Source organism: Melospiza melodia, chromosome 2 (assembly GCF_035770615.1).
Source record: "Melospiza melodia melodia isolate bMelMel2 chromosome 2, bMelMel2.pri, whole genome shotgun sequence".
NCBI classification, from domain to species: Eukaryota; Metazoa; Chordata; class Aves; order Passeriformes; family Passerellidae; genus Melospiza; species Melospiza melodia.
Window position 1 is genome coordinate 5,448,155 of NC_086195.1, and position 122,056 is coordinate 5,570,210.

The following is a 122,056-nucleotide window of genomic DNA, read 5'->3' on the forward strand; positions in this document are numbered from 1 at the left end:
TTTTGTTGAATGAAGAGAAGAAATGCCAAGGAAAAGGAAAAGTTTGGTGACCTGCCTTAAAAACTGTTTGAAAAGTTACTCTCTGTGCATCAGTTCATTCCAGCTGTGATACTGATAACCAGTTCATCAGTCCCACACCGCTGAATAAAACACAATGCCCATGTCCATACAAAAAACAGCAAACACCTCAAACCCCCAGGGTATATTCACTTAGCTTAATATTAAGAAATATGTTAATATTGTGATTATTTTAAAGCCTCTGGCATGAATGTTAATGGCATATGGAGGGGGAGGAAAATCCAATTATTGGGAGAGACTCTTTTATGTGGCAAGGGGGCTGGAGCTGGATGATGTAAGGTCCCTTAGAAACCAAACCATTCCATGATTCTGTGATTCTACATCCTGCCAGTGCTTTATTAAGACAGCACTGCAAGGGGTCTAGCAGAAATCAGAAGGAAGAATGAGGGAAGATTTGCAGGCTCACTGGGCTGGGTCTACCCATAAGTAATTGTCATTGATCGGGGGGTCAGTGTGGCTTCTGGTTGGGAAGATTTCAGTAGCTTTCCACATTTTACACTGGATTTCTCTTTAATACAAAAGCAAACGACAATGGATACATATCATACAGCCTTTTTATAGAAACAGAAGAGTTCAAAAGGAATTTTCAGGGCCCCTTTCAGAAATATGAAATAACTACACTGTCAGCTCCAAGAGCAGCACCCTCATCACCAGACTGCTGATAATACTAAAATATCAGCCATGTTGGGCTGTGAAAATGTCATGATAACAAGCAATAAACATTAAAACTCTTCTGAAAATGTCTCAGCTACACAAGGGTTCAACATACTTTGTTGTAGTTCTGTCATGCTTCTGTCAGTTGAAATTAATTCCAGTGTTGGTGTCAGCTTTGCAATAACGATTCCCTCTTCTTTTTAACAACATGCAGGTTTGGGAAGTGCACTGCATTTCCATTGCACTGCAGTTTCTTCAGTCAGGGTGAAAGGTTTTGGAGCAGCATCCTGTGATATCAAGGTGGAGGCCGGCAGTCCATGTGGGTTTGCTGTTTTCTCTCAGCTTTGACATTGCAGCAAAAATCCAGTTTTGATTCTGCCGGCGCTTTCTTGCAGCAGTGGTGATGCAAATACTGATTAAGAAGCACACAGACTGCATCCAAAACCACATCTCAAGCAGATCACCATCACCTGGTCAGATGATAAGATCAATTTTGGCTGATATTGGAAAGCTCTGACAATATTATGCATTATTCAGCCCACGCCATCCCCAGCGATCAATTCTGAAATGGATAAATTTCACCCTGGGAGTTTTACAAAGGGCAAGTGTCAAACAATCAGGCATTCTCCAGCCTAAAAATAGCTGAGACTGTTGTATTAAAATGGAAATCAAGAAACCACAGCAGCATTTCAGATATTTTGTCCTTTGTCTGGCTGGCATCAGTCCATCCACACACTGATGTCACCAAGAGGCACAGAGGGTGTGGGATCTGTATTGTCCCATTAGCAGAGAAAAGGAGGGAAAGAGGGCATAAAGAAACTCCTCTTCCATTTAAATTCAGTAATCTCAGAACTTTCCAGTCAAGTTGCTCATTTCATGTTTACTGCAGGAAAACACAGAAGAATTTGATTTTTATGAACTTTGTTCACAGCAACATGATAAAACATTTGAGTTCAGAGATTCTTTTTTCTAAGAGTTGAACATACTTCTCAAACGTGCCAACCTTCTGCTCCCTGTTTGCTTTTGGATCCAAAGGAAGCTGCTGCTGCCTGTGCAACAGAGCACAGACCTCTTGTGGACCTACAGGAATGCTTTCAGGAAAAAAGATATTTTTGTAGTCTGGTTCTTGGAAGGTAAGTACTAAAATAACAGTGAGCAACCTGATCTATAGTTATTCTAGTCTTTTTCTGCAAAACTTTATTGTGACAGCATTCAGGGTTATCAATCTTAGCTTTTTCTCTCTGTGTAAAATCTGTAGCTGACAGTAAACACACATGCTGATCATCCATCTGCCTCTTGCACCCAAACCAGGCTGAATGTGCAACAGTTTGCATCATGTGCAGTTGCCAGTAACAAAAAGAAACGGTGAAAGGTGCTCTGTGAAGGTCCAGAGCTCAGAGCAGGTGACCACAAGAGTGGGCTGGGTCCTTCTGCAGGGCTGGAGTGTGCTGTGGGTTTTCAGGAGCCCAGAACGGAGCCACTCCCTCGGGTCTGCAGCTCTTCTCTCTGGGGGAAAGAAAAACATTGATGCATCATTTCTAAATGCTGGTGTTGGCACTCATTGAGCTCTGGAAGGGTTTTCCCACTGCACTCAGGTCTCCAAGGGGACTGAGGGGCTCTGGAGCTGGTCCTGCCCATGGGATCATAGAAACATGGAATGGCTTGGGTGGGAAGAGACGTTAAAGATCATCCCATTCCAAACCCCCTGCCATGGCAGGGACACCTTCCACTGTCCCAGGCTGCTCCAAGCCCCAGTGTCCAACCTGGCCTTGGGCACTGCCAGGGATCCAGGGGCAGCCACAGCTGCTCTGGGCACTCTGTGCCAGGGCCTGCCCACCCTCACAAGGAAGAATTTATTCCTAACATCTAATTTAAACCTTCTCTCTGTTGGTTTGAAGCCTTGTCAAAGTCTCTCTCCATCTTTCAGGCACTGCAAGGCTGCAATTAGGTCACCTCAAAGCTTCTCTGCTCCAGTTTGATCTGGGCTGTGCCCCGGTACAGTTGTGCCAGGTACAAGCCATTCCCTTGGCCCCACTTCCAAAGGCACACTAGTTCTAATTTCTTTAGTTTTGCTTCAGAGTCCATTAAAAAGTGTCCGAGTTTCCATGCTGCACCTGAAAATCCTTTCAAAGGGGATAAACTTGCATCTGAAGGATGTCCCTCTGAAAAATTCCAATATTTCGGTACTTGGCTCAACAAAGAATTTTTCTGTACTTCTTTTCTCCTTTGATTGCTTTATAATGGAGATCTTGATTTCATGTGATATGAGCTCTTAAACTGAAATGTTTGTGTATGCAAATAAATCACAGTGATATATTCAGGGGGAATAAAATCACGTAATATTACAGGTTTTGAAGACTCAGAATTATTCTGGTTTCCTGTTTTCTTTGAGTGACAGATAGGCTTGTGATAGCACAAATCATCATGTGCAATACAAGTTGTGAAAACAGTGTGTGTCATCCAGCACTCAGAGGTGGGCTGAGCTGAAATTGCACACATCACCTTATTTTGGGCATTTGCTTGTCTGTGAATGTTTGGTATTGGCAGTTTGGTTTGAGGAGGAAGTGGGGTGGTTTCAGCAGGTGCCTGCATTGCTGGGTTGCTGCTGCTGGAATGGCACCATTGCTATCCCTGCATTATTCCCATGTCATCCCCCCAGGCTGGGTGTGGGAGCAGCAGCTCTGCCTGCCAGGGCAAGGCTGCAGCACAAAGGGATGCACACTCTGTGGCTTTGCCACAAAGACAGGAAAATCACCATGAAAAGCCTGTGCACAGCTCTCTGCCTGTCCAGAACCCTCCCAGGGCACTGGAGGAGGGTTCTCCTGCCTTGCACTTGCCCTGTCTGTCACTGTCATATTTTCTGGAAAAATCCCCTTGCCCAGGATTTCTCTCCTGGGAAGCTGAGAAGCCTCAGAGAAAAAGGAAAACAATAATTATCTGATTTGCTTCTCCTGTGTTTTGCTGCTTTGGAATGTGGCTGGAGATTGTTTACCCAACATGTGAATTGTTTTTACTTATTGGCCAATTGTCACAGACACCTTTTATGAAAAATATTTTATTTAGGATTCTTCTTTAGGATTTTTCCTCCTGAGAAGCTGTGAGGCCTCAGGAACAAAATGTAAACAATGATTATATGCTGCTGTGGAATGCAACAGGCGCATCTGTGATTGGCCCATGTTGGTTGTTTCTAATCAATGGCCAATCACAGCCCAGCTGGCTAGGACAGAGAGTCCGAGACACAAGCCTTTGTTATCATTCCTTTTCTATTCTTAGCCAGCCTTCTGATGAAATCCTTTCTTCTATTCTTTTAGTATAGTTTTAAAATAACATATATCATAAAATAATAAATCAGCCTTCTGAAACATGGAGTCAGATCCTCATCTCTTCCCTCATCCTCAGACCCCTGTGAACACAGTCACAGCCAATGACAGCCAAGCTGTGTCCGACTCTGAAGTCACAAGTTTTCATTAATATCTTTCAGCCTTCTGTCTGTATCCTTTCTGTATTCTTTAGTACAGTTTAGTATAGTATTCCTTAATCTAATATAGTAACAAAAAATAATAAATTAGCCTTCTAAGAGCATGGAGTCAGATTCATCATTTCTCAGAAAATACCACACCCTGTCTAGTGCCACTTGAAATGTCTGAGTGCCCTTGGTACAACCTGAGCCATCCTCATGGGGATGGGGATACAACCCAGGGTGAGCTGCACATCCTTGCCTTCTGCAGGAACACCTGTGAGCCTGGCAGGACAGCCTGGGATCCCTGAAATAGCTCTGGATGACCCTGCCCAGGCAATGCAGCCCTGCCTGGAGTACCAGCAGGAGCACACACAGTGCCTGTCTGAGCTCAGCTGACTGAACCCAGCTCCTCTCTGCAGCCCTGGGGAGGTGCTGGCAGCAGCAGAGCTGCTCTCCTGTCACTGGGCCACCCTTGGGTCAGCTGAAGGTGGCTGCAGTGTCCCCTCACTTCCCTGTCTCTGCTCTCCTTCCAGCCAACACCGCGTTCCCTCCTTGGCCCACTCAGCTTCCACTCCCCAGGCTCCTCTGTGGCAGCCCCAGGGCTTCAAACCAAGTCAGAGAATCACAGAATGTTAAGGGTTGGAAGGCACCTCTAAAATCAGCTCATCCCAAGCTCTCCTGCCATGGGCAGGGACATCTCCTGCCATCCAGGCTGCTCCAGGCCTTATCTAACCTGGCCTTGGACACTGCCAGGGATGGGACATCCATTACCTCAGGACCTCACCACCCTCACAATTAAGAATTTCTTCCTGTCTAACCTCAATTTCCCCTCTTTCTGTTCATACCCATCACTCCTTGTCCTGTCACTGCAACTCCTGACAAAGAGTCCTTCTCCAGCTTCCCTGCAGCCCCTTCAGACTCTGCAAGGTGCTCTGAGGTCTCCACACAACCTTCTCTTCCCCATGCTGAACAGTCACAGCTTTCCCAGCCTCTTTGTGAGGTGCTCCAGTCCTCCTATCAGTGTTGTGTCCCTTCTCTGGACTTGCTCCAACATTCCCATGCCCTTCCTATTTTGGGGCCGCCAGAACTGTACACACTACATTCCCCAAGGATCTTTTTCCTTGCCCCCATCTCCTGACTCAGCCCTTCCACTCCTTCCTGCTCCCTGTCCTGCTCCAGCCCCCTTTCCCTGTGATTCCCACCCCTGTGGATGTGTTGTCCTCTCCTCTGCTCTCTACCCCAGCCCTCACCAAACCCCAGCACCCTGCTCTGCCCCAGCCCCAAACACCCCCTCCAATTTCAATGTCCATACAACACAGCTCAGCTCTGACGAATACAGGCCAAACCCCCCTGTGTGGCACAAAGTGACAAGCAGAAGTGACAACCAGAGCAAGCCCAGACCTCCATCTGCTCGTGGATCCAGTCCAGGAAGGAGGTGGTTCTGCTGTAGACCCCTGGCTTGTTCTTCTCTGCACAGCCCACTCCAAAGCTGGTGGTGCCCACCAGCTTCCAGACACTCATATCTTCACATGCTAAAGGGCCCCCACTGTCTCCCTGAGGGAAAAAAAGAGTTAAGACAAATGTCAGTGTCCCAGAAAAGGAGGGAATTGTCTGTTTGGGGAGGTAGGGGAGAGACAGACAGTAATTCAAAATCTCTTGTTTCTGCTTTGTTGTGGATCCTGGGAAAAGCACATTACAGCAGAGCTTGGAGACTTTTGAGACACGTAGGAGACCATACTTTTCTTTCCTTGGCTCCTGGCTATTGAGCTGAGCTTAGCCCAAGGTTGCAACACCAAGCTCACATCTGACTTCCTCCCCTGCCCACTCCTGCCTGCTTTTCCAACCCTTCCCAGGCACTTTGCTACACAGATTCAGCTCAATGGACTCACATCTAAGTACTGGAAACTTCCCATTTCTTCTTTGCTGGGGCAGTCTCCTGCCCTACAAGAATCAGAGCCAGCACAAGAACTGGAAAAAAGGGAATTTGGAACAAGCATTCCCACTGGTGAGCAGGGCTCCTGCTGTCACGTGGAGCTGTGTGCTGAGCACGCTGCCTTTGGGCAGCTCTCCTGGTTCCAAATGCCTTTTTGAGGGTGTTGTGTGCAAAAAAGAGATGAAATGCACATCTAGGCACCCTCTCCCTTTGCTTTTTTTGTCCCCTGTGTGATTGGGATGGAGCAAATCTGGAAACACGAAGTTCACAGAATCATAGACAGGTTTGGATTGGAAGGGACGTTGAAGTAGATCCAAGCCTCCTGCTTGGAACAGGGACATCTTCCGCTAGGAATTCCTCCCCAGCCCTATCTGGCTGCTTTTCTCCATGGGCTTTCTGCACCTTGCAGGTCTCTGGGGCTGCTCACAGTGCAGGGAAGTGCAATTCAGTGCAGAGCAGGGGTCACAGCCAAGGCAGAGAAAGGATGGCACCGTGCTGCAGCACATGCAGCAAAATATGTCTTAAGCAAATTTGGCTTCAGAAGTATCAGATAAGGTCCAGAGAAGAAGTATAAAAAGGAAATTGTAGCGTGTGAATGCACACGGTCAGGGATTGATAATTGTGGTGAGCAGAATAAATGGCACAAACCCAAATGTTTGCCCAAGAAAAGCCTGGGAGTGCCTTCTGATAACTTATCACTCATGTTTTTCCATTTCCAATGAGCACAGTTGCAGTTTGGAAACTTCCATACCTGGCAGGTGTCCACCCCTCCCTTCAGGAAACCAGCACAAAGCATTGAAGAAGTTATGATCCCACCATAGACATCTCTGTGATTGCAAATTGCATTGGAAATCAGAGGAACACCTGCATAATTCATGGTGTCAGATGTGTCACCTGTTAAAAAAACAGAGAAAAAAAACAGTAAAAAACTTCCTGTCCTTGAAAATAATCTCCATTTATAAACAGAGAATGTTTTATATACAAAGAATTGGCAAGGAAGGATGAAAGAAACATGGTTAAATGGAAATGTAAGGCAACTTGGTGTCTCATCATTTACAGAACACAGCAATTATCCACTCTGCAGAGATGGGGATTATCACAGTGTATAAAATAACAATAAAATCTGGACATTATGTATTTCCACTTCAAACTAGACAATTAATGACACTAATAAACCAAAAAGCTTGTTGCACATTGCGTTCAATTCTGGTGCCAAAACCTGTTCTGAGTTTATCGCCTGTTCTGTTAGTCAACAAATCATCTGCAAACATCTGATTTACTTTATAAATATTTATTTTATTTCATTCACAGCCTGAACAGATCCTTTCTACAAATGGGAGTATTTGCACACTGCCTATTGTCAATTCAGGGCTGTTTTTTTTTATGTGGCAAACCTTGCTTTCATTTTCTCCCCACCTTTGGCTGTTATCTGTGGGTCAGGTAATGTTCTGTTCTTGTTCTCTGAACAGGAACACGTTCAGTGACATGAATGAAGAGTGATAAAAAACAATTAATGGGTGACAATTCACCCATTTTCACGTGAAGGTGGTTCAGTTCTTATTATTGATTAACATGACCCATGAGTCATGGGGAAAAAAAAAATCCCTTTTCTTTTTGATTTTGTTTTATCCAATTTCTACATCACCTAGCCTGCCTTAAAATAAACATATCCTTTCTCTAAAAAAAAGGGATGGTTAATTCTTGCATTCATGCTGTGTTTCTTATGCTTGGAGTTTTAAAGGGCACAGCCTGTTTGACTGGGGCTGAGTACAACACTGGGCACATTTTATATGTGTAATTTTCAACTGTTTCAGAGGATGCCCATCCATTCCTTGTGATAAGAACTTGCACAACACTTTTGCAGTACAGTTTGTGCATAAAATTTAGTAACACGTCTTCTTTCCCCCTCCAGATATTCCAGAAAATTTAGTGTTAAACAGTGCCCCAACCAAATCCTGTATTCACTGCATGTAAGATGTGTACATGTAGTGAAATCATCAGCAGGCAATTTAAAATACCTCCTTCCACAGTTGCTCCCCATCCTGATACCCAACACATTTTCCCTGCTGGGAAATGTTCACCAAAATTAGGCAGACAGATCGGTTCAATGTGACCTATTTATGAAAAAAAAAAAAAAAAAAAAAGAAAAAAAAAAGGGAGAGAGAAAAGAATCAAAATTTAGCAAAAAAAGTTTAAATGTCTCAGAAATGCTTAAAGATTTGGCTTGCAATGAACTTGTGATGAACACCACCCACTGCCCACATAAATAGCCTGGCAGTTTTCTGAGGTTTTTTCGTCTTGTGGGCAACACTGAGGGTTTGAGACAACACCCACTGTAGCCCGAGTGAGTTTTGGGTGTGAAGCAACACAAGGAGGAATCAGCAGGTCAATAAATTGAAGAATGAGCAAAAAGAAGGGCAGATCAGAGGTCCTGGGGCTGCTGGGGTCAGACAAGGAGCTGGGTGTGCACATCCCTGAGAGGGTAAAAATATTCTTGGATTCTTTTCTTCCCACCCATCAGCTCACAGAGTTTTGGTGCCTCTGTGCTCTGGGACGTGGAATTCTATGGGATAAAATCGGAGCTTGATGCTTGCAGGGACAAATGGGTGCTGAGAAAAGGGAGGGAAAATACAAAATATGACTGGGCAGATCCCAAGGGTTCTGTTCTGCAGAGTGCAGTGATCCCAGCTTGGGACACAGTGGGATTGTGCTCAGGTGCAGAGCCACTACTATTCCTTACTATTCCCTCCTACTATTCCTTATTCCTTAAATAACCCTTAATATTCCTTATTCCTAGAGCTATTCATTAGCAGAAGAAATCAGCACAAATATGAGACAAAACAGAACAAAATCAAGATTAATTTTCATTACAAGTGAAATTTTAAACCATTACAAGAGAATTGATTAAGAAAATGACTGCCTAGATGTGTTAAAGAGCACCAGCTTCTCTTTGCAGCCAGCTCACAGTGATTAGGAGGTATTGGCAGGTATTTCAATTCATACAATATTATTACATATTATTTAAACTCATTTTATCAACTGCAGGTAGCATCAAATCAAGAATATAAAAGTAGTTTCCATTTAAATCATCATTATATTCAAATTGCTTTCCCTTCTCTTTGAAATTCAAGCTTGATTTTCAGCTTTGGACACTTCTGGATCCCCCAATAGTCATGGAAAGGACATGATAAAAATCTCTGTGACCTCCAGCAGAATGAGGCAGGGTGTTTATTTTAGATAGGAAGAATGTTTAGAAAGAATAAAGTTAATGTTTGCCTATTAATAAATGGCTGCAGTAAATCAATACCAGAGCACACTGGGAACATTTTGCAGCACGTTGTTGCTGTCCATGCCTGGACATGGAGCACAGAGGAGATGCTCACACTGAGGCTGGGGGGTTTCTGCTGGTGCTGTGTGAACAGGGATGCTTTAGCTGGGGAGGTGGAAAAGCCAAGTGAAAGCTCACAGAGATAAATTACCATTGAGAGCAAGAGGTGCTGCCAGTTTCATCAGTGCTATGTCATTCCCCATGGTCTTGGGTTTGTAATTCCGATGGTAAATGATTTTTTCCACTGAGTGTGGGTGAGCCTGGGTGTCCTGCTGGGTCACAAAACCAACCTGGACACTCCAGGAGCTCGGCAGGTACAGGCTGGAACAAAGAGGTAGAAGAGAAGGTCAGACCTCCAGGAAAACCCTCAGGTTTCTCTAATTGTCCCCTGAGCTTATAAATATAACAGGCAAATAACTCCAGTCTGCTGTGCTGGCTTACCTCTCTATTAATAATGGCCATGTTTTGCATCTAATTTTTTAAAATGTAAAACTAATCTTAGTAAGACACTGGGTGACTAATCTTATAAGACACTGGGTCACTGGCAATTATCAGGGCAATTATATGGATCTTACTAGAAATATCTGAGAGTTTTCCATCAGCCCAGCTGTGTGTGCTCTTGTGACACCCCACAGCTGCTGCCTGGCACACCTGCACTCAGCCAGGCCTCAGCAGCACCTGTGTCAAGGCGCTTTCAAGGAGAAGCTTCCCTTCTGGAAGGTGTTTCTGCCCCAGTTCATGAGCTGGCACATCCTTCAGCCTCCAGCAAGAGCAGCTCCTCTGCTTTTGGCCTCACTCCCCTGGGAAAAGGCTCCAGGGATGGGGGATGTGTTGCCACCTCCATCCCCATCACCCTTCAAACACACCACAACCACCTGGGATGGGGTGACAAAGTCAAGGACAAAGGTTGAAAAATGCTGCATTCCTAAGTAATTATTTTTATGACAACACAAGGCTCTAAAAAGGAACTAAGAGTGGGGTTTGTCTATCCATCACTTCTCTCTACTGGGTATAAAACCATCCTACAAGAACTTACTCAGAAAAAGACATCCATGTTGTAGATGCTTAAATAGTGGGCAGACAAATCCCATTTTAGCTGTCTAAATGTCTTTAGGGAAAGTGGTCAGGAGTTTGTAAGAGCAAGAGGTGCTCCTGTGCTATTAGCATCAAACAGGACTGCAAAACCAGGCAGCTCATTATAAATATGTTTGTAATTACACAGAGTTTAAATAACTATTTAGCATCTATTTCCCACCTGAAGACGTCTTCAGCTGCATAGAAAGGAGCAGTGGGTAAGTGGCAAAGGGCACAAAGCACAGCACAATTGACTAATAATCACTGATTGATCCTGTCAACTTGAAAAGAATCCTGTAATTTATTTTGGAGCTCCAGTGGATCAGAGAAGCCAAATACAAATTCTGTACGTGCAATTAACAGAAATTGCAGGTTGGGATACCTAAAATCTAGAACTTAAATTTGTTTTAAATTGTTTCCCAGGGAGCTGGGAGTGGCCAGAACATCTGGAAACTGGGATCCTGAGTTTAGATCACTTCTTGGGGAAGCTTTTTTCAATAAAGACTCATGCAAAAAGAGAGGAACAGCTTAAATATTCTGATGCCTTTTGGGGACTACCTTAAAACAGATGTCAGATAGAATTAGGGAATAAAAAGCAGTTATATTTATTGAAGGGCCTTCAGGTACATTTAGGGCAGACAAAGCCCTCCAAGGGGCTACACCCAAAATGGACAATGGGTCACAGTTTTCACACTTTTATGAGTTTCGTCCATTTGCACATTGGGAGTGCAATAGATGAGCAATGTGATGGTTGACTTTCACAATTAAAAGGCAAATATCATGTATTTGCCTTTTCAGTTCAGAGAGGTTTTATAGATGTATAGTTTTGTTTTACCCCCCTTGTGTTGTTATTATGGGGTGGCCTGGGTTTGGGACATTTGGGAGGGTTGGCTTGTTACTATAGCAACATCTGACCTCCAATCAAGATTTGAGCAAGCAAACTCCACCACTGGACAGCAAAGAAGGAGTCAATGGACAGAACTTTGGGAGGGGCTAAAGGGTTAAAAGGCAAAACCTCCGTTGTGTAGATGAGCACGGGTGGGAAAAATCCTGTGCTCCTTGCCCCGTAATATTTTCTCTATTTAATCTTCTGTTGTATTTTTGAAATGGTTTTAATAAAGCTTTTAAAATTTTGGAAGTGAGTACCATTTCTCACAGGGATTAATATTCCAATTACAGCTTCAGGTAATGAAGTAATTTACTCCAAGTTTGCTCTCCCCCACCTCACTTTTGTTTACATTTCTTGGGGCTCAAGACAGTGAGGTGTCCTTGATCTCCAGGCCTGGACAAGAATTGTGTTATCTGACCAAAATGGGGAAGCAGCAGCTAACATTTAATACTAATCCTAAATACTTAATACTCCACTAGTGGAGTTTAGAGCTACACACTGAAGAATTACAGGATTACAAACACATGAAAACCATAAAAGACAAACCCCCACGGCATCACCCACGGATGAGGCAGCGTCTCCTGCGGGTTATTTTGAAGAGCAGGCCGAGTGTCCCCCGAGCAGGGGGTTTGGGCAGGGGGGTTTGGGCAGGGGGTTTGGGCACTCACTCGTAGACGCAGTGGGCGGCTGTGAGGATCCAGAGGGGGGTGATGACGGAGCCCCCGCACAGGTGGTGGCCCTGGAACTGCAGGCTGACCTGCCACGGCCACTGCCGCGGTGACGACGCGTTGCCTCCCACGATGCGCGGCCCGTAGCTGGCCCGAGTGCCACACGCTGCCAGGGAGCAAAGGAAACAGTGCAGAGAGGAAACACAGCCCTGGCTTGGGTCACATTCAGCCCCTCTCAGAATCTCAGAATCACAGAATAATGAGGTTGGAAGAGACCTCTGAGATCATCGAGTCCACCCTATGCCCTATCACCTCAACCAGACCATAGCACCAAGTGCCATGGCCAGAGATGGTGATTCACCTCCTTGGGAAGAGCATTCCAGTACTTTATTATTCTTTTGGTGAAAAATTTTTTCTTAATATACAACCTGTACCTTCCCTGCCGTAGCTTGAGACTGTCTCTTGTTCTGTCAGTGCTGCCTGGTGGAAGAGTGTCACCCTGGTTTTTTAAGATTTTCTAGGCCTTCTGATGTTGACATTCTTGTAGTGAACTTTCTCACACACTTTCTGTAAATAACTCGTTGTTTGCATTTCTTTATGGAGGAGGAGAAAGTTGATGGACTGTTGAGTTGACCAGTGTCATTGGAGAGGTGGCACTGTCACCCTCCAATCCTCTGTCACTTTTGGAAAACCTTAAATGTTGGAGTCAGAAATAAAACTACAATATTTTCTTCACCTTGAGAACAGCAGTGTGAGCTTGTGTTCTTTCATGTCCTATAGTGACAGAAGAGACCGACCCCACCTGTCTGCAGCCTCCCTTCAGGAAGGTGTAGGCAGCAACAAGGTCACCTCTGAGCCTCCTCTTCTCCAGCCTAAACAACCCCAGCTCCTTCAAATGTTCCTCACAGGGCTTGTGTTCCAAGCCCCTCACCAGCCTTGTTGCCTCCTCTGGACACTCTCAAACATCTGGAAATCCTTCCCAAACTGAGGGGCCAGAACTGGACACAGCACTCGAGGTGTGGTCTCACCAGTGCCCGGTGCAGGGGAAGGATGAGCTCCCTGCTCCTGCTGGCCACACAGTTCCCAACGCAGGCCAGGATGCCATTGGCCTTCTTGGCCACCACGGCACACTGCTGGCTCATTCATATTCAGCTGGCTGTCGACCAGCACCCCCAGGTCCATTTCCACCTGAACACTGTCCAGACACGCCGTCCCCAGCTTGTAACATTGTAGGGGATTTTTGTGGCCAAAATGTCAAACTCAGCACTTAGACTTAATAAACTTCATCCCAGCCTTGCTGAGGGTGGGAGGTCTCTGCACTGGAGCATCCCCACCTCATCCCCCTGGCCACATCCCAAGGGTTTCTCCTTCTCCCTCCCATCCCTGCAGGTCACTCATGGTCTGGGGTTTCTGGGGTCCATGTCTCTCCCTTCCCTGCAGATGCAGTGCTCAGCTGTGGCACTGTCATATTTTCTGAAAAATCCTTTCACCAGGATTTCTTCTCCAGGGAAGATGAGAAACCTCAGAGAAAAAACAATATTATCTCATTTGCTACCCCTGTGTTTTGCTGCTTTGGAATGTGGTCTGGACATTGTTTCCCAACTGGTTGTTGTTTGATTGTTTTCCTGTGATTTTTTTTTTACTTAATGATCAATCACCATCAGCTGTGTCAGACTCTGAGGAGTCAGTCATGAGTTTTTCATAATTATTCTTGTTAAGCCTTCTGTCTGTATTCTTTCTCTATTCTTTAGTATAGTTTTAGTATAATATAATATAATATAATATAATATAATATAATATAATATAATATAATATAATATAATATAATATAATATAATATAATATAATATAATATAATATAATATAATATAAACATAAAACTTTGAATTAGCCCTCTAAGAACATGGGGTCAGATTCTCAATTCCTCCTTTGTCCTGGAAACCCAGCAAACACCACACAGCTGAACTGTAGAACCCCCCTGCTCTGCTCTCCTTCATCCTCAAGGTCCCACACAGGCAGGCTCAAGCATTTCCTCTCCCCTCATGGTGATTTTGCTGTTGTATTTTGATTTTTTTTGTGTCCCAATGTGAGAACTAGGTGGCATGGAGCGGTGTGGGATGAAAATTCCATTAAGGCAGAATTTCGCTTTTCCTGCCAAGATGCCAAAATTTGGAATTAGAATGTGAGTCCATGGACTCAACACACAGTCCTTAAATACACACTTCCTACTGAGATTCTCACTGAAATGCTCCTGCTATCTGATGCTCCCAATCTGCCCTCCCAGCCTATTTTCACTTTCTGAAATTCTTTCAAATTTTACATAAAAAGTACAATTGTTCTTTGGTGTGATAAGCTGATAGTATAGCATGCCCTGAGTACACAGCTTCTCCCAACTCTTGCCATGCAGTGGATAAAGAAGGATAGTTTCTGCTTTTATTTTCATTTTTTTGTGATTCTTACCCAAACACTTTAAGATGATCACATTGCCAGAAGTGCATTCCTCCCTGAGATGAGAAGACAATGCATCATTAGTCCCAATTCACAAATATATTGGGTTTTTGCAATATTATGTCATTTTCCTGTGCACACAAAATAAGTAACTCATATATTGAAAGAGGTACAAAGGCATGAATTCATCCAATCTAATCAGGGCTTTTAACTGGAATTCTGAAGTTGGGAGCTTTGCCACCATCAGGACCACATGCTGCCCTACTGAGGAAGGCTTCACTCTTCCACCAGAGTGGAAGATCTGAAGTCTCCTTGTATTCATTGCTCCCTTCTCACTGGAAGGTAACTAAAAAAACCAGCATTTGTCAGGAGGAGTAAATGGAGCATAAAGGGTTCATAAACCCACTGGGAAACATGTAAGGATCTGCAAACTGAAACAAACTGCTTCATAATGGAAAAACAGAAGCGCCTGGTGCCTATCCATTTGTGAAAATGGCATAATGGGACAAACAGTCATTTTAAACAGCTCATTTGAAAGCCTTTGCTGATTTTAATGAGTCCTGGATCAGACTCTTAGTTTATATTCCAGCAAGCTGAACCTCAGTCTTACGTGTGTAACACCACCCAACACTTACAAAGTGCTACATGCCTGAAAAAACAGCAACAATCCCAAACTATCAATAATTCCCCTTCTATTGCTTGATGCCTTCCAGAAGCAGCTGAGGCATACCTGAGGTTGGTGGCATTGTGCAGGGATGTCACTTGATCAGCTGAGAGCCACTGGCCGAGGGACACGAAATGTCTTTGGAACTGTTTCTCAACTGCATCCACGGGCAGGTAACCTGAACTCACATAACTGCAAATAAACCATAAACACAGCTTGCCCAGACAGCACTGCAGCAATCTGCTTAAATAATTCACCAGTTCTGCTAATGAAAACCACAATAATCAGATCCTGGCATTCGATAAAAGTAATTATTTCCTCCCCCTATGCTCCTTACCATGTGCATGTATTTTTGACATAATCATATGTGGAAGCCACATGTGCTGAGATGTATTTAACTGGCAGAGAAAATAGATTTTAATTGTAATATTACAATGAAGCTTTTCATTGTAAGTGGCTGGCACATTTCCTGAGCCCCTTACAAGCTCATTGTTTCCTTTTTCTAGAGTTATGTTTTGCAGCAGGGAGGATGAATAATTTTTTTTTCTCTTCTTTGTTGAAAAATTGAGATGTATTTTATCCTAAAGGCAGCAAGAATTTATTCAAAGAAGCTTTATACTGCTAACTATAAGAGAAATTAGAATGATGCCATGGTAAGAAATAACAGAGTATCGTGCCAAATCACAACTTCAAATCTTTCTCAGTTTTATGAAAGTTTGTGAAAGAAATGGTGCTTTTACAGGAATGGGACCAAACCAGCAAGAACTGTCTTGCCATGTTCTTGTCTAATTATGAGGTGGACCTTAAAGCCCATCAGATGTCATGACATGAATTGTGTACACAATTTACCTATAGGGGAAGTAAAAGAAGTGGGAAATGCTCATATGTTTTTAGTGAGACAAAGTAGAAATTCTCCAGAGTAGAAATCCATTTTGATTTAGGTGAAATGTACATCTTTGAGTTAAATCTGTAGTTTGCAAACATAGCTATTTAGCCTGACTGCAAAAAGCCTAGGCTCAGAGAAACTGTTTCAGTGAAAGACAGAGATAAGGTGGGGGGAGACAGAAAGTGATAAAGAGAGACAGAAACTGCTGTGAGAGCAGGTCAACCTAAGAATTGCTTTCTGATAAAGAAGAACTAGCGGCAAATGTCACATGAAATTCCTAAAAATTAATATGTATGAACTTATTGTGAAATTGTATTCACATGTATTTGAGAAGAGGATAAAAAGAGACCTGAAGTCTCCAGAAGTATGCATGTCATTTTAAGAGAATGATACCCACATGTGGCCAGTGCTGTAATAAACATAATAAACATAAAGGCTTTACAACCTTCACAAAGTTGTAGAGTTTTGTGCATCTCCACAAACATTAGTGCCTCTCTGACAGGCCACTCGAGTGAGAAACAGGATTTGGGCACCTGCATCTCACAGGCAAGATTTAGCCGAGCCATTCTCTTTAGCCATCCTGCAGGATTTATAGCAGTAATAAAAGGTATTTGCCATCTACAAGTACATCATCTCAAATCTCCTCAACCATGTGACTCACAAAGGCGGATTGTTAAGTCATTTTTAAGGCACAAACCAATGCAAGGTTTCATTAGAAACCTCAGAGCTTGTTCAAAATGCCAGATGAAGCTGCTGGCAGTGGCGTCCCTACCTTGAGAAGCCCAGGTGCTTGCAGGTGCTGTTGCCATACTCTGCCCTCCAGTCGTCGGAGCAGACGGTGCGCCAGGAGCCCAGGGCGAACACCTGCAGCACTGCCCTCTTCCCACTCAGCCTGACTTTGGGATTCAGGACAAGAAAAGTCTCAGTGAGCTGTGGAGATGAACATCAGGCACACAACGGGCACACCACACCGCTGTGGTGTCTGTGCTTTCTGGCTCACCGAGCCACTACTCATCTTTTGCATCATTTGGATTCTTTGACAGAATTTTTCTGTGCTTTTTATTTGTTCCCCCCTTCCATTAAAGAAGGGAAATAAGGTACTCTGAACTGGGACAGCTAGGGGGAAAAGTCTTTGCTGATGGGAATGCCAGCTCTAATACAGGAGGAGGTGGAGGCTGCCTGGCCCTGCCGTGAGCTTTAAGCAAGTCTTGCTGATTGCACTGAGCTGAAGCTGCAGGTGCTTTGCCCTGAGGAAAACCATGGTAAGGGATGAAGGTGGTGAGCAGCTCCTGTGCCAGAGAGGATGCAAGTGTGCCCAGCTGTCCTGGACCTGGGAAAGGGCACATATATGAGGGAGAAGGAGGGCCATGCATGTGGTCACTGCTGAACAGGGGTCTCCCACATGTGCCCAGATTCCAGTGCTATGGAATTGCAAAGGCAGACAGGAAAAGCAGAGGCATTTCCTGGCTCCTCTGAAACCTTGAGCCTTCCTGGGGAAAACTCTCCAAATGCTGAACACATTGTGCAGGGTTAGCTGGGGCCAAAACCTTGTGGTTCTTGTTGTTCCTCCTATTGCACAGATGGAAAGCTGTGCTGCCTCCTTAGCTGTAGGTACAGGAGCCAGGATTACAAGTGCACTGAGCTAAAACCCACTTATTCTGTTTATTAAAATTAGTGTTCTTTCCCTCCAGGGGCTGTGAGCATCACAATCACCTTCCATAGCACAGAACAGGGAAGTACCATTTAAAACATCCCTGTGATTTCCAAAACCACCACAGTGAGAAACTCAGAAATAAGTTACACACTTCACAGATGACACAGCAAATTCTGCAGCACCAAATGCACAAAAGCCTGATTTCTCCCATTCCCACATCCTTTAAGATAATACCAGGATTTTGCATCTTTCAAAACTGACACAACACAATGGTGTGCCAGTGAATTCAGTGTATTCTGTATTCATTCATAAGGCAGTGGGGTTACGCCTTTCAGGCAGAGGAAATGTGAGCAGTCAAAAAGCATCTGGGCTTCTAATGGAGAAAATTATCAAAAATGGCAGTAACAATATTCAGCAATCATCACATTTATCTAAAAAGCAGTTTGATTTCTCATAAACTGCAAATCAGTACTCAGATTGTTCCTCTGAAGTGGTGATTTAGATATTCCATTGGTCTCTGTCTTTCTTGTCTCACCCAAACTCTTTACAACAAGCATTCCTTGATTACTTGCCAGTTCTACAGGAGGAGGTAGGAGGGATTTATAATCAAAATTAAATTACCACATCTGTACTCATCCTCCCCTTCTTTACAGTTGAAGACACCATTGCACCTGGCTGATTTCTGGATACACTTAAAGGACGAGCGACAGCGAAACTTCCCAATGCAGTTGTACTGGACTGAAAGGAAAAAAGAACACAGGGCAATTAAAACACACTTGGATTTTAATTTAACACTTCTGCATTCCATTATCTGTCCAGATTTCAGTCTTGCTAAGGAAAAGACAGCTCCTGTATCTTGGGATCTCTAGCTGCTCAGAGTGACCCCAAGATGTGTTAGAAAGTCTCTTTTCCCAGCCTGGCACTCAAAGAAGGAGTCAGAGCTCTTCATTTCTCAGTCTCAAGGTTGTTTATTGTTCCTTATCTATAAAATTCTTTCCCCTGTCCAGCTGAGGTCTGCTCAGCAGCACCGACAGAGGCACTCTGCCTGCCCCTGGGGCGCTGTTACCTTTTTATACTAAAAACTACATGTACAATATTTACAATTACTTTCCAATACCTATCACCTATGTTAAACAGTGAGATCCTACTCTAAACCAATCCCAAAGTGCCAACATCACAGCAGAAGATGGAGGCCAAGAAGAAGAAGGAGAAAGGCTGGACACACCCAGTTCCCTCCATCTTGCCTCCTGAACCCCCATTCTAAAAACCCCAAAAATCTATTTTCCACCCCATGATAAATTCACTATCATTCTATTTAAACTGTTGTGGCTTGTAATTCTTCATATAAAGGTTGGTAATTGTTTTTTCCAAGGGCTAAATCAAAGGCACAGGGGGCTTGGGCTCTGTGCCGAGGTCTCTGTGGCCCCTATGCAGGGGCTCGAGCCCTCCAGGGCAGCCAGAGGGATTTCCTGGGTTCTGACATCTGTACTCCAGGAACTTTTGAAATCCAGCCTGGAGGTTGCTGCGTGGTGTTGCTAAAATTCATTTATTAGTAATGACTCGTAGGAGGAGTCAGCCCTGCTGTGTGTGCTGCCTCCCTCCCAGCTCCCTCTGCACAGTTTGAGTTTCACTCGAGGGTGAGTTCCTGCCTGGTGCCTCAGACCCTGAGCAGGGAATTAGGGAGACCCTTGGAGAACACATCCAGTGATTTCTCTCCCCAGGGGGATGCCTCAGCCTCCCACAAGCTGCTCCCTATTCCAGGTGAGGAGACACAACAAGCCCTGCACCTGGGCAGGTGTACACACTTCCCTGCCACAACTAAACTCATTCTGCATTTTCTATTCCTTTGTAGAAGTTGGTTTTGATAGGGGAATGTTCTTTAATTCTTTGGAAGCAAACTTGGAGAAGTGAATTACAAGACAAAAATATGGTGTGGGCTACCCACAGGAGCCTTTTTATCCCCATTTTCTAAACTCAGCTCATTGCCTGAGGGGAGCTGACAAAATTTCACTGGAGAAAGTTTTCCTGAAGCTGCAGGTTCCCCAGTGTTGTAAATATTACACCAATCTTCCCAGGAGTGCCAGACCTATTTTTTCCTTACATGTAAATAAAATTTAAAGCCATCACCTCAACAAGATTTTTTACTTCCACAAACAAGCCACAGTAGCAGTTTAATTCCATTCTCAGTAAAAGGCTCATGAAAAATTAAGCATTTGAATGGCTAAGTGAGAACTTAATAAATAACTAATGGTACTCACCACCCAGGCCAATGGCAACTGCTAGGATTACTGCAAGGAATAAACCACAGATGTATGGGAAGTATTTTAGGGAGACAAGAGCATGGCACATTGAAGGTGGTTCAATATCTCCTGGAAAACAGACAGAGAGAAAGCTTCTGTGAGGTTAAACCAGCTGAGCTGGCAATCAAAAGATTTATCCAACATTAAACTAGATGTCATCACCAGCTCCTGGGTATGCTTCATGAGCTGCCCTCACCTGAAGGGATTTAGATTTGCTCATTCAGGCAATAATGAGAAGGTTCCAAGAGCTTTGGGGCTGCTGCTGCTCTCAGACATCCCTTGAGCATTTGCTTTGGGAGGGTCTGAGTTGTGCCCCTGCAGAGCACCTGGCCTGTCCTCAATGCCATCAGCAATGAGAGCTCCAAATTCTCATTTTCATGGGCTACCTCACACTGGGAGCTTTTCAAGCATATGAGCACCTCTGCTGAAAACTTGAGTCCTGGGGTAAAAATGAAAACCAGACCTCTTCTGTCTGTGCAGCTCATAAATAGAAGTTCAAGACAAGAAGGAGGAAATTCACTGGCCCTTTGGACTTGGAGCAAGGTTAACTGAAAATTATTGAAAGTGAAATTTGCAAAAAAAAAAAAAAAAAAAAAAAAAAAAGCAGGATCCTCTACCTAGTCTCAAAAACTGTGAAAAAGTGATTTGTTCAAAGTTTTGCTATAGATGCAAGAAGAGAACTGAGTGATGGTTCAAGGCTGAGTCTTGAGTTTTCAAGTACAAAAAGCTGCATCTAAAGTTTAAATATACATTAGTAGTTATTGCAGAATACATTTCATGAGCTGGATCTGTTTACCAACCACTGACCTCCCGAGCTGACCTCTGCTTAGTGATATTGCCAGTCTGGAAGATAACAAGAGATTCTGCTGAAAATAATAAGTGATTCACTTGTTTCAAATGTATTGTGATATACAAAGGGCAAGCTGTGGGGAAATAGCAAACACAACGGGGTCATGAGTGCACACAGGAACTGACAGAACCTTGTCTTTAATTTTAGTTCTTACAGCTTTTCATTTCCCCATTCCTCAGGCTTTATAATTGAGATTGGCAGATGCAATCAGTCAAGGATAAGGAGTGTCTCCAAGAGACTCTCTAGGTAAATCCCAGCTTCCCAAGACTCTCAGGAGCAGCTGAGTAACTGGTTTTGGCAATGGAGTTGGTGTCTGGTATGCCAAAAATCTTAGACAGCTGTAGCAGCTAATGGACTGGAAAATTAAATTGCTCTATTTTCATTCTGGAAGCTCAGCCTGTCTCTGTTGAAACCCGTGGTTATTTTGGAACCAATGGGAAGCAGCAAACAGACATGCTAATCCTCCAGGGCTGCTGCATTCTATATTCAGGTTTTTTAATGGACCAATTTCCAGGCTGGCAAAATTTCAAACAAACCATTCAAAAATGTGTCCGGAAAGAGAGGGGAAATGTTTCCTTCTGTGTGAACAATCTGGCTGTGAAAAATGCTTGTGTGTGCAAGTGGACACAAGGTGTCATCACATCACTGAGCTGGCAAACCTCACACCTGGGGCAGGGAACTCGTGTTTCCTCCTCCTTGGTGTGATTGCTTGCTCTGGGTGGGCAAGCACAGCTTGGCCACTGGGATTGCAAAGGTCAGAGGGCTCTGGATTGTCCCTACCAGATCCATCTGCACTTGGGTCCACTCTTGCTTGTGGTATGAAGAAGAATCTTTTGAAGGTAAACTGAATTTGCGGTACTGGCGGTTCATCTTCTGTAACGGAGATGACTTCAAGACTTCCAGTAGTGGGATTTGTCTCTTGAACCTGGCTCAACAGGAGAAGAAAAAAAAAGAAGAAAAGAAAGAAAACAATCATTATAATGTTGTCAGAGAGTCGCAGAATAGTTTGGGCTGTAAAGACCTTAAAGTTTATCCATCCTCTGCCACGGGCAGGGACACCTTCCATTATCTCAGGCTGCTCCAGGCCCTGTCCAACCTGGCCTTGGACCCTTCCAGGGACACAGGGGCACCCAGAAATTCTCTGGACACCCTGTTTCCAGGGCCTCACCATACTCACAGAGTTTCTTCCTAACATCTCATCTAAACCTTCTTGCAGCCCCCTTTGAGTACTGGAAGGCCACAAGAAGATCTGTCTGGAGCCTTCACTTCTCCAGGATGAGCAACGCCAACTCTCTCAGCCTCTCCTCACAGCAGAGGTGCTCCAGCCCTCTGAGAATCTTTCTGGCCTCCTCTGGGTTCACTCCAGCAAGGTCCATGTCCTTCCTGTGCTGGGGACCTCAGAGCTGGACACTAACAATACATTGTACCTAATTTTCATGAGAGAAGCAATTATAATTAATTTACCAGCAAACGACTCATGTAATTGTGGAAGGGGCTGACAGCGGGCCTGTTAGCTAAAGGAGCGAGAAGCAAGAAGAAGAAGAAGCTGAACCAAGGAGATGGAGAGAAGAAAGATAAGAGCATTCTGCAACTGGAGGGGGAACAACTGGAAAGTGTATCAGCCATTTTCACTAATAAAGTGTTGCCAACGGTTCCAACAGTTGTCAACCGTTAGCACCGTTTTCAACCGTTCACAACCGTTGGCAACACTTTATTAGTGAAAATGGCTGATACACTTTCCAGTTGTTTCCCCTCCAGTTGTTTCCCCTCCAGTTGCAGTTGCATATCTTATCTTTCTTCTCTCGATCTCCTTGGTTCAGCTTCTTCTTCTTACTTCTCGCTCCTTTAGCTAACAGGCCCGCTCTTGGCCCCTTCCACAGACTCAGGTTAATTTTTGTTTAGATTTGTCAAAGCACCAGAGCTATTTTTAATAACTCACACTGGGGCTGTGATTCCATCCCCTGTGCTATAATTGCAATAGAAAACAAGAGAAAGACTAAAATGCATAGGACAGCAGCACAGCACCTGACAGGATCCTCGTTCAGGGCAATTTTACTCCAGTAAACTTTTGATGGCTTACTATACAGGGGAAAAAAAGAAAGTTAGCTACACGAGAATTTGGGGCAAATAGATTCAAAATGCTAATTTCTGACTGTGGTTCTGAACAATGGCAAAAAGAATGAGATTTTTGATCTCCGAGTGATGTGAAATAGGTCCAGGTTTTTTAAAGACAGTGGAGCTGGTAAGCTGTAAAAGCAGCATGTTTGCAGAGTCAGTCCAAGAAAATGCTTACAGTGACACATTTTAGGCAAAGAATCCATGTTTTATATGTGACATTATATTTATAATGGAAAATACCCTGGAGTATTTTTTCACCATTCAGCAATAAAGATTTATTTCATTATTTCTTTCATTTCATCTATTTCTTTCGTTTGGTAAAATTTCACCTACATTTCATTGAACATAAATTAAACTTTGTAGAGAATCTGTCAGCATGATTGTTAAATATTAAAACCAAAAAAGCCTTCGAGCTGGTGCATAATTTGCCCATCAGGAAACAAAACTGCATTGCGAACCAAATTACATGCAAGCCAAACACTGACATTTCACTTATCCAGAGGCTATCACATGCTCCCAAATCTTCACTCACCTCTTCCTGGGAAGTCATAGTTAAAAGCAAAGCTGTTTTCCTCCTTCATTATCAAGCTCAGGGTTTGCTGAGCCTCTCTGCTCGGGGAGGGTTTCCAGCCGGCCGCTGCGCGCGGCATCGGGGCCGCAGCTGTGTAACCCAACCTGCACAGGGGTATCGGGTGGCCCTGGATGGCATGGCTACGGAAAGGGGCAGATAAAAATTCAGCACGCTCTTTAATTAGCTGAGAAACACCAGGCAGCACTGTGGGATCTGCAAAGCTTGCCATAAACCCTTAGCAAAGGAGCCCCACGAGCGCTCACTCATCCTCTGCCAAAAGCGAGGGCGCTGAGCACCAAGAGCTAGGGAAGGCGGGGAGCAGCAGTCCCAGGGCTTCATCTCTTCATCTCTTCATGGTCAGAACTCAGGACATCCCTCTGGCTCTCCTGGACTGCCAGGACCCCTGCCAGGGGGCTCACAGACCCTGGCACAGAGCCCAAGGTGCCTCTGTGGTTTTGATGGTTATGACCCATGGAGCAAATTACCAACCTTATATGAAGATCTGCAAACCACAACCGTTTAAGTAGAATGATAGTGAATTTATCACAGGGTGGAAAAATAGATTTTTGGGGTTTTTAGAATGAGAATTCAGGAGGCAAGATGGAGGAATCTGGGCATGTCCAGCATTTCTCCTTCTTCTTCTTGGCCTCCATCTTCTGCTGTGATGTTGGCACTTTCAGATTGGTTTAGAGTAGAAGCTCAGTGTCTAACATAGGTGATAGGTATTGGGAAGTAATTGTAAATATTGTACACGTAATTTTTGGTATAAAAAGGTAACACCACCCCAGGGGCAGGCAGAGTGCCTCTGACTGTCTCGTTGAGTGGACCTCAGCAGGACAGGAGAAAGAATTTTATAGATAAGATACAATAAACAACCTTGAGACCGAGAAATGAAGAGCTCTGACTCCTTCTTTGAGTGCCAGGCTGGGAAAAGAGATTTTCTAACATATCTCAGGGTCACTCTCAGCAGCTAAAGTCCCGAGACTTCATCTCTTCATCTCTTCATCTTTCCATCTCTTCATCTCTGATCTCACAGACTCACTTTGCTCCTCCTTCACTGGTTTTAGCCTTTGCCATGTGCTTGCAGAGGGTTTGTGAAAAAGCAGCATCTCACGTTGCTGAAGGATCAGCTCAGTTGTACTCTGGGATCTAGAAAATGGAAATGTACGTTTGTGGTGGTGTTCACAGGGGTCCCAGGATGAGGGAAGAGACGGGGATCTGACTCCATGTTTCAGAAGGCTGATTTATTATTTTATTATATATATTATTTTAAAACTATACTAAAGAATAGAAGAAAGGATTTCATCAGAAGGCTAGCAAGGAAAGCAGAGAATGGAATGATAACAAAAGCTCCTGAGTCTCAGAGAGTCTGAGACAGCTGGACTGTGATTGGCCATTAATTAGAAACAACCACATGAGACCAATCACAGATGCACCTGTTGCATTCCACAGCAGCAGATAATCATTGTTTACATTTTGTTCCTGAGGCCTCTTAGCTTCTCAGGAGAAAAATTCCTAAGGAAAGGATTTTTCATAAAATATCATGGCTACATACATTCAGCTGCAAGGAATGCTTGAGAGTAGTAATAGTTTGGCTGGGTTGTTTTCACTTAGAAGAGAGATTCCTGATAGTGAGAAGGATGGAGGGAAGAAGGACAAGGAAGGATGATGCAAAAAATCCACAGGAGTGTAAGTGAAACAATGAGAAGCCAGAGAGGATATGAAGGTTTTCCATGATAAAACCCATGTCCCTGGAATATGGCTGAGATATGAGAAGCTCTTCAGTCCCATTTCTGTGCATGGTGGAGACTGGCACTTCCAATGGAGAGGACACCACCTCCTTCCTCCCCTGTGGCAGGAAGGAAATGATGAATCTGACTTCATGTTCTTAGGAGGTTAATTTATTATTATATCATATCATATCATATTATTTTATATTATGCTATGCTAAAACTATACCAAAGTGTAAAGAAAGGATACTTACAGAAGGCTTAACAAGGTACTAATGAAAACTTGTGACTCCTCAGAGCCCTGACACAGCTAGACTGTAATTGGTCATTAAAAACAATTCACATTTTGGATAAACAATCTCCAACCACATTCTAAAGCAGCAAAACACAGGAGAAGCAATCAAATAATTATTGTTTTCCTTTTTCTCTGAGGCTTCTCAGCGTCCCAGGAGAAGCAATCCTGGCAAAGGGATTTTTCCAGAAAATATGACGGTGACACTCATGATCCTGTTAAGCCATGGCATCAAGAACCGTTCATCATCTCTTGGGTCACTCTTTCAGCAGCTTTCCCTGGAAATGGGGACCCTCTCCCCACCAGGCTTCAGACAGTTCTGATGGTTCTCCAAATGGCTGGAGAACCAGCTCAAGCTGGCCAGGTGTCCCAAGGGGAACTTCAGCCAAAGTGGGGAAAACATGAGGGCTCATTTCAGGTGACCAGCAGCTCAGGTGATCTCTTCAGCCCATGGGGTGAGGTGTCCTGTCGTCCAGAGGGAACACTGATACCTGCAATGAGGACAGAAGAAACTGTCTCCAACCAATTCACCCACTCTGGCCATGCTGGAAAGGCTGGGGACCAGCCAGGGCAGCTCTGCAAAGCTCCCACAGTGGGACTGGCACCACTGGAAAGGACAATTCTTCTCCCTGCTTCCACCCTGAGCTGCTCCAAGCTCAGCCTCAGGGTGTGATGTCTGGATAGGACATTGGATTTAATCTTCCACAGCTTGGTTCCTCATTGCCTTTGGCTGAGAAGACCAAAGCAGAAGCTACATATGATATGGGCAGGAGGACTTGAAAGCTGAGCCCAAAAGGAAGGTTTTGGCCTCCAGATGAACTTCCTACTCACTGCAGGACAGCCCCAGTTGTTCCTCCCTGGTGCAGTTGCAGCTCAGATGGATTTTGTGGCTTTCAGGAGACAGTTTATAATGAAAAACTAAAAGATTCCACCTCAGCCCCTTCCAGCAAGCCCACCCTGACTGTGGTGGTTACCTTTGGTCTCCTCATCTCTCCTCATCTTGTTCTGCCAGGGCAGGTAAGAAAAACTTTTGCTTTTTCAGCCACCCTACGACAAAAATTCAGAGGCGCAGATTCTATGAAAACAGGATGTCAGCTTTTGTCAGAAAAGATCACAAGGGGTGTAAGGTTGGGTTCTTTTTTTTTTTTTTTTTTTTTTTTTTATTTTATCTGCCTCCTTCTCTCTGTTTCATTTTCTGCCTCGCTCCCTCTCTCCTTCACGCCCTCCTCCCAGTGTGTCAGAGCGCACGGAGAGGGCAGGACAGGCAGGAGATGGCGGTGGCCGAGGCACAGCTGTACTCAAAGGTGTCCAACAAGCCCCGGGGCAGGGGCACCTCTGCCCTCCTGGAGCCTCTCCTGGCCAAAGGATTCCCGGCTCATCTTGCGTGAGTACCGTGCTCAGCTGCCCTGGCTCTGGGGGATTTATCCAACTTATGAGGGGTTTGCCATAAAATCCCCATACAGGCAGCCTGGGTTTCTTGATCAGGAGATTGGGCTGCTCCTGGGGTGATGTCCCCAAGCAGAGATCAGGCCTGTCCCACTCTGAATTTCATATGTGAAATTCTCATGTGTAGTATGATATACATCTCATATATGGTGTGTATTGCCCACACAACAAAACCAATCTGCTCAGTATTCAATATTTTAAAATACTGTGTAAATCTAAATCTATATAGTAAATCTATCTAAATCTAAATCATATAGTATGATATGTGATATATATTCTCATATATATGTATGTGTGCATATATATATATATATTCTCATATATATTGTCTATTGCCCACACAGCAAAACCAATCCGCTCAGTATTCAATATTTTAAAATACAGTGTAAATCTAAGATGCTGTGTAAATCTAAATCTATAGTATGGTATGTGATATATATTCTCATATATATATGTATATATTCTCATATATAGTGTGTATTGCCCACGCAGCAAAACCAATCCGCTCATCATCCAATATTTTAAAATACTGTGTAGATCTAAAATACTGTGTAAATCTAAATCTGTAGTATGATATCTATTCTCCTATATTCTCATATATAATGTGTACTGCCGATACAGCAAAATCGATCTGCTCAATATCGAATATTTTAAAATACTGTGTAAATCTAAAATATTGTGTAAATCTAAATCTAAATCTAAAGTAAGAAATATTATGTATATTGCCATATATAGTGCATACTGCCCACACAGTAAAACCTGTTCAATAGCCAATATTTTAAAATACTGTGTAAATCTAAAATACTGTGAAAATCTAAATCTATAGCATGATATCTATTCTCCTATATTCTCATATATAATGTGTACTGCCCACACAGTAAAACCAATGTGCTCAATATCTAATATTTTAAAGTACTGTGAAAATCTAAAATACTGTGTACATCTAAATTACAGTATGATATCTATTCTCATATATAATATGTACTGCCCACACAGCAAAACCAATGTGCTCAATATCCAATATTTTAAAATACTGTGTAATCTAAAATACTGTGTAAATCTAAATCTATAGCATGATATATGATATATTCTCATATATAGTGTGTATTGCCCATACAGCAAAACCAATCTGCTCAATATCAAATATTTTAAAATGCTGTAAATCTAAAGGTGCAAGCCCTTCCACATCATGAGTTTTGAGAGGCTTCTCAATGAGTTGAGGAATTGACCGTAGTTTATTCTTGGGATACATCCTCTTTGATTTTGTCTGCTTTTATTACTCTTATAATAAAAAAACATGGGTGTAATTTCTAGCCAAAGGTTCTTCCAGGCCTGGCAAAAATCTCCTGCTGGGGGGTGTCACTGGAAACTGGTTTTTTCTCATTAAGATGCCCCCTAAGTCTGTCAATTTTTCATCCTGTCTTGAATCAGGATCTTGTTCCAAAAATCATGTTCTGCCTAGAAAATGTCATAGTAAAGAATGAGGCTCTATTCTTGGCAACTCCAATGGATGGGAGAGTGACTGGTGGCAGGTAAACAAGTTAATGCAAAAGAAAATTTCAGGTCATTCCTCCCCCAAACATCTCTCATGTTGGACAGGCACGTTTTGGGGAAGATTTTCCAGTTTCTGGATGGCAAGTAGGGACATTTTTGTTCAAACCGTTAAAAAAATAAATCTTATTATTTAAATATCAAAGAAACCCTCATAAAAATATTTTAGAAAGAAGAGCGGTACCTCTCTACCTTTTGAATGAAAATTAAATGGGTGGAAGAGGTTCCATTTGTGAGTGCTGTGTTGTTTTTTAGGAACAGCTGTGGTAGCAATCAGTATCGGACACGATGGGCACAGCTCTCAAGGGAACTGTGAGTCCCTTGTTCCCAGTGATGCACAATGGAATTTTAGCTGAAAATATGGCTCATAATTTCTTTATTAATACTGTAACTTTGGTCAGGTCAAAGTAATGTCCACTTTTTGAATTTTTTTCTGTTTAATGTGATGCTTTTCCAATCCCCTTCAAAACGCTTTCTGCTGTTACTGAGATGACTTTGTCCTTCCCAGTTCAAAATCAAGAAGCAGCAGCAGAAATACTGTGCAAATTGATGTAAGATAACAAAATATAAAAAAGAAATTTTAAAAAAATTTATTTCCTATTATTCACCTTAAGACCTTCAAAATTTTGGTTGTGTTTTTAAAAACCTTTTAGCTGTCTCTGTTATCTCTCAATTAAACCATGAATGAAAGTACTGAAAAGTTTCTTTTGAGATGTCCTGGCCTGAGAAATATGAGGTGGGGTGGAAAGATTACAAAATTTTCCATGTAGAACCAACAGGCCAAAGCAGCATTTCCCCAAAAAACAAAACTCAAATATGTGAGGGTCAAGTCTAGCCTAAGATCAAAAAATTTCCACAAGAAAGTGTGCCAGCAGTTTCTGTTTTAGAGAAGAGCCAGCTTATTGTCACAGTAGATGTATTTTTAATCTACTTTCATTACAGATTCTCAATGGTTTATTCTTCTCTCTCTCTGAGAGAAATTGCTATATGCAGAACTTATTCTTTGCATTATTTTTCAATTTTGACTTCTCATCTTGGAAGTGTAGAATTAGTCACAGCCCTGGTGCTAAGAGTTCTATAAACCTTGCTGGAAATCCTCCCACTGGAATTTCCTGCTGCAAATTACATCCTCATATGTGATGAGACAAAAGCTGGGAGAGGTATGGAGAGGAGCATGAGGGAACAACGAGATGGGACTGAGCAGGATGGCAGTTCATGGCCTCAGGTCTCACTTGTCTTATTACAGTTAATTTTGAAGGCCTCATTGTAAAGAAAAACTGAAGCCAAGCTCGGATTTAGCTTCAGAGCTTGTGCCCAGGTGGGAGAGCAGCATGGCATGAATGGTAAAACCTTCCCTTGGAGGTGCAGGGAGTGGTTCTGAACCCTGGCATCACTGCCGCCAACACTTCCACAAGGCACAGGGTGAGAAATGAATTTGTAGAGAAATCACAAAGTGTACATCTGCATGCAAACTTTGAGATAAATGCTGACTGAGAAATGCCATGGAATAGGATGGACATTATTGAGAGAGAAATGGAGCTAGAAACAAGTTTCAAAGGATGGCCTTGCAAATAACACTAGATGTTTTAGAGAAATAGAACTATGAAAGATGCATTGGAGTAGGACCCACGAGGGGGAATTTTCGATGATTGGCTTTAAGGCATTTACAACATGGTGTGGCAAAATCTGATAGGCCAAGAAACACTTGTGATGTAAGAAGGAAATAGTCGGCTTCTGATTGTGATGCCATGAGTTATAACATTTGTATTGTGTCTCCCTTCACATGAGACTGAAAATGGAATAGAAGTTTTTAAAACACCTCTCAGTTGCCCCATCTGTGGGTCAGAAAAAGGTTTAATCTGATAGCACATCAGGGAAGGCTACGTGAGAAGGACAGAAGGAGGGCTCAGAGGAGAGGTAGAAGGAAAGTTTGAGTGGAAAGACTCATGTTTGTCCTCATCCCTGTTGGTCCCCACTGAAGAGCCAGCAGTGGCTGCATATAAATGTTATTAACAAGCCCAAGTGTGGTTTTTACACTGAGGAGAGGACAGAAGACTGGGAGGGAACAAAAGGATGAGCCTGAGTCGTGCAGCTCAGTGCACACAGTGCTGATGTGTGATGGTCTGTCATGGGGATGGATGGAGAACGAGAATGGGAAGAGACAACACAACTCAATGCCCTCAGGAGCCAGTGTCCAGAAAAGATGGCCTCAAAAGAGAAGGAAAAACATCAGCAGATGCCAAGAAATTCAGTAGTTTTCTTCCAGTGTCCTCTGTCTCTACATCCGCTTGATGTTTCTTCTGAGAAGTTTGTAGGTGCATTTCAGGGGTGGAAATGGGGCTCATGAATGCAGCTGCTGCTTGAACACTGGAATCTTAGGCCCATTACCCAGTATTTAGGCACAAAGGTTTGCTCATGTGAAACATGAGGCTGGCTTTTTGAAAGCTCTAGTTAGAAAAGGAAACCAAATCCTACCCCAGAGAACGGAAGTTGCATTAACAGAGAGAAATGAGAGATTTTGTCCCTCATTTCTGAGTTGCTGGCTTAGATCTGGCTCTCTGCTGGCTCTGGGGGGTCCTCAATCCAGATTCCAAACCCCAATATAATTTTGCTTGGTTTTAATGTATGGGCTTGGCCCTGGCATCTTGAATCAGCCCCTTTTTGCTATGAACCAAGAAAACCCTGTTCTTACAGTGCTTGGATGGATGGTTCATCTAACCCCAAGGAAATTCATCTAGTCAGTGAGGCTGCTAAGGAAACACCTCCAGAACACAAGGGAAGGCATCTCATGGGGAGCACAGGTTACCAATCTTTAAGGAATTAAACACTTGCAGTGAGAAAAAAAGCTACTTGGAAGGCTTCAAGAACAATAACATTTGCTAGCAAAAACCTTCTTGCTAAATATCCTGCCTGTGCTGGAAAATAGACTTGATGACCAAAGACACTGAATGCCTTTAATTCATAAAAGTTTTCTTTCAGGATTTCTGAAGAACCAATCTTGTGTTTTTTCTAGGCAAAAAGCCTTGGTTGCTACTGGACAAAAAACAGTAGAAGATGCAGTAAAATGGTAAGCACCTGTGATTTCTAAGGTGTGCCTTCACATTAAAGCTGCCTAAAAATCCTTGTTGATGTGCTCATCCTGTTGCTGAATTTGAAGTTAGGTGCCATAAAAAAAACAAACCCAAATTTGAGATTTTTTTTCTCATTTATTTCACTCAGAGAGAGAAATATTTATATTTGTACTTCTTCTGGGACACAAGGAAACTTGCAGAAGGTCCAGGTAAATTAAAAACAAGCAGCTACTGTTATCAATGAGTCAGTTCACAGGACCAGCTGGTCAGGTCAGAAAATTCACCTCAGCTTTAAGCCTCCTGAGAGAAAGGAGCAAGGAAAGAGGGAAAATTTTTGTAAACCTATGACTGCACTTAGAAAAACGTGCAGAAACAACTGCAGCTGAAGGGGAACAGAAAGGCCCATCACAAATTAAGGTGAAAGGCTGATGGTTAGATGGAGGTATTATTACAATTTAAATCACTTCTCAGTTTTGAATGCCACAAAGTTTCTCTACCAAGACTCTTAGAGAGTATTTATATGTCATTCATGTGCTGATAACTGATTTTTTTGTTGTTGTTTTAATTCACCTTCACGTTAAATATAGTCTTTCCTTGCACTTTCTTTTACTTTTTTTTCCCTTGGTTCAGTTGGTTTTTTTTCTTTTTTCTTCTATTTTCTTTTCTTTTGTAAAAAGCCAGAGGATGCATTTGAGAATGGCATATTCTTTCCAAATAATTTTTTTCAGGGATGCTGCCACACTTCCCAGCAGCCCTTCCCAATCCAACAGCTGCAAAGACAAACATATATCACATGAAAGACGTGGTGAACGTTATCATCACATGGCACATAAATTTCTGACCTTTCCTTGTGTGTTTCTGATTTGCCTTGCTGACTTTTCTTAGGGCTGAATAAAAAGGCTCATTCTGCATATTATTTTAATCTTCAACTGATTTTAATTTTGTCATTCTTTAACATGTTCCACCCATTGCCGTTTTCCTACTCCAGCTCTCTGTTTCCAGTCATGAACAAGGGGAAGAAAAACCCCAAAACCCTAAAAAAGTATTTTTTGTTTTTTCTTGTTTTCCTGAGATTCCCACAGTCTTGTACCAAAGCTGTCTGCATCCTAGGATAACACTGTCCCTGCTGCACAGCTGGCTGACACTGACAGAAGCAAAGGCACATGACAAAATGTAAAGTAGTCAAAAAATAAGCGGAAAAAAAAAAATCTCAGTTATTTAATGCTGCAGAGAAAAAATTGAGCTTTAACTTCAGCTTTTCATTTGAAAGAAAATAAAACTGCATTTCCTTTTTGTGATCTCTGTTATAGAGTGTGGTAAGGTTCCTCACTTGGGGTCACCAATTGTGGTGGTGTTCACAGGGGTCCCAGGATGAGGGAGGAGACGAGAATCTGACTCCATGTTTCAGAAGACTGATTTATTATTTTATGATATATATTATATTAAAGAAAAAAAAATATTAAAACTATACTAAAAGAATAGAAGAAAGGATTTCATCAGAAGGCTTGAAAGGAAAGGAAGGGAATGATAATAAAATCTTGTGACTGACCAGAGAGTCCGAGCCAGCTGACTGTGATTGGCCATTAACCAGAAACAATGACATGAGACCAATGAAAGATGCACCTGTTGCATTCCACAGCAGCAGATAATCATTGTTTACATTTCATTTCTGAGGCCTCTCAGCTTCCCAGAAGAAAAAGATCTGAGCAAAAGGATTTTTCATAAAATATGTCTGTGACAATAGAGGCCTTCAGCTGCAGGAAACCAGAGCGGTGCACACACTCACTGTCAGCGTTACACTCTTGATTTCAGGCTGCATTCCCACTGCAATGACCCCTCCCTGGATGACCCCATCCCCCAGGAATATGCCCTGTACTTGTGCCCCCGGGGCCGCCTGCACAGCCGCCTGCAGGACTTCTGGAGGGAGAGCAAGCGCCAGTGCGGCAAGAACAGAGCCCACGAGGTCTTCCCACACGTCACCCTCTGCGACTTCTTCACGGTGAGGCAAGGACAGTGCAAGGTCGGGTTTCAGCTGGGTGATACTTGGTGAAACTGGGCCACCTGCTGTTGTCTGACACCAGAACTTGTTGGTGATCAAATTACATGACCCAGGTCCAGGCATGTTGCTTAATGTCTGAGTGAAGCTTAATGTCCGAGTGATGCTGAGTGTCTGAGCGATGCTTTGTAGGAGTGTCAGGGGTAGGACAGTCGGGATGGACGGAGAGCAGAGATCTCTGCAGCCAGGTCATGGAACTTGTGGTTTATTGCAAAGGGCCCAAGTGCAGGGCCCTGCTGGGAGCTGCCAGCCACAGATCGGAGTAGGCCCGAGAGAGGAGAGGGGTAGAGAGGATGAGAGAGTAAGAGAGTAAGAGTGTTAGGGAGTAAAAAAGGTAAGAGCATAAAAAGGTAAGAGAGCAAGGTTCCCATTACAATACCATAAATCTTCTTCTGTGCTGAATATTCTGATTCTCACTAACCAATCTAGTACAAGATACAAATTCTATAGCATTTACATACAGCCTATAAGAATCATTACATTACCATACTGTGTTACATTTTAAACCCTAAAAACTCCTCTTTGGACCCCTTCTGCCAAGCTGTAGGGTCTGCTCTGACCCTTGGACCTGTCTGCAAGCAGAGGGTGTTGTTTCATCAAAAGGGGATTACCTTCAGCCAGCCACACCATTGTTTTCCAGTTGTTCAGTAACTGAGGTATCTCAAAGCTTGCTTTCATTTCAATCTCGCTTATAGTTTCTATATTCTCAAAATCTTTTGCCAGGTAATCATATTTATAAGGCTTTCCTGTTTCATCTTCCCCAACAATGCTTAATGTCTGAGTGATGCTTACTCTCAGAGTGATGCTGAATGTTTGGGTCACAGTTAATGTTTGAGTGGGATGTTTTGAGGTAGCTGGTAGCTGGTACTGGAATCAGATTTATTTCATTTCCTGAGCCTTTCATTTTCTTCACTCATCTTGCTTTTTCCATCTTTAAGGAAATCTCTGCCTGCTCAGCAAAGTGTTTCACAGAACATGGTTGTTTTCAGTGCCATTTTGGTAGATCCATCTAGAGCAGCCCTGTGCAGTCCAGCTGCTGTTAGGCTTCCATGTGTCCATTGCTGCATGGATTTAGGATAATAAACCTTCCCAGCCAGGGCAGCAGTGGCTGCCATCAGCCAGCTGTGCAGCAGGGACAGTGTTATCCTAGGATGCAGACAGCTTTGGTACAAGACTGTGGGAATCTCAGGAAAGGCTCTGTCTTCCCTAGAGAGCCCCATCACTGCTATGGTGGTGTGTCCCAAATTTTACTCTTTTTGTTGAAGTTTAAGATTTTGTGAAATCTTTTGTGATGTCCAGTCCAGCACTGGACTGGTCTGGAAAAACTCTGGAGCCTCCTGGGATCCAGTTTTAGCACGTTGACGATGCAACACATGAACATCAGCTGTGTCTGGGATGTGCTGAAACAGGCATGGGCTAGAGCAGCTGGACAAAAAATTACTTTGTTCATCCTACTTTTGTGTTAAACCATTAAGTGCTTCCTTCCCACTAAGGGTGGGTTATCTCAACCCTGCCAAAAAGTAGAGACAGTGAAAATAAGATTGTTTTGTTGCAAAATACTGAGTGGTGCTCTGTGACCATTAAACACAATTATACAGAACAAAAATCATTCATTAATAATGAATGCCATGCTCTTGGGAGGATTTTAGTTTAAAGGCCTGTATGGAAGAGACGACTGCATTGCAACCCTCACCTTGCACATCTCAGTAAAGGACTGTAGGATAACAATAACACAAATTGCTGCTTAGAATTGAAGAAGGAAATCATGATCCCTGTTTCGTTTCAGACTTGTTCCTGCAGATGGTAAAATATTTTGGCTTTTTCCTACCCAAACTAGATAAACTTGGGTTGCAGGCTTCATCTTCCTGTTATAGAACCAGGACACTGTGCTGATCCAGCTGCCAAATACTGCTGGGTTTATTGCCAGGGATTTCAGGCAAATTCCTAGGTATTTTGTGTTTCTCAGGAAGTTTATAGCCCCACAGTTTTCTGGCAGTGCTGTATGACAGAGGTTACAACCCTGGCTGTGAGCTGGTGGGTGAAGCCTGCTCCTCCTCTGTTTTCTTTCAGTGTGAAGACCAGAAAGTGGAATTCTTGTATGACGTCCTAAAGAAAGTGGGTGACAGCTTTTGCCAGATCTTTCCACCATCCATTTTCCTAACACTACATGCATCTCCCAGCTACCTGGGCTTCTTCATTGATGACAGCCAGGCAAACATCCTCAAAGACTTTGCTGTGGCATTCTCAACAGAGGCTTCAGCCCTGGCAGGTAGGACCAACACCAGGGGGAAAATGGGAGGATGGTAGCACAAATGTGTAGCCACAGTACTGAAAACATTCCCTGTGTCTCCAGGGGAGCTTAGGTGATGTTTTCCTACCAACTAACAGGTGCTACAGATTTGCTGTACAAATCTGCGAGCTGCTTTGTATCTCCTTTGCTGCTACAGATTTGCGAGCAGAGTAGCAGAGGAGGATGTTTTGATCTTTGAAGACACAGCACTTTTGCCTAGAAGCTGAAATGATCCTGTGTGCAACTCGGCAGGTGATTGATCAGGATATCCAAGATTGTCAGGGACATAACCCTCCCCAGATCTCCACCCTCATGGTGCTGTGCCCCAGCTTGAACTCAGAAGAGGAAAGTCATTGGAGAAGACTTCAGCAAAATATTTAATTTATTTTAGAATATACGAATGTTGTAAAGTTTGTAAATGGCCTGGCTGCATCCCTAGGAACAGAGCCCAATACCTTTTCCAAGGGAAACTGAATCACCAGTGGAGACTGAAGGGACACAGCCCCAGCACAGCTTTATCTGGGAGAAATGAGTTCAGTGCACCTCAAGCTGGGAGAGAAATCCAACCATGATCATTTCTTTTCCTCACAGACGAGGCCAGGAAGAAAATCCAGTCCACATTTGTGAATTATTTTGACTTGATTAAAGCCATGACACCCTTCAAAACCATTACTCAGTAGATCTGTACCACTAGTTACTATACTATTTCTTCCATCATGCAGATTGTGTAGGATAAAACAAGAGGAGCATTAAATGACCTTTGTTCCTATGTTGTGCTGTGATTGTTTCATCCCTAGACTGCCACGTGAAGCCCTCCTTGAAGCAGTTCCACCTTACCCTGGCTCACAGGTTTTACCCTCACCACCAGAAGACTTTGGAACAGCTGGCCAAGTGCATCAACCCAGGAGAGCCCTGCCAGTGGGTGGCTGCTCTCTATTCACGGGACATGCGCTTTGCGTATTACCAGGTACTGGAATCGTACTGGTTCATCTCCTGAACCTTTCCTTTTCTTAGCTACAGTCACCTTGCCTTTTCCATCCTTAAGAAAATCTCTGCTTGCTCAGCACAGTGTTTCAAAGACCATGATTGTTTCCAGTGCCATTTTGGGCTGAAAAACTGCACTCCTGAATCAGTAGATAATACCTTTATTTTTGCAGATTGCTTGACCTGCATGTCTCAAAATATAACTCCAAACCCCAGAGAAAATCCTAATCTTACCATGATATGAGAAAATAAGAGACAGGAAATAATGATTCTTTAATATTTTCTAGGATTTGTCAGTTTACAGTTTTGCAGCAAAATTCCCTTCAGCAAAATTAGTTTTCTTGATTGTTCCAGCCATGATGAAAACTGCAGCTGCTGTGAGCAGGGGTCAGTTCTCATTGATGATTTTCTGCTTAGCAGACTCAGTTGAAACCAGTCAATGTTCTTTCAGTTATCATTTCCAAATTTAAATTACAGAATGTTCCACAGCTTTTCATCAGATCAGTAAATCACTTTGTCACAAGTCTCGTGTTGGATTTTAGTCACACTCAGGAGAGCTGCAAGCAATCGCAAAAATAGGTCAGATCTATGTTTGCTTTCAAATAAAAGCAGTTAGAGGAGGAAAAATGTATTTTTGTGAAAACCAAGTGCCTGTTTTTAAACATATTGTAAGTGTGGTAGTGTCTTCCTTTTCTGTTGGAATCTGAAATTCCAGGAAATTCTCTGAACTTTGGGCCTGGAAGCCAAAGAATTAAGCACGGAATTTTATCTGAGACCTTGGAAAAGGCTTCCAAACTTAGGTGCTAGAAGCGAGAATGTGGCTTTATGGTTTAAAGCAGAGATATGTTAAGTTGAGGAAAGTTTAAAGTTTTAGAGTGTAAGATATAGAAAAATAAAAGTAGTTACAGAGGAAAACAAGAAGTTTAGAATGCAGTACTGTAAGTTTGTGTGTCATAACATGATTGGCTAAGAAAGCTTACACTGTAGCATGGGTCTGTAAGACAAAATATTTAAGGATTGGGTCAAAAACATAAATATCCTTGTTGGCAGTGTTTTATTAGTCAACAAATCCTTAAAAGGTCTTGCAAGTAGAGGTCTTGTAATCTTCTGAACCATGCAGTGAAGACGTGAGCCGAGCTCACCCTTCCTGCCTATGTAGAAGAAAGATAAATCACATCATCTAAAAATCTCAGAGGTTCCATCTGGAATTCTTTCCAAAGCCCCCACGCTTGTCCTCTACCAAAATGCCACTGCAGAGCAGGCTGCAGAGTGGCAAGCAGAGCTGGATCCAAAGTGCCCCTGCAGAGCAGGCTGCAGAGTGGCAAACAGAGCTGGATCCAAAGTGCCACTGCAGAGCAGGCTGCAGAGTGGCAAACAGAGCTGGATCCAAAGTGCCACTGCAGAGCAGGCCGCAGAGTGGCAAACAGAGCTGGTTCTGCATCCAGGATAGGCGAACAGCCATCCCCTGAGCAGCTACAGCCCAGGGCACCCCTGACCCTGCTGTGTGTCCCCACAGAGGCTCAGAGCCCTCTTCCAGTACAAGCCCCAGAACATTGATGAGCTGATGATCAACCCTGGGGATTTGATCTACGTGGATCCGAGGCAGCAGAGCGAGGCGGGCGAGGGCTGGGTGGTCGGCACCTCGCACCGCACCGGCTGCAGGGGCTTCCTGCCCGAGAACTACACCGAGAGAGCCCATGAGTCAGACACCTGGGTCAAGCACAGGTAATTTCATGGCTGTGCCTTTCCTTGGCCGTTCCTCCTGGCTGGGAATCCTGAGCGTCTGGGTGGGATGCTGGGATATTTTCTGAGAGGAAAGAGGCAGGACGCAAACCCGCAGAGTGCGTAAGTTCAGCTGCTCCAGGGATGACCCCTGATCACTCTTGGAGAACCTGAACGCCCTAATGAATTTTGAAAGAGCACATTCTGCCAGGGCAGGCTCAGCCTTCAGCCTGGCTCCCTGATCTCTTCTGTTTTTTCTCCTCATTTCAAGGGCTTGTAAAGTTGGCATGAAATGAAACCACACAAAGGTTGCTCCACCACCTTGGCACCACCCTTATCTTGTTGATGTGCCCTGCATCAGAAGGCACCTGTCTGGCTTCCTGCACCTCATTCTGCAGCACAGCTGATGCTACTTGCAGATTAGAGCTGAGTTTTCTAAGCTGGGAAGTTTTGGTGCACTTCTTGATGTCTCAGAGAAAGGGAGGAGGCCACCAGGTAGTTATTTCCTGCTTGAAGGTCCCACTTTGGCAGGGTTACACCCAATACACACCATCAGTTCCTCATATTTTAACTTCTTTTTTATGGGGCATATTCTAAATGAACAGCAAAGTGATGAGCTGGATTGCAAGTGTGCCAAAAATATTGAATGGAGCACGAATCCTGACTTGCTGGTCCTGTAAATAACATCATGACTCAAAAGTCTCTTCTATTTGTCTGCCTGCGTGTGTTGCTGCTTCTGCTTTTTCTACAGGGAATATGTTTTTGACACAGCTTCAAGATCCTTCACCAAAACTGAAAAGGAACCCAATGTAAAGCCAAATGGTGAAGCCCATAATCTCAGTATGTCAAGGAGTGTAACCAATGTTGTTTCACTTCAGGTAATTGTTTTTTCCATTTCTCATCTTTGCCACGTGCTTTGGCAAATATGCTACTAATTAATGGCATTTAGTAAATTTAGTGGAATCTTCCTTTTCCTCCCTCATATTTTCATTTTTGTTGTACATTTATACACACAGTTTTATTTATTATATTGTACATTCATATATACATACACACTCATACTGTATTGTATCATATCTTGTACATTTTTTCTGTACTGTAGATGATGTATATCACAGGTGTCTTTCATAAATCTTTCCCTGCTCCTGTCAGAGTAGCACAACACATGAGTTCTCTGCTCAGGTTTCTCTGAGCACAGCCTCAGTGGGTATGGAGACAAGTCTGATAGGTGAGACACAGACACAACCTCCCCTGACCTCCACATGGCTTCAGACAGAGTAAATAAATCAGAATTAATTAGGCTCACTGCTCTTACATCTGGATTCTATGGATGTTGTCTTGGAGGTTTCCATGGCCTCAGATGACATTTAAATGTTCAATTTTCTTCTTTATTTTTAAATGTGTAGCTAGTGCAGATAACAGCACAGAACAGATAGCTGGAGTGGTTAGCAGCACTGGTAGGATCACATTTTTCACCCAGATCCAAATCAACAGCTATCAATTTTTCCCATTTCTTCTGATAGGAAGAGCAAAACAAGTAAGGACTCTGGTTTTTTTTTTTTTCCTACAGCACATTTGCACCTGAGTTGCCTTTTTGGCTCTGTCAGAGATGCCAAAATGCATTTTCAGCACAGACATGCCTCAGAAACCCCTTTATCTTGCTGGCCCCACAGCCTCTCTTCCTGCTATGCCGGGCAATAACCCTGGGCTGGTTTGTGCTAACATCAGAGAAACTGAGGGCACCTTGAGGGAGTTTCCGTCCTGGGGCCTCCAGGACACCATCTATGCGACTGTAAGAACTTTCTGAACAAGTCACACGTCCTTTCTCTGGCTCTGGGCCTCTCTTATCCAGGTCAGATCTGGGGCAGAGCCAAGGCTTGGCCTGAGAAACGTGTTTTGCAGAAGTGCACATCTCCAGTTTAGAGTTTCCCTGGCCTCTGGGTTCCTCTCAAGGAGAAGAGGAAGACCACAAAACTTCGGGTTTATACTCTGATCTTGTGGCAGTTAAGGGGTGTTGCATGGCAGAATTGCAAGTATTTAACAGAATGCATGAACATCAACCTCAAACAACTTCTTAAGAGTTCCCTTCTCTGTTGCTGAAGATGCAAAGCACTTAATTCAGTGCTGCAGCACTGTTAACAATGCTGTTTTAAACAGTAACATTGTTTTTAAAGTTTTAAAACCTTTGACCTTGTTTCTCCCTATCTTCTTCTCATTTGTATTTAATGTGCATTGTATACTAACCCCAAACTACTTCAAATTTATTTGTAATTCCATGCAGTCTGAGTAAAAAAAGTGGCCTTGTAGGAGATCTGGGTTCACTGTTGATTTGGCCACACAGTTATGAAAATGTAGAAGTAGTATTTTCACTAAGAAAAGAAGGAGAAGCTTGGTGTTAGTCCTGGTGTAGAAAAGGGAATTACCAGTCAGATCTTAGCTAATTTTCTGCTTTTTGTTTATATCACCCATATGATATAAAGTAAAGTTATGATTCCTTCCCACACTGAGGTTACAAGATCTGTTACCAGCTCTGCCTTTCACTTGTGCTAACACAGAATTAGAACCTGCAGCCCGTGAGGGTCAGGGATGTGACCTTTGACAGGACAAGACAAAGTAGCCTTAAGCCACACCAGGGTAGGTTCAGGCTGGATACCAAGAAGAATTTTTCCACTGAAAGGATGGTTAAGTATTGAAGAGACTTCCCAGGGAGGTGCTGAGTCACCAAACCTGGAAGTGTATAAGAAACATCTGGATGTGGCACTCAGTGCTGTGCTTGAGTTACAACGTGTTGGTCAGTCAAAGGTTGGACTCAATAATCCTTCAGGTCTTTTCCAACCTTAATGATTTTATGATTTTCTTTCATTTTTCATCAGTGGAGAACCAGTCAGGCTTATCACTGTCCTAAGGACAGGCATCTATTCTGCTGTCTCTTCTCCAGGAATCCAGGCTTTTCCTGCAGGTTGTAGATAATATCCTTCTGAAACTCCCTTTTCCCAGAACGCTGCCCTGAGGAGAGGGGTGCTGGTGATGAGCCACGGGGAAAGAGTGGATCAGGTCTTTGGCAAATCTTGGCTTCAGCAGTGCCTGACTGCAGATGGTGAGTAAAGCAACAGGAAGATCTTCAAAAACCAGGGTCAAACCAAATTAACCCCAGTAATGGGTAGAAGAGATTCAATCTTTGTGTAAATTATAACAGTGCAAGTCAGGCACAGTGCTCTTCAACCTCCACATAACCAAGTCACAATGTCCTCAAGTCATTCATGTTTATGCTCCCTAAATTCAGATAAACAAAGCTCTTGTGCTGCTGAGGGAGGTGTGTCTCACTGTACATGAACAAATCACAGGAACACCCTCATCACCTCTCATTACATGCTTCTTGTCAGACCCCTCCACCTTTCTGGGCCTGAGTCAGAATTGTGGGCTCTTGATCAGAGTCACACTATGTCACTAGTCCAACCTGAGCATTCTGTGGTGGAAATGAAATGTCAGCACTGACCTAAATTAAAATCTGAATTTCCTCTCTCTCTCTCAAAATTCAAAGAAAAAGGTACATTTTCAGGTGAAGAAAACTGACCCAAAACAGGGAAATATGTGTGTCAGGAGGAAGGAGGGGAACAAGAAGGTGGGAGTTCATGAGTGAGAGGTTTGTGCTGAAAGCCTGCCTTGCTCTGCTGGAGACTTCCCATCTTTAAGGCATGGAATTCACGAATTCACAGCAGATAAGGAGAGTGATACCATATAGCTGTATAATCAATAGTTTTCGTTTTGATTCCGTGGAAATGGGTTTTTTTGGTCATTTTGGCAACTGTAAAAGAATATAGATAGGGAGTCGATTTTTGTTTCTCTTGAGTCCCACAAAGCCAAATTCTCCTGAATTCCTGTTCTTCCTCTCCTGCTCTCCATTTGCTCCTTCTGAGCTTGAAGAAGAGGGGCTGTTCTCTTAGGACAGATGATTTCCCAAGCCAGTGTTGTGAACTTAAAACATGCTCCCTTTAAGGTAATAGCAGTGGCTGTTGTTCATCAGTGAGACGCTGACAGTCTGTAAAACAAACACAACACAGCTGCTGCCTCCCTTGTGCCACAGCAAAATGTCCTGCCTTGTTTCAGGGAAATACTACAGAGCAGATCTGAACTTCCCCTCCTCCCTGCCGAGGCAGAAAGACAGCATGAAGCAGTTTGAATGTGATCCTCCTTTATCTTGCTGTGGTATTTTCCAGTCAAGGCTTATAGGTAAGCTGGATATTATCCTCCTGCAAGTGTAAGGGTTTGGGAAGCAGGCTGTCATCATCTGCCAAAGCTCATGCTGGCCGGCCTTGCAGCAGAAAAATCTCCTGCCAGCACTCAATTATGGCCACAATTCTCTGTGGGAAACCACTGCAATATCTTCTTAAATAGTAAAACAGAGAACACAGCTGATAACTTGTTTTTGGGACCCCCCCCTCTGCCAGTTCCTGGAGGAACCAGAACACTCCCTGTGCCCTGCTGCTTGTCTGCAAGGGATGACTGCCTTGTGCAGTTGTCCCAGAGTGGACAGTGAGGGGTGAAGGGGCTGGCTGGCCAGAGGAAGCAGCTCCATGGTCAGCAGAATGTGGTCACCTCACTGCAGGAGGATGGGTGGTGTGGGTTAGGCTGACTCAATTTACTCACCAGATGAAGTTGTTTGTGCTCCCTGGGCAAGAGGCATGACTGTGACAGTGCTGATCTGCTGCAATTGCTTGTCTCTGATGGTTCAGATTTATAGACACAGCCACATGCCTAAGTGCTGTTTGCAGATTTGGGGTGAATCTTCTGTAATTATCTTTCCAGGACTCATTTTAGAATTGATGTTTCCACCAGAATGATCTTTCTAATGAGCTCAATCAGCAGATAGTGGGAAAAATTAACAGAAAGGGACTGCCAACATATCCCATGTTGATGACATTACAAAGCTCTGAGATGTTTTTTTTTGCAGAAAGTGTTTTGGAGTAATTTCTCATCTGTCACACTTTGCTGTTGCCATCCAGGGGAAGCTCTGCTGGAGCAGGAAGTGACCATCAGCTCCGTGTACTCGTCCCCTGCCCTGCACTGTGTGCAGACAGCTCAGTATGTACTGCAGGGTAAGGCAGCAAAACCTGCCAGGTGCTTCTGCCACATTGCAAACATCTCCACCAAACCTCTCTGAAGCCTCTGACATCAGCAATTAAGGGAGATGCACAACTTTGTGGTTGTTGTGGTTTTCTTTACGCAGGCAACACGAGGTGGTTTTGACTGTTTGTAATGCAGGCAGCAACAAACCTGCTGGTGTGTGTGTGCATTCTGTGGCATATATCAGAGTAACTCTGGGCTTTCCTGGTTAGAAACAAACCTGCTGGTGTGTGTGTGCATTGTGTGGCATATATCAGAGTAACTCTGGGCTTTCCTAGTTAGAAACAAACCTGCTGGTGTGTGTGTGCATTCTGTGGCACATATCAGAGTAACTCTGGGCTTTCCTAGTTAGAAACAAACCTGCTGGTGTGTGTGTGCATTCTGTGGCATATATCAGAGTAACTCTGGGCTTCTCTAGTGAGAATGGACCTGCTGGTGTGTGTGCAATCTGAGGAATATATCAGAGTAACTCTGGGCTTTCCTAGTTAGAATGGAATCTAATGTTATATAAAACAGAGGTGTTTCATATCTGCTGGAATTCAATATTAGTAGCTGCTTCTTAAATCACCACTGCCACCTCTTTCAGAAAATGTTTTGACCCAATTATCAGATGTTTCCAGAGCTCTGAAGGATCTGATTGTGAATCAGGGAAGACTGGTTCCATGCTTCCTTTTGCAAACCGAACTATTTTAATCCTTCGTACTGCAAAACATATTTTCTTTCCTCTCCCTCTCTTCTTTTTCATCTCCCGTTCCTTTCAGCAAGCTCACAGTTCATTGCCATGTTTACATCAGAATGCATTCACTGCCACTCTGTAACCTCTATTGAGAATACTCAAAAATAATATTTCTTTTGACAAGAGAATTCCATTTCTAATTCTGGACAATTGGAACAGTTTACTGCCCCACTGAGGAGCAAACTACTATATAAAAATGGTAAAAATATTTCCTGTCTGAAATTTATCCAGATTGCAACATTGCGAAACTGAGTTTTTTCCCTCTAGCAGAGCATCACAAGAGAGCTTCAAAAGTTATAATTATGATAATGATGATGATAATAATTTGCAGTCACTTTATGTTAGTCATACAAGAATATAATGGTGGCTTCCTTTAATCAGTTGGTTGATAATAAGTAATTCATTTTCATTAATGAAAGTACAACAGCAAACAAGGCAGAATGTATAGCCTGAATGTAGCACTTCAAGTGTACCTTTCTACTAAGATCTACTTCTTGTTCTTGCAGGGCTTAAATTAAATCAAAAAGTCAGGATCAGGGTGGAACCAGGACTGTTTGAATGGACCAAGTGGGAAGCAAGCAGAGCAATCCCTAAATTCATGACTGTGGCAGAACTGGTGGAGGCGTCTTATGACATAGACACAAGTTACAGGTAATTGTGTCTGGCTGATAAAGCTGTGGGGTTTTTCCCTGAGATATCTTGTCCTTTTATGTGTCATAAATCATTGCAAACATTGCAAAGATGGGGTGATTCTGATCAAATTCAGTTCAAAATAGGATATAGAAATAAGATATGCTGTCACCAGCACATGGGTGCACTAGCACAAATGTCTTGTACATGGGACCAGCCTTCCTCTGGTGCTGCCTTGACATTATGGGCTTTAATGTCAGGTCCCAGGAGCTTTGCTTTTGTCTTTGTTTCATGTGAAAACACTTTGGAAATGTGAAGAATAACCTGATTTTCAGTGACAAAGAAATGTGATGTTGATATAATGTCAGTCAGCCCTTGGCTGAGGGTCTGCAGGGCAGCAGCAAGAGGTTTTGGGGACAGGCAAGATAAGAGCATTTCACTTCAATTGATGTTTCTGGCATCATTTTAAGTTGCTCAAAGTTTAATACTGTGCTCAGCAAGGACTTTTTGGAGCCCTCATAACTTGGCAGGGTGAGGGTCAATGCCTTTTCTGAGCACTTGCAAACCACAGCCTGGCAGGAAATGATAAACCTCCAATTCAGTCTAACTCCTCATCTTGTTCACAAACCAGGCTGCTCAGTGTTTGCAGTGCAGCCAGATCCAGGAAATTACTCAGCTGTCTCTGGGATTTCCCACATATTCAAGAAAGGGGGAAAGGAAACATCTCATGTCTTAACACATTCCTTACAGCCAAGGTTGTATCTTTGTTTCAGACTGCATAAAGTCTCCAAAATCCTAATTTTTTTGAGCACAAGTCTTTCTGCTGGTTCTTCACTAACAGAATCCTCTAGGAGTATTTTTTTTTTTTTTGATCCAAAATCACTTCCCTCAAAAGAAACTGTGCAAATGCACAGCAGTAGGAGGTTCAGAGGGGAATCTTTAAGGCAATGTGAACTACAGTGTTTAGGACCCTCACAGCTCACTCAGGTCCAGGTAAAAACAGGGGGGATGAACTATAAACTTCCACATAGAATGCCAGTTTCTTCCCATCACATGCAGGACTAAAAAATCCTTGGGTGCCAGCTGTTATGAATAGGATCACTTAAAGAATCACCAGCAAGGGGTGTCAGTAAAAACCAGATTATAAAATTAAGTGTCAGCACATTAAAATTCATTGGCAAGGTTCACTCTACTACTGAGCTCGTGGGACAGCAGGGTCTGGTTTTATCAATCAATCCCTATAAAAGCTGTCCATCACCCAAGCCCCACCAGACCTCTGAGGCTGCCCTGATTCACAGCAGTGTCATGGTCTGGCTCTTGGGGTTTTTGGGTGCCTGAAAAGCCTTGGTATATAAATGAAAGAATGCCTGGTCTCAGCAGAAGTACTCAGATATTTTGGAGTGATGCATTGTGATTTCTGTCCCTGGAAACACCTTTTTTTTTAAATTCTAGCAGTGGAAGTCTTTACTATCCATTTGGCCAGCACTGCAGATAAGCCTCGTTCAATATAGATTTTTATTTACTTGGTTTATTGAGGAGATTAATGCTGAAGTACCAAATCTTGAAAGCATTCTCGTCATCATTGTCTCTCTTTTGTTTGGATTGGAAGACCCAGGCAGCTCTGCAGCTTGTGTCTGGGCAGTGGTCCTTGCTGGCAGAATTGCTCAAAGCTTTTCATAGGCACAAATCCTGCTTTAAATAATCTCCGCTGTAAACTACAAGTTTTATTGAAGCCTGGTTTTCCCTGCATCTGGTGCTTTAGGAGCTATGAGACAGCCATGAAATTGAATGGAAATTACTCAGAGAGAAGCTCATGCTTCAGACAAGCAGAGGTAACAGTGTGTCAGCCAAGTCAGTAGATAAACCTTTTAACTGAGTGCCTTTTTCTCTTGTGTAGTCATTCAATGCTGCTAAGAGTGCATTCATCCATATTAACATATATTTGCGATTTTATTGTCAGGGGTAACTTCCCACTCTCCTCTCTGGTGCCATCAGAAAGTTATGAAGACTATGTCAGCAGGAGCTCTGCAGTTATAAAACACATCATCAGTGCCTGGCCCTGCAAAGGTAGGGGTTTCAGATCCTTGAATATTCTGTCAGACCCTTGCAGTAAGAGGAACTGGCAGAGATTTGCCACCAGAAACACATTTAATGTGAGCTTTTGGTACTGCACAGAGCTTAAGGTAGACTCAGTGCTTGCCCTGGGCTACACCGAAGTAACATAAATGCAATTTATGGAATTGAAATGAAAAAAGTAAAGTAAAACTGAGACAGTAGAGTACTAAATTGCAAAAGTATATGCTTTTCTTTGTCTTTCTACATAAGGATATTGAGACCGCATTCACGGGGGTCTCAGGTTGAGGGAAGAGACGAAGATCTGACTCCATGTTTCAGAAGGCTTGATTTATTATTTTATGATATATATTACATTAAAACTATACTAAAAGAATAGAAGAAAGGATTTCATCAGAAGGCTAGCTAAGAATAGAATAGGAAGGAATGATAACAAAAGCTCCTGTCTCGGACAGAGAGTCCGAGCCAGCTGACTGTGATTGGCCATTAATTAGAAACAACCACATCAGACCAATCACAGATGCACCTGTTGCATTCCACAGCAGCAGATAATCAATGTTTACATTTTGTTCCTGAGGCCTCTCAGCTTCTCAAGAGGGAAAATCCTAAGGAAAGGATTTTCCATAAAAGATGTCTGTGACAGGATGTAGCTCAGCAAAATATAACACGCTTTTCTGGAAAGCTTTTTTCTCTTTCCCTCACAAATGCCTTCTCTCAGTAGATGGCACGCTCAACACACCAGATATTTTCTGCCCATCACAACACACTCTGCCACATTATCAAAGAGGTCTGCAAAGATGAACAGCCCCAAAGCCACCTCATCCCCATGTGCTGATGGAGAATGTGGCAGTGCTGCAGCTCCCTCACCGTGGTTCTTTGCTTTTCCTGCTGTGCCAGGTGTCATCCTCATCGTGGGCCACGGCTCCTCCTTGGCACCTCTCAGCCGGGCACTCACAGGGCTCCCCAGCAGAGACAGCGGAGACTTTGCCCAGATGGTGCAGAAGGTGAGAGGGTTTTATTCCATCAGGAAGCCTTTGGGTTGTTTCATTGTGTTTTTAGTAAGGAGATTGCTTATGCAGCAAGACGTGTAACAGAGTGCCAGCACCAGTGACATCAGCTCTGTCATTCCAAAGGGGTTCTCACACAGGTTTAGCAAAGCACTGGAGGTAAAGAGAAGGATTTTATTCTGGGGGCTTTGTATGTGACTGGCAGTTCAGTCTTTGGAGTAGATTTTCATCTGGAAAGTCAATGCCATGTAACCCCTACAGATATGAGGCGCTTTTGGAAACCTCTCCACTTGGAGCTGGTCTCCTTCCTTTCAAAGTGGGAAAAGAAGGCTTTGGGGTGACCTAATTGCAGCCTTCCAGTACCTGAAAGGAACCTACAAGAAAGATGGAGAGAAACTTCTCAAGAGCCTGGAGTTACAGGACAGGGGGCAATGGCTTCAAACTGACAGAGAGTAGGTTTAGACTGGATATTAGGGAGAAATTCTTTACTGTAGGGGAGGGTGAGGCACAGGAACAGCTTGCCCAGGTATGAATGTGGAGTGGTGACACAAGTTCAGCTTTCACCCCTCAGTGTTCCAGCCTGGTTTTAGTTCATTTCAGGAGTGACAGAGTATCAGGGTCTGTTCTTTTCTGTAGCAAAGCCCTCTCCTTCATGTCAGAGCAATGACCCTGCTGGTAACTTCCTTCTCAGATCCCTGCCCTGGGCATGTGTTTCTGTGAAGAACAGAAAGAGGAGAACAAATGGCAGATGGTCAACCCACCAGTGAAGACATTAACTCATGGAGCAAATGCAGCATTTAACTGGAGAAATACTATCATGGAAGATTAAAATGCCATCTCTGCCTTTGCAGTTGTCAAAAAGGAGCCAAAGGCAGGTTATGGTTCATCACAGTCCAGTGATTCATCCAGAAGACACACAGAGGGTGGGAAATGCCCTCTCTGAGCTGTCAAAGCACAGAAAAACACTTCTGAGTTTGGTGCCTGGATTTTGTTTTTGTTTTGGTGACTGAGAAGAATGAACTTGAGAGGTAGGGCACAAGTGAGAAATAACACTTTTGATGGTGGTGACAAAAGCACCTTTTAAGCTTTCCTGAGCATAAAAATGTTTAATAAATATAGATATATATAACTACCTGATTATCAACTCCACTCCAAGAGGCACTGAAGTAAACAATGCTGTATTTTTAAGACTGAACTACATCCAGCAAGAATTCCCTTTTTCCCCCCTTCTTTATTCACTTGGATATTTTCAGACAACAGAAAAACTGGGACTGAAAAAAGTCAACTCCTACCCAAAGAGGAGACCAGCTCTAGCTAAAGCCACTGTGTTTCCTGTTCACTCCATCAGTTCTGTGAGAGCAAATACCACACTGACTTAGTTTACCTCTTCTATGAAGGGAGTCCATTTTCTATCACATCAGCTCCTCATCCAGAAATTCTCAAGTGCTGCATATTGCAAAAGGGTCTAAATTATTTCTTTTTGAATGGAAATGAACCAGTTGCTTTACTGTTTTTGGGACAAGGAAAGATGCCCCATGTTACTGTACTGGTGACAAAACTGTGACATGAGCAGCTTTAACTCTGAACCCTTCCCAAGGTGCCACTTGCAGCACAACAGCTTTGCTTTGTGCTGGTTTGTGCTGAATTTATTAATGATGATCCACCATCCCCGTGGGTCATCTGGAAGCTTTCTGCAGCTCTTTTCTATGTGATGTGTTTAATTAACAAAATGTATCCCTGAAATCCTATGCACAAACAGGAACATGCCTTTCCACTGTCCATTTTTCTCCTGCTTTTCCTTTCTGCTTATCAGATAACTGCTGCCAGGAAAGTACAATGTTTCTTTCAATGAAAGGAAAAAATGAAAATATTTCTCTCAGAACATGGCTAAAAATGTTTTCACTTTCACTCCTCATTGCCTGCTCCTATGTGACATCTCCCTGCAAGCCATTAGCCATGGGGGCATGCAGAGGAGCCCATCCAACACTGCAGCTTTGGGGCTGAGAAGTGCCTGACAGGCACCTTTATCTGTGGGTGTAGAGATTTTGTTATCTCAGCTGTGCACCTGCAATGATTCATTCTGACTTTCCAGCTCTGGTGGAGTTGCTTGAGCTCTCAGTTTTCTGACAGTGCTGCAATTTTACAGTGAAAGTCAAATGTCTCAGACAGGAGCTCTTTAATGAGCAAGGGCACAGGACTCAAGCTCAGGAGATGGGTGGCTACAGCTGTAGTTCTAGAAAAAGATAAAAACACCAAATGTCACCACAACCTTTTCTTAATCAGGGGAAGCAGGATGCCACTGCAGTGCTGAGAGAACTGTGGCTTGGCTACTTCTCCACATCTCAGCCCAGCACACACTTGCTGTCAGCCAAGAGAGGCAGGTGTGGTGAGGGATGAGTTTGCTCTGTCTGAAGGTGGTGGCCAGGCTCCTCTGTGGCCAGCAGGGAGGGCAGGGGGGACTCACAGGTCTGGCTGAGAAAGGGCTGTATGATGCAAGAAAACCAGCAAAGACTGGTCATTTTTAATGTATTAGTGATATTAAATTTCATTACAAATTTTCTTCTACCTTTCTAGAGATAACAAGGGTTTTTTTCCATAATGCTATTATACATCAATCCTAGATTTGGCTGCAAACTCCAGTTTGGATTTAGAATCTTTTTCTTCCTATAAAATACCATGTGACATCTCTCCCTTCACCCAATGGAATCACATGTATTGTCAGGGTGGGTCTGTTGTGAAAAATAACCTGTAAGAACAGCACCATCTCATTTCTTTAACAGCATCATCCTTTCTTTAGGAGCTTTTCCACGTTGCTGCCACTGTGTATAAGGTAACAATGAAACTTCTTTTTGCTTTTCAGTCCTTCTGGTCTGCAGAAATAATGCTGCTGAAAACGAGTTAATGGCACTCTAATCCTGTTATTACCCATGCAGCTCCTGTCCTTAATGAGTGTGTGCAGCTCCCTAGAGGCAGGTGACAGGAGGGGAGAAGGATGTGGCTGGGGGAAGTGTCTGTCTGTCTGTCTCTTACAGGGGATGGATTTTACTGCTCCACCCAATTTTGGCATCTAATCAGATGCCCACAGTGCATGGACAACACTATTGACAAGCTAAATATACTTCACAGGCAGATTCCTAAAGCACTCAAACCAGAATCCCACTGTGCTTTTCTTTTATTCTCCATACAGATGCACTCCAATGAATTTTACTTCAGCGAAAGCAATGAATTAAACTTCAGAGCATGTTTAAAAGAGGGTTTCAAACTTAAGTTTTCTTTTGTGGTGAGGACAAATGCTTAGTCACAAAACACTGTGCTAAAGTTATAAAGACTTCTCCATGTCTGTTGTTTGAGTCAATTGAACAGAAAGAACATGAACAGAAAGAACAGGCAGCACCCTCAGGAACCCATTGAAACCATCTCAGTCTTAATAATGGAAGGGCAAGGACAAGCTCTGCTATTCACAAGGACCCTGCTTTTGGCTTTCCTGGGAGCCGATGAACATAGACTCAACCCTAAACAATTTTTAAAATCAGAGCTGAAATGATGTCCTTATCATACAAGGTTTCTTGGTTGTACAATCTGGTGCTGGGGAGAGAGAGAGAATTCCTAACATGGTGTGTACAATTTATTTTTGTGATAAACAAAATAAATAGGAACTTATTTTCCAGTTTCTTGGGGGGTTTTTTGTAATTTGTTTTTTGGGGTTTTTTTGTTTGTTTGGGGTTTTTTTCGTTTTGTTTATTTGTTTGGTTTGGTTTTTTAATGCAACTTCTAAAATTAGTTGTTGCTTTACTCCATTGCAGTTTCCTTCCACTGGATACATTTTATTACAAAGTTATATGCTTCAATAGATGCTTTTAGTAGTGCCTTGAGAATCTAAATGTTTTCTTTGTATCTTAAAATGTGAGAACATAAATTCTTTTGATGAAGACCTGCAGGGAGGCTAATCTATGGTGACCCCTTGTGGGAAAACAACTTCAGATTTATATGGCTAAATAAAGTCTGGTGTGATTGAGGGATGAGGAGGAAAAGCAGCAATTTTTTTAAACAATAATGCCTCTTCCATACCCTGAAAGGATATGAACATCAAAAATTGTATTGTTTGGGACTACTTTTAGGCAGAGGAGCTTGGAAAAACGCTTGAGACAAATTCTTCAAAAAAGCGAGATAAAGCATGCCATGAATGTTCTGATCCTGATTTTTCCAAAGCTTTTTTTCCTTGTGCCAGCATTAATACTGGTTCAAGGAATATGAATGATTCTGCTGAGTCAGAGAAACAGATATTTCTATTCTTTGCACAATTTTAAGTCACAGGTCAGGAATAACAGTTGAGTGGAGTTTTTTACTCCTTTTTTACTTACTGGGGATCTCCAAAATGAACAAGTCCTGTTCTCAGGAGCAACCCGTAACACACTAGAGATTTGCAGATGTTCTCAGCTTTCCCTGATTGTATTCCAAGCAGGAGGCTTTTTATTTTTTTCAGGAATACCACTGGAGGTCACTCATGTACTAACAAACAGTGCTGCAGGGGAAAAAGGTAATTTAAACTACCCAAGAATGAACTCGACTTGAAGATTATGTTAAAATGGAGGTGAATTTGGAATTATGTTGGGCAGATATTCCTCACACTTACAGTAGACTATGACAAAAGTAGCAAGTAAACTAATTATCCTAATTTTCTTATAAAAAGACTAATCCCCTCCCCACAACATTAGCAGGCCAAGGTAGCTTTGATCTAGCTACAGTAATAATGAAAATGCATCACAAATCTTCATCAAAAGTAGCAAAAATTAGGAAAATAGAACTAATCTAAAAATGCTCCCTGGGGTAAGCATTGGGGGACATCAGTGTGACAAAAAAATTGAAAAAAAAAATTTAAGATAGGAGAAGAAAGACTGCATGGGAATTTTATCACTATGTTATTTCTGACAGCAGAAAAAATTGCAAGGAAGAAGTAATAACCTCTATTTCATGTGACCGGTTTCCCTATCTCCACTTGCTCTTAATCCATTTTTATCACTAACTTTCAAACTTTCAGATACATTTTGTTGGAATTCTGAGTTGTAGAGAAATGGAAATTGTTAAAATGTTTTTCTTCATTCTGCTAAAAATTTAATATTGATTTCTTGCTCTGAAGTGAAGAACTAGAAAATGTAATTCCTGTTTCAGGAATATCATTACAATATCTCAGCCTAATGGGCCCAACCTTGTTGTTTCACTTCAGAAGCAGAAAAAAACCTGCTACTGGCTGGTAACTCTCTACCTCAGGCTCCAGGCCCATTAATATTGATACCAAAATTCCCACAGTATGAGAGAGCAAATTAAAACCAGACAGGTATACATAATAATAAAGGTATTGCTTACAAATTAACAGGGAAAAAAATTTCCAGAGCAGCTTTATTCACCTGCACAAAGAGAGAAAACCATCTGTCAGTGGAATTTCGTGCTTGTACAACACTTTGTATAGCTCTGCCTTGCTCTGAACTTTTAATTTACTATTATGTCTTTCCATTTGATTCTGGCAGCTTCTAGGAGGGTTCTGCAGCTGCTGTGTCCCACCAGCCACTTTCTGATTGACAGGTTTTTTGTTTCAAAAAGCTGCATTAAAAATAAAAAGGCTTTTTTGATTTTTGATTTCAAAAAGCTGCATTAGCTGCATGTTAAGTAATTATCTGCCTGCTGATAGGGACCACTGGGCTTTGGCTGCTCTGTAAGGATTCCTCTTCCACTGGGAGATGGGAGCAGAGCAAGCAGAGCTGTTGGTAATTTGTGTGGGTGCTGGGGAATGGCAGAAACTCTCCTCCAAGCAGTGGCAACTGTGCGACACCAAGGGTGATGAAACACTGGGGCTGATCTCCAGCACCCTGGAACAATTTCCCTTGGCACCATGCTGGTGACAGCCTAGATGTGGCCACATCTCTCTTCACAGAGAGAAGCAGGCACAACTTCTCAAGGACTTGTCCTGGGAAATGCAGTGAGAGACCTCAGAGAAGGAGAGAAAACAATTCTTATCTCTACTTGCTGCACCTCTTGTTTTGCACATGTGGAATGTGCTATGGAAATTGTTTGCCTGAAGGGATTTGGTAATTGGATTCTGGGGATGGTTGTTTATATTAATTAACCAATCACTCAAAGCTGTGCCTGACTGTCAGGAGACAGTCACAGGTTTTCCTTGAATATAATATCTTTTAGTATCTCTTTAGTATAGTTATAATATAGTATTAATGGAATGCAGTATAGTTTTAATAAAGCAATTGTTCAGCATTGTGAAGCAATGGAGTCAGATGCCAATCATTCCCTGCATTCAATACCCAGACAGGGTTTGGGCAGGGGCACGTTGTGTCTGAGTCTCTCCCAGCTCTGGGCTCCTTCCCTCGGGGAGCTGTGTGCTGGTCCTGGTGTCACATCCAAGGAATTGCAGGAGGAGAGGTGCAGATTACTCTCTTTGAAGAAGGGAAAATGGAATATCAGCTGGAATTCTACAGAGGTGAGAGCCTGAACCTGGGATGGAGGGATGGCAGGGGCTGGGCTGGGTGGAGCAGAGGAGGAGGACACCCTTGAGTGAAGTTGCTGAAGTTCACAATTTCTGACAGCAGCAGCAATGTTCCTTGTCCCTGCCCAGACCTGAGTGCACAGTGTGCCAGTGTCAGGGCTGTGTGTGAGCCTGCAGGACACTGCTGGGAGCTTTGGGTGTACTGGAGGTGTGGGAATGTCCAGAGCTGCTGTTGGTGATGGCACCAGAGAGCCCTGGGGAAGGACTGAAGGACAAACAAACGAAGCAGAATCACAGGCTTCACAAGCAGAATTTTAATTAAGCCCCTAGCAGTCAGCAAATCAGTTTGCACATCTGACAGCTTTACATCACTGTCTGGAGAATTGCATGAAATTGCAGATATTTACATGGCAATTGCTCTGGTCAGGAGTTCAGGGTTTTGGGTTGTTTCAAAAAATCAATGACCTTGTACAGAAAGCAGGAAATGTAAATGTGCTCCTGCCCTGAAAGATTCAACTATTCCATGTAATCATATCCAGTAGCTGGATGGGGTGGTCATATCAGCAGTTAACTTAAGAGTGAAGCCCCAAAACAGATAGCCTTCAAGAAATAATGAGTTAAAACATAGAATGTGAGGCATTTGAAGAAAGCATAGCATTTAGGAAACACATAGAGCAATGAATCAGCTAAAGCATGGAACACAGTGACAGGAAAGAGAGATAGGGATAGGGGAACTGATGGGCTAAGCATGTTCAGAGCCAACAATGTCAAACTGACTCTAAGAACTTTGCCAAGCCATGGGGACCAAGCCAAGTACACCGGGAATTGGCCAAATTAGGAAAGGGGTTCAAAGGTTCAAGGAGGAAGACTCATCAGGAGACCCCAGCCCATGATGAAGGCAACCGGAACGACCACCAAGATGATCCTCAAAAGAGGTGTCCCCACCACGCTCCGCCTACACCATGCCTCATATGAATATTCATGCAAAGATATGATTATGTATATGATCTGATGTAATCCTATATCCAAAACTGTATAAAAGGCTTGCCTTTGTTACGAGAAACTCAGAAATCCATTTTGGGATTTCTCCGACGCGTCGCAATAAAATACCTCCTGCTTATTTGACTTAAGCTGAGTCTCTTAGGCAGTTATTCTTGCCTTTTGGGGCAAAATTCGGCATCAAGAGCATCCTCAACAGAGATAGCAGAGGTTCTAATATCATCTAAAATCATCTGTCCCAGCAATGGGTGGGAGGATGGCAGGAAGGGAAAGGAGAAAGGGAGGAATTTTTGCTTTGCTCTGTAGTGCTGCCCCTCAGGATCACAGCAATAAGGGCAGCCACAGGACCATGTGCCCTCTCCATAGCTGAGCTGGGTCGATGTTTGGTTGTGAAAAAGAAAGCCCACCTGGTTTTCTCAGTTGGGATTTTTATCTGTAAATCTGACATCCTGAGCTTTCAGAGTAATGGACGTTCTAGAGATGATGAAGAGAAAGCAAAGTTTATAACATCTCTCATATGCCAATGCAATTGCATCAAAATCTCTTTATCCAAAAGTGGCATTTCTTTACCTGAAGTGACCATACTTCTGAGACATCTGATAGAGAATATTGTGCATTACCAGAGTGAGAGGCTGCTCTTGCCTACCCTAGTAGGAAAATGACTCCAACAAATGATTGTTTAAGGAACCAAGGGACACCTCCAAACCAGCTGCCCTTGTCCCTGTGGGGGAACTCAGCTTGCCAGGTGCTCCCTGGAACACCACACAGCTGGGCCCAGCAGCCCCAGGAGGTTCCCCGAACACCTGGACCACAACTCCTCGGTGCAGGGGCTCGGGGGCAGCTGGCAGAGGCGCCCTCTGGGATCTGGTGCTCGTTCCCAGAGGGGCTCTCGTGGCTGCTGGGGATTGTCTGGGCCACAGCGACCGCGCAGCCGCCGAGTTTCAGATCTCTGCTGCTCTGCCCGCGCCCGGCTGGCTCCGAGATGGGCCGGGCACAGCTGAGCCTGCCTGGAAAAGCAGCAGCTTTTATCCATGTGGCCATGGCAAAGCTGCTGTGCCAAAGGGATCCTTTCACCTGTGTGCAAGAAGCCAATCCCCACACAGAGTTCAGCTATTTCCTTTATTTACAGTTCTGCACAGGAGGAGCTGCTGGGTGGCAAATCCACAAAGGCAGCACAGCAACTATCAAAACTTTTCACTATTTATACATTTTAGTGAACAAAGGCATTCATGTTCATTGGCTACCAGTTATATGGCTCTCTTATTAAATACATATAATATTTTTGTTAAAATTATTTTCATTTTTTATAGCATCATATCTAGATATTTAGATGTTACATTTGTATTATATGGAACTCTAATGTTCTAGATCATGTATTACATTTTTGACATCTTACAATATTCAAAATATATTATTTCTCAATATTTATTATATATAGACATTATAACTGTTAAATATTATACAATATTTATATTTGTATTTTATAATGGTATTTTGTTTCTGTATGTATTAAATACTGATGCAATCTTTTATCTTATTATTGAATAATATTCATTTACAATAACTTAATAATTAATATTAGTATCTTGGCATTAATATGTCAGTATTGATACTTTTCTTCTACTGGTTTAAAGATTCCCTTGCTTTTTATGCTAACGACTCTTTGTGCTCAGTCTGTCTCTTCTTTTTTCTCGCTGGGTTTCTGGTGTCACTGGGCCAGGACTTGGTGGTCGCCATGCCCCTATGCCAGGAGTACCTTTTTCCCAGCTGGAGCTGATTTCAGCACAGTTGCTGGGTTGGCTTGATGAGTTTTGTCCTTATCTGGGAAGTTGTGCCAAATGTCCTTGTGGTTGTCACTCTGCATCCTTGGTGTCCCCTCTGAGCAGGAGCTCCTTCTCCCCAGGCTTTGTGCCCCTGCCCTTGATCTGACATGGCTGGTGTCTCTCAAGCCCTAAGCCTCAGCCAGGCCATTTTCCCGACGAGGCGCAATGTCCCTGAGCCCTGGAACATGACAGGCAGCCCGTGTGGCACCGGGCAGGCTCTGGGCCTGCGGGGCCGGGCCTGGCGCTGGCAGCGGGCACTGATTGTCCGGCTGTGCCCTCAGGCAGGGCCAGCAGAGCAGCGCCCGCAGCGCCCGCCTGAGGCGGGACGGGCGTTTCTTGGGGGGAGCCGGCTGCTCCCTGAGGGCCTGGGCTCCCCCCTGGGGAGCTGGGGGGCTGCTGGGGCTGTGCAGGGCAGGGCCCCGGCTCTGTGCCCCTGCTGCCTTCACCTGCTCTGCCAAAGCAGGAGAAGCTGCTGCCTTGGCAGAGTCCTCGGGGTCCTGCAGGAACTGTGCGTACTTGGGGTTGATCCAAATGGTGGTGATGGTGATCTCTTCCGCATCTTTCTGCAACTCCCCTATGTTTCTCCTGTATCCCCTTTGGGACAGCTCTGGGTCATGTCTGACTTCCTCTTTGTACAGCTCTTGGTCAGTGGAGCCTTCCCAATAGGAAGACTCACGGTATTTCTCATATTCCCACTGGTAAAGATTTTGGGTATTTTCATTTTGCCATTGAGAAGGCTTCTTGTGTCCCTCATACTCCCAAGGGAGCAGTTCGTGGACTCTCACATCTCCCCACTGGGAATGCTTCTTGTATCTATCATATTCCCATTCATGGAGCTTTTGGACATCCTCATTTCCCCATTGGGAAGGCTCATGGTATCTTTCATATTCCGACTGGTCCAGCATTTGGACATTCTCATTTCCCCATCGAGAAGGCTCCTGGTATCTCTCATATTCCAACTGGTCCACCTCTTGGACACTCTCATTTTCCCATTGAGAATGCTCCTTGTGTCCCTCATATTCCCAAGGGAACCGTTTATGGACTCTCATGTCTTCCCAGTGGGAAGGTTCCTGGTATCTCTCATATTCCACCTGGTCCAGCTCTTGGACATTCTCATTTCCCCATCGGGAAGGCTCCTTGTGTACCGCATATTCCCAAGGGAACAGTCCTTGGACCCTCACATCTCTCCACTGGGGCAGGCCCTGGTATCTCTCATATTCCCACTGCTCTAGCTCCTGGCCCCTCTCCTTTCCCCACTGGACCAGTTCCCGGCCCATGTAGGGTTTCCTCTCTCTCTCCCTCCTGGCCAAGTCCCATTCCACAGTCTGTGGCCTTGGCAGCTCTGAACCCCCTACTGCCCCATGCCCCTGCTCCCTGAGGGCTTCCAGCCATCCGTGGCGGCGGCTGGAGGGCCACCAGGTCCTGTGTGGGGCACGACCCTGCCTCTCTGCCCTGGCTGTGGGGGAAGGAGGCGACCGCCTTGACACAGTCGCCAGCCCGGCCCTGGCTCCTGGGCCTCTGCCTCCGGCCTCATGCCAGATCTCTCTGTCTCTTCTCCCTCCATGGCTGGCCATCACCTGGGGTTTTATGTGCCGGCCCCGCTGCTCCGTGGCAGGGGAGGAGTTGGGGTTCACCTCCTCTGTGAGCAGCTCTGTCGTGCTCTGCCACAGAGGCTCTCAGGGGAGCTGCTGCCTCCTGGCAGAGTGGCTCTGCTGGGACTGGGCACCCCAGGGCTCTGCGCCCTTCAGACACCCTTCAGACACCCCTCAGACACCCCTCTGGCACCCTTCAGACACCCCTCAGATATCCCTCAGACACCTCTCAGACATCCCTCAGACACTCTTAGGCACCCCTCAGACACCCCTCAGACACTCCTCAGACACCCTCAGACATCCCTCAGACACTCTTAGGCACCCCTCAGACATCCCTCAGACACCCTCAGACACCCCTCTGGCAGGGTGGGGCTCTGCCGTGTCACAAAGGCCTCCGGGTGCCACTGTGTCCTGCATCACCACAGGCCCTGTCACCACACACCTGTGTCACAAATGGCCACACCCCACATCCAGCACAGAGCAGCCACAGATTTGGCACGTGTAGCCCGTGATGTGCCCAGGCCCCTGTGAGGGGAACTTTCCTTAGGGACACTGGGCCAGCAGAGGCCTTCAGAGGCCTTCAGTGGCCTGCCAAAGACACCAGTGTCCAATTCAGAGTTTTTGTCAGTTTTCATACAACAAAGGGTTTCCCCTTCTCTCAGTGTTAGTGTGTGATGCTGTTTGCACACTAAGCAACAACTGCAGAGTTTTGTGAACAGCCCCTCACATCTTTTCATCAATAAAGAACCTGTGGGCACTGGGCATAGTAAAGAACCCTGCTAGTGTCACCTCTGGGCACAGGGGTTTGGCTACCAATGGGCCTGGCTTTCTCCTCCAAAAAAGAAAGATCACAGAATCTCTGTGTACAGGAGGCCGAGGCCTATTCACCCGGCTTGTGGCAGAATAACAAAGCCCAGTGAATAAAATTGCAGTGCTGCCCCTCAATACCCAGCAACTGCAGGAAGGCACCCCTTGGGGCTCTTGTATCAGCCTGTGGGAGCACTTACAGAGATCACCAGACCTTCCCTTCCCCTGCCCTGTGTCTTCTTGAAGGGTGAATGCAAGCTGCCCTTTTCTTCCTTCTGCCTGCTCTCCTGAGAATGTCAAAGTAACTGAAAGGAGAAGTAAGCCTGTTCCATGTTTCATTGTGTCCACAGCCTGCAACGTCAATTCAGAACTAAGGACTTTCTGTAAACTGTGCTGCATGATTGTTGTTATCCAGAGGAGGTTTGTGATAAAGGGAGAAAATGCATAATAATCCAAAGTTTCAGATTTCTTTATTTCTGTCTCATTCCTTTTCAGGAAGTTCCACTTTGGATTTCAGAGTGCCACCTTCTCAGCTTAGTGCTACTTGCATCCTTTCTCTTCTTTCATTGTTTGTCTGCTCTGCTTCTTTCATACTGTCTGTCTTTACTTGTGGCACCTCCCAGCCAAAGACCCTCGCCTGATTTTTTTTTCCCAATCCACGTGCTAAAAGAACCCTTGATTAAGTTATGAAACCTGTTCATGCAATGTCATTGCAAGATCTTGCTCCACTTGGCTTGCAGCCCCTTCAGAGCTTTGCGTTAAAGGGCAGGAACATCTTTTCCTTGCTGGAAACTGGAATTCCAGACCATTGCATGGACCACAGAGGGGAATTCCCGAGGCTCTCGGGGTGCTGGCTCTGCCTCTCGAGGGAGCTGTGCAGGTGACAAGGTCCCAAAGCCACATGGGCTCCCAGAGCAGACAGCAAAGCAATGTTCTTTGCTGGACATTCTCAAGCACATTCCCAGCTCAAAGCAGAGGCAAGAAGAAGAGGGAAGAGAGGAGCTGACAGAATCCCGGAATGCTGGCAGATGGAAGGGACCCTGAGCAGGTGTTACAAACCCATGAGGGAGAGAGGCCTCTGCCCAAATGCAGGTGCAAAGGAGGCCATATGAAGACAATATTTAACATGGAGCTTATTTATCAAGAAAGGGGAGGAAGAGAGGTAGAAAGAGATAGCAAAAGGGTCTCACAGAGAAAGAGACAGTGAGAGACAGAGAGAAGAGAATACTATCAGCTGGAACCAGATGATATTTAAGGCCCTCCCCTTCATTCTGTGATTCAAGAAGGTGTGGATTTTTTTATTATTATTATTATTATTTGCTACTACTACAATTTCATCATCTTCATCTTACTACTCTTATTCTTATTTACTATTACTAGTATCTTTTTTTCTTTCTTAGTACTTGTTCTTCTCATTGTTTTTCTTATTCTCTCTTACAAATTACTACTACTAATAATTCTTATCTTATTATTCTTAATCTTGTTCTTCTTATAACTCTTAATCAACTTATCCTTATTATTTTTGTTATTCTTATTATTTTAATTACTATTTAGTCCTCTTAATCCTCTTCTTTTTCTTTACTACTACAATGATTTCTTCATCTTGTTATTCTTATTCAACTTTTTTTGTTATTCTTTTTCTTCTTGTAATTATTATAATTTACTACCAATATTTCTTAATCCTCTTATTCCTCTTAATCTTACTCTTATTCATATTCCTATTCTTATTTTCTTGGGTTTTTTTTTTTATGGGGGAGGGGTTTTGTGTGGTGATGTTTTGTTTATTGGGGGGATTTTTGGTGGTTTTAGGGTTGTTTTTTTTTTTGTTTTTTTGTGGGTTTTCTTTTCTTACTGCTACTACTTCTTAAGCCAAACTTTCATTGTTTTGGCTCTCTGTCCCTGCCTCTGGCACCTGCTACTCAAAGGAGGGAGAAGCCCTGTGCTCAACCCAGGCCTCTGAGGGACAGGCCCTGGGAGCCCATTTTCTGCAAAAACTCCATCTTTGTTCCCCGTCTTCTTCACTCAGCTCAAAGAAACCCAGTTTGTGCCATGTCCTTCTCCTGCAGCAAGGGCTTGATCCCATCGCTGCGGACACCCATGTGTTCTCAGTTGTCTGAGCAAGCTCTTTGTCACCATCATTGTCCCAACTGGACTGCACACAGGCTCTGCTACCATTGCCTTGGGACAGCTCCTCTCCAGCAGAGTCTTCCCCTCTGGAAAGCTCTTGACCAACAGAGTCCTCCCAGTCAGATTCTTCTGGGGAGCTTCTGAGAGCTCCTTGGGACAGGCCCTGCTCCTTGCATTCTTCCCCTTGGAAAATTCTTGGTAGCTGAGGGCTTCTCCCTGGGACAGCTCCTGCTCTCCTCATCCCAGCTGGAGAGCTCTCCACACTTACTGACATCTCCTTGGGAGAGCTCTCGCTCAAGAGACTCTTCCCATCAGAGATCTCTTGGTAGCTCCTAACATCTAGGGGATTGGGAAAGCTCATGATCCATGTCAGATTCCTGCTCTTCCTCCACACTGACAAAGCCCCCTCCTCCTCAGTCCCTGACAGGGGCAGGACTGAGCCATGCACTGCCCTCACCAAGTGCCCACTGAGGGCCTGGTGTTCGGCCAGCTGGGCAAGGGGCTGTGGGGCTGGGAATTGGGGTTCCCTTTGTCCTCTTCCATCTCTGTCGTGCTCTAGCACAGACATCCCAGGAGCTGCTTCCTCCTGAGAGAGGCCCCAGGGCTCTTGCATGGCTTCCCCAATGGCACAAACAGTGGATCCAGCCCTCCCTCAGCACGCTGGCAGGGGATGGGAAGCTGAGCAGAGCAGGTGAATTGCTGCCTTTGCCACCTCTTGTACCTCAGCAGCGATAGGAGCACGGTGCTCCTGCTTGGGCTTTAATCACCATGGCTCCCTCTTTGAGCAACAAAGTAAGAGTGTGTTTTCCAACAGGTTTGAGAATCTGATGAGGAAAAACTTGGTATCTTGGAGGACGGCAAGAACTGCTTACACTAAGGAGTTAAGTTCAGGGTTGCTACATAAATGGAGCAGGGTGATGGTAGCAAGATATCCATCATGAAGATAAAACAACTCAAAAGGGAGCCTGTCTTAGACTGTGTGTATAAAACTGGGAAAAGGAGGAACTAGGAACTGCTTCAGATGCAGAACAGTGACATCCTTGGGAAAACTGGAACAAAGTGGGACAGCTCACAGAACCAGAGCTCTCCAATGAATGAAGGGCTCCTCAATAAAGACAGAGATCTAAAATTTGGAGGAGAGTTTTTCTCCATGTGAAGAAGCTGCTTGAATGCATGAAACTATTCTGTATATGAACAACATTTTGGTAAGAGCTTGTGGATCACCGATGATCATTATGATGATGGGGCAGAGTGCTGATCAGCTGTTTCAATACCTTTGAAACAGCTTAAGGAAGGCACATGGTAAAGAAGGATCTTGGGACTGAGTTGCAATACACCAAAATCAAACCAAACCAAACTAAACAAGTAGTATACAGAAAGCAGAAGGAAAACCAGCATAAAGAGGAAGAATTTAAAAACATTGCACCAGTGTGTTAGGATAAAAAAATCCAGTTGGAGTTCCAACTGGCAAGGGAAGGTTTAGGGCAACAAGAAGAGCTTCTACAGATGCAAGGACAAGAACAAAATCAACAAGGAAAACATAGGCCTGGAATTGTGCCCTAGTGACAGGAAAAATGGAGAGAGCTGGGAAGTCCAGTACTGCCTTTGTCTTCACCAGCAAGACCCCCAAGTCTCTGTGCCCAGAGGCAGGGCTCAAGAAACACAGCAACCACCAGGAGTAGAAGAGTAAGTTGTGTGGACACAGCTTCATGGCTTCATGAATCCAGAATAATTCCACACTGGATTTGACACCTCATTACTGGCTACATGGAATAAAGGAAGTTGCTGTGAGAATCTGAGAGTATAAAAGGTCCAAAGATACACATTCCAGACAGAACACTGACAGAAATGTTTATTCAAAGCACCTAGAAATGTTTATTCAAAACATCTTAACACAACCTTTTACAAATAAAAATATTGCAGGCTTACCAAACCAAACAATCTACTTTAAAATTTCAATTTTGGGGTCTTTTCCTTTAGTTACACCCAAATCCTCTGATTCCTCTGGTTCATCCTCCAAAATCAGTAATTTCTGTGGAGTAGAAGGAAAGACAGGGCATAGAGATGCATTTTATTATAAAACACTGGAAAGTAATCCCAGTAATCTAAAACATAAGTCTAGAACTCTGCTGTCCACCTCAGTCCTCCTCACCCACTGCCTTTCAATGCCAGTAGTTGAATTGAAGTTGTTTACATTGTTTGACAGCTGGCACACAGACTCAGTACACCCACACCGACTGCCAGCCAGCCCATATGTAACTGAACAGCCAAAAATGCCTCCTGGTTAGATGATATCATAAAGAATGCAGAACAAAAAAAGAAGGAATGTCTGTGTGGAAAAAGAATTACTAGGGATTACTAGGCTGCAAAGAAAACAGATTTTCTTATATCTGCTCTTCACAGGACGCATATTTTCTTCAAATCATTCCCTCTTCCTATAACTTAATCTTGCTAAACCTAAAGACAAGGGGAACAATATGTTGCCTCATTAATTGTGGATGGAGACCTATGCTGAAAAATGTTGAAAATCATCCAACTCCTTGATTTTGGAAATAAAGAGTTGGAAGGAATTTTGAATCTATCACTTTGCTGTGTTTTCAAGCATTGGCATCTGCCTCTGTGCCATATCTGACAGACACCTGGGCTCATTTGTTCACAAAAACACTCTAGGAAAGCCACTGGGAAAACCAGAACTGCTTTCTTGTGGTGGGCCAGAAAATTTATTAGAATCAAGTTCAGTCCAAATGGTTATTTGAGTCCAAGGGTCTTTGAGACAAACCAGGCTCAATGCACTTTTGCCAAACCCAAAGCAGAGCTATAACCTGCTGAGATTTCTGATGGATTTGACCCAAGCCCAGGGACCCTGTAAGATGTCAGTCCCACACACCAGGTCAGCCAGCTGCCTGTCCTGCCCTCAAGCTGGAAAGCACCTTCAGAGCTGAAAATGAAAAGCAAATAAACTGAAAACTACAAGGGCTGACCTAAATGTTTAGTGTATACCTCCAGGCATTTTCATATGGTTTAAGGTATTTTCTAATCCATAAAGACAGTGGTTGGCTTGGATTTATTGTAAAATGGACTGATTACAAATAGATAAATTCATCTGATATTTTCATATCAGATAGGCAAGCTTGCAAATTTTAAGAATAAATACAAATAACACAATTGGTTGGAGGCTTTTAAGCTAAATATGAGTAAACATGGATGCAACCCTGTTGCTGCTTGTAACTGTGTATTTAAAACAGGTTTTTGAACTGCCTGGAAGAAAATCTGAGCACCTGAATTTCAAATCTCCTTGGTTTGTAGGAGAAACAAACCAAACAAAGACTATTCAAACCAGAATGTATAACAACACCAAAAAGTTCTTTCTTCATATTTGTTTTGCCTGCTTTTGAACTACACTTGGGAGAATTAAGGATACACAGTTGTATTCATGAGAGAAAAGTGAAGTGCTGAAAATTCCTGAACTTCTCAGGATCTGACATATTTTGTCTCATTTTTGGTAAAAAAACCACAGTTTTGAAATTAAATCTCTTACAAATTCAGCTCTGCAAGTGCTGTCAAGTGTATATGCACAGAAGTGTCACTTTTAATTTGTTCTATTGCAGCATATGAATTTAACTTCTCATAGTTTACTTCTCCAGAGGACTGCCCTCCTTATAAAAGGCAGAGATGCCCATGGTCTCCTAACAGCAGCATGGCTTCAGCTGATTGACATCCACAATATCAAACCCTGACTGCTAATTAAAGAATGAGCACACGAGCCCCATTTCTCACCTTGATCCTCCTGATCTTGATTTACTTCTTCCTCTCTCTTTTCCTCACCTTCCTCTCCTGCATCACCTTCTGGGTGATCCCCACCCTCCTCAGCATCTGAAATATAAGAAATTAGAAATATCAAAGAAAACCAGTTTTACAAATTTGCATTCAGCCTTTGTTTCCATGTAATAGCTCCTAAGTCCTACTGAAGGCTGCAGTTGTTGTTCACATGAGAAATCCCACAAAATCTTATCTTTATAACCAAGTTTGTATAATAAGCCATGATATAGAGTCAAATAACTCACAGGCTTCCCAAGACAGTTGTATCTCATGCTATGTGAAATAAAACACATACATACATACTGTGCAGTTTATGAATGGACTTGGAAGTTCCAAATAGTCAATACATGGAAAATCACAGGAAAAACAAAACAAAACACAAAAACCTTTTCACATCACTTGATATTAAACCCCTAAAACAATGGTCATCATAGTCAAAACATGGAGTTTCCAGATGTTTCCAGAACAAACCTAGAGCTGATGGAATTTCCCCCTCTTCAGCTTCTCCACCTTCACCTTCCTTGGGGACTAGCAGCTCCTCATCATCGGGAGACCAGGGTGTTAATTTGGTAATTTCTGATGCTTTCCATATTGGTTCAAGAGGTAAAGGTGGTTCATCCTCATCTTCTTCCTCTTTTTCCTAGAAGAGAATTCATGAAATCCAGGATTTCATCCTACAGACAGTAACTAAGATGATGGGTTAGTCTACTAAAACCTCCTTATCTGGAATCAAAATGGCAATGAAAGTATTTACAGGTGGAGGAACTTCAGCAGCTGCAAATCTTGGACAAGAACTACCAAGTTCTTGAGCCCTGATGAAATCAGTTGGCTGTTAATGATGATTGCTACCTGATGCTCTGCCTGGTAGATGCTGCACTGTCTGTCTCACACAGAAACAGAATGAAAAACCAGCTGTTTCTACCTCAATCTTTGCCTAAGGAAGACATTTGAAAACACCTAGGAAGGAAGAAGGTTGTGCACAGAGCTTATGGCTTTGAAATGTGAAAATATTTTTAAAATTTAAAAAATAATGTTTTTCCTACAAATATGAAGGAGTCAATAATTGAATCACTGTCTGTATTATTAGGTAATATCTTCTCTCTTTTTTTTTAATGGGCTTTGTTCTGTTATTACTTCAACTAAAGCAAAAGGGCAAAATTTAATCTTACTTCAGTGACAGCATTGTCCCCTGCTTTAAAAACTCATCTAAGAATTCCCAGCTGAACTAAGGAAACACACATTACTCTGGATACTCCTATGAATCTGACACCTAATTTGAGGATCTCTTGCTTCCAGCCAGAAAAACAGCAAAACAGTCTCCAAGCTTTGCAAGTCTCTATCACAATTGATAGGATTTTGATGATTATTATTTTATCCTTCAGAATGATTGCTGCATCACAGTTTTCAGAGTGTGTAACAGGAACTGATGTGTCAGACAACAGAGGTAGCAAACTCTAAGCTAAACTGTGGAAATTTTTTTAAAAATCAGTTACATTAAAATGTATTTCCTACTTCTGTAGCTATTTTTGCACCATATCAAACAGATATGTTTCAAAACATTCATGAATAAAGAAGGGAAAACAGACTTTGATCCCTTCCGACAATTATTAGAAGCTGTGGACATTAAGCTCCCAACATGACCAGAACAACAATAGGATATTTTTCCCAAACATGACCCTGCTGGAAATTACCATTTGTATGCAAAGCACCAAGCAGTTCAGAAACACAAAAAAATACTGCTCATTGTTTTCTGGTGTTGAGAAGAAAATGCAATAGAGGCTAAATGTGTATACAAATATCTCTATATTCCTCTGTGATTTGAAGCTTCAAACGTTTTGAAAATGTCCTGATTCTTTTTAAGCAGAAAGGATTCATGTCTGCAAACAGTACAAAATCACACCTTGTACTTTTCAAAGCTTACACAGTAGAAACCATTAAAAAAACAAAATGAAACCTCATTTAGCACCTAGGAACGCATGAGTTTCCACCCTTTTTGACTCAAATGATCTACTTTCACATCACTGTCTGAAAGGCATTTTATATATTCCTCAACAACAGATTTGATTTACTGAGTGCTCTTGCACTGTTTCTTTTACCTGCACTGGTTGTATGTATTCACCATGCTGCTCACATCCAATATCAAAGATGAATTTGCCACGACCTAAAGGCTGCATAAAACCACAAAAACATCAGGAGAACTGAACAGCTAATCCATTCTAAGCACAGAAATGTAAAATATCCTTTACTAGAAATTCCATACAATAGTCAGTAACACTACATTTGGAAAGCAACATCGCAAAGAAATTTGGCATTGTGTTTATAGAATAATTCAGTTTCACGTGTTACACTAATGGTAGAGGAAATACAACAAAAGATCAGAAGCCTAGCTTACTATTTTGAGTGGAAATAGGTCATTTTAAGGCAATTCCATGCTAACTGTTCAGAATAGAAAGCACACTTACCTTTCCATTGAGAAACCTGCCCTTAAATCTGTGGTTTAGGTGGATAAGTTCAGCTGGTCCATTCTGGATTCCATTTACCCAACAACCAACATACTTAGATCCTGTCTCTTTATAGACATATGTGCCTTGCCCATGCCTAGGGAGAAAATAATAATTTTGTTTTATGCCAGGGAATATTAAGAATTTAGGCTGTTGTTATAATTAAGATATTAAGACTGTATTAATTAAGCAGCTGAAACTACTCAAGCTGGACTAAATTGCCAAGGTCACCCCTGGACCTCATTTGCTGCAGTCAGACATGCTCTGAAAATAATGTTTGCATTTTAATGCCATTGGGTGACCTGAAACATCCCTGTGAGAAGGAAACAAACCTCTTGTTGTTAGCCCATTCTCCAGTATAGGTGTCTCCATTTGCATACAGATATTCTCCATAGCCCTGTCTCTGGTCATGCACCCAGTCTCCTTCAAGGACAAAATGATAAAAGCAGTGTGAGACTGGTTTATTTCCCTGTGGCCAGTTTGTAACATTATCATACAAGTATTAGAGAAAGAAAAGAAAGCTATGGCACGGCTGGGATTCCTCACTATTCCTTACACCACTCCTTACTCTAAAGTAGAATCCCTTGCTCTTTTTTCATCAGTCTGTTCCTCTCCACATGTATTTATGCTGCTGCCTGACCTCTCTTTCCATTTTCCCATAATTACCTGCCTTCATTATCACTCTCTATTACCATTATGAGCACATAACAACCCAATCCTATCTTTGAATTGGGAAATGTATTACAGTTGCATTAGATAATGTGACATTTCCACATGAATTTAAAGAGGAGCGACTTTAATTTGACTAATTTATTGAAGTTGTCCTGTCAGTATTGGGGCACATATATTCAGAGGGATGCTAGATGGTTTCTATCTTAATTATTCTTCAAATGCAACTTAAAATAAATTTAAAAAAACCCAAACAAACAAAAAAACCCAACTCAGAGCATATGTTCCTGCAAGGCAAGATTGGGCTGCTCTTTTTGCTCTCAGCTTTTAGCCCTCACAATGTGGATGTCTTTTCTTTCCTAGCTTTGAAATTAGGGGGGAAATATTGTCCTTTGAATCTTAACTGATAAATTCTGATTGTTTCAGGTACTCTCCAGCAAGCAGGGGAATTCTAACTTTCATTACTTCTTCAAACTTCAGGTGTCCCAATCCCTAAAAATAGGCTTTATTAAAAAGCCTATTTTTTAAACGATAAACCTAATAAACGTCCTAACATAAATCCCCACAAATAAACCCCAAGCTTCTCAGAACTGTTACTAAAAAGGGAACAAGAGGAAAATATTTTGTAGCAATATATTTTGGAAAATATCTTGTATCTACTTAAAACATTCTCCACTCTTTTCATTTGTGGAGGGAGGAGGAGTGAGGTCGAATGTGTCCTTTTGGCTACAGAAATCCCTGCAATTGTGTTCATTGCTTTACCTGCATATTTCGATCCATCTGGATAAAAAAAGACACCTTTGCCATGCTTTTTGTTCTGAAGGTAGTCCCCAGTGTAGAGAGCACCGTTTTTAAACCTGTATGTCCCCTGGAACACATTTGGCACAGATGAAACACCCATCATTTCTCGCCCTTGTTTCAATACAGAGCCCAGCTGCAGGAGCAGAGCCACAGCCAGGCTCGGTGCCTTACATTCCCACTCCTCAGACCGTGCTCGTACTGCCCCTCGTAGGTGTCACCATTGGGCAGCCGCGCCTTGCCGAACCCGTGCCGCCGCCCTTCGCCATCGCGATCGCCCTCGTACTCCTGCCAAACGGGAGGGAGAGGGTTAAAGGGCTGGGGCCGCCACAATCCAACCCATCAGAGGGACACAGGTGTCTGAGGAAAGCTGCTCCAGTCCGGCTCCAGACCCCGGCACCCCCAGCCTTCTTGGCACAGAGCTGCAGAGCGCGGGCGCGTTGTTCCAGACCCGCGTTAGAAGCCGGGAGGTGGCACAGTCGTGCCCGGGGCTGCCCTCGGCAGCGCTGCCCGGCCCGGCGGGCACTGAGCGGGGCTGTTTCCTTTTCGTTTCCCTTTCATTTCCCTTTCCTTTCCCTTTCCCCTTCCCTTCCCCGCTCCCCCCGGGCCCCGCGGACCCCGATGTCTTTCTCGGCCTCCCCGGACTCGGCGTCCTCGGAGCCCAGGTCCGACATGGCCGCGGCGTCGCCGTCGCTGTGACAACGGAGCGAGCGCGGCCCCTCAGCGGGGCCTGCCCGGGCACCCCGACCCGAGCGCCGGGAAATACAAATAAACCCTCCGAGCTGCTTGCTGGAAAGGCGGCATTCGCTGAGAAAAATGCATGCATTTTATCATTGGCTTTTCGCAAAGATTAAAGTGAATATTGTATTGTTGTGTTAGAAAGTAATGCAGTATTCATTCTCTTAAGTACTGTGTTAAATATAGCTTTAAGTTATAAAAAATGTTAAAATAGAAACTGTGCTATGTAGGATACTTTTTTTAAAGAAAGGACTCGCAGCGAGATAGTAGCCACAGGACACCTGAATCTTTCAGAGAAAGAGAATTTATTGCTCCATTATCAGAAGAACCAAACTTCTTACCGCCTCGAAGGCGCTGTCAGGATTCAGAGGAAGAAGCTGAGGATGGCCAGACAGAATCCTGTGTTTGAATGGAATTTATGCATCATGTATGACGTGTATGAATATGCAACAGGCTGTTGCTTTTAAGGGTTAATCCTCTGTTAATGTGTGTTCTTTTTCGGGCTCATGCTGCCCAGAAAAAGGTACCCGGATGTCCGTAACTCTTTGTGTCTATTGTCTCACATTGTCCTAATTCAATTTGTCCAAATTATTATTACTCTAATGATATTACCATTTTAATAATCATTTTATTACTATTAAACTTTAAAAATTTTAGAAACAAGTGATTGGCGTTTTTCACATTCATGATTCAGCGTTGAAGGAACACAGGGATGGCTCCCTGCAACATGCATGACAGCCATCAAAACCCTTATCTATTTATACATTTCAGCAAAGAGATTAATTTAATTAGCTTACAATTCACAGAGTTTTCTTCATTAATTAGGATTCTGTCTTCTATTTGTTATTGATTTCTCGCTTCTCATGCTAATTAGTCTGTGTTTTTCAGTCTTTGTATTATCTTTTTCCCAGATAGGGCATTTCTGCTTTATGTAATGTGGTTTATAAATTCTGTTCAGTTGTCAACAATAAATTTCCCTCTCAGGCTCTGCTAACTTCCTCCTCCAGATCTGAGATCAAAAACCATGTCAAACCCTAAACTCTTAATTGGTTTTTCTAACACATGGACATCACCCAGAGTTTGCCCATCAACTGTTAATTGTTTCACAGATTAAAGATCTTCTCAGCATTTCCCCCCCACTGCTGCCCAGGCTCCTTTTAAAACAGTGCTGGACTTTGTTCAGTTCCCAGCATCAGGATGAGGAGCAGCTGCCATGAAATAAAACACAAGAAATTCTTCCTCAACATGGGGAAGAATTTATTTACATGGAGGGTGGCAGAGCTCTGGAACAGCTGCCCAGGGAGGACACAGAGTTCCCTTTCTGGAGGACACAGAGTTCCCTCTCTGGGGACATTCCAAACCCACCTGGATGTGCTCTGTCTCACTGCTCTGGGTGACCCTACCTTGGCAGGAATGGACTGGTGATCTCCAGAGGTCACTGCAACCTTGCCTTGGTGACCCAGGTGACCCTGCCTTGGCAGGAATGGACTGGGTGATCTCCTGAGGTCACTCCAACCCTCTGCTTCTTCCCCTCAGCTTTTCCCAGCCAGTGCCTTGTGTGTGTTGAAACTGGTGACATCTGGGATGTGACCTGAGACCCCCTCAGCCTTCTGAGAGCTCCCAATAGCTCAGCTGGTCCGGCTTGAAAACAACATTTTAGATTTTAAACCCATTCCTCCACCTAGATTATTTCATTTTGGGGTGGGTTTATTGATGTGTAGAAATACCAGTCCACTTTTTGTTTTCTCTCATACAGGAGTCAGGCAAATCACCTCACCATCTCTTTGCACAGTGATTTAATGGCCAAGGATTCACAAGAGGAGCCAGGCAAGGATATGCTGGGTGAAAAGCAGTGAGCTAGACAGGCACTGGGCAGAGCAGGTGATGATTCTGAGGTAGACAGGATTGGCAAGTGACTGGAAAATGGGTGGAGGTCACCTTATGCCCTAAATCAAAGCTCCACCACCCAAACCAGAAGAAAAACAGGGTCATCACTCTACAAAGATACACCATATTCAGGTGGGTTTCTTCCTTCCATAGGCAGGAATCTAAATAGCCAATATTTAAATAATGTATGAATAGTAATAAAGTGTCACTTCTGTGGCAAGTCTCTTTTTACTTCAGTTGGGTAAAGATGAAAAAGGAAGAGACTGTTCCTAAATACCTCTGTGTTCACAGGAACCCTTCCAGCTTCTGAGTTAACATCAGTTACTCATTTGAGAGCACTTTGCCTTTGAAGCAGTTAAGAATGCTGAAATGAAATTTTGTTAGCTGGCAGAGCATTATACATTTATTGACTCCAAACTGTATGCTTATTTCTCTTTCCTGCACACTGCCAGCATTTGACTAGGGAAGCCTAATTTGCATAATGTACTGTTAATAAGCAATTGCAGAATATGCAAACCACTGCTCTGCTCACCTCCTGCAGAGCTGACACGAGGGCACATCTTGGTGATGCCTCTGTTTCTCCCTTGCACCTAAGATTGACTTAAATTCTTTTAGCTATGATAAGGCAATGTCTCTAATTATAAAAGTGCTCGCTTGGTCTGTCATGGCACATTAATTCTAAGCAGACACTGAGGCTCAGGGTGACAAGGGAATTAATGTTTGGAATGCATAGGGAGGTGCTGCCTGCTAAACTCGAGGACAAAAATAACCAGACGTGTCTTTTGCCCTGGAAGGTGACGTGGCTCAGGGAACAGCTGTGACACAAACAGGAAGCAGTGACAAGACACCAGTGACAAGACATCAGAGCCAGTCCCCTGGATGACCACTAATAATGATCATTAACTGCTCTTGCTTATTGTTTCAGAGCTCCGAAGAAGGAAAAGGGTCTGAAGCAGCTCAGTTTTCTTGAGAAGCAGCTAAGAACTCTTTCTTTATAGAATTTAAGCTGCTCAGCACCCAGAAGTGACAGATAGAATAAATATTTTTACAACAGGATCATTTTACTTAAATGAGGGAGGCATAATTTAAAGTTTTCTATACCTAGAAACTGTCTTGTGAGGACAGCTACAGCTTATATATAATTAATGACAAGAAGGATTTATTTTGTAGTTTCTTGTCTTCTAGTTGAATTTGGATGCATTTCAATGTCAGATTAAAGTTAAGCCCCAGGTATGTCACTGCTTAAAGGAGGTCTGCTATCATCCTTATTTTCCTATTCTTTTCCCTTTTCTGTCAAAGGACCAATACTCCTAAGGTCCTGCTGATCTTGTATACAAATTCCATTTGTCCCAAGTGCCGAGAGGGTAATTTGTGCTGATCAGCTGCTCTGCCCTTGCTGCTGGCTGAGCTGCCAGCACTGCCAGGCACCCTGGCAGGGACAGCAGAAGCTGCCACAGCTCTGAGTGACCCTGAGGAAGCTCCTGGCTTGAGTTTGACAGGAGACCCACAGGGAGCCAGAGCTGCACTAAAACCCAAAGCCATTGCTACCAGAGGTGCTTAAAAACAGAGGGAAGGAACAACAACACAGGGAAGGTAAAGGCTGCTGGAATGAAGATGTCAGAAGGTGCCTCCTGTGGGTGAGGACAGTCCTGGATGTCCTTTTATCCTGCCTTGCAGGTCCTCACTTTGATTTTAATTTCCTCTTTTGATTTTTCAGTTCTTCTGCAGAGAGAAATGGCCAAAAAGCACTTTTAAGGCCAGTTATGTTCTTGTTTCTCCTTGGACTTTATTCTCTCTTAGGAGGGGGACACTTTTTCAGTTCAGGGATTTTGCAGGGGAAATGCTGCTGTGCCAGGCCTGTGAAACAGCCTGAACACTTCCCTCCAGCACTGATCAAGCTCTGAAAACACACAATGAACACCCAAAACCACAGGACTGTTTGTTGACATCTGTGTTTCAACCAGTGTCTGTCCCGTTCTCGGCTGTTTTTGATGGCCTGGAAAGGCTCGGGATGGCCTTGGGCAGCCCGCGCTCCAAAGGACGAGAAGAGTCTTCAGGTTTTTTCTCGGTCTTCAGTGTTTATTAGTTTTTATCTACAAGATTTTCTCTCGGCCTGACAGAGGTTTGCACAGCAGCCAGCCATGAGCACACTGCGAGCCCCTGGGGCGGTCACTTATATTTATACCCAAAACTACGTATAAGATATTTACCTATTTTCCCCAATACCTTTCACCCTTATTGACAAGTGCACTTTTAGTAAGAACCAATCCCAAAGTGCCACCACCACCACAGAAGATGGAGGCCAAGAAGAAGAAGAAGAAGAAGAACAGGACACGCCCCAATTCCTCCATCTTACTTCACTAGACCCCCCTGTACCAAAATTCTAAAACCTGTGTTTCACACTACAATTAACCTATCCCTTCACCATTCACCCCCGTGAGATCCTGCCATCCTCATACAGGTGTTGCTTCCTGTGCAGGATCAAAGTCCAGCCACCAGACACTTCTGGCAACATTCCAGGACCACCGAGCCCCCCAAGGGTTATCTCGGTGTCTCTGCACATCAGGACTGATGTGCTGACATCCCACAAGTGTCCTGCTTCAAAGGGGTGATAAAAATCCAGCAGGGTGCACACACAGCCTCTGATGTGGCAAAGGCAGGATGCTGCTTCATTCCCACTCAGTGCATTTGGGAATTCCTGCCCTCAGGAGCTCACTGATATCTGTCCCTGTCCCACCATGCATCCTCCTTCCAGGGACAGTGCCTCCTGAGCCAGCTTTTCTCCACCCTGCCAGCAGTGGGGCTCTGGGAGCTGCCTTTTCATCCGCTGACACCAAAATTAAGAGGATGAGTGGAGATAATTTGCCTGATTCACAGGTTGATTTCCTCACTTCTCACACTGCTCAACCACTCCTTTCATTTCATTTCCTTTCGGGAAAGGAAAGGGAATCTTGCGACCCCGGAAAGAAAGGCTTACAAACACTCTGGAAAGGAGATAGGATCAAATGAAATGCAATTGAAAAAAACCCAGAAAATCGGCAGATTTAGTGTCTTCAAAAAATGGTCTGTGAGGAAGTGAGTTGCAGTGAAAAGGACCAAAACATGCCCAAACGAAGCTCACAGAAGTTGCAAAAGCAGGGGAAAAAGTCGAGGTGGAAGACACAACTGGGAGGGGAAGATATGAGGGACATGCTATGGATAGTCCAAAAAAGAATAAAACATTTTCACAAAGTCAAAGCCATGCAAAGGCATGGCATGCCATCAAGTGCAGGGACATGCACCAAAGATTCCCCTATTGGTCCCCATTGAAATCGCAAGATTCCCTTTCCCTTCCCGAAAGGAAATTTCATTTCCTTTTTTCTCCTCCAATTGCTGTTCCTTTGATGGTATCTCCTTTCCAGAGTGTTTGTAAGTCCTTCTTTTCTGTTTTGGCCTTCAGTGGGGATCAATTTGGGCAAGCTTTGGTGCATGTCCCTGCACTTGATGGCATATGGCCTGCCTTTTTATGGGCTTGACTCTGGGAAATTGGTTCTTTTTTTTTTTTAATTATCCATGCCATGTCCCTGATATCTTCCCCTCCAAGTTGTGTCTTCCTCCTTGACTTTTCCCCCTGCTTTTGCAACTTCTGTGAGCTTCGTTTGGGCATGTTTTGGTCCTTTGCACTGCAACTCACTCCCTCACAGACCATTTTTTGAAGACACTAAATCTGCCGATTTTCTGGGTTTTTTTTCAATTGCATTTCATTTGATCCTATCTCCTTTCCAGAGTGTTTGTAAGCCTTTCTTTTCGGGGTCGCAAGATTGTCTTTCCCTTCCCGAAAGGAAATTTCATTTCCTTTTGGGAAGGGAAAGGGAATCTTGCGATTTCAATGGGGACCAATAGGGGAATCTTTGGTGCATGTCCCTGCATTTGATGGCATGCCATGCCTTTGCATGGCTATAACTTTGCAAAAATGTATTTTTCTTTTTTGGACTATCCATAGCATGTCCCTCATATCTTCCCCTCCAAGCTGAGTCTTCCTCCTTGACTTTTTCCCCTGCTTTTGCAGCATCTGCGAGATTAGTTTTGGCCTGTTTTGGTCCTTTGCACTGCACTGGATAGAATCCCCGTCCATTTCCTTGTAGTCACAAAATTTCCAAAATTTTTTTTTTTCTCCTCCAATTGCTGTTCCTTTGATGGTATCTCCTTTCCAGAGTGTTTGTAAGTGCTTCTTTTCTGTTTTGGCCTTCAGCGGGGATCAATTTGGGCAAACTTTGGTGCACGTCCCTGCACTTGATGGCATGCCATGCCTTTGCATGGCTTTGACTTTGCAAAAATGTTTTTTTCTTTTTTGGACTATCCATAGCATGTCCCTCATATCTTCCCCTCCAAGCTGAGTCTTCCTCCTTGACTTTTTCCCCTGCTTTTGCAGCATCTGCGAGCTTAGTTTTGGCATGTTTGATCTTTTGCACTGCCCTGGATAGAATCCCGGTCCATTTCCTCCTATGTGAGTTCGTGTGTTTTTTTTTTTTTTTTTTAACCATGTAGATTTCCTTTTATCTCCGCCCGACCTCTGGCCCCTCTGCTAGGTTGTTGTGCAACCAGCAGCCCCAGCTCCTACTGCTGCCTCTCTCTGTATTTCACTTATTTTATGGCTTCTGGCAGTTGTGGCCCAGGCTGGCATAGCAGAGACAGCAGCTCTGCCAAGTGTGGCAGCCAGCAGCTTCCACTGATGCGAGGGGATTGGATTACAGGAAACATTTATTTGAATGGGAGATGCAGTTTCCACTTTAAGTATGAAAAATATCAGGCTTTTCTAAGGCTATTTGTCTCATGCTTTTTGCAACCTGCTTGTAACAGAATAAGGTACTCATGCAAGGTTAAATTCTTTAAGGAGTTAAAAAAGGGCCAAGGCAACAGTAATTTTTTTAAAATGAGGATTTCACATGATGATTAATAGTTTTGTGATAATTTGGCATGCCTAACCATGTATACAGATGCACTGTGAAGGTCTGACCTTTTCTGCTGTAGGAAGACAAAACCTTTTTCTTGTGTCTTATTTTCTTTTTTTAAAATTTTTTTGTGTCTGTGCGCCAGTCTGAATAGACAGTGCCTGGGTTCCTTCTGGTGCTGGTGCAGAAATGCAGCCACTCCATTCATGAAAATCATCTCCTCAGAAGGTAAGATTGTGATAATTAAGAGCAGTGCATTAACTTTCCAAGTAGGACATTTGTAGCATTTGGAGAAACGGTTTTTTTTTTTAAAATCTCTGATTCACATGTTAAAAATCTCAGCAAGAAAGTTGGAATCAATACTTGCCAGCAACAAGCTTTAAAGCAGAAGATTTTACAGCACCCATGGGTGCTTGCAATGGTTCAGGTAACACTGAGACCCTGCTTCTGCAAATGTGAAAATAAGGGTGAAAAGTTCCTTTACTGCCTGGGAGGAGGTGAAGGGAAGATGCCCTGGGATCATGGAGAAAAGCTGAGCACATGTCTAAGTGTTTGATGTTTGGAGCCTAAGGAACATCACACTGGGAGTCAGAGTTTCTTTTCTTGGTATTCCCAGCACAGGCATTGCAAGATGAGAGGGAAAAGGAAACAACATCAGACACTTCAGTGAGGGCCTTAAGGGGTCATTTGTCAGGGACATGGTGCTCTGCAAGGGACAGACTTACACAGATAAATTTAAACCTGCATGAGGTAACTTTAGCAGCTATTCAGTCTTGGATGAAGGAAATAGCACAGGGTTTTTTGCTCTGGTGAGGTGGTTATGATGAAGAAATACACCTGCAGCAGGACGTGTGTGTTTATATACATAAATTGACCTTTGATATAGGGTTTCTGAAACACTGCAGGATGAGGAAACTAGGAGATAACTAAAGTAAATGTATTCTTTCTTCTTTAATGTAGTCCTGCTGAATGTTTCCCTCAGTTTTCAGATGATCTGTGACTGTTTGGCACCAGGAATACCTTCCTGTGTGTCTGACAGTGCTGCAGGGAAGCACCTGTGTCAGAACCCAGGACATCCCTCTGGCTGTCCAGAGCAGCCAAGACCCCTGCCAGGGGGCTCAGAGACCCTGGCCCAGAGCCCAAGGTGCCTGTGGGTTTGATTATGACCCATGGAGCAAATTACCAACCTTAGATGAAGATCTGCAAGCCACGACAAATTAAGTAGAATGATAGTGAATTTATCACAGGGTGAAAAAATAGATTTTGGGGTTTTTTAGAATGGGGATTCAGGGGGCAAGATGGAGGGATCTGGGCATGTCCAGCCTCTCTCCTTCTTCTTCTTGGCCTTCATCTTCTGCTGTGATGTTGGCACTTACAGATTGGTTTAGAGTAGAAGCTCACTGTCTAACATTGGTGATAGGTATTGGAAAGTAATTGTAAACATTGTATATGTAGTTTTTAGTATAAAGACATAACACTGCCCTGGGGGCAGGCAGAGTGCCTGGACTGTCCTGCTGGATGGACCTCGGCAGGACAGGAGAAAGAATTAAAGAATTTTATAGGTAAGAAACAATAAACAACCTTGAAACTGAGAAATGAAGAGCCCTGACTCCTTCTTCCAAGCGCCAGGCTGGGAAAAGAGACTTTTGAACATTTCTCGGGGTCACTCTGACCAGCTAGAGACCCCAAGACATCTGTGCACACTGCCCAGGCTGGGGCCGCCTGCCTGGGGATCCCACTGCAGTACAGAGGGGTCCAGCCACCACTCTGGAGCACCTGGAGTAGAAGAGGCTGCTGGGGTGACAGATGAGGACAGCAGGTACAAGGGAGCATCTTTCCCCTCTCTGGCAGGACAGGGGTGATCTGGGGCCCTGCCAGAGGCCAGGGACAGCAGCTCACAATCACAGAATGGTCAGGCTGGAAGGGACCACAGTGAGTCAAAGGTCCAACCTGCCTGGTGGACATGGCACAGGATTGTGTCCAGATGGTTCTGGAGTATCTCCAGTAAGGAGACAGATATTCAGATATCCAGATATTCATCCACACCCTCTCTGGACAATCTGTCCCAGTGCTCAGTCACTGTTCAGGTGGAACTTCCTGGGCATCAGTTCCTGCCCATTCCTCTTGTTCTGTTGCTCAGCATCAACAGAACCTAGATCCATCCTCTTTATACACTTCTTTCAATATTTATACACATTAATGAGGTCCCCTTAGAGTTATCTCCTTAGAGGCTGAACATCCCCTGCTTCCACAGCCTTTCCTTATCACAGAGAAGCTCCAGTCCCTTCATCTTCGAGGCTGAACATCCCCAGCTCTCAACACAGAGATGCTCCAGTCCCTTCACCTTCGCCTCCGCTAGAGCTGCTACAGGAGCTCCACATCTCTCTTGTCTTTCAGAGCCCAGACCTGGACACAGCACCCCAGAGGCGCCTCATCTGGTGTAATCATAGGGGCAGGATCACCTCCCTGACCGGCGGGCACGGCTCTCCCCACAGCCAAGGCTTCGCTCCGCAGGCTCCTCCTCCATGGCGGGAGGGGCCGAGGCCGCCGGGTCCCGGCGCGCAGCTCCGGCGGCGGGCGGCGATCCGCAGCCGCGCCCGGCTCGGCAGGCTGGCAGCCGGAGGAGGAGGAAGACGGGAGGAGGAGGCGGCGGCGGTGCCGGGAGCAGCGGCCCGGGGTAGGCTGTGCGGGCGGCCGCGCACCTGCCGAGCCCGCGGCGGGGGCGGAGCGGGGGCGGCTCCAGGGCCGCGGGGCCGCTCGGGAGCGGCGGCCGGGCCGGGCCGGGCCGGGCTGGGCTGAGGAGCGGCGGCCGCGGGCTGGGGAGTTCTGTCACTCCGCCGCCTTTTGTCTGCTTTTCTCCCGTTTATTTTTCCCCGGAGCCCCCATCCTGCTGGACGGGAAGGCGCTGCTCGGTTGGGGGGTGGCCCCGCGGGGCTGCGGTGGGACAGGGACAGAGCCCGGCCGTGCCCTGCCCGTGGGTCCCGGGGGAAGGCGGTGCCTGTCCCTTCCCCGGCTCCGCTGCCCTTGACCTTTGGGATGGTTGGAGCCGCCCTGATCGCTCTGCGGGTCCCTAAGCACAGTGAACCTTTCCCTCCCTGTATTAAATAGAAGGAATTTATTCCTTCTCCGCTATTTAAGGCGCCGGAGTGATGGATTTGGCAGCTTCTGGCTCAGGTGCAGAGCTGCCGGGTATTAAGCGCAATTTGCATTGGATCCGCGTGTGTGCGAAGGTGTTGTGAGCCCTTAAGGGCACCCCGGGGAGGGTTTGGTAACCCGGTGTCTGCACAGACATTGACAGAATTCATCTCAGCCCAGGCAGGACCTTCCCCTGCCTGCCCAGCACAGCTGAGCCCGCCTGTGCCGTGTTTCCAGGGGGAAAAGCCGCTCCCGCCTGCCTGAAATAGGGAGGAAGGAATGCTTCAGCCGCTGCAGAGAAGGAGCAATAGCAAGTTTGAAAGGTAAATGTGGTTTTAAAGTAAATACGGGAATGGCTTTGTGCACTGAAGTACAGCAAGGAGGAAGTGGAGGGTTGGTTTCGCTGTTGGCAGAAATAGTTGCTGAAAATGAAAGAATGTAAAACAAGTTTGGGTAATCTAAAGGGACGTTGTCCTTGGGCTTCATCAGGAAAACTGAAATATAAAAAATTGTATTGATAAACTACTGGTTGTATGCTGTAGCTTATTAGTGTAATTTCTGAAGTATAGCTTGGTTTTTAAAATCTGCTTTAATCCCCAATAAGAGGTGAAATTTACAACCTGCTATCACAAGTTTTTATTGCCACAAATTTCTTTGCTTATGTGTGATGCCTTGAGAGGCTACCTAGAACAGAGGCTAGACAGTGTTAAAGGAATAAAATAGGGATTTATTAAAAAGAAAGTAGGGATTTATTAAAAAGGCCTTCAAAGGATGCACCTTGGGCAGTACAAGAGCCTGGCCAAGGCTACACCCAAGATGGTCACGAGTTTTCACACTTTTATAAGTTTTGGTCCGTTTCCTATTGGAGTTAATTGTCCAATTATAGCTTCAGGTTATGAAGTCCCATCCTCCCAGATTGCTCTGTTCAGTTTGCTATTGTTTATACTTTTTTGACCTGAAGCTGCAATGGTTCTTGGGCTGGAAAGGGATTTTTGTGTCTCAAATCACTTGCTAACACTTTATATCAAGTTCTGTACTAATGCAGTACAGAATCTGGAAAATATTAAACTTAAGGCATCATCTGGAGGATATTTTTTATGTTTGTTAAAATGCACATGAATGTTAGAGGAACTTAGAAATATGCAGAGACAGAAACAAGTTATTGAGATGTAAATGAGAGCTCAGGTGTTGGTGCCTGCAGTACATAAAATGAAATCAGCCCCTGTCAGACAGAGTTAGGCTGCAGTTCTCTCTGTGCTGCTGATAGTCCAGTCATCTTTGCTGGGAATGACTGGGATGCTTGTGATGGGATTTATCCTGAGGATACATGCTGGGAGGTGTGTGAGTGCAGTCTGTGCAGCCTGCTGGGACCACTGAGCCCTGAAACCTTCTGTAAGGTGTGTGAAGTCTTTTCCTGCTTGCACTGGAGCTGTTAAATAGTAACCTGCTAAACAATTGCTTTGCTATAATGATGATTGCCCTGTCCTATTATAGTTTCAGAGAACTGTTTAAGGAAGTGTTTGACCTCAGGTGTTTGTTCTTTGCTGGCTTCTCAGGTTTTTTTCCTACTGGGTATTTCTGTCAGCTCACTTGGTGTGGTTGATGCAATCATTTTGGTGTTTGGAGAGGACTGTCAGAGGAGAAATGGGCTTTGGGATCACTTTGAAATGAATTTGTTACTGCTGGAGGAAAACTTCACTCCTGCTGTGAGCTACTTGTGCCAACCTCTTTTCTCCTTACTTTTTTTCTCCCACTCAGAGCTATCTGTGCCTCATTTCAACCAAACACAGATTACTGATGAGAAATAGTTGTTTTGAAATTGGAATTTTGAAATCTGACCTGACTAGCCAGCTGTGGCTGTAAGGGGCAATCCCAGTTTTTAATCCTTGTCTTTATGCCCCTGCTGCCTTGGATTTATTTTGTGTGGCAGTTTTATGGCTACAGAATGAGTTAATATTCTCTATTGGATCAGCTGCGTTTCAGAGCAGGATTTCTGGTGGATCAGGCTCCTGAACCATGGCTGTAGGATGACAAGTCTGACACAAGGAGGGAGGCAGGGATCTTTATCTGGAGTTGGGAGAGGGGAGGAGGGGATGGGGTTGCACTTTCTCTAACCTCAGCAGCCTCAGAGAGCAGATAGGAAACTCGTGTAGGGCGGGAATGATTATGGGGTTTGATTAATTGCACAGTCTGATTCAGGGCCAGGGAGGGGGTGGAACATGCCAAACGAGATTAGCAAGTCAATTCACTTTTAGGGTAGGAAGGTGGCAAGCTGAACCAGGACACTGTAGAAAAAATAGAGGTATGACAAGAATGTGTTAGCATCAAGGAGCAGAGCCTTGATCTTTTGGTGGGATACTCAGTTATGTAAAGAGGGGGTTGTGTTCCTCTATTCCTGGGGAGGAAGCCTGGGTAGGTGCTGAAGCTTTCAAGTTGCCAGCTTGGAGCTGACAGATCTTGTTTGTTGTCACTTACCTAGCTGCTTGTCCTCAGCCTTGATTTCTGTAGTTAGATGGGGCAGTGAAGATGAGAGAGAGAGTCTCCTACCTTCACCTGCCCTGTGGCAGCCCCTAAAATTCCCAGGTGAACACCAGCTGTGGGTTTGGCAATTGTGCTTTCATTCTTTCACTCACCTCCTGTTGTTTACCAGGAGAGCTCATCCTGAATCCTACCAGCTTCCCATCAGGAGCATGGCAGTGGCTTGGGCTGGCATTAAAGAGGGTTGTGGGGTCCTCAGGGGCTGCCAGGGGGGTTGTGGGGTCCTGGGGGTCAGCCAGGAGGGTTGTGGGGTCCTGGAGTGTCCCTGGATCCTGCTGGGTTTGCATGCCTGAGTTGTGGTCACGCCTTTTGCCTACAGCTCCTTTGTTGGTTACTCGGCTGTTTAAGTGACTTGGAAAGGTCTGGGGTGGCTTTGGACAGCCCACGCTTCAAAGGACGAGAAGAGGCTTTAGGTCTTTTCTCAGTCTTGGTGTTTATTAGTTGTTTATTTAAAAGATTTTTTTTCGGCTCGACAGAGGTTTGCACAGCAAGCTAGCAATGAGTACACTGAGAACTTTTGGGGTGGTTACTTATCTTTATACTCAAAATTACGTATACAATATTTATCAATTTTTTCTAATACTTTTTACTTTTATTAACTAGTGCACTCTTAGCAATAACTAATCTCAAAGTGCTAACATCACTACAGAACATGGAGGTTAAGAAGAAGAAGGACAGGACACGCTTCAATTCTTCTGTCTTACTTCTTTAGACTATCTTGTACAGAAATTTTAAACTCTGTGTTTCACTCTAATTAACTTATCTCTTTACTATTTACTCTAGTGAAATCTTCTCATCTTCAGGTGTCGTCTCCCAATGTAGGATCAAAGTTTAGCTATCAGACACTTCTGGCAACATTTTAGGACTCTCGAGCCCCTTAAGGGTGGTCTCGGTCACTCTGCACATCAGTCTTGAGGTGCTGAGATCTCACACTCCTTTGGCCACCTGACTCTGCACCTGAACTGCAGCCAGTTCCTGTTGCAGCACCTGGAATAAAATATGGGTTTTTTTATTGTCAATGGGCTTCAGCCCATGTTGGAACAAACAGCAGGAACTTTGTGAGAGTTTAAACCAAACCACTGCAGTCTCGCTGTTCTCTGTATTCTGAGGACACACGTGGTCCTGCCTTTTGCTGCTGTAGGGAGCTCAAGTGGTGAAAAAACTCGTTTTTTTTTCCTTTTCCAAGGCTTTCTGATGATGTGGAGCTTTGTTCAGTGCTGGTACTGGGTCAGGGAAATGGAAGAGGGAGTGCTGCTCAAGCCTTGCTGGCAGCATTGTTCAGCAGCACCCACTCTCAAGCTGGAGGAGTCTCTCATTCCAGGCTGGAAACACTACAGCCGTTCTTGAGCAAATTGCAAGCTCATAAATGTTCCTGATGTGCTCAAACAGATCTTTGTGAGCTGAAGAGTTGCCTGTTCATAGTCATTCTGGGACAAAAGCTGAGTGTTCTGATATAGGCTGGCTTTGGTTCAAGTTCTGAGTGCATCTTTCCTTTGTGTCTCCACTGCTTTGTACGATGCCAAGCTCTCAAAATAAATTATAAATTAGAAAAATCAGAGAAGGCTGAAATTTATATAGGCTTAAAACTCTCCACTGCATTTCTAATGTGAAGTTTAGTGATGTGAATTGCTTTCCTCTGAAATGGATAATTGCTGATTCAAATGTTATGATTAGAAAATATCCCAATAACTCAACCTGACTGTTTACTTACCAGCTTCTCTTGTTTGAAGATCAGCAGTAAACAAAGGCAGAGTGAAGAATTTGCCACGTCGTGACTGAAGGTAGAAGGAAAAAAAAACCAAACCTGCAAGGAGATCAGCCCAGCAGCAGATATTCCATGTCAGTGGAACCCACAGGCTTTGGGGGATCTTTGTCACACTTCCAGAAGAACAAATAGCACTGCCACACATCCATAATTGTGTCCCCTGGAATCTGGCAGCAGCTGTGGTGTAGATGGCTCAGCTTCCTCCTGGGATCCGTTTCATCACTTCATTCTCACGAGATCAGTGGTGAGTCTGCAGTGCTGGTGTTGTGATCCTTGCTGTGCACACTGTGAGCTTGTGGCTGCTGCCTTCCTCAGGATTTTTGCTTTCTCGTTGTTTAATACATCCAGGAAGAACATACAGTCATTTGTATGATAATTAAATATTGCTGGCCTATAAAAAGTGAAATATTTTGCTGGGAAACCCAGACAAACCCTTACTAGTGAAGCATGCTAGAGAATTAAGCCTTTTGTCCTTTTCTGTGCAAGGTATGAAAGAATAAATTGCATTTTCAAGATCCTGGGTGGGAGGAGTACTCAAGATTAGCTTTCTTTTCTTAGCCAAAAGTGTCTTTTCTCCCCAATAATTTGATGTGTGATACAGACTTATACAATTACAGTTTTAGTTCTTGCTACTGCAATATTAAAAAAAAAAAAATTAAAAAACAGCAAAGCCCCCCAGCAAAACCACACAAAAATCCTCCTTGCATTAGGAAAACTAATCCTGGAAATTTTATGGCATCAGTTCATGTGGTTCCTGAGATAGAATACTGAGTCAATTGTGTGTGAATAACAAAAAAATAACAAATGAAAGAAAAAGCTCTTTCCATCTGAGCCATTTTATGGCATTTTCACTAGTTGAGCAGCAGGAACAAAATAATTGCAGTTTTATCCCTTGTGAGGATGTTTTCAGTCATGAGGGTGAATAATTCTGCTTGTGGGATGACTCTTTTTCCTGTGAATATGCCAGAATTATAAAACAAGACCCTGGTTATGTAAAAGTTCATAAGGCAAAAAATGATTGAAAAGAGTTAATTAAAAATCAGGGACCGTAGCAGGCAGTGATAATCAGATATTTGTATGTATATATGTACTTACATTTACAGATGTTAATTTTAAGATCAAGGCTAGAAGGAGCCAGGAGACACATTTTGGGTATTTTTAAAAGCACAAATCCCTAAAATGCTCTCCTTAACAACTGAAACCATAGATAGGGAATAGAATAGATCAAATTATTATCTTCATTTAATGTTTGCAGTGACTGTGAAATTCATAGATAGGGAGTAGAATAGATCAGATTATTGTCTTTGTTTAATGCTTGCAGTGACAGTGAAATTAAGATGCACTTTTAATTCAGCTGAACTGTAGAGAAAGACCCAAGGATCCAGTGAGGCACAAAGGAGAATTCCTTCCCAATCCAAAGCTGCTCAATTCTGTTCCTGTGCTCCAGTTCAGCCCCATTGTCCATCCCTGCAAATGACTGATTTCTATTAGAGGAAGGCAAAATTAAATCCCAAAAGCAGTAAGAACAGAAGGAATTTCCAAACTGACAATTAAGGGTGCCATCACTTATGTCCTAGCAATGCCACCAAACCCAAGGAGACAGGGAGGTGTGGAGTATGACTCTCAGTGTGTTGAGCTGATGTTTAATAATTTTGAGCTGATATTTAACAGCCTCCAAAGGAGGGTTGCACACCAGGCAGGTCAGCTCTGTGGGCTCAGGGCACTGCCACATTGTCCTGCCTGTCCCCATGTGCCACCAGGCTCCTCCCAAGGCCACATCAGAGCAGATGGACGCAGCATAACTGGGAGGGTTGTTCTTCAGGCTGCTGGGGAACTCAAAAAAGTTATCTTCCACTATTCCAATATTATCAGTGACTTGTGTAATGGTTCTGTGTGACTTGGTGCTAAAAGAAAATCGAAATAAAATAATTATCCATTTTTTTTTTCTTTTCTCTTGTAGGTATAGAGCTTTCATTTTCTCTCTCACCTTCCTGCTGTATGCCAGCTTCCATCTCTCAAGGAAACCTATCAGTATAGTGAAGGTAAGAGAGGTGTTGTCCTTGTTCAAACATCCTCCTGCTCCTGTCAGACAAGGATGTTGTTGTCTTTTTCAGTATTTCCTGTTGTGAAAGGCAGGGTTAACCTTTAACTTGAAATGCCTTCAAGATGAAAGACTGATAAAGCTGGCACACAGTGATATTTGCTTGATAAACTTTAGTGAGACCACACCTAGAATATTGCATGTAAGTCTGGGTTTGGGGCTGGAGGCAGCTGTGCCTGCACTCCATTCATGTGAATGAATCTAATTAGAGATATTTGAGAGGTTTGCATTCTTATGGTTGAGAAAAGTTGCTCATAACTGGTGAGTTGAACATTCCACTGGCATTTTCAAGTGTTCCCAGTACTGCTGAGCATCATGGCCATCATTTTCTGTACCCTTGTGGCTGTTCCCAGTGAAGCTGATGACACAAGTTCTCTAATTCTGGTTTTTTTATTTTAATCTTCAGTGTTTATAACTTGCCAGACACAAACCAAATTCCCCAGTGCTGCATTGCATAACACTGAGGAGTAACAGTGGGCAAAGTATTTGATGTTACTGCAGAATTTCAGAGATTTTCACTGTCAGAAACACCAGTTTACTGTAGAATTTTTTTTTCTAACCATGCAATTAATTTTACTGATATTGGTAGGTTTGACACAGGTACATACAAATCTAGAATTGTTACATTTCTTGCTGTAGGAGAGTTATCAGTCCCCACTTTGCAAGTGAATTTTCTATTTTCAAATGTCCTTTCTGTTTCAGGGAGAGCTGCATAAGCATTGTGCAAGCCAAGTTGAGCTTGACTCCTACAAAGAATATGGAGCCCAGATCCAGCCTGTCAAAAAACCATTTAATGCCTCTCAGTGTGGATGGGAGCCATTTGGTAAGGCTTGGCTTTTCTGGTTTTGTGTCCTTCTTTCCTAATAATGAGCTGATATTCATAATTAGATTATTAATTATTACATATTCATAATTAGCTATTTCTTAAAGTGTGAAGGATGTGCATGGAAGGGGTGTTTTGTTTTCCATGTCCTCACTGATTTTTCCACAGAAAGTGAAGTTGTGACTTACCTTATGATTTTTTCCTACTTAAAGTCACTTAAATAAATGAGATTATTTTAATTGTTATATCTAAGAGATGGTTTCATTAGATCAGCTTTCAGTCAGAAAATGGGTTTTGTCTTTAGCATGTCTGCTTAGGAAAAAAGGGTGAAGAATAAAATCAATCATTATTATTTTCTGCTTGTTTAATTCAGGCAATCTTTTAAGTGAAATTACTTGGTTCTTATCTAAATTGGAACTTTGCAGAGTCCTTATCTGCCTGAAGGAATAAATTTCTCTCCATTTTAATGAAGAAAAAGGGGAGACTTCATTGCAGGAGAGACTTGACAACTTACTGGATAGTTTATGAACGTGGTCTTTCACTTGAATAGAAAAAAATATTTGTCTACTGGACGATTAAATTTTAATTTAATCATATTTGACTTTAAGTGAGACTTTGAATCATTCCTTGACACTTTTATTGCTCTCAGAACCCTCAGTGAAACAGATTAGTCCATTCTGTCAATGTGCCAGTCCACCCCAGTCTGTGTAGCCATACATTCTAATTAGTCTTTAATTAGCGATTTAAAAAAGTCCTGCTCTCTTCAAAGATAATTAAAGATCTGAGCTCTGGGGTTTCTGGGGACAAAATCCACTGTATTAACTCCTGCTGCAGGGTGTGCTGGAAAAATTCAGTCCCCCAGGTGGGATGCACTTAAAGCTGGGCAGTGTTTGTTGTCCGTTGACCAAGGGGGATTGAGTTTGTTTGTCTGAAATATTGATTGACTTTTTTAAATGGAGATTTCTTAGTCCAAATATCCTCCTTTTTCCATGGGCATTATTGCCAAGCTACCCCTTTGGAATGTCACTTTAGACTTGTTCTTTCAGGTGTTTTTCTGGCAAAGCTGGGAGTTTGCCAGAAAAACGATGGAGGAAGGAATTTGTTTTAATATCTGTGACTTTGTGCACAAAGCCAATAGAAATTGTGGCAATTTATTGCAAGTAAATGCACAAAACTGTCTGGGTATGAGCTCAGGGCCCTTGAGAGTTGCCTTGGTGTTTCCATCAGGGTGGAGCCCCTTTGCTCCCTCTGCCCTGTCTGCAGTTCCCATTTAGGTGTGATTATGGTTGTTTGCTCTACAGGGCAGAACTCTGGGGTTTTTTTAAGCAGAACTCCTCTGTGCTTTGTGAATAGCTGGAAAATGAAATACAAAAGGCTTTACCCATTTTTTAAAAATAACTTAATATTTTAAATATTTAAATAACTTAATATTTTAAAAATATTAAGCTGATTGTTTAAAGGCCTCTATGATGATGGATTTATTTTTTTAGACATTCTGTTAGGATCTCGTGCTTTTGCAACTCATCTTACCACTTTTAATCAAGTCTGTTAAATTGGATTTTGGATTGTCTTTTGCCTAAGGCCATTTAAGAAAAGGTCACCTTGCTAATAACTAATGTTTCTTCTATTCCAAAATGGTGTTTTAAAATAAGGTAGAGTTTAGCATGGGCCTGCCAATATTTTCCTAATATTTTAGAGGCAGAAGGTATTTTTTTTGTTAAATAAAACATTGGCAACATGTTTGCTGAAGTCTGAATGTGCCTGTTGGAAATTGTATGTCAGTGCACATTCACTGACATTTTTGTTGTTATATGTAAAAATGGTTGGGAAGTCATTAGTACATTTAAAGTGACAATTTGTTTTGAAAATTATTCTTAGATAAGAGCAACTACAAACAGCTACTGGGAGCTCTGGATTACTCATTTTTGTGTGCATATGCAGTTGGGATGTATTTAAGGTAAAACCCCACTCTCTTTACTGTTATTTGACTTCTGTGATATTGTGCTTTCCTACTGCAGAGGTTCTGATGGAGAGTGAGAAATTGATTGCTGAGGGGAAAAATGCCAACATGATTCTGAGCTCCAGTGGTATCAATCTGTGACACACTGAAAGCTTTTTAGCTGCACCAGTCTTGACTGAATATTTTCCAGATTGAAGTCTAGCCTGTCTTTTTTTTCATCTAGAATGTAAATCAATCAGTCAATCTCCAGTCATTCTCCAAATTGCACTGATTGGGTTTAAATTATTGTCCTGGCTTACTTTAGTCAAAGAATGGGAGCAAACACCTCCTAAAATAATACCAAACCCATCCTCAAGTGTGCAGTCTTAGCTGCTGTGTGGAGATGATTCTTTTTATTGACTAAAGCCAGAACCTTCATGACTTGAATCGTTAGCAAGGGAGACAAGTTTCACTTTCAATGGCTGGAGACACATAATTGAGAAATGACTCTGTAAGTAAATGACTTTGAATGTGCTCCAGATGAGTATCTCCCTGAAAGATGCTTGTGCAGATGTCAGAACTTAGCAATTAATGAACTTTTGTTGGGGCTTTTTTCCCCTGTCAAGTGATAAAAATTGCTCTTTTGCTGCTGTGAAGGCAAGCAGCAGTTACCAGTAGAGCTTCTCCTCAACCAGAATTTTAAACAACACAAAATATCCTTCATTTGTGAAGGCTTTTGGGGTGTGATCTCATTTTTAATGACGCCTTTTCTCTTTATTTCCTCCCCAATTCCAAGTGGCCTCATCGGAGAGCGGCTGCCCATCCGCTACTACCTGACAGGGGGGATGCTGGCCAGTGGACTCTTCACTGCAATGTTTGGATTGGGTTATTTCTATAATGTGCACAATCTCTGGTTCTACATCATGGCCCAGGTAGGCACAGTGTGAATTTAGGCACTGAGTTCCTCCCATGGTGCTGTTTAGGGTAATGCTGGGGTTTTTTCACTTGCACACAGTGATGGTTGGGTGGGAGGATGTAAATGCTGGAATAGCTTGTTGGTGACAGGCAGAAGTGATAGAGTGGGTACCCCCAGGCTTTATTTTTGAAAAATGGTGGGGGTTTTTTTTTAGTTGAAAGCAAATTAATGTGTTTCACTCTGTGTCAAATCAGCAATCAGATCTTTGCAAGCTTAAATGTGTGTGAGTTTTGAAACAAGCCTGTTTACTTCTGTCAGTCTGCCAAGACCTGAGTGACACATCCTGGCTTTCTCTGCAGGAAAATTCCATTTACACTGCTAATGATGAGCAGCCTCCCACACTGGTGTGGCTGGGAACAGGCAGCTTATGTAACCAGGTTCACTGTGGGAGATTTTTCTGAGCTCTGATCAGGTGTCAGGAATTTTTACCATTGGCTAAAACGGAATTTAGGTCAGGACCAGGCTAGGGTTGGCCCTGGGGCCATTTTGGACAGGTCTGCACCTTGCACTGCTGCTTTGTGTGTGGTTGCAGTAACACTCTCACCTCTGGCACATCTGTGTAGCAGTGAGCAAGGTGGCATGGGGAGATACTAACCTGGCACAGCACTTCTCTAACCTTGTCACCAATTAATCTGTGATTAATTAATAACCCCAGCCCTCTGTCATCAGGGGTTTTCCACAGGAAATGCCTCCTTTAGGGTTGAGCTGACTGTCTCTGCCCTGTGGGATGTGCTCAGTGAGCCCTGTAATTCCAGGGGGATCTCACACCACCAGCCCCAGTGGTTTTTGTTGGGTAGACTGAGCTTGGTTTTTTGTTGCATGTTCAAATGCTCATTGTACATGTGAGGTTTTGTATTGTGATGTTTGTGTTATGGTGCAATTGTAGACAGGGAGCTTTTTAGGAGTTGTGATGAGTTAATGTTCTGTGCAATGTGGAGACTAAAATAATTCTTACTTCACCCTGAATATATTAAATTAAATTCCTCCTCTCAGTTTATTTACAGATGTCTGCTAAGCATTTTAAAGTTATCCAGTCTCCCCTGAAGTTGTCTTTTTTTCTGCTTTATTTGATTGCAAACATGCTTTGCCATATGCTCAAGTTGAGATAAGTGTTATGCTGCTGCTTGAATGTGGGGAATTCACTTCTCTTTGCAGCTCTGAGCAGTGTGATTTTTGGTAAATATGTGACTGAATTACAGTATTCTGTGATTTAAATCATAAACTAATTATAGAGATGGAGGTAGAGGGAAGAATCTCTGCAAAACTTTGTAAGTTGTTTCTTCTTGGGTGGGGGGGGAAGAAATGCTTTCAAAACCCCCCAGTAAATTTCTAAATTCAGTTTATTTGTGTAGATTTCCTTTTCCCAATACAGAACTCAGCAGGAATTGTGTAGGAACCTGGTTTATGACAGGAAATGCTTATTTATTATTTTTTATTTACTTTCAGATAGCCAATGGGTTGGTGCAAACCACTGGCTGGCCAAGTGTCGTTACATGTATTGGCAACTGGTTTGGAAAAGGAAGGTAAATGATACAAAATCCACAGCTTTGGAAGCACAGATCAATACATTCTGCCTGTGATATTATAACATCTATTTAAATATCTTTCTTAGGCTTCTGTGGGTTTTTTTTGTTGTTGGTTTTTTTTTTTATTAATGAAACAAAGCAGTTAGAATTTTGAGAGGAGCTTCCTTTGTTATGCTGCTTAATTTATATATGGGTTTGAAACTGTCTCCCTCATGTCAAAACAGTGTTCTGTGGTAGCTCTTCTTCAGATTAATTATTTCAGAATTGTATTAGAATAATTCTTGTAAATATAAACAGTCTAAAACTACTCTTAGTAAAGGCTGTTATTATGCCATTTTAATGTGAAACTTCCTGTGTTTTCCTCTGTGTTGCAAAACAGTTATCAAGGCATAACTGTAAAAAATACCTTTGTATAATGTCTTTTTTTCTAACACACATAAACTTGAAAATTTAATTTAGAAGACAAAATACATATGGCAGCTGATTTAACCTTTCTTTTATCACCTTCTTTAAATCATCAGCTTGGTTTGTTGTTTTTTTTTTATATTAATTCTGCACAGTGATCACTCATGATATTTATTTTGTCACACCACACAGTAGTTTTCCATAAATTTTGCAAGAGCTGCATGCCAAACCCACTGGCTTTAATAATGGTTGATGCATGTAGCATATAACAATGCTACTGTGGTACCATCCTTTGTATATGTAGAGCATTGTTGTTAATCAGTTCCAGAGAAGGATGTACTGAAATTCAGTATTTGATTTTAATATAAACCACAGGATAGTTAAAAAGATGTAGCCTCAGACTAATTTTCCATCAGGAAATGCAGAGAATGGAACTGTCATATAATATTGAACAAAATTGGGAGTCTGTGCAAAATAAATACATTTATTCAAGCTTTGCTTTATGCACAGGCAGCACCTTTACTTTTAGGATGCCACACAGTGGGCTGGTGAGTTGGGCTCTGGTTTAAATGTCAGTGACCTGGTCCTTGTTTTCATTCTGCTCTAATTCCATGAAGCATGAGCTGAACTCTTAAATTTTGTCTTCAGGCCATGGAAAAGATTCTGTTTAGGCTAGGCTGCTCCAGGTAAAATCCTGCTGAGGGCAAGGCAGTTTTCCCATGACTAAGAGGGAAAAAAAAATCCCTGTTTTCATGACTTCAGTGGGATTTTTGTGCTGACAGGAATCTGATGTGTGCTTATCCAAGCTGGTACAGCTGTCACCTTCTGCCAGAGCCCAGCAAGTCCAGAATGGCATCAGAAAACACTGAATTTGCTCCCCATATCCTCTACAGTTTGTTTTCTTCTCCATGACAAGTCTGACACATCCTGCAAGCATCAGATTATCAGTGCAATGTGTTTGCAGGAGGATTTTTATTCCCAAAAGCATCAGACTTGGTGTCCACATGCTACACAACATCAATGTTTGTTTTAATTAGAGAAGCTGTCTAGAAATATGCAAGCCCTAGTGTGGTGTTTTTAAATGCCAGGAAGTGCAGGATAAATTCTGTCATGCACAGAATATTTACAATAGTTCTATTCATATTTAGGTGCCTTGAAATTGCCTGGTGGAGATTGTAGCATGAATAAATGATCAGTTAAAGAACCATGAGATATATTGTGACACAACAGCTGCACAGCCATTTTGATACACTTTTCTCAAGAGATTAATGCTTATAATTAATATTTGTGTGGGTTTTTTTTTTTTTTTTTTTTTTTTTTTTAATGCAGGAGAGGTTTGATCATGGGAGTCTGGAATTCCCACACCTCAGTGGGGAATATCTTGGGATCCTTGATTGCTGCTTACTGGGTGTCCTCGTGCTGGGGTCTCTCTTTTGTGGTGCCTGGGCTCATCGTGGCTCTCATGGGGGTTCTTTGTTTCCTGTTCCTCATTGAACGTGAGTGCTCACTGGGACACAGCCATGGAGGGCTCAGCTTAGAGAGCTCCTTCTAAGCTTACAGAGCTCCTCCCTAGGACACTTGGTGGGGGAAGGAAGCGCTTGGTGTGCCTTCAGAGAGCTTATCCAGCAGAATCACTGAGGGTGGAAAAGCTCTCCAAGGTCATCCAACTTTGATGCCCATCCTGACCCCAACCCAGGGCACCTCCAGGGATGGGGACTCCAAACCTGCCAGGGCAGCCCCTGTCAGTATTTAACAACCCTTCCAGTGCAGAAATTGCTGCTGCTGTCCACCCTGAGCCTGCCCTGAGGCCGTTCCCTCTCCTCCTGTCCCTGTTCCCTGGGAGCACAGCCTGATCCCCTGGCTGTCCCCTGCTGGCAGGGAATTACAGACAGCAATAAATACAGCAGTAAAACACCCTCTGAGCCCCCTTTCCTCCAGGTGAGCCCCCTCAGCTGTTCCTCATCTGGTTTGTGCCCCAGACCCCTCCCCAGCTCCCCTGACAGAGCCAGTGACACTTCAGAGTTCAGCCCCCTGTCCTGTCACCCTGTGTTGGTAAATGCCTTCAGTGTCCCTTGGCTGAAGGTCCCACCTGGCTGCAGTGAATGTTCTGTGCTGCCATTCAGCCCCCACCATCATCATCCTCTGTGCCATCAATTACATGAGGGAGCATCTTTTGACACTTTAAATTAGAAATGAAAGAGCAATGCCCCATCCTGTCCCTATGCAGACGTGTGAATTTTTGTTTTACTGTAACTGTCCTGTCTCGGGAGATGAATTTTGGCAGATCTAACAAAAATTCTGTAACTAGCTGGCCTGCCAGAGTAGCACTTCTTATCTCTACTGTCAGTTTATTGTCAGTAAGTTACACTATTTAAAAGTGTTTTAGGAGATTTCTTAGGCTTGTTTTCACAATTAGCTCTGTGTGGTATTTTATTTCAGATCCTAAAGATGTCAGTTGCTCCTGCACACCATCCAGTGTAAGTAAAGGCATTTTCTTTTTTGATTTTTGCCCCTTAATAGACACATTAATTGAGGTGGTTCTGTGAACCAGATGGTGTGTGTGGCTCTTTGTGCCAGGCTGTTGTAACTGATGCTGTGCTTGAGGCAATGATTGGTCTTCTGTGCTTCACTGGGAAACCAGGAGCTTATTTTCTCTCAAAGTAAATGAATCAAGAGGTGAATTAATTTGTTTTGGAACAGCTGATCTTACAGTAAACCAAGTAAAAACTGTCCATCTCTTTTTTTTCTTCTTTTTCTTGAGTTTTCTTAATTTTCTTCAGTCTTCCTGAGCATCTTCATAGGGTGTTTTGTTTAAGTATTTAGTATTAAGGTAGGTAAATAAGTAATAAATATTATTTTTTATTAAGTATTTTAGAATGAAGTGTCAGAGGTAGAAAGATTTCCCTAGGAAATCCTGGGTTACTGTGTGAGATGATTCCTTTTCTGCCTCATGAACCCAAGAGGAGAAAGCCAATCCAAGTGGAATTGGAGAAAAGTAAAAAGCAAGGAAAGGCAACAAAGAGAGCATTAGGAAAACCAGCTGTGTGTAACATCTCATGACAGAAATGTCATTCCTGGCTCAGTTTTGCTCAGGACTGTGCTCACAGGTTGGTGATGTTTGATATTCCTTGAGTCTCTGAGTTTGTCTCTACTGCAGCCAAAATCTGGAGCAGTTGTTGCTCCAGGCTCCAGGGAGCCCTTGGGCAGTCAGGTCTGCCACATTTCCAGGTATTTTTTGGAATAGTAGAGGGGATTGGCAGGGCAGGCCATGAGGTTTCCAATGTCTGAGGGCAATCAGGGCTGTGGGTGACAGTCCCAAGGGAATCCTACATGGAAATTATCTGTACATGTGAATCATGTGAACCATGTCTTTTCTTTGCCAGCCTCACAGGTAAATTGGACAGGATTGATTGCTCTTTTTTTACCCCCTAATGTTTTCAGATCAATGTAGTTCTACATTTTAAATGCTCTTGAATAGGAACTGAAGGCAACTTTTCTAGTCTATGTTCTCTCTTCTTTTCTTAAATTTTTTTAATCATCATATGAAGCACTTCTGATAAAGCTTCTGAATGCTTTTGGTGGTCTGTGGAACTCCTTATTTTATCCCTGTGAGACAAGGTGGGCTCACACTATGCTCTATATTTTTACTTTTTTTCCTTTTTCGTTTCTTAGAAGTAACTTCTGTCAAGTGTGAGAGTATTTGATGTGACTCTCTTTGCCTGCTGTTAAAGAGTCCCTTTTTCCTTAGCTTTTATATAGTTCAGAGCATTGTTTTTACAGAATATCCAGTTAAGCATTATGGAAATAAATATTTATTTGTTTCAAGTACACTTCAACTGGAAAGCATAACTAAAGAGCTTTGCACAGTGTATTGCTTATATGTCTCAGAGAGCTGGTGTGGAAAACTCTGACATGCAATATGTACTTATCATGATACTTTTAACAAATAATTTAGTATTTTAGGAGCAATTTCCCCCATTTGCAAAAAAGGAGGAGCATTTGACTCAGTCTTCACTGGTACAGCAGCAGGGTCACTGCCCCAGGCTCGCTCTCACTGTGTGGGATGCATTTGACCTCCTGTTTCCCTGGAAACCTCACTCTGCAGAGCAAGAGGAATCACTTCTTCCTTCCCTATTCCCATTTCACATCTGGAAATCTGGGAGGAGTTATCACAGGGCTCCCCCACCTGCCTTGGACCTTTCTCAGATTGAGGTTTGCCTTGTCCTGGGGAGCTTTATGTCGTTGGAGCTGCCCAAATGCTTCACTCCTGAGTGGTCTGCAAGGATTCTAAACCCTTGTGGAAGGGGCTCACAGCTTCTGTTCACCACAGACAGGTGGCCTTAGGAATTAAGGAAATTAATTAGGTAGGAGTACCCAGATGTAGATGTGGTGATCACAGCTTCTGACTGTAAAGAAAAGTGAATGCTAATTGAAGGGAGGTTGATGTAGTAAAATAGGGAAAAAAATATAATCTGTGTTGTACAAGGGCTGTAATTTAGCAGGTGTAAAATTCTTGCTGTCCTTTTTTTTTGTTGTTGTTGTTCAGTCATTCTGTTCAACCTGAACAATCTTCTGCAAATAGCTAGAAATCTTTTTTTTTTTAGGTATTAAACACACACACTTGCTTTTCTCCTAAGGCTGTGGCAGGTAATTTTGGCCAGATGTCCTGGGTAGGTGCAGGCAGCTCTGCACTAAAAACTAAATCTCCTTGTGGAAGAATGAGGCCAGTTAAATTTAAGCAGCACTAAAATAAATGCTCAGCACGAGGGAAGGGTTTATATTAAGATTGAGAGATCACAGTCCTCTCTGTGTGATGCCAGTTTTGGATGAATTTGATCTAATGTTTATTTGCAGCGTGGTCCTGAGCCCAATATTTCCACAGAGTTTGTAGTGGTGAGTAATCAGATTTCATTGAGCTGTCCAAACCACAGATGGAGAGTCAGGCACAGAGCCCTGAGTGTGTGGTTCTTTCTCTTTATTCTCTGCTTTCCTGGGCTGGGCTTCATTTGCCTGAATTCATCTTGGCTCTGATTTACCCATCTGAAATTTGTTTCCAGATAAATACTTGAGGACAATAAAGTGCTTCTAAATGCTGGCATTGGAGGCTTCATCTTGACTTTCTGGAGGGCTGGGTACCTATGACAAATGCAAGTCAGTGGGTGTTATTCAGAATTGCTGCACTTCCTTTATGAAGGTTAAAGAGGAGATTTAACTTTTTTTTCCTCCCTTTGGGAAATGTGATTTAGAACTGGTTTCATTGCTTCTCATCTTTTCTCCCTGTGCCTTTTTCCCCCCATAGTTACATCATGTTCATACAAACTTGTCTTTGTACTCTAAGAACTTCCTTTTTCTCCACTTTGCATTCCCAGACAACTTCCCTCCCTTAAACTCCTGTTGCAAAGTGCTTGTGCATTTAAAAATTACCAGGCAGCAATTTTTATCTCCTGGAAAGGAGGAAGAAGCCCAAGTATTAAATATGCAGCCTCTCAGTGTAGTCCTTTTCCCCAGACATTTTCTCCTTACTGTAGTAAATCTTATTTTTTGACAGTCAAATGAAGAAGTCATTCATTTTTCCTCTGCTGAGCTGCTGATGAAAAATGTAGATGACTTATCTCTAGGTGATGGATTTTCTTCCCTGTGTGTTCTTGTAAATCACATTTTTGACAAGAGCCAGATTTTCTGTAAGATAAAACTTAAAAATCTGTTTTATCAGACCCTGGGGGCTCGAGTATTGTTGGAGTATTGTTGGTTTATTTTGAGGAATGCATGTCCAAAACTGCTCGTGCCTCAGCTCTGAGCTGAGCTGCAGAATTACCACAGCTTATCCTCAAAAGTATTTTTTCTTCTTAGAAGGATTTGATTGATGAAGGGCAATTTTTGTATAAAACACTGAAATACAAACTCTTGAATTTTTTTGGCAGGGGGGAAGAATTATCAGGAGATGGAGAGTTCTAAATATACTCAATTCACAAAAATCAGTGATTGATTTTGAGCTGGATTGTTCAGTGAGGATTTGCATTCCTTTTTTATTTGTGAGCTTGAGGAGGGGGTTATTTGGGACAGAGTTTGTAGGGCTTTTTATTGTCCTTTCTTGATATTTTTTTCAATGTGTCATCCAGAGTGTGATTAGACACTTGAGCATCTCATCCCTGAGGAATTCACAGTGCTTCTTTTGGACTTAGCAATAGATTGTCCATACCTGACTGCAGACCTATTTTAGAGCTGTATATTTAATTCAGCAGACAAATCTGAATGTCCCTGGTAAATCTTTTTAGACTAAAGATCTCAGAATGATGTTTTCCAGTGAATGCAGTGAATTCCAGTGGTGTTTCCCAGTGAATTTTGGTGTGAACTGACACAGGAATGCACTTGTTAATAAGTGAGGATAAAAAGCAAGTCCATCTGGTGCCTAAAATGTAGATTTTTGTCTCATTTTTTCCTCTGGAACTTGCTGGAGGTGCTCAGACTCCTCCTCAATACTCCAGTCCACCAGAACAGAAGAATTTATGGGCTAAAAGAATTCAGTCTGACAGAGTGTAAGCTAAAGGGATGAACTTTTCTCTTAAAGGGATTAGGAAAGTGAAAAATAAAGGTTTTTATGAAACAAATCAACTTCTGTAGTTGCTGCTGGAATCATCTGCTTAAAGCAAAAACTGAGTTTGCAATGTCAGTAAGTTCAGTAGAGGAAAAAGCAGCTAAAGATGTTGAGAGGGGCATGACTGTGCTCTGAATTTAACTCCTTCTGTATAAAACCAGTGTGAAATAAGAAATAAGCCTTCAGATCATTTGTGAGTGCATTTTATGTCCCTTGCCATAGGTCTGTGTAAGCACTTGAAAATCTCAAAACACACAGTCACCAAATTAAAGATGCTCCAGTTGGGGTTATGTTTCTGTTACAATGCACAAAAACTTGGTCCAGAGAGATGATTTACAAAAATGTAATCCTAAAAAAAAAGGAAAAGGAAAAAAAAGCAGAAAAAATGAAAAAAAAAATTTGTTTGTTTTGTTTTTCTTTTCTTTTTTCAGAGCTCTAAAACCTTCCTGAATGGTGCCTCTCGGTGCAGGATCCAGATGCCAACGTTAAATGCTAAGGAAAATGGCAAACCTCAGGTAAAATAGAAAATATTGCTGTAAAATAGCATAGAAGACCTCTTAAAGCTCACATGAAGCATTTACTGTTTGTAAGGATTATTCCTCTTTTTATGATGCTGAAATCTGCCTCCATCTTCACACACAAATGTAACTTCAGAGGAGGGAGCTAAGCATTAGCTGCCATAAATAATGCAAACTGAGCTGTGGGAGATGGCACTGCTTGCTCAATTGGTCTTTTTTATTTTGTGATCTTGACACAATTCCATCAAAAATAATGCACTGCAAAATGCTTTAAAGGCAGCCCACTTGAAATATTTAAATTATGTATATTGTGTCCCATCCTTGCAGTCTCACTTCTCTCTCTTTTCCTTTCAAAAGCTGTCTGTACTTAACAAGATTATATGTGGAAATGGAGAATTCTAAATATACACAATTATTCTCAAAAATCTTGCTTAAAACTCATAACCATAAGGGCTGCTATTTCTCACTAGAAAATGAATTCTGGACTTGCCCATTTTGTGGGCAAAATAGCATTTTATCTTGTGATGGACATGAACTAAAAATTTCCATTTGAAATTTTGTGTCTGTATTCAGCACACTTGGCACATTGTATCCTGAGAGGATAACTTTTTTTAAACTTCTTTCACACTTTTCCAGGAAAATAGAAACTTCCTGTTCTCTTTATCCTTTGCCCATAGAATAATAATGAGCATTCACAGGGTGGAATAATCAGTGTTGGGAAAAAAGTTTTGAAATTTTTGCTAAGGAAACACTTCAATACAGCTTAAACCCCCTCTGTACTGAGTTTATTATTTTAATTTTGAGCTGCCCAACAACAGTCTCCAGCCCAGAAACCATTTGTTTTATTTCACAACCAGCTGGAAGGTAAGGGGAGATGTAAGAATATCAGCAGGTGTATTTAGACAGGATGGAGTTTACAGAAGAAATTCTTTTAAATGTATGGAAGAAAGGGTGGTGAGGCACTGGAACAAGAGAAGCTGTGGCTGTCCCATCCCTGGAAGTGTCCAAAGCCAGGCTGGATGGGGCTTGGAGCAACCTGGGATTGTGGAAAGGGGGTTGGAATTGGATGATTTTCAATTCCTTTCCAACCCCATCCAATCTGTGATTCTAAATCATGATGACAGAGCTAAAAAACCACAGAAATCAGCAAATCAGCAGACAGAGATTTCCTTTTTAACTCTGCTACCCTGTGAAGGGTCTGCCTAGCCAAGGGTGAGGAAAATGCACCCCTGTCCTACTGACTGGTGTCCCCTGGGAGCAGGACAGAGGGACAACACAGACAATGAACTGGGGGAACAATCCTGGGAATATCCCCCCCTTCTCTCTCCTCCCTGCCAGCTGGGGTATGTTTGTAATACAGAGTCTCAACAAGGTTTAAAAATAATAAAATCATTAAATCCCCTTCTTTGTTGCTCTTTGGGGCTTCCTGATTTTCTGCCAGTGACAGAAGAACAAGTTGTTCTGTCAGAGCCAAGCTGAACATCTTCCCCTTTTCACAGGGGTTATTTGGAGCTGATTTTCACAGGCAGCTTTTGAGCCTCTACAAACAGCAGATGTTTTGCATTTATGCCTTGGTCTCCAAGCACACTGGAATGGCAGCTTTTACTGAGTTTTCATTGACCTCTGCAATTACTGTAAAAAGGAAGCAAACACTCAGGATCTGCAGTGGCTGCAAGCAGAATGTGGTTTTGGCTGCGTGACCTGAATAACTCTGTGCCTTCATTGCTGCTTGTGTCAGCTTGGCCCCTTAAAAATGACACAAAATTGGGGGATAATGAATCCTTCCCCAGGGATCAAGAGTGTGCCATATGCCTAATCATGCTCTAGACAAGCTGGCAAGGCTGCACAAGTTGTCTCTGCCAAGCACAAACTGCTGGGTTTATTTATCCTTTAGCTCTGTGCAGCATAAAAACCCCCAAATCACTGACAAAAGTTTCCAGCATGAGTTTAAATAAGTTATTTGGACTTTGGTCACCTCTGCTTCAATATTTACTCACTCTTCTAAAGCAGATTGAGAGCTGCTTGTCTGAGAAATGAGCAGCATTGCCTCAGACAGTCCTGGCTGGGTGTGCTCTGCTGATTGTGCAGGAGATGCTCAGACACCATCTAAAATCCACTGGGGAGCTTCACTGCTTAAACCCTTTTTTTTCCCTTCTTTTTCTCTTCTGTCTCTCATATTTTTAAAAAAATTAATAGCTTATGGTTTGAATTGATGCTGTTAAAATAGTCCAAGTTTTGAAGTTGGTCCAGTAATTCAGAAGAAAAATATTTTTATGACGATGGAGTGACTCCTGGGCCATGACACAGGTCTGCAGGGCCATATCAAAGGTCTCTAGATGTTTTTTCTGTCTTCTGGTTAATACTTTATCACCTGAGCCCAGACACTGGACTCCTGTAAGTCCTGCATCCCATCTAACAATCAGATCTAAAATTTGGATGCTGCATGGCAGCTTCTAAAACTGTGCTGAGTGTCTGGGCTCAGGTGTCCAGATGGTTCCCTGGTGCCCTCTCCTAAATGATGTTATTTAAAAACTGAATTTATTTAGAATCACTGAATGTAAAAAAAATAGCAGAAGTGAATTTTTCCAGCACTTATGGTTTTTTTTTCTTCCCCCACCAGCTTAGCAAATATTAATCCAAGTTTTCATCTTTGCAATAAGCACTGGAAATGGAACAGCCTGCTGTTATATCCTTTCTAGCTTGCAGTCAAATATATATTTGAGGCTTAATTCTTCACTGAGGCTTTGTTCAGATGCTGAAGAATTAGGAGAAGGAAGACAGTGTGTGGAATACATAAATAGGAAAAGTGCTCAGCTTGGTAAATCCTCTCAGCAAGCAGGTGAAAGGGAGGATAGCTGCATCCCATCCCTTTTCCAAGTTGGAAAAGAAGTACTGAGGTCTATTTATACCTGATTTTTGGGGGTTTTTTTCTGTGTACAGCTGTAAGATGTAAATTTTCAGTTCTATTCTGAGAGTTCACTTCAGTCTGGTAGAGGATTAAAAATAACATAAACTCTCCTGGCTACACTGGGATGGCTTGTTCTTGTGCAGTGGTAACTTGCTCCACAAGTATTCTTAGCAGCCAGTGGAATTCTTGGAATAAAATCCTTCCTAGTACTAGAAAAGAACTCAGAATTCACAACTTGGGCAATGCTGATGAACCCCAGGCTTTTATATTTTGAGGATTGCGATGCTCCAATGGAACAGATTTGAAAAAAAAAAGTGATTGCTTAACATAAAGCACTCTCTGTCCATAATTCATGTGGAAAGATGGCCTGTACTTAGATCTCAGTCAGGTGATGTTACAGAGCCTGAAAAACTGGCTTAGTATTTGTGCAGAAAGAAGATAATGCATGATTTTATACAGAAATGTATCCTTGCAGAAATATCTTGTACGCAGTGTTGTAGGACTCAGTAGCTTGTCAGCTTTAATTAGACCACGTTTATTTGGTGGGGTGAGGGAAGGTTGGAAACTGTTTTATTCCATGGAATGTGTTCTTAATATGTTGGGGTTTTGCAGCTTGAAGTTGTTCTTCAATAGAACAGAAACTTGGTTCTGTTATGGACTGTATGCACACAGATACCACCTGATATTCTGAATATAGTCTCTGCTCTCTCTGTACACTCTGGCTATCCACACCAAGGCATTTTTAAAAGCTGTAACTTTCTGTGACAAATTAGGTACTTGTTTTTAAAAATTATTTTGGAGCTGTTTGATTTCTTGATACATACTTTGTTTTTTGTTCTCTTCTCTCTCTTACCTGTTGCTGGGGGATGTTGCAGGATGCAGAGATGCAGCATTTGCTCAGTGACAGTGAGAACAGCAGCGTGGCCACTGGGGAAGGAAGGCATGGGACATCAGCCATCAGCTTCCTTGGGGCCCTGAGGATACCTGTGAGTGCCTGTGCTGCTCCTCTTCACAGTGAAGTTTTGCCCATAATTCACATTTCCATGAAGTTCTGGGTGGGACACTGTGGTGGTGTTTGAGGGTCCCCAGGATGAGGGAAGAAATGAGAATCTTGACTCCATGTTTCAGAAAGCTGATTTATTATTTTATGATATATATTATATTAAAAGAAAATTATATACTAAAACTATACTAAAGAAAGGAGACATCAGAAAGCTAGAAAAGATTGAATAATAAAAACCTGTGACTGCTCACAGCCTCAACATAGCTGGCTGTGATTGGTCATTAATTAAAAACAATTTCACATGCTGGGTAAACAATTCTCCAAATCACATTCCAAAGTAGCAAAACATGGAGAAGCTGAAGCTTGCCAGCTTCTCAGGAGAAAAGATCTTGGCAAAGGAGTTTTTCAGAAAATGTGTCAGTGGCAGGACAGTAGTGGGTATTAACTTCATATCACAGTCTTGAAATGGAGGGGCTTTTGGCATTATTAATTTGGAGGAAAGGAGGCTGAGAGGGAACCTCACTGTCCCTGCAGCTTCCTCAGGAGGGGAGGTGGAGGGAGAGCTGCTCATCTCTCTCTGATAACGTTCAAGAGGCATTTGGATAATGACTTTATCAGTGTGCTTCAACTTGTGCCAGGCCTGAAAGGGTCCAGCAGTGGGACAGGAGGGTTGCTGTAGGGCCCTTCTGATTGAAATTGTTTATTCTGTCCTAAAGTCTGTTCTGAAAGTTGACTGAACCTAATGACATGCACTTGTTAAGGGTGGAGTAGCAAACTGAGTCCATAAGCCCTTCTGTGTGTCAGAACTTCCTTCTGTGGCTCCCCTTTTTACATTCCTCAGCATTGTTTTAAAAAGCTTAAGTCTTAAATCCTCTTGTCTGAGAAGTTTCAGGCAGTCCAGTCATTTGGAGTGCTGGTAAAGGAAAGGAAGTTTCCTCAAAGTCAGAACCTGTCATTTTTGTTTTTCCTCTCAACCTGAAGCCTGAATGCAGAATTAGGATTATTTGCAGATTGATTTGGACCACATGTAGAGTAAAAAAAAAAATAATCCTGTACCCAACCATTGTATTCCTGCATCTTCTCATGTTCAGCCTGGTTCTCTACTGTTTTTCCTGTAGCAGAGTGGAATAGTGGGTGACAAATTGCTGCTGCTGCCACCTGGGATCTCTGAAACCCTGTGGGATTTGTCCTGCCTGTTGTTGGGAAGGGTCACAGCTGCATGTGGAGCGTGTGTGCTGTTCCTCAGGGTAACTGCAGCCCTCCATGCCAGGGATTTAGGAAATCTGCTTTCAAACAAGAAGTTATCAGATGGTGAAGGGAATGGAGATGGGGTAATCTGGCAGTTTAGCTGCAGCTCTGGGCAGTAAATGCACTTTTATGTGCTCAGCAGGACTGAGGGTGGAGCAAGTTAAAGCTTTAACAGGTCATTGCTCAGTCTGTGATGTGCTCTTACCACATTCTGATCTGAACTGTGTCACACTGGTTTACTGGCTTTTTACAGAGCTGAACAATAAGGGAGGAATCTTGAACTCATCTGAAGGAAGGAGATAAAGAGCACAAAAATGTGTCAGTTTCTCTGGAACACACTCCATACCTGCTATAATGCTGTATAACAACTTTACTTAAGGGAAATAAGTGATGCAGGTGTTCCCAAACTGTATAAAATCCTTCCCCTTCATTTCTGTGTTCTCTGCTCAGGTTATTCAGTAGTGTTCTCTCTTCAGGCAGTTCAGTACAATTGAAAGGAAGCATGTAAGTAAAATACCACAGTCTGCTCAGAGTGCAAGCTTTGTGCTCTCAGGGGAAAAATGCTTCTTGGGAATTCATGAGAGAAAAAGAAAAGCCTAAATGCTTCCTAGGAACCATTTTCATAATGGTCTGTGAAAGCAAATAGCTCTCAGATACTAACTCCCTGTTTTCATTGTGCTCTCAGGGGGTTGTGGAGTTCTCCCTTTGTCTCCTGTTTGCAAAACTGGTGAGCTACACTTTCCTCTTCTGGCTTCCCCTCTACATCACAAATGTGGGTGAGTATTACAGGAAAGGGGTGCTGAGTTATGGCTGCAGAGTCTCTGCAAATAGGAGCTTGGAGTAAATAAGAAAATAAACATTACTGCTTCTGAAAGAGGCTTTTTGTGCTGCAGTAGCAGGGGAGCTGTAAGTCACCAAGCAGGTTTATGAATTCAGTGCTATGAGAGGGCATTTTCAAAACAAGCAGAAGTGTCTGTAATTCAGTAATTCAGTAATTCAGCATAAATGCTGTCTCTCTGGTTCTTGCAAACAAATAAAAAAGTTTTACTTTCTAACAATATTTAAGATTGAAGTGTCCTAATAAAACTTACACAAAATCATGTAAATGAGTTGCTTTATCTGTTCAGTACTGCTGTTTTGATTTTTTTTTATACTTTTAGAGTTCAAGATGGACCAACTTTTTGGCAAGGTCTGTTGTGATAGGAGAAGGAGTAATGATTTTAGACTAAAAGGGGGTAGATTTAGACTAGATATAAAGAAGAAATCTTTTACAGTGAGGGTGGTGAAATGCTACAACAGGCTGCCCATAGAACCTGTGGATCTGGAACATCCATCCCTGGAACATTCCAGCTCTGGCTGGGTGGAGCTCTGAGCTCTGCGCTCATTGAAGATGTCCCTGCTCATGGCAGAGGGGTTGGACTGGATGACTTTTGAACAATCCTTCCAACTCAGACCATTCTGTAATTCTGTGATTATAAAAGTGGTAAAATGTCTCTTCCAGTGAGAGTAATTGCATTCAGAAGTCTGTATTGCTGAGTACCTACTTTTGTTCTTATTTCTTTTACACAATGTCACCTTATTGTGTATTATCTGAATGAAGAATTGTCCTGTAAGATGGCTTTGCCCTGGCATTACAACACTGCTGAGATTTTAATGTTTATATTCCAGAAATGAGACAAATGTTTTGCTTCTCTCACCAGAGCATCTTGATGCCAAAAGAGCTGGGGACCTTTCTACGCTGTTTGATGTGGGTGGGATCTTTGGTAAGTTTTAATTTTATTTCACTCCTGATCACACCAGTTCAGGAAAGGCTCTGGTGTACACAGCTTACATATTTTATAGATCATATTCATTATTTCTACTGAAGAAGAGTAGCAGTAAAGGTACTGAGCTGAGAGTTGAAAAGTGAAAATCTAGTAAATCTAGTAAAATACCTCCACAGCCAGTGCTGCTGTCCAGTACAAATCAGAATAGACAAATTATCTTTTATCTCCATCAGCTCTGGCCCATGAGTCTTGCTCACCACCCATCAAAATAATTCCTTTTGTCAGTCTAACTTAAGAGACCTGTCTCTGTTTGTTCAGGGGTGTGGATTTTCAAGGCACGAAGGTTAATGGCCACAGGTGTTTTGGTTTGTTTTTTCCTTGATCCCTTATATAACTGTACGTGATAAAATTGGGAGATCATAATAATAATAAGGACTAGGCTATTCCTGTATAATTTTCAAGGTGACCAGTGAATAAATTTTCATGCCAATGCAGACAGTTTCGTTTGTTTCCCTGGCTGCAGAGAACCAAGTTTTCTTTTGAATGTGAAACCAGTGAGTGGATACCAGAACTCCAGCAGCAGGGCCGTGTGGCACCTGGTAAAAGGCTTTTGGCCTTGGATATTTGGAATAAATAATGAGTTTGGAATAAATAAATAACAAGTTCTGCCTCTGTTCTGTTTAGGTTAAAAATGGTTGCTGTGTGAATGTAAAAATGGATGTTGCTGTGTGAATTGTGTAACTGTGGAGTAAAAGCCCTTTGGTTCTTTTTCATTAAATTAAACTGATATCTTTTGTGCAAAACACACCCTGGATGTTTTCCTCACACCTGTGTGTTCTTTCAGGTGGGATCTTGGCAGGTCTCATTTCAGATAGGCTGGAGAAGAGAGCATCAACCTGTGGAATGATGTTGCTGCTTGCAGCACCCACTGTAAGAGCCTGCCCCTGTCCCACAGCTGTGACACCATTCCTGGACAGTTCTGCAGGCAGCATCTCCCAGCCTGGACATAAAGAGTCCAGGCCAGATTAAAAACTGGCCTGAAAAGTTGAGCAAGTATAGATATTGGGGCTAAACAAGCTAACAAGCTTGTCTACTAAACAAGTCTAATGTATTTTTTTGTTACAGAATATATGGAAAGTTTCACTCTTTTGTAGAATCTGATGTTTAGTTGTTAGCCAGAATTTTAGGCTAAAATTTCTGAGCTGTCATTGTTTGAAAACCAGCAGATTGACATGAGAAACATTTTTATTTGATGTTTTTAATGAGTTGTATTCTGTGCTGTGTTGAAGCTGCAGTTGGAGAGTTTAAAATTGTGTGGTCCCATAACGCAGCCCTTCCTTCTGAAAGGACATAGAGGAATGGGATCCTACCCCTTATCTCCCTCCTGTGGCTAATCAAACAGGCCTGAAAGAGTTTAGTAGAACCTGGAACTTTCATGTAATACCAATTAAGACATCTTGTAGTTAACATGGGGCAAATGGGGAACCCAGGATTAGTCCATGTGTTGGTATTCTGAGTGCTTGTTTATTCTGTTTCCAGCTATACATGTTCTCTGCAGTCAGTAAAATGGGCCTTGAGGCTACTATAGGTGAGTATTTTTAAATTATTCTACCTACCTTTCCATGAACTTTGCATTTATGACCTTTGATGTTTTTTCCTTTGTTTTCTCTTTTATCTTTTCCTTAGAGGAGGAAGTATGGAATCAAATTCCTAAATTTGGTCTTGTAGGCTTTTTACAGGTTGAAGTAGGAAGGTAGAAAATGACTAAGAGGTGACAAGAGAACAGATCTAATTAATATCATTACTCTTCTGGAGCTTGTTGTGTCAGCACAGGCTTTTTTATATCCCCTGTGCCAGATGTCAGAGATGTTTAAATATTGCCTGTAGTACTTTTGACAGCAGCATTAACTTCACTTGAGTAGGCAGAATTCACCTGTGGCTTTGTGTGTGTTACCTCAAACCAGAAATGGGAACAGGAGTGAGCAGTGCTGTCTCACCTGCCTGAAGGGCTCCTTCACTTTCAGAGTCCTCTGCTGCTCTGCAAGGAGAGAAGGGACTTGTGGGTGTATCTTGTGAGCACCCCCTGCCCTCATGGCCAGTTGGGTCAAATATTCCCTTTTCTGTGACCTCCCAGGATCAGTAAAGACCCTGGGAAGTGCTTTTGTCTCAGCCCCATCTTCTGGTACATTTGAGAATTCACATTATGGAGTGAGCACTGAAAAGGGGAGGAATGGATGTTGGTTTTCTTCCTTTCCCAGTTCTGTATTGGGTCAGGGGAGCCAGGGAAGGATTAAACCACTTGGGAGCCATGAGGTGTGATGTCTCCTGTTGTTATGGTGAACAGTTTCTCATACAACTCTGTGGCATTCACATTCTCTGAAAAATCCCTTCACCCAGGATTTTTCTCCTGGGAGACTGAGAAGCCTCAGAGAAAAAGGAAAACAATTATTATGTCATTTGCTTCTCTTCTGTTTTGCTCATGTGGAATGTATTTGGAGATTGTTAACCCACAGGTGATTGTTTCATTGGTTTCTGGCGTGAGCTGTTTTCACTCATTGGCCAATTTGGGGCCAAGCTGTGTGGGGACTCTGGAAAGAGTCACGAGTTTTCATTATTATCTTGTTAGCATTCATAAGTATCCTTTCTGTATTCTTTAGTATAGTTTAGTATAGTATTCTACAATATAATGTAGTATAAAATAATAAATTAGCCTTCTGAGAACATGGAGTCAGATTCATCGTTCCTGCTTTCATCAGGGCACCCCGCAAATACAGCACAACTCACATTTTCTTTCTTTTTTTTTTTTTTTTTTAATTGGAACAGTGATGCTGCTTATCAGTGGTGCCCTGGTGAATGGCCCTTATGCCCTGATCACCACTGCTGTCTCTGCTGACTTGGTGAGTTTGGCTTTCCCTGTGACATTTGGCCTCCAGAGAGCCCTTTGACTTCTGCAGGGTCACCAGGGAAGGGGCTGCATTGGCCCAAAGCAAAGGAATATGGAGCTGGAAAAAGGCAGTGCTGAACTCAGCCACTGAGATTTGGTTTAGAATTTGTGTTTTAGTGTGAGTGCCATGCTTTTGAGAGACTTCTAAATTATTCTTGACCACTCACAAGACTGTGGGTGACAACCCAGATTGAGTTTGAAGGTTGCATGCAAAGCCAGGCCTCTGTGCAGGGGCCTTGGCCCCTTTTATATTTTGCATTTTTAAATGATTGGGGGAGCTGTAGCTGTGTGAGACATGAGCTGCTGATGTAGTTCCCATCAGAAAGTTCTATCTGGCACAGACCTTAACACAAGTAAAGGTGTGTGAAAATAAAAAGTCCAGATACTTAAGCTGCCAGCACTTCCAGCAGGCTCAGGTCAGCCAAGTCACAAATGCCTTGTGTAAACACCAACATTGCTCAGCAGGGAGACTTTGGAAGTTTGTTTTGTAATATGTTGGTTCTTTAGGGCACCAAGAGAGAGGCAAAAGTCCTCTTATTGTCTTAAATGCAGAAGTGTTTTAAATGCAGGACAAGGAACAGGGCAGAAATCTCCACGCATCCTCTGGAGCCCTTGTCCTTGGCAAGACCGAGGTGACCCCAGGCAATGCCCACTCACTTCATTCTTGGCCTTGAGGCATGTCCCCAGCACAGAGCCCATGTGAGGGGTGGGAGATGGGTGCTGTTATCAGGGCTCAGCTCAGGGTGGGTCTCAGCCATCTCTGTCCCCCCAGGGTACCCACAAGAGCCTGAAGGGGAACGCGCGGGCCTTGTCCACGGTGACGGCCATCATCGACGGGACCGGATCTGTGGGTAAGCCAGGGCCCCCTGCCCCTGCTCTGACAGGTTACAACAAAGCATTTCCAAAACCTGGGCTCTTCAGGTCATATTTGGCCAGGACTCCGTTTTGGAAATGGGGAATAGCACAAGCTTCACCTGAAACATCCAGTGGTCCCACAGCTGAGGGTGGGAGGAAGGGGGGTGGCACTGATATTTTCTGAAAAATGCCTTGGCCAGGAATTTTCTCCTGAGAAGTTGAGAGGCCTCAGAAACAAAATGTAAACAATGATTATCTGCTTGCTTGGAATGTGGTTTGGAGGCTGCTTACCAGCAGGTGCATCTTTGATTGGTTCCATGTGAATTGTTTTTACTTGATGACCAACCATGGTCCAGCTGTGTCGGACTCTCTGGTCAGTCACAAGATTTTATTATCATTCCTTGCTAGCCTTCTGATGTCTCCTTTCTCTTTCTTTAGTGTAGTTTTAGTATATAATTTTCTTTTAATATAATATAATATCATAACATAATAAATCAGCCTTCTGAAACATGGAGTCAAGATTCTTATCTCTTCCCTCATTCTGGGGACCCTCAAACACTGCCACAGAGGGGGATCACTGTGATGCCTTAAGTTTTAGCTTTCATATTTTCCAGATTCTGTACTGCATTAGTATAGAACTCTGAACTTCATATAAAGTGTTAGCAGGTTCTCTTTGCAGTTGCATTAGACAAAACAATCCATTTGCAGCCTGAGAACCAAGGACACCATTGCACCTGTGGGCCCAAAAGGTGCAAACAACAAAAAGGCCCAAAAGACCCAAAAAGTATAACAATAGCAAATAGAGGAGAGCAGTCTGGGAGGATGGGACTGCATAACCTGAAGCTGTAATTGGACAATGAACCCCAATATGGAAATGGACCAAAACTTACAAAAGTGTGAAAAGTTGTGACCATCTTGGGTGTAGCCTCAGCCAGGCTCTTGTACTGCCCAAGGTGAAGGCCTTTTTAATAAATCCCTACTTTACTCCTTTAACTCTGTCCAGCCTCTGCCCTAGGTAACCTCTCAAAGCATCAACTGATACTGGGCACAGACAGCAAAAGGAGATGGCTCTGGGCTGTCCTGGGGTCAGGGATATTTTATTTATGCCTTCCTTGTGGAAGGGAAAACAGAGTAAAATTCAGGGTAATACAGGGTGAGCATTTTGTTGAACCAAAGGCAGGTGTTTATTACACGTCTATGTCTTCCAGCTTCCCATCTGTACCAGCAATGTTTTGCACTTACTGGGACTTTTTAATCCATCAGGTTTAATACTGAGTTAACTAAGTGGAAAAATGGATACTCTAATTCAGAATAACTACATTTCAGTACAGTGAATCTTACATTGCACAGTCCTGACAGTATGTAATATAAAATACTAAAATATAATGCCAATATTGTATTCTAGGTGCAGCTTTGGGGCCTCTCCTGGCTGGCCTTATTTCCCCTTCTGGTTGGAACAACGTGTTCTACATGCTCATGATGGCAGATGCATGTGCCTTGCTAGTAAGTCTAAAAATGTAGATGATGTGTATTTCCTCTGTGTTAAACTGTCCCAAAATGCAAATTGTCCTTTTGCCATTTCAGTATCCTGTGTTGTATTGGACTTCCAGTGGTATAGGAGATTTTCAGTCTGACAGCAAATTTGCTTGTTTTGAAATTCTCATCTAATTTTAATCAAAAGTGCAGATCAGTTCTGATGAACTTCAGTTCCTGAGCAAATACCCAGCTGTTAATTGCTGGCTGGGCAGCTTAGAACAGGCATAATTGCAAATAAACCTTCACATTTAGACCTAGAAATTGCCTCAGATTCCCCTCACAGAAGAATCACTTCTGTTGTCTTTAAAGCCAATTTCTCAAAGCCATAAAAACCATTTCCTACATTGCTGTATCACCAAAATCACCCTGAAAACGAAGCTATTGAAAGTTAATACATCACATTTTCCAGATGGGCCCTGAGACAGCTGCACTAAATTAGATGAAAAAGTGGCACTCCTGGCTTTTGACAGGAACCGGGAGCAGATGTTTGGGGAAAGAAGAGAAGAGCACACAGGTGCTGGCTTGGTCCAAAGCACTGAGCTCTGGGCTCCTGCAGAGGAGCTGAGAGTGTCAGACCATTCCCTTCCTGACACTAGAAAATCAGGATCCTTTGAGTTACAGCTGAGGCTTTTTTCTTCTAAATTCAAATTAAGCCCCAATTTTGAAACAAATTTTTTCATGTTTAGGAGTATATATTAAATATACATAATATATATAATATATTTTTTTTCATGTTTAGGAGTATAATTTAAATAAATAAATCAGGTAATTTAATACCTGAAGTCTGTTGCCACTTGCAGTCAGCAGCTTGTTTCAATATGTGGTATTTCATGCTGCAGAATGAGGCTTGGGAGGTTGTCATATTTTTCCTAGATAAAGTTCACTTTTTTTTTCTCTTACAATTATCGATTAAAATGGAAAAAAGTGCCACATTTCTTTGAGGAATCAATTCAAATGCCTTTGCAAAGCTCTGGTTTTGAGAGATTTGAATCTGCAGTTGCAGTAAATCCTTTTTTGCATAACTGTTCTGCTTTTCCTGGTTTTTGCAGTGCAGCACATGGATACCTGTGTTCAAATGTAATTTTTCTAAGGGTACCTGAAGGGGGCTTTATCCTCTTATGTGCCATTCAGTTCTGTCATTCTTGGCCACTTCTGTGCCTCTGAAAATGTTTAACTTCTTAAAACATTCATCCTTAAAACAGTGAGCAAACTGAATTTACAATAGTGAAGTTCTGAGGATGACATAACCTGAAATACTGAAGAACCCTGAAAGCTCCAATTCTGTCTGTAATGTACATGAGAACCATCAAATTGTATTTGTAAAATCACTTTCCTGCTATTATCTGAATAATCCTTTTAAAGTGCATTGAAATCCCTGATGCTGCACAGACAAGCAAACGTGACTGTCTGTACCCACCTTGACTAATTGTGGGATTAAAGCTTTTCACACACAGTTGTTTTTGCAAATAGCTAAAATTTCTTTCTGACACGTTTTCTTGAAGCCTCGGGGTCCCTCTGCTGGTTTCTTTACACATTTGCTGGTAAAGTAACCAGAAAACCACTGTGGCTTTTATGAAGAAATTGATGTCTCAGATGCAAGAAGGAAATTATTTTCCTCTTGCCTGCTTATTGTGAAAGCTCCTTTGCCAAACATTACTGAGCATCTGTAAATCTTTATTATTTTCAAACCCAGTTCAGCATTTACAGAGTAATGTTTCAAATGAGACACTCTCCAAATAACAATGAATAATTCTGCTTCTTGTTTATCTGGATGATACTAAAGGAGATTTTGTGATTGTTTTTGCAGCTCTTACTCCGTCTTATCCAGAAGGAACTTCAGTGTCATGCAGATCACACCCTGTAAGTGTTTTTATGGCTGCTGCTCTTTAATAACACCTTGAAAACACATTTCTAAGCCTTCCATATGTAGCCATAAATGATCATTAAGGGTGGAAAAGACCTCCAAGATCAATTCCAACCTTTGTCCCATAATACCTAAATGTAGACTGGACTGGACACATTAAGGTTTGTGTAGATCCATTTCTGTCTCGTTTAATTCTGCTTCAGAACTCAGTTTGATGTTTCAAACCATGGACATTTTCATTTATAACATATTTCAAAAATATTTGTAAGACTGTCACAGTCTCTTGTTTGTGGGTTTGTTTTTTTCTCAAATATTGAATCCTCCGTGGGTTTCATTGTGCAGGTGGGGAGTTGCCTGCCCTGTGTTTAATAGTTTAGAATGTAACTTTTTCTAAAAGTTCTCCTTAAAGAAAAGCATGACTCTGAATTTCAAACTAAGAAAAAAAGAATTCACTGAATCCAGACACAAAATCTAAATTGAGCCCCTTGATTGTAGAATTTTGGAGAGGTAAAACAGAGAGAATAGAAAAATGCACAGCAGGGGCTGGATGCTGCCTTTTGGTGCCTGTTCTGCCTCACAACTCAGCTTTTCCTGCCTGGTTGCTTTTCTCCCCCAGGTTCAAAGAGCACTGAGCTCGCAGAGCTGGGATGAGGAGTGTGCCAGAGGATGGAGCTGCTCCCTGAGAACCCCACCCCATGGGACCCCTGATTCTGTGTTTGAAGGGTCTCTGTGTGGTGAAGAGCCTTGCAGGATTCCTGGGAGCAGTGTGAGACATGGCAAACGCCTGGAGCTCTGATTTTTGCACATGAACAAGTACCTCAGGATGGCCACTGCTCATCAGAGGGGAGATGGGGACTTGGGGAAGGCTTCAGCAGCACGCCTCAACTGAGCCAAAGAGAAATACCAAGTGCCTTTTTTATTTCTTTTGATAGGATGTTTTTAATTGAAACTGTGAACTGTGTAATTGCCAACAATCGAGGCAAAGCTGGAGCAGGAGGAAGTTGAAATTTTAACGGTGTGTGAGTGACTGTCCCAGGGTCAGTGAGCAATGTGTCTCTGATGTCATCTGTGTACACTGAGAGCATCACTTTATAGAGGGCACCATCAGCTGGTTATTAAGATGTGCTGCTGTTAGGGTTTGAAGCTGCTCACACAGGAATCACCTGGCTGTGTTATGAGTGTTTAGCTCCAGTTCTACTTCCCAAGGACAGCATCCAGCCTTTTGGTAGGTTATAAAATAGAATTTACCCTTGCTGTGTACTGCAGTTAGCAGTTTTCACAGATCCTCTGGATGGATGTTAGTCCTCCATTAGGATTATGCAAAAAAAAAAGATAAAAAAGAGCCCTAAGCAACAAAAAGCAGTTTATGAGTCAGAATTTCCAGTGGGGGCTCTAATGATTTTTCAGGGCATTATAAAATTGTGCATTTTACCTTCCCTGCCAGGCTGGGCTGACTGAGAGGGGTTTCTCTGGGGTGGCAGAGAGCTGAGAGCTGTGTGAGCAGCTCAGGGCTGAGCAGGGGGAGCTGCTCTGGTGCCCCCTGGCACAGGGTCCCTGTTGGGTTCCAGTGCTGGGTGTGCATGTGGAAATCATCATCAGATCTGGGCCTTCATATCCAGAAATCTCTCTCAAGTGGCTCTGGGTTTCAGATTTGGAGCCAAAATATCAGAGAAGAAAAATTACCTGTGTGGGTGGTAGTTTGTAAGAGAACATTTGAGTACCTAGTGCTACCCAGAAAATAGATGGTGTAATGTCTTCAGAACATATCATTTCTTTGTACAGCTGTCTGCTTGGCAAACAGAATGTTTCTGTGATTATATTTTGCTTTTTTTAAGATGTACAAAGTGAAAAGAAATCCTTTTTTTTTGTATGGGGTGTTTATATTTAGATCACAAAGATTAGGTAATTTAAACTGTGTGTTATCCTTAACTGTATTTATTAAAGCTCTAGGCCTTTGTCTTGCTCTGTGCTCTTAAGTTTTGTGAGACGGTGCAAGAGTCTTTACACTTGATTCGCAAAACACTTTAAAAGCCCTGCAAAATATTCAGGAATGTCCCATCAGCTGCTGCTAACACTTCATTTCCAGGGCTGTTTTGTACCTGCTCAGTCTTTGAATTGCCGGTTCGAGCTTCATGCTTGACCTGGGCAGTGTCAGGATGGGCTCATTTTTATCTGTTTAGCTGAGCAGAGGTGCAGGGATGACCCCACAGGGATCTGGGGAAGGTGCCAGGTCCTTGCAGGGAGCTCTGGGAGGGTCCTGGCCCTGCACTTAAAGGATGGAAGTTTGACTTCACTTACATCTTGAGTAAACCAGGGGAGATTCTCAACAACTGAGCTCAAAAATCTGTGCTGTGCTTGTGGTTAAATGGTGAGCCCTTCTAATGTTACTTGGAAGGGTTTCCATCCTCCTGGAATGGGAAACTGCTCCTGGAATGTCCAACTGCTCCTCACTCAACCAGGCTGAACCTGGGCCACTGCTGAAACAGCATCTGATGGGGCAAAAATAACACTGCAACCCCAAAGCAGCTGTCCTGGCACAGTTCAGTGCCTGTGTGGGGAGGGAGAGATGGAGGGAGGACAACTTTAGCTGGGAATTCCAGTCCCCTTCCCCAAAAAAATGTGTAGAGCTTCATCCTAGTTTATTGAAACAGTTCAAGCTCTGCTGCACTCAGATTTTGAGAAGCTGTTCCCTGTGGGCTGAAGTCTGATGTTAAAAAGCTTTTGGTTGTATTTCTGAAGATATTCAAATGTGTTTTGGGTTTTATTTGTTGGGGCTGCTGCTGTTATTTATTTATTTATTTGAATAGGTTTTGCACTGCAGTGATTCGGGTATGGGATGATGACAGATTACATTTCAGTTCCTCCAAACTACAAATTTGTTGGACAAAAACATTTGGTTTTCTATTAAAAAAAAAGTGAAAGTCCCCCAAATAGTGAATAAACTGTGTGTATTGTTAGTATCAGGTGTTTATATCTGGAAATGGGCAAGACTGACAAAATTCTGTATGTCAAAATGTGAGTGACCAGTAGGTACAGCTAAATTTAAATGCAACTGCAGAGTTGATTTGTTGGGTTTTTTTTAATGCTGATTATTGTGACTTTTATCCATTCACCATCCTGTGTTGAATAAAAATAGATTCTGTTCTAAACTGAGAAGTGTTGAGTACTTTATCTTTTACCATCTCCATGAAGAAATGCTCCATTATTGGCTGGAAGGACAGACATCCCCTCTGGGACATTAGCCTGAGTCAAATTTGGGCTGAGTGTGGCTCCTGTGGTGACTTTTAAGGTGACTTGTTTTGTTGTCTGCTTTGCTTGCTCTTCAGTGTATATGGAATTGACATGGAAAAGCTTCATCCTTTCTCTCTAGCACTGATCATCTCCAACATTTATTGTTTTGATTCTGTTAAAATGTTTGAGATTTTTTTTGTGCCTCTGCCTGATATACAATGTCCAAACCACAGATGCACTGGGGAAAAACTGATTGGAAAGGAAACCAACTTCTGGTTACAGAATTTCTGATCAAAATTCTGATCAGGTGCCTCCTAGGAATAGGCAAATAACAGCTGGGGTGCCTTATAAAAGGAGGGAGACTCAAATCCCAATTTCTCTTCTGCCTGATGGGCAGCAGGAGCCTCCCTTGTGAAAATCTTCATCGGGGCCCTGGCTGTTGCTGGACAGGCTGAGGGGGTTTGTCTCTGTGTATAAAAGGGTTTGTAGGGTGGGAAGAAGGTAAATAAGCAGCAGGGACAGCAGTGTTGTGTTTATAAATTGCTTTGTGACTCCTTTTGCCTGTAAGTTCTACAAGCCCACTCCATGCACCAAGCCTTAATCCTGTGTGTTTTGCTAGTAAGGGAAATTCCAGAAGGGATTCTGCCATTCCTTTGAGGAGATCATTGCATGTGCTTCTGGCACAGCTCCTTAGAATGGGATGGGAATCCTCCACGTGTGCTGTGCCAAGGCTGTGTTGCCTCACACTCTGGCTGAACTCGTGTTTGGGCTCAGTTCTTTGGTTGCTGCAGCAGCTGATGCCTGGCGTGGTTTGTGCTGCTCAGGATTAGGTGTAAGAGGGTGTAAATTAAACGAGAGGGTGTTTAGAGCTGTTGGAAGCTGATGGATTTCATACAGAATTAATTTGGGGAAGATTGATCACAATTCCATCAAATGACGAGGCCTGGGATGGGTAAGGGTGGCAATCTCTGCTCTGAACTAAATTTATGGCCTGTGTATGATGTAAATGTTAGATTGGATTATGTCATGGTTTGTCCCAAGCTCTGACAGGATGCTCTGATTGCTGACCTTTTCACCTTGGAGCAAAGCTGGCTGGGTTTTGTTTTGCTCTCTGCTGAGCCAGCCAGGGGATGTGATGGTGTTCACAGGGGTCTCAGGATGAGGGAAGAGACAAGGATCTGACTCCATGTTTCAGAATGCTGATTTATTATTTTATTATACATATTATATTAAAACCATACTAAAAGAATAAAAGAAAGGATTTCATCAGAAGGCTAGCAAAGAATAGAAAAAGAAGGAATGATAACAAAGGTTTGTGTCTGGGACAGAGTCCGAGCCAGCTGATTGTAATTGGCCATTAATTAGAAACAACCACATAGACCAATCACAGATGCACCTGTTGCATTCCACAGCAGCAGATAATCATTGTTTACATTTTGTTCCTGAGGCCTCTCAGCTTCTCAGGAGGAAAAATCCTAAGGAAAGGATTTTCATAAAATATCATGGCTACAAGGGGATGGTGGGGACATGTCCTACTCTGCTGTCCTGATGTTGGGGACACTCCTGCCCTGCTGTCACAGCCTGCAGGGACTGCAGACCCTCCTGGGGGTTGTGTCTGCTGCTCTGGGACTCTGGGGACCTTGAACTACATTGCTGCCAGCCTGAGTTAAAAATGTGACTGTCACTCTTATGGCTGGGAGAGGGAAGGGAGGGTTTAGCTGCTGGTAGAATTCAGCCTCACGTCCAGTGTCCTTAAATGCTGGGTTATGTCTCACTGCCCCAGAGTTTCATAAACTGGGTTGTTATAAAATGTTAGTTGTTTCCTCCATTGTCTCCCTTCTTTTGGATAATTTCCAGTTTGGAATAAGGAGATAATTAGTTGATGCTTGGGGTGGTTTTTGGTTTTTTGGTTTTTTCTCCTCTGTAATTCCTTTGTCTACCAGTTCCCATTTGGCTGCTCTGTAACTTGGGAATACAAGAGCCAAACTTTCTCCAGCATATTTCAGGATCCTGCTCCACTCCTGCATCAGGACATCAGCTACAGAAATGTGTGCCAAGTCTCTTGGTGCTGTACTTAAGGATGTTTTCTTCACCTCATGCTGATACTGGGGTAGGGTTTCTCTCCCTCCTTCTCTCACAAAGCAGCTGACAAATGCCCACATTTCCACAGTATTCCCTTTGGTCCAGCTGTTTGTTTCAGCAGAGGAGGATAGTAAACCTACTTCACATGTGCTGCCATATAGGAATGAACTTTGGAATGCTGTTACAAGGCTGGAGTTATTCTCAGTTTATCTGGTACCTAAACCCTGAGCAGGTGGTCTGAATTGCATGGGTTATTCAGAAACCAGCAGCTGCTTCCAGCCTTGGGGCCAGAACTGGAAGCAGCAGCCTGAGTTTGTATGTTAAAACAAAGTGATCAATAATATCTGAGTTCTCAGCTTTACTCCCTGTGATGTGAAGGGTGGTTGGTGTGGGCAGCCCCTCACAGCTGAATGAAGCAGGAAAAACCTTTGGAAGGGGTGAGCTCCCCCTGAATCTTCCACCAAACCTGCTGCTGTTATTTCTGCTGCAAGGACAGAGTATTATACTCCACTCTGAGTCACCCAATTTCAACACAGGCCACATGAGGCTCCAGCTTAGTAAGTACAGCAGGTTCTGAATTTTATTCTTAAATTGCTCAGATCCTGTGGTTGGGAGCAGCTGAAGGCTGCGTCCTTCTGTGGCAGAATCTGCAGGTTTAGTTTTGTACTGAGAGGTAACAATGGGATTCAATTTAGCCATTGCTGTTAAAAGTGTTTATAAAATCTCCCTCCCCCTCTCCCTCTGGCTGCAGCTTTTCAGTTACGTGAAAGGGAAAAAATATGGTAAAAAAAGAACAAAAGAAGTAAAAAAATATCTCAAAAGCATAATCTTTCTTCTAAATTTTGGTCACTTCCTTGGCACCAAGGGAGATCCACTATCACAGCTGGTTTGTGTGGCTGCCTGTAAATCTGAAAGCAGAGAAAAATAGAAACCTTTGGGTTTCCTTGCTCTGATTTTCACAGTGGCAGCTCTCAAAATAGATGTCCCAAACCCAAAAAGGCAGAGCCAGGGTGACTGACAAATCTGGGCTGCAGGCAGAGAAGCCCAAGGATGTTTGGTTAAGGACAGATACCTGTGTTACAGCTAAATTAGATGGATTAAATTCCCATACAAATCCCTGCCAGGGATATCAGGAAGCTCTAAACTTACCCCAGGTGCCAGCAAATAATCTTCTAAGGAGGGTGAAATCCAGCAAAAGCACCTAGAAATGGAGCTGGAATGGATGAAATCCCATGAACATCTGAAGCAGAGCTAACACAGGCATTTCTCACAACAATATTCACTGTCATTTGAAATGAGACCTCCTGGTAGAAAGGTTGCAGATGATGTAATCCTTACAGTAACAGGGAAAACAAAGCTCCCCTGTTTGCCTGCTTGAAATGCTCTGATGAAATAATGCATCTGTCAGAGCAGCATCTAAATGTCATCCCTCTGTGTCACCAAAGGGGAAATGTTATTCCAAAATGCAGGCTGGTGCCCACACACAGGGTTTTTTCAGGCTTCCCAGACCCATAAAAGCAGGCAGAATGTTTGATTAGCAGCCCTGGTACATTCACCTTATGCATCTCTGTAAACACCAGGAGCTGCCTTCTGCATTGTTTTTGCTGTCTCTGTTTTTCAGGCACAATTGGAATTGTCCACTTAAATGGGTTCTGCTTGGAACAGCAGCCAAAAACCACCCCATGATAAACTGCCTTGCTGGTCTTATTTTTGAGGCAAAAAAAAAAAAAAAGGGAAAAAAATAAGATGTAGTGCTGTGTGCCTTCCATGCAAGTTTAGTATTCTGTGGAATGAGTCTGCTTTCAAGCAAGTTTGCCCAAGCAATTACTTTGTGAATTACAGTTTGATTCACCAGGAGTCAAATCCTGGGCTGTTTAGGAGCAGCCTTTGCTGGTCTCTCTGGGCAGATCTCTGAGCTGCCTGCAGCAGCTCCTGCCTGGGCTGGAGGCTGGGCTGGGCTGCCAAGGGAGGGATGCTCTCACAGAGTGATCCTGAGTGATGGTTCAGGGGGATCTGATGGAGTTTTAACCTCCTCAGCTTTGGAGTGGGAGGCAGAGCTGGGTTCTGAGGCCAGCAGGCTCCCAAGGGATCACAGAGTGGGTGCACCTAGGGAGAAACTGGATCCCAAAAACACAAGGAGAGTGTGGGGATCCTCATGGGATATCTTTATCTTGTTAGAAGTTTGTGTATCCTTGCAGAGGGCTCAGAGGGAATTCCTAAAATTGACTTTCAGCAATGCTAATGGTGATGTTTGTTGCAATGTGATGCTGTAACACGCTGGCAATATTTAATTCATGGAGCCAGCAGCAGTCTCAGTGTTTGTGTGTGTGTTTGAGGGGGAGGAAGCCTGTTCATGGTGCAGGTTATGCCTTCAAGCTTTGCAGAGGCTCTCCCAGACACGGCTGTGCTCACAGAATATTTTATTTGCAGGGTCTCCCCACAAGGGAAGGAGTGATGGATCTGACTCCATGTTTTCAGAAGGCTAATTTATTGTTCAATGATACTATTAAAGAATATTATAGATATATTAAAGAATACTATACTATACTAAGGAATAAAGAAAGGATACTTACTGAATGCTAAACAGATAATAATGAAATCTCCTGACTCTTTCCAGAGTCCTGACACAGCTTGGCCCTGATTGGCCAAAGAGTAAAAACAATTCACAGCAGAATCCAATGAAACAATCACCTGTGGGTAAACAACCTCCAAACACATTCCACACGAGCACAACACAGGAGAAGCAAATGAGATAAGAATTGTTTTCCTTTTCTCTGAGGCTTCTCAGCTTCCCAGGAGAAAAATCCTGGGCAAAGGGATCTTTCCA

The 122,056-nt window shown here is 43.1% G+C and overlaps 4 protein-coding genes across 10 annotated transcripts; 2 read left to right on the forward strand and 2 right to left on the reverse strand.

The window, feature by feature from the left end:
* Positions 1 to 2,190: 2,190 nt before the first annotated feature.
* TMPRSS3 (transmembrane serine protease 3) lies at positions 2,191 to 23,554 on the reverse strand. Its single transcript, XM_063179526.1, has 13 exons — positions 23,537 to 23,554; positions 21,667 to 21,811; positions 19,995 to 20,105; positions 18,358 to 18,474; positions 16,855 to 16,978; positions 15,263 to 15,388; positions 14,545 to 14,588; positions 12,085 to 12,250; positions 9,605 to 9,774; positions 8,144 to 8,239; positions 6,877 to 7,019; positions 5,594 to 5,746; positions 2,191 to 2,238 (listed from the first exon to the last, which is right to left on the reverse strand). The coding sequence occupies exons 1-13, from the start codon at positions 23,552 to 23,554 to the stop codon at positions 2,191 to 2,193; spliced, it is 1,461 nt and encodes a 486-aa protein (XP_063035596.1).
* A 3,266-nt stretch (positions 23,555 to 26,820) lies between these two features.
* UBASH3A (ubiquitin associated and SH3 domain containing A) lies at positions 26,821 to 51,954 on the forward strand. Its single transcript, XM_063150374.1, has 14 exons — positions 26,821 to 26,981; positions 31,608 to 31,661; positions 33,478 to 33,664; positions 35,792 to 35,990; positions 36,809 to 36,978; positions 38,512 to 38,720; positions 39,469 to 39,595; positions 41,715 to 41,814; positions 42,825 to 42,947; positions 43,721 to 43,813; positions 45,084 to 45,228; positions 47,168 to 47,274; positions 48,178 to 48,284; positions 48,979 to 51,954. Exons 1-14 carry the CDS (start codon positions 26,869 to 26,871, stop codon positions 49,114 to 49,116), a joined length of 1,872 nt encoding a protein of 623 aa, XP_063006444.1. The 5' UTR covers positions 26,821 to 26,868; the 3' UTR covers positions 49,117 to 51,954.
* Positions 51,955 to 63,975: 12,021 nt separating this feature from the next.
* RSPH1 (radial spoke head component 1) lies at positions 63,976 to 70,597 on the reverse strand. Its single transcript, XM_063150375.1, has 9 exons — positions 70,533 to 70,597; positions 70,090 to 70,203; positions 69,880 to 69,985; positions 68,781 to 68,871; positions 68,410 to 68,545; positions 68,044 to 68,115; positions 66,419 to 66,587; positions 65,906 to 66,001; positions 63,976 to 64,160 (listed from the first exon to the last, which is right to left on the reverse strand). Exons 1-9 carry the CDS (start codon positions 70,587 to 70,589, stop codon positions 64,138 to 64,140), a joined length of 864 nt encoding a protein of 287 aa, XP_063006445.1. The 5' UTR covers positions 70,590 to 70,597; the 3' UTR covers positions 63,976 to 64,137.
* A 9,466-nt stretch (positions 70,598 to 80,063) lies between these two features.
* On the forward strand, positions 80,064 to 117,072 carry SLC37A1 (solute carrier family 37 member 1). 7 transcript variants are annotated; one of them, XM_063181322.1, is made up of 21 exons: positions 80,064 to 80,148; positions 80,844 to 80,929; positions 84,859 to 85,153; positions 86,870 to 86,951; positions 87,713 to 87,833; positions 89,712 to 89,790; positions 90,569 to 90,704; positions 92,195 to 92,271; positions 94,009 to 94,175; positions 95,119 to 95,156; positions 99,706 to 99,789; positions 103,576 to 103,686; positions 105,637 to 105,727; positions 106,652 to 106,714; positions 107,562 to 107,647; positions 108,257 to 108,305; positions 109,541 to 109,614; positions 110,434 to 110,512; positions 111,922 to 112,019; positions 113,860 to 113,912; positions 114,533 to 117,072. In XM_063181322.1, the coding sequence occupies exons 3-21, from the start codon at positions 85,098 to 85,100 to the stop codon at positions 114,546 to 114,548; spliced, it is 1,560 nt and encodes a 519-aa protein (XP_063037392.1). In that variant the 5' UTR covers positions 80,064 to 80,148; positions 80,844 to 80,929; positions 84,859 to 85,097; the 3' UTR covers positions 114,549 to 117,072. The 7 variants fall into 7 exon arrangements, with proteins under 7 accessions (XP_063037392.1, XP_063037401.1, XP_063037410.1 ...); XM_063181331.1 differs by having other exon boundaries at positions 84,875 to 85,153; XM_063181340.1 differs by having other exon boundaries at positions 84,880 to 85,153.
* The last annotated feature ends 4,984 nt before the right edge of the window (positions 117,073 to 122,056 follow it).

Bases quoted from the DNA above. Each gene is read 5' to 3' on its own strand.
- TMPRSS3 (XM_063179526.1), bottom strand. The intron at 12,251-14,544 runs GTAAGAATCACA...GCTCCCTGGCAG, and splicing joins GATCATCTTAAAGTGTTTGG to CGTGTGGCACTCGGGCCAGC. The intron at 2,239-5,593 runs GTCTGGGCTTGC...TCTTTCCCCCAG, and splicing joins GGATCCACGAGCAGATGGAG to AGAGAAGAGCTGCAGACCCG.
- UBASH3A (XM_063150374.1), top strand. From the start codon at position 26,869: ATGGCGGTGGCCGAGGCACAGCTGTACTCAAAGGTGTCCAACAAGCCC. The intron at 26,982-31,607 runs GTGAGTACCGTG...TGTTTTTTCTAG, and splicing joins GGATTCCCGGCTCATCTTGC to GCAAAAAGCCTTGGTTGCTA. The intron at 41,815-42,824 runs GTGAGTAAAGCA...GCCTTGTTTCAG, and splicing joins GCAGTGCCTGACTGCAGATG to GGAAATACTACAGAGCAGAT.
- RSPH1 (XM_063150375.1), bottom strand. From the start codon at position 70,589: ATGTCGGACCTGGGCTCCGAGGACGCCGAGTCCGGGGAGGCCGAGAAA. The intron at 70,204-70,532 runs GTCCGCGGGGCC...CCCGTTTGGCAG, and splicing joins AGGCCGAGAAAGACATCGGG to GAGTACGAGGGCGATCGCGA. The intron at 66,588-68,043 runs GTAAAAGAAACA...ATTCTCTTCTAG, and splicing joins AATACATACAACCAGTGCAG to GAAAAAGAGGAAGAAGATGA.
- SLC37A1 (XM_063181322.1), top strand. From the start codon at position 85,098: ATGGCTCAGCTTCCTCCTGGGATCCGTTTCATCACTTCATTCTCACGA. The intron at 108,306-109,540 runs GTGAGTATTTTT...TAATTGGAACAG, and splicing joins GGGCCTTGAGGCTACTATAG to TGATGCTGCTTATCAGTGGT. The intron at 109,615-110,433 runs GTGAGTTTGGCT...CTGTCCCCCCAG, and splicing joins CTGCTGTCTCTGCTGACTTG to GGTACCCACAAGAGCCTGAA.